General features: G+C 42.1%; 2 protein-coding genes and 1 pseudogene across 6 annotated transcripts; 1 reads left to right on the top strand and 2 right to left on the bottom strand.

Moving 5' to 3' along the window:
* Positions 1-30,370: 30,370 nt before the first annotated feature.
* HPRT1 (hypoxanthine phosphoribosyltransferase 1) lies at positions 30,371-82,581 on the bottom strand. 4 transcript variants are annotated; one of them, XM_047081990.1, is made up of 9 exons: positions 82,485-82,581; positions 54,888-54,994; positions 52,569-52,752; positions 41,946-42,011; positions 37,472-37,489; positions 35,450-35,532; positions 31,815-31,861; positions 31,569-31,645; positions 30,371-31,057 (listed from the first exon to the last, which is right to left on the bottom strand). In XM_047081990.1, exons 2-9 carry the CDS (start codon positions 54,893-54,895, stop codon positions 31,010-31,012), a joined length of 531 nt encoding a protein of 176 aa, XP_046937946.1. In that variant the 5' UTR covers positions 54,896-54,994; positions 82,485-82,581; the 3' UTR covers positions 30,371-31,009. The 4 variants fall into 4 exon arrangements, with proteins under 4 accessions (XP_046937946.1, XP_046937945.1, XP_046937943.1 ...); XM_047081989.1 differs by having other exon boundaries at positions 82,459-82,570; XM_047081987.1 differs by lacking the exon at positions 82,485-82,581 and adding an exon at positions 65,769-65,926.
* LOC124514039 (40S ribosomal protein S3a-like) lies at positions 49,120-49,952 on the top strand (annotated as a pseudogene).
* Positions 82,582-89,234: 6,653 nt separating the features above from the next.
* Positions 89,235-136,256, bottom strand: PHF6 (PHD finger protein 6). Of its 2 annotated transcripts, XM_047081967.1 has the most exons (11): positions 136,106-136,256; positions 131,976-132,159; positions 131,650-131,751; positions 117,506-117,639; positions 117,195-117,238; positions 104,367-104,536; positions 104,044-104,187; positions 102,574-102,678; positions 99,881-100,014; positions 92,740-92,869; positions 89,235-92,413 (listed from the first exon to the last, which is right to left on the bottom strand). In XM_047081967.1, the coding sequence occupies exons 2-10, from the start codon at positions 132,111-132,113 to the stop codon at positions 92,740-92,742; spliced, it is 1,101 nt and encodes a 366-aa protein (XP_046937923.1). In that variant the 5' UTR covers positions 132,114-132,159; positions 136,106-136,256; the 3' UTR covers positions 89,235-92,413. The 2 variants fall into 2 exon arrangements, with proteins under 2 accessions (XP_046937923.1, XP_046937924.1); XM_047081968.1 differs by having other exon boundaries at positions 89,235-92,869; positions 104,367-104,533; positions 136,106-136,255.
* Between the last annotated feature and the right edge of the window lie 7,923 nt (positions 136,257-144,179).

Below are 144,179 nucleotides of genomic sequence, written 5' to 3'. Positions count from 1 at the left end.
GGATAGAGCCGGGATAGCCGGCCTAGAGAAAAGACGGCTGATCCCCTGGTTGAGGCCTTACTTTATCTGTGAAAGCCACTAAAGCTGTGCAGGGCTTTTGACCTGGCGCACGGACAGGTAGAGGACAAAGGGAGGTGTGGCGTCCTCCCCACACTTTAGGTCCTCTTAGAAGAAACAAAACACCAAAAGCCCCCCTGGCGGGCGCGGGCTGCCTCGAACTGGCCTCGCGGGGGCCGGGGCCGGGGCCGGGGCCCTGGCAGTCTGGCAGATCTGCGGTGCGGGGAGGCCGGGGTTCCGGGGGGTTCCGGGCGGCCCCGAGCGAAGAGTCGGTCGGGCCCCGGCGCCCACGCGGCCGCGCTCCCAGACTCCCTTGCGCCTGGGGCGGGCGCGGGACGCTTTGGGGCCCTTCCGGCCGCCGCGGCCCCTCGGGCTCCCCGGGGCGCAGCCGCCCGGGCCCCGCCCGCTCGCCGCCGCCGGGACCCTTCCGGCGCGCGGTCCCGGGGCCTGGCCGGCGAACGGGTTCCAGCGCCCGCCTTGCCTCTGCGCCCCCCGGGGGTCGGGGAGGCACCTCGCAGCGGCCTTCCAGCCTCTCACCGGCCTCCCTTCTCCCCCTCTCCCCGCTCTGTACGGGCGCCCCTCGGGCCGGGAGGAGGCCCGGTGGCAGCCGGCGCCCAGCCTCCCCCCCCCCCCCCCCCGGGAGGACGGTGCCCGCGCCTTCTGGCTCCCTCCGGTGGGCGCCCGCAGGACCCAGGTGAGCGGGTGGCCGGCGGGGAGCCGCGCGGGGCGGAGGGCGGGCGGGGGCGGGGGCGGGGGGGGCGTTGCCTTCCCGACGCCGGGCCTCCTCTCCATGCCCCCCCCAGGGGCCTCGAGGTCCAGGGCGTCCACTCCGCCCTCGGACTGCGCGGTGCCCTTTGCTGACTTAAAACATTCATCTCGCACCATTAGCCACGGGGTCCAAGTTGCAGTGTGCCTAGATTTTCCTCCAAGGACAAAAATGTGAATAAAGCAATATTTTAGTCAAACATTTCGGTGTTAATGAAGAAGATGGCAATTCGTTCCGGACTATAAATTCTCTTTAGCAACTCTCCAAGGTATTCTTTAAAACTGTTTTTTCAACACTGCTGAATGTGCATCATGACGTGTGGGAGACTTGTGTAAAGCGAATCAATTTATAGTGGGCTGATCCCTCGATCCAGTGTTACACCTTCAAGGAGGCACCTTTCCATTGTTTTCTCGGTTGTTTCCCAACACGTGTTATCTGTTAGTGAGGAAGCTCCGTGCACACAGCACTGTATTCAGTCTGTTAGACAGACGCGGCTCTCAAACTAGGAAAAGCCGAGTCCAGCTCTAAATTCAAAAATGGACGTTAAGTTGTGGATTAAGATATACAGGTAGCTTTTATGATCTATAACTGAACATAATCTTAAGACAAATTTAATCACAGGAATTTTTTTTTTTTTGAAGGCACCCAGCATCTCCAGTTAGCAGTACTGACTTTTTTTTTTTCCCCCCCAACAAAGGCACACTACGTCAACACTCGTGGCCGGGATCTGGACGCAGAAGACTCCTGTTTCAAGAAAATACAATCGTCTCTCAAAGTCTGTAATTTATATGCATTTTTAACTCACTAGGTATTGAAAACCACCCAAGTGTCCCACAACATGGGGTAAAATATAATCACTGAGTGTAATATTATACATCCCTTAAAAATGTTATTGGAAAATGTTTTATGATCTGTAAGACAAAATACCCTCTCCCACCATTTCTTTCTCCCTGCTGCTCCCCCATACCCACGCATCTTTGTTCCAACTGGCATGTTCAACTTGGTTTTCCCGCCAAATGAGTCCGTTATGATGGGAACGTCAATTGATTTGAACAGATGTGTGTCAGTGTTACTTGGGAAACTAGATGCCAATAACCAGGGCCACACAAAAAGGCAGTGGTTGCAACTCCGTACAAATTTATGCGGGCATGCAGACAAGGACTAAAGTGGAACCCCAAACAGGAAAACAGTTGGATACACTCCCGTGCCGAGAGATTGAATGATTGTATGCTGCTTTTGATTTCCTTTAATACAGGCAACTGTCCAATTAAAAAGACCTAAGAAGGACTCTGCAGTTCAAATTATTTTGCTGTTTTAAAACACCATACCTATGCAACCCTCGAGGCAGATGGGGCAGCAGATTCCTTTCTCCCGGATCCTGGGCCCTAGAGCTCGGGGCAACACTTGGAAAAAAGTGCTCCCACGCAGGTGGGAGTTCACTTCTACACAGCTTTGCCAAGAGACAGTGCAAGAGGAAAGTAAAAATAGGTTCAAAAAGCATTTTGGGGGCGGGGAGATCAATGAGTTTATCGATAGGCCTGAAAGACCTGAACCGAAGGCTATATCCAAGTTGGCATAAACTTTTAGAAATCTGTTTTCCCATTGGCCTGCAGCATAACTTAGCGTCATAACCCTAAAATTTTATATATGCATATGTATTTTGAATGATTACATTAATCTTAAAAAACTATATATGTATACGGATACATCTATATTCTTACACACACACCCCAATTCTAGCAAATGTATATCTCCTTGCCCCCTCCACCCCACTCACCCTGCCCACTAGCTACTGCTCAGTAAATGAACAAAGATCTGTCATCTCTAACACCCCATTTCACCTAGCCACCACCTTAGCCTCCCTCCCCTCCTCCACAATTGATCTCTTTGGCAAGTTCAAAAAGGCCTAACCACCCTCCCACCCCCACCCCCGCAGGATAGTAAATTGAGCCATTAGGGAGGAGCCCTGAAAAGATCTCCATTTCCTGTAGTGGCTCAGGCTTTGGAGCACTCCCCCTTACTAGCTCAACAATCTGAGCAGCTGGGGGGGTGGGGGGGGGAGGTGGCCGGGGCTTCACCGCCGCCGCCACCGCTACCGCTGTTGGTCTGGGAGCTGAGAACAGAGCTGGGAGTCCTCATTGCTTTGAAGTGTGATTCTGCTGAGGCAGCTCCTTCACCTGTTCGCCTTCCCCCACCTCCACCCGCTCCTCTCCAGACCAGACCGTTCTCCCAAGACCAGATCTTTTAAAGGTCTTGGTCACAAAAACCGCAATAGTCAGAATCCCAGTAATCCCAGCACCTTGCGGTTGTAGCGTGCTTGTACGTGTTTTTGCAAATATTTTCATATTTTCTACTTGTAACAAGAGAAAAATAGGATAAGGCAGTCAAAAGAACCAATTACAAAGAAGACTGGGGCTTCTGGAGGTTAGGGATTTGGCTCAGGCTGGGCTCAAGCCTCTCCCTCCAGACCTCATGCGGTGCTTCTTATATCATTACCGGTTAAGCAGAACCCTCTACACAGTCGTGACTAGAGTCGGAAATGAATTCGTTTGGTTAAAAAAATTCGAGGCGATATTGATCAGTCTTATAATGAGCTTTTGCCTACACCCTGAGCACTTCCTGGGGGAGGCCCAAGATTTGGCCCCAGGATGAGGAAATAGTGACTAAAGTACCCAGCCGTGTACAAGTAGATATGTACAACCCACAAATGCTTTAAGTTCATTAGAATCTGTGGCCCATGTTGTTACTTTCTATAGATTCAACCAAATTAACCTTAAGGAAACAAGTGGAATGTTCAACCATAGGGGTTAACTTAATGTGGTCACTCACTCAGTGGAACCTTTTTCGGCTGTTACAAGTAATAATTATAAAGCCTATGTAGAAACCTGGAAAATGCTTATGATAACCAAGTTTTACAAATCAGGACATAAAATCATGCGGACACCATGATGGAAATGTAGGTCTAAACAGGAGCAGAAACTGGAAAGACCATGCAAGACAAACATACCTGTTGCCTAAGGTGCTGGGATTTGAGCTGGAGTCTCTTCTTTCTCTCCTTTTCCCTGTGTGTTCGTTATGCCGTGTTGTTTTGTTATGTTGTCAAACATAATTCTCTAAAAAGCCTTTAGGGGTCACGGGCAACCCAGAAAATTTGGGTCAAGGATGCACAGACCTCAGACATCTCGGGGATCATCATGTCACGAGAGACCACTGTGCACTTGTGACAGATTGATAACTGAAAGGTCTGGGAGCCACTCCTCTTCACAGCAACATGGCTGGTAAGTATTGCAAGACCAGCTCATGAAAAGATCGGGAAAAAGTGGGCCCTAAGCAAGGAAGAACGTGGCTGCCACGGCAGGAGAAGGGGCTGAGTTGTATTTTCGTAGTTTCATGGGAAGGGGGGGGGTCAGACTTTAAGTTTCTTTCTAATGAATGGAAACTTCTATATTCGTGCCAGAATGTTAAAACAAAGGATTGCTGCTCAAGCAAACAACTGGAAATACATTCGCTGTAAGCACTGAGACATAAGGAGGCTCATCGTTAATATGTTGACCCTCTAAAAATGGTCAAGAAACAACAAAAACTGCATGAACAAAAAGCCACAGAAAAAGAATCCATAAAAAAGCTCAGTTTAGGATTTGTAAGGATGGAAATTAGGAACATCCTGGTGATCAACAATGAAGGATGGGGTAAATAAAATATGGTGCATCTAGTAAGTAACACGAGACTGTGCCCCTGACGAAATACGTGATGCTAACAGAAACATGCAAAGTGCTCGCAGTTTCCATCTATGCAGTCTCGGAGTATAGGGAGCATTCCGTGTGCAGTTTGGTTTCAATATGGAGATAAAAGGCTGGAAGGAAATAGATCACAACCTTAATAGTGGTGATCTCAGGCGGCACACATGATCAGAGAAAGATGCTGAACTATTTTTGCGATGTGTTCCTAATATGTAATATAAATGTATTGGGAACATTTTGCATTCATAGTCTTGCATCACTAATATGGAAAGAAGGCTAAGGAGAAAGTATACCAAGAGTCTGTCAAAGAAAGATGCTGAACTATTTTTGCGATGTGTTCCTAATATGCGGTATAAATATATTGGGAGCATTTTGCATGCATGGTTTTGTATCAATATACAGATAAGAGGCTGGAGGGAGCACACCAAAAATCCTATAATGCTTCTCTGTGGGTTGCGATATGATAAAGTAATAAAAAGTAAGGTACAAAATTATTTTTGCAATATGTTCCTGAATATGTAATATGAGTGTATTGGGGACATTTTGCATCCATAGTTTTGTATCAATATTTAGAGAACAGGCTAGGAAGAAATAGATTACAATTTAATAGTGGTTATTTGTGGGTTCTAGTATTATAGATGATATCTGTTCTTCCCTTTATACTTTTATGTATTTTCCAAGTAATACTTGTACAAACAACAAAATTCATTACTTTTATAGCGATAATAAAACTTCCTTTTTTCTTAATAAAGAGTTTGTATTTATTTTTAAAAAACAGCATAGCCCCCTGACCTGGGGATAGGGAGAGACTTCCTATTTGGATAGCAATGGGCCTAGCAGACATTTGCAAACCTGTCTGGGCCAACCCTACACAGCTTTGGTTGGTTTTGCAGTGCAAATGTGTGTTCTCCTTTGCTCTTGGCAAAGGGTAGAGAAAGCATAATTTAAAAATATAACCATGACAGAGTAATAATAGTAATATCGTTAAACACACTGCTATCTCCTGTCTAATCAAAGTAACACTTTAAGAAGTATAGAAAGTTGAAACAGGCTCCTTTTCCTGTAAGAGCAATTCACGATGGCGCGACTTGGACGCTTGCCTGGGGCCTCAAGACACATGGGCCCATCTGGGACCTGCCTGAGTCAGGAAAACACCTTACAGGAAACCTAATTCCACCCAGCCGATCTTTTGCAGAGGCAGATAAAGCCCCCTGCATCTTGCCACCAGTTCTGCTGAGCTCCAGAGCTGCCCTGGTGTTGGGGAGCCCACGTGACACCCGAATTTAGGCTTTCCCTGTTTTGTTAAGAGACCTAACCATTTGGAAACATACCAGGCCCCTGGCCTGAGAAGACACCGGCCAAGGGCTCGAGCATTCCTCAGTTGCACTTCTTTGAACGGAGATACCGCATGAGAAGAGGATGTACGGCCTCTCCCACCCTCTTCGATGCTCTCGGGGAAACAGTTTCCCCCAAAGAATTAGTCGCACTCCGGAGCAAGGCCCTATCACTGGGCATTACTCTCAAAACATGTATCTTAGGGGCGCCTGGGTGGCGCAGTCGGTTAAGCGTCCGACTTCAGCCAGGTCACGATCTCGCGGTCCGGGAGTTCGAGCCCCGCGTCAGGCTCTGGGCTGATGGCTCAGAGCCTGGAGCCTGTTTCCGATTCTGTGTCTCCCTCTCTCTGCCTCTCCCCCGTTCATGCTCTGTCTCTCTCTCTGTCCCAAAAATAAATAAGTGTTGAAAAAAAAAAATTTAAACAAAAAAAAAAAAAAAAAAAAAAAAAAAAACATGTATCTTAGTCCTTAAAGCAGAAGCTGCAGTCAGGCAAAAATATACTTGAAAGAACATTCTTCCCATTTCCTGGTGTCCTGCCTTTGTTCTGCTTAAGAACAGTCATACAGCCAAAGTCATCCTTGGCGACATGTGTACTCCTCTGTATGTCTTTTTTTTTTTTAAGTTCATTTATTTTGAGAGAGAAAGCATGAGCGGGAGAAGGGCAGAGAGTGTGTGTGTGTGTGTGTGGGTGGGAGAGGGGCAGAGAGATGAGAGAAAATCTCAAGCAGGCTTCATGATCAGTGCGGAGCCCTACGTGGGACTCAATCCCAGGATCTGTGAGATCATGACCCGAGCCGAAACCAAGAGTTGGAGCCTTCACCGACCGAGCCACCCGGGCACCCCCTCTGTATGTCTTTCATAAACATTTTTCCCCGCCTCATTCCATCAATCTGAGCACATTTTCTGGAGGCCTGGCTCTGTGCTGCTGACTTGGGAGAGGAGAGGACAGAAGCGAGGGGGGTAAGGGGATTCTGAGCCAGAGAGGCCTCGAACACACGAATCCTTTCCTGCATCTGCCATTGGGTATAAAACTGGGATCAGCTGGTGCTTTGACCTTCTTCTGAGCCAGGTCGGACCACACAGAGAACCTGCTTTGCTCAGCCAAATTATCCAGTGTCCTCCTTTCCCTAGGCTTCACTCTAGTCCCTGCTAGACAGAGTAGAGTGTAAAATAGGGAAGAGTGTGGGAGGGTCCCCTTACTAAATGGAAGGCCTCATGCCCAGCTTAGAGAGAGAGATCTTTAATATAAGCACTGACCTTAACTCTCTTCATTTACCAGTGAAAAAAAGCTCTAGGCCCTGAATTTCTGGACCAATACAATGTCCTAGAATTTGGCCAGTGGAGAGACCACTCCCAATTGGGGCTATGCCAAGAAGGGCTGGGTGGGGGGGCAGGAGCAGGCGCCGAACGAGCTGGGAGCTGCCCTTTGCTAACGGGGTCAGTGCAATCCCTCATTTTACAGAAGAGGAAACTGAGTTGCCGAGAGAGAGGAAATACCTCGTAGAGAGGTCGTGCAGAGAATTGGTGGCAACGTTAGAACCGGAACCTTGATTTTCGGGGCTCTCTCCACCGTAATACGCTGTGTATAAAGGACACAGGGAGCCACCCAGGCAGACACCATAAAGAATGTGGGGCCTGATGAGCACCTTTGAAGGTGGGCAAGGCCAGAAGAGGTGGAGAGGGCAGGGGAGGACATCCCAGCAGGGGAGGACGGCCCCGCACAGGCACAGGCAGGCTTGGATATGGCATGGCACCGAGGCAGTCAGGAAATAGGTCTGGAGGAAATTGTTAAGGTCAAGTCTGGCCTCTCAACGTGAGCTCTTCAGACCATTGAGGGTGTCCCAAGCGGTACAAAAAGCCACAGAATACTTATGGCACAACTTCCTAGAACGCAAATTTGATCGAATCGTTTAAAGCCTCGTTTTCCTGTGGAAAGCAGCACAGATCCAAAAAGATAAAACTGAGACCTCAAAAGCATTTCAAGGGTGTTGCAGGCCCCTCCGGGCTGTCCCACAGTCCGGGACTGCTTCCACCCCAGTCCCACTGCGAGTGAGTATTCAGGCACTGGTCCCTAGACATTCTGGCTTTTTGTTTGTTTTTCCTACCGGTACCAGGGTCCTCAACTTCTCCTGATGACAGCTCTCCTGCTCTTTCCTTGGGTGAACTGCCCCTGCCCACACCGTCGGCAATAAACTGCTTAGCCTCCAGCCAAGCACATGACCCAGGTCAGGTCAATCATAGCGACTCGTGTCCCCTTCCGTGCCAGCGGTGCTACAGAAAGCTCCCAGCCTCACCAATGAGGCTACTTCCCTGGGATTTTTTTTTTTTTTTTTTTTTTATCGTGAAATGGAGAGAGTCGTTTCTTCTGCAGTTTTCTAAGCTTGGAGCTCTATGTGGCTACGCCCCTACTCACCCCGCTTGACCGTGTCCATCACTGGGAGGAAGCTCACCTTCAGCAGGAGAGAATGAGGATGATGTGTACATAGAAACACATAGAAACACAAGACGGAGATTGAGGGAAACGACGCCTTGAGTCCCTAGACCCAGGTCCGGAGCACATACTGTGCCTTTATTTATTTATCTTGTTAAAGTCTTTTTTTTAAAGTATATTTGGAGAGAGAAAGCGCGCCCGTGCATGTGTGTGAGCAGGGGAGGGGCGGGGGTGGGGTGGGGTAGAGAGAGAATCCCAAGCAGGCTCCATGCTGTCAGCGCAGAGCCCGTCGTGGGGCTGGAACTCACAAACCATGAGATCATGACCCGAGACACAGTCAAGAGTCGGACGCTTTACCAACAGCCGCCCTGGCGCCCTTTGTCCCTTTTTTAATAGCTGGTTTCACTTATTCACTCACCAAGTGCTTACTGAGTGCCTGCTTCCATGGAGTTTACATTCTAGGGTGAGTTGTGCTTCTGTCATTTGCAACGGAAAACAATGCTGCCTGCCAGATCTCAGAATTTACAAGCTAGGATAAGGATCAGAGAGAGAGAGTCTATACTATAAACAAGGGAAAGTCTGAAGTTTCTGGAGCAGGGGAATCACGTGATCTTTCACAGCCCTCTGGATTTGAGGCAGACCAGGTTGGAAACAGGGACTTTGAAAGGGCTGGAGTGGCCGGGACTCTGACTTGCTCCATTTTTAAAATACCCTCATGAGTCAAGCTTCCCGGGAGGCAACTCAACTTGGAAGATAAAATGCTTCCAGGAAGTGCTCCAGGCCCCGCTCTTGCGGTGCTCCCACCCTCACCTTCACGGGTGGTTCGGTTCAGCCTTCCCCCGCCTGCACCATTTTCCAGCGCTTTGCCCGTTTGCTGCCCGGACGCTCATCTGTACGTGCAGCACCCGCCACTGGCGGGGACATATTAGCTGGAGGGAAGGCCCTTAGGAGCTCCCAGCTGGGCTGCTCTCTCCCTGCTCCGACCCACTGCACCTCTAGGAGCCATTCCGGGTGCTTCCTTCTCCAGAGGGCTCCCCGGACGGCCCCCCACCCCCGCCATGCCGAACCTCCTGGAGTTTCTGCCACACCCATGTCCGGGCACCTGCTCACAGAAGTGGATTTTTTTTTTATTTTTTTTTTAACGTTTATTCATTTTTGAGACAGAGAGAGACAGAGCATGAACGGGGGAGGGTCAGAGAGAGGGAGACACAGAATCTGAAACAGGCTCCAGGCTCCGAGCTGTCAGCACAGAGACCTACGCGGGGCTCGAACTCACGGACCGCGAGATCGTGACCCGAGTCGAAGTCCGACGCTTAACCGGCTGAGCCACCCAGGCGCCCAGAAGTGGATTTTTTTCAGGTGTGCGTCATGCGATTCAGTAGTAAGCTGCCTGAGGGCAAGAACCAGGCTCCCCTTTACCACCCCCCCCCCACCCCGGGAGCCTAGCCCTGTGCCTGACACAGCAGAGGGGGTGCTCAACCCAGGTTGGTTGAGGGACTGATGGTGGAGACAGCTCAGAGATAAGGGGATCTGAAGTCCTTTTCCCGGGGCCAGTCTGAGTTTAGGCCGATTTTAGCGTCATCGTTATTTCACAGCATCTTCCTTCACTCTCCAAAGTGTCTTATGATAAAAGATACTGTCACCTACTTATCTGGAGAGTACCAAAGGGGCCTTCGACACAGCCAAGTTGAAGCGGCTCCCGACCTAGGACAAAATATTTATAAAAGCCAAACAGCGGTATACTGCAATGCCGTGCTCTGTCGCTTGGAACTGAACATGCAAGGAACAACTTTCCTTGCAGAGCTCCGGAAAGTCTTGCCTGCTCGACTGCGGCCGGCTCCCACGCGCTCTCCAGCACACAAAGCATTAGAGCCACAGTGCAGCCTGTCACAAGATGCACATATTGCCCCCATCCATTTCATGCCACGGGCACGTAAAACAGCACGGTTGGCCCCACAGAGACTGGAAAGGCACACGGGCCCGGCCCAGGAGCGGAAAGAAATCAAAGGCAGTCGTGAATGGGTCGGGAGCCAAACAGACGGGGCGAGCTGCCGCAGGACGGGCGTTTTGGGCCCCCAGAGTCATGGCTTCGTCCTGCCACCACAGTGGGGTGCTCTGTCTGCCTAGGACACTCACAGTCTTCAGAGTGGAGAACACCCGTGCCTAGCAAGTCTCTCTTTGACAGATAATGATGGCCACGGATTCTTTGACGCTCCTCCCCCTGGGGTACGGGGTCTGTGTTCCCTCCCCTCGAGTCCGGGTTGGCCTCAGTGACTTGTTACCCCATGTGGCAGAAGTGGCCTCAACAGCTTCCAGCCGGGTCTCTTGGAGCCCCGAGCTTCTACGTAGAAGTCCAACTACTCTGAGGACTCCGTGCAGAAGCCATGTGGGCAGATGCCGTGGAAAGGCCCTGAGACCCCCATAAGGAGGGACACAGAGGCCCAGGGGGCCCATTACTGTTGCAGCCCCCCGTGGTTCAGGGTCATCCCTGCCCAGTCCTCAGATATCACAAGCCATCCCGGCCAAATCGCAGATTCCTGAGCAAAACAAATGATCGCTGTTGTTCTAAGAGACAATGTTTTGAGGTGCTTACGTAGCTAGCAATTGACAAGCAGGACACTCCCTCCCGCCGTGTTGGTCTAGCGCTTTGTGTAGCCTAAGTAGGCCGTGTTATTTAAGCCCTACAACCAAATGTGAGGCAGGGGAAGGGAACAGCAGGTGGAGGGAACAGAGGACCCTGTACTGCTGTGCCCCGAGTTCATAGAGTATGATACTACTGGTGGGTGGGAGGGTGGTTAGTAGAGGAGAAGACCAATGTATTTAGCATTATGTGCTCATTTTTCCTTTCTTTTTATTTCTGGCGAGTGAAAATGGCTTTTGTTGACCATAGAGAGACACAATTATACTTAAAAATAAATTTACGTCACACTCATTAAGATGGCTACTACGAAGACAACCCGGAAAACAACAAGTGTTGGCCAGATATGGAGAAATTGGAACCATTGAGAGTTTCTTTCTCTTTTTTAAAGTTTATGTATTTTGAGAGAGAGAGAGAGAGCACATGAGAGGGGCAGACACAGAAGGAGAGATACACAGAAAATCCCAAGCAGGCTCTGCACTGTCAGTACAGAGCCCAACGTGGGGCTCGAACCCACGAACCATGAGATCATGACCTGAGCCAAAACCAAGAGTCAGATGCTTAACCAACTGAGCCACGCAGGCGCCCCAACCATTGCGCATGTCTTAAGCGCTATCGGCAATAGCCAAAGTATGGAAAGAGCCCAAATGTCCATCGATGGATGAATGGATAAAGAAGTTGTGGTATATATATATATATATATATATATATATATATATATAGTGGAGTATTACTCGGTAATCAAAAAGAAGGAAATCTTGCCATTTGCCACTACGTGGATGGAGCTGGAGGGGATTATGCTAAGTGAAATTAGAGAAAGACAAAAATCATATGACTTCACTCATAGGAGGACTTTAAGAGACAAAACAGATGAACATAAGGGAAGGGAAACAAAAATAATATAAAAACAGGGAAGGGCACACAACATAAGAACCTCTTAAATACAGAGAACAAACTGAGGGTTGCTGGAGGGGCTGTGGGTGGGGGGATGGGCCAAAAGGGTAAGGGGCATTAAGGAAGACACTTGTGGGGATGAGCACTGGGTGTTATACGTAGGGGATGAATCACTGGAATCTACTCCTGAAATCATTATTGCACTGTATGCTAACTAATTTGGATGTAAATTAAAAGTAAATCAATAAATAAGTAAATAAGTAAATGTACGATTAAGCCTCTAACTCTTTTAAAAAAACAAATAAATAAATGCTCCAGCTTCTTGTTCTTGGTGGTCAATTCTGGGAGGCCTCTGGGTGCTTCTTTTTTTTTAAGTTTATTTCTTTATTTTGAGAGAGAGAGAGAGAGAGAGAGAGAGCACAAACGGGGGAGAGTCAGAGAGAAGGAGAAACAGAATCCCAAGCAGGCTTTGCACCATCATTGCAGAGCCCGGTGCAGGGTTCAAACTCATGAACTGTGAGATCATGACCTGAGCTGAAATCAAGAGTTGGATGCTTAACGGACTGAACCACCCAGGTGCCCCAACCTCTGAGTCCTTCTAAGGACTAGGGGAAGAGCTAGGGGAAATAAAACCCATGTTTTTTCCACGGGGATGACCTCAGTCATGCACACACTGATATTGGCTTTCTCTCTTGCCCTGTGTCACTCTCTCAGCTCCTTGACTCCAAATTTTGGAGACCAATGCCCAAATAAACTACCTTCTCTCAAACCCTTTTCTCAGCCTCCACTTGTCAGAAAACCCAAATTAAGATGCTGTCCATGTGAAGATGCCATAATCCAATGTCTGTGTCCTGGCCCAGGCATTCTAGAGTGCAGCCAGTGGACAGGCCTGACCCATGCCACGGAGCTTCCGTGGCATGGGTCATTTCTCATCCTTAACGAGACTCATCCGTAATGAGTATGTTCATTTCTCATCCTTAAATACGGATCAGGGTCCACAGTGGGGTGCCCAGTGTGCACAATTTTAGGAGGCGCTCGCCCTCACGTGCTGACCCTGCATTTAGATGAGCCCGAGAAGGGAGTGCTTCCCGAAATTTTGTACCCTAGGCATACCTCGTCCTGGTTCTGGCCAAGACACTAGTAAAAAGCTTCTAACATTAAGAGAAACAAATAGGAAAAAAGAAACTCAAATGAAAAGGAAATAATGCACACTGCAGAATGCTTAACAATCCACAATATCTTTGGAGACCTAATTCATCAAGCAGGAGCATTTAGAGAACAAGAAAGAACTCTTGCAAATTAAAAGTTTAGGACGGCTCTCAAAGAGTAGAACAAAAAGGCAAAAAGTGGGGAAATAGGACCAAAAAGAAAAAGGACATTACAGAATTGGTCCAGGAGACAAATATTAGATAGACATTCTAGAAAGAGAGCAGGAAAATTAAAGCAAAATGGGGGGGGGGTGCGTGGAGAGGAGATTATCCAAAAAATATTACATGAAAATACCCAGAGCTGAAAGACATGAGTTTCCAGTCTGGAAGAATACAGTGTGCCCAGCACAGTGAGTGAAAATAACCCAACTCAAAGCAACGTCATCATGAAAACTTCAAATACAAGGATAAAGAGAAGATTCAAGAGCTTCCAGGGGGAAAACAAGAGATTAGATGAAAAGGACCAGAAATCAGAATGGCTTTGGATTTTTCAAGGGAAATACTGGCCACTAGAATACAAGGAAGGAATGCGTTCAATATTAAAATTCATATCCAACCTAGAGTTCCAAATCCAGCCAAACCAACAATTATGAGGATAGAATTTTCAAACATACAAGGCCTCAAAAATTAACTCTTGGGCACTTTTTCTCAGGAAGCTACTGGAGGATGCATGCCGCCAAAATGTAGAAGAGAGAGACGTCACTTCTGTAAATGGCAGACTAGGCAATGGGGACCAACACTCCTGCTGAAAACATCAAAGATGGTGAACAAAATAATTTTAGTGAGAAAGTAGTGAGTCAAGACCCAGGAGAGGACAACAACCCAGTGAGATAAGACCAGCTCTTTGGGTCACTTTGGCTCAGGGAGATTTTTCTAATCAAGAAGAAGCAGCCAAGAGATCAGGTACTTCTGGTGGACTCCCAGGGACAGGGAACAAAAGTCAGAGTCCAGGTTCAGGCCAGAATAAAAAGTCTGGTAAACCATCGCCTGCCTTGGACTACATCCTGAGAAATGGTGCCCTAGGAGTAAGGATGAATTGGATGTAAATCATGTCTCACATGCCTGTCTTCCATTCATCTGTGTAACTCAGAAAGTCTCATACCCTGAAATCAGGTTAAGTTTATTTCAGATAGCTGGGAGCCCCAGGCACCTAGGGAAAACAAATCAAAATCTTCTTTGGAGGAACAACAATATCTTAGTCTTCAAGTTGTTTCTTTAAACTAAGACCAAATGTCCAACACAAAGACACATAAGAATTTAAGACACTACGATGAAGAACCAGTAGAAATAACAGCCAGTAGAAATAAATGCAGAAGAACCTCAAATACCAGAATTTTCAAGCACGACTGCAAAACAATGCTGCTTATTTTGTTCGAGAAGAAAATGCCAAGATTTACAATTGTGGCAGGAATCGGAAAACTATACAACGGGACACAGATTAAAAGAGAAAGAAACCAGAACGTGAGAGGAAACCAATTAAGACAAAGATATGGGATCCATCAAATAGGGGCACAACACAGGAGAGGTGCAAAGGCAGTTCCCAAGGTCATAGTGGAGGAGATGCCAGCATGAAACCCGTGCACTAGACCTTGAGAGCTACAAGTTCAGACCGGAGCAGGGGGTGGAAGGCTTCAAGAAGGTTGTTTCCCAAGAGGGAAAAAAGTAGAACTGATAGGTTATCAACTGGGTTGAAAGCTGGTTTACAAGGTTAGTGGACACTATGAGACCACTTAGCCAGGGATTTGAACAAACGAAAGAGACAGACAGAGGGGTAGAGGCAAGTCAATGGAAAATATTCAAAATTGTAAAATCAGGTCACTTACTTGCTATTTCCAGCACTCTACATACCTTCTTGCATACCTGGCTTTCCTTCTGGCCTTATTTCTTTTTGGTCTGAGGGACCTCCTTCAATGGTTTCTTGTAATGAAGGTCTGCTAGGGACACATTTTCTCACCCTTGGCTTATCTGAAGCCGTTTCCCACTCATTTGTGAAGGCCAATTTTGGATGGATGCAGAATTCTGAGTTGACAGGCTTTCTTTCTTTCCCCAGTTTAACAAAGTAGTTTCATTCTCTTCTGACCTCTGTCGTTTCTCAGGTCAGCAAGAAATCTTATCCTTGCTTCCCTATATGTCATTTCGGGATTATTTTTTTATATTTGGTTTTTAGCATTTGACTATGATATGCCTAGCTGGGGTTCAATGAGCTTCTTGAAACTGTAAATCAATGTTGTTGGTGGTGGTTTTTATTAATGTGGGACATTTTCAAATGCTTTCAAATGCTTCCTGCCTCTCACTCATTATTCCCGAAGACTCCAATTACACCTACATTATATCATTTCATATTGTCTGACAGGGCCCTAAAACTATGGTCATTTTTCTTCTTTTTTTTAATCTTTCAGATGGGGTTATTTCTCTTGGTTGCCTTCAAGTTTAACTACTGTTTCTTCTACTATTTCTTTTCTATTTTAAGCTCATCAAGTGAATCTTTTATGTTACTTGTACTTTTCAGTTCTAGAATTTCCCTTTTTTCCCGGGGTTTTGTTTTTCTGCTAGGATTCCTTATCTGTTCACTCACTAAAACCCTAGTTTCTTAACGTTCTTTGACCATATTTGTAAGTGCCGTGATCTCTTTCTGTTAATTAGAGCATCTGGGCTCCCTCAGGTTGTTTACAGTCACTTTTTTTTATCTTGATAATGAGACCCTTTTTTTTTTTTGCTTCTTTGTGTATGTAGTATTTTTGATTGAATGCAGGACATTATGAATACTATATTGAAGATATTCTGAATTCCATTATCGTCCTCTGCAGAAGAAATAGGCAGGTCACTTACCAGCTAATAACCATTATGCTTGTGTAGGGTTGGCTAGGACTGGGGCTGGGCAAGATGGTGAAGGAGCCAAGGTGCCTGCAACTCTGTCCTGCCCACACCCTTTTGGATGAGAGCACTGCTGAATAGAATTCACTGTCCTACCCCCTTCTTACAGAAGGAGAAATCTGAAACTAGGAAGGGACCTCTCCAAGGCCACAAGGAGATGAATGGCAGGGAATGGGCTACGTGCCCTGACTCCCTGGCCAGTTCTCTTCCTCCCACATCCTTGTGTTTACGGCACTCTACCTTGTCTTTTAGAGTCTTCCCGGTCTCATGTCCTTAAAACAGATGAGACAATAAAAATGCAGGTGTACAGCCAAAGCCATAGCTCAGGAGAAGATGATGGGCCTGGTTTTGGATGGCAGCAAAGAGCTCGAGAAAAGCAGACACATTCAATAGGTATTTAGGAGGTCACATTTTTATTGTAAAAGGGATGTCCCCTCCCTTATCCTTGTTTGTCCTCTGAATAAGGCTCTGAGAGCTTCCCTCCATCGCTCCTCTCCATGAACAGTGGTTCCCTGAAAGCCTGAGGGCAGTGAATGATCTGGGGACGTTTCGAGACCCCGACAAAGTGATTTTCGCACTCACAAGACAACAGGACAGTTAGCAAAAGTAATGGCCACACTCACAAGGTGGGCAGTCTGTGTGGTCCTGCTATTCTTGGATTATGGTGCTGGAGGGACTTGCTCAGGCTCACCTGCTCCTGGGCAGATAGATAGTGCTCTAGACTCAAGCTCTGCCCCCTATTGACTGGACCCAGCACTTTCTCATCCCTCCCACCCATAATGCACTCATTCTTTTCCCTCCCAGTAGAGCGAAATGGCTTCTGAAGCCATTGCCAGCAAAGATCCCCAGTCTTTTTTTTTTTTAATTTTTTATGTTTTTATTTATTCTTGAGACAGAGGCAGAGCGTGAACAGGGGAGGGGCAGAGAGAGAGGGAGACACCAAATCCGAAACAGGCTCCAGGCTCCGAGCTGTCAGCACAGAGCCCGACGCGGGGCCCGAACCCACGAACTGTGAGATCACGACCTGAGCCGAAGTCGGACGCCCAACCGACTGAGCCACCCAGGCACCCCAATCCCCAGTCTTTCAACAACACATAACTTGTTCACTCTCTGGATGGTAAGGAGGTCCCCGACCTTAAAAACCCAAAGGTGTCTTCTAAAGCACCATAGCCACAGGGGTGTCTGGCTGGCTCAGTCGGTAGAGCATGTGACTCTTCGTCTTGGGGACATGAGTTCAAGCCCTTCGTTGGGTCTAGAGCTTGCTTAAAAATTTTTTTAAAAATTTAACATTTATTCATTTTTTGAGATCGAGAGAGACAGAGCATGAATGGGGGAGGGGCAGAGAGAGTGGGAGACACAGCATTTGAAGCAGGCTCCAGGCTCTGAGCTGTCAGCACAGAGCCCGATGCGGGGCTCGAACTCACGGACCGCGAGATCATGACCTGAGCCGAAGTCAGACGCTTAAGCGACTGAGCCACCCAGGTGCCCCCCCAAAAACCTTTTTTAAATTATAATAAAAATAAAGTGCCAGAGCCACAGTAACAACAAACTGAGTTTTCATACTGTGATAGCTATTCTTACATTAAGAAAGCTAATGAGAATATATACTATTTCTGTTTTAAAAGTCCTATCATTTAAGAAAACACAAATGTATATGCAGAGAGAAAAGTCAGGAAGTATGTCCAGCAACTTTTAAATTGTGGTTCTCTCTGGGATGGATTTCCCTGGAGATTTTCACTTTCTTCCTTTAAACTTAACCTATCATATGTATGTGTTTTACATTGAGAATGTATACCTTCTACAACCAGGAAAAAATGATAAAGCTATTCTGACTAATGAATAACTTTGGTTAATTTTTTAAGACAGAGAGTGCAAGCTGAAGATAGGGTCAGAGAGAGAGAGAGAGAGAGAGAGAGAGAATCTTAAGCAGGCTCCACACTGAGCCTGATGCAGGGCTCGATCCCACGACTCTGGGATCACAGCCTGAGCCAAAATCAAGAGTTGCACGCTCAACCGATGGAGCCACCCAGGCGCCCCATTGGGTTAGTTTTTAAAGAACATTCTCAGCATTGGGTGTATGGTTCAAATGTACATCCTACCTTGGAAGTTTTCAGCCATCTAGGCAGGGCTGTGAAAGGGACTGCTTTAAGCCAGGGCCTTCCAGAGACCACACACAGGGAAATAAAGAGCTATTTTGATTTTGAAACAGTTGCTGTTTTTAAAATAGCATACAGGTGTTAGGAAGACTGGCAATAACATTTGGGCAGCAGTTGTATTAAGAATTACCATTTAGGGGCGCCTGGGTGGCTCAGCCAGTTAAGCGTCTGACTTCGGCTCAGGTCATGATCTCGCAGTTCGTGGGTTCGAGCCCCGCGTCGGGCTCTGTGCTGACGGCTCGGAGCCTGGAGCTGCTTAGGATTCTGTGTCTCTCTCTCTGTCCGTCCCTCACTTGTACTCTGCCTCTCTCTCTCTCTCAAAAATAAATAAACATTAAAAAAAAATTTTTAAAGAATTATTTGCTGACTACCTACCCCATGTTATTGGAAGTGGACTCTCGGTGGAAACTGAGGCCCAGAGAGGTTGAGAGGAAGTGTTGGTCTTCTCATGCAGTAGCCTGGAAATGTGTGTGACCCACACACGCAAAAGCAAGAAGTCATGGTAGTACATAAAATGTGATTACAATTAGGATAAAAAACACTGTGCGCTTACAATTGTATTTGGATGACTTACCTTCTACGTTTCTGTATTTCCCACATTTTTGAAACTCAGAGAACATTAAAAACCATAGCACAAATTGAGGCTTTCTTTTTGATATAATCAGAATGATAGAAAAATCATAATGATTGAAAAGATACGAAAAGGGGCGCCTGGGTGGCGCAGTCGGTTAAGCGTCCGACTTCAGCCAGGTCACAATCTCGCGGTCCGTGAGTTCGAGCCCCGCGTCAGGCTCTGGGCTGATGGCTCAGAGCCTGGAGCCTGTTTCCGATTCTGTGTCTCCCTCTCTCTCTGCCCCTCCCCCGTTCATGCTCTGTCTCTCTCTGTCCCAAAAATAAACGTTGAAAAAAAAAAAAATTTAGAAAAGATACGAAAAAAAAATCAGAGTGCATTAGCTTCCTTTTAAAAATAATCCCCTTTCTCTGTTTTAGTTTCATCAAAAATAATTTCATGTTTTCTGATGATACACATTTAAATATATACATAAAAGTTCAAGAACCAAGCAAACGACCTGATTAGAAAATGGGCAAAGCACTTGAATAGACATTTCTCCAAAGAAGGCATACATTTAAATCACGAGGCGCGCCTGGGTGGCTCAGTTGGTTAAGCATCAGACTTTGGCTTGGGTCACAATCTCATGGTTCTCGAGTTTGAACCCCGCATTGGGTTCTCTGCTGTGAGCACAGAGCCTGCTTTGGATCCTCGGCCTCCCTCTTTCTCTGCACCTGCCCCACTCATGCACATTCTCTCTCTTCCAAAAATAAATAAACATTTAAAAATAAATAAATAGGGCGCCTGGGTGGCTCAGTCGGTTAGATGTCTGACTCCGGCTCAGGTCATGATCTTGCGGTTCATGAGTTTGAGCCTCATGTCGGGCTCTGTGCTGACAGCTCAGAGCCTGGAGCCTGCTTCGGATTCTGTATCACTTTCTCTCTCTGCCCCTCCCCTGCTCGTGCTCTGTCTCTGTCTCTCTCTTTCTCTCAAAAATAAATCAACATTAAAAAAATTTTTTTAATAAATAAAAAGCTAATAAACACATGAAAAGATGCTCAACATCACCAATCTTTAGAGGAATGCAAAACAAAAACCACAATGAGGGGCACCTGGCTGGCTCAGACTCTTGATCTCAGGGTCATGAGTTTAAGCCCCACATGGGGTAAGGAGCCTACTTAAAGACAAAACAGGAGTGCCTGGGTGGCTTACTCCGACTTCGGCTCAGGTCACCATCTCACAGCTCGGTGAGTTCAGGCCCCACGTTGTGCTCTGTGCTGACAGCTTGGAACCTGGAACCTGCCTCAGATTCTGTGTCTCCTTCTCTCTCTGCCCCTCCCCTGCTCACCCTCTTTCTCTCTCTCAAAAAATAAATACACTTAAAAAAAAAAGACAAAACAAAACAAAACAAGAAACCCACAATGAGATACCACTTCATACCCACGAGGATGGCCATTATCAAGAAATCAGGGGGCGCCTGGCTGGCTCAGTTGGAAGAGCATGCGGCTCTTGATCTGTGTTGTGAGTTCGAGCCCCACGTTGGGGGTTGAGTTTGCTTAAAATTTTTGTACATGTTAAAAAAAAGAAAAGAGACAATGACAAGTGTTGATGAGGACGTGGAGAGACTGGAACCCTTGTGCACTGCCGGTGGGAATGCTAAATGGTGTAGTCACTGTGGAAAACAGCATGACAGTTCTTCAAAAAATTAAACATAGAATTATCGTATGATTCAGCAATTCCACTCCTCGCTACGTACCCAAGAGAGTTGAAAGCAGACTCCCATAGATATTTGTACACCCGTGTTCACAGCAGCCTTGTTCACAATAGCCAAACTGTGGAAGCAACCCAAATGTACTCATTTGCTAGGGCCGCCATAACGAAAGACTACTGACTGGGGGGGCTTAAACAAGAGATTTATTTCCTCACAGCTCTGGAGGCTGGAGTCTGGGACCAAGGTGCCAGCAGGGTCAGTTTCTCTTGCGACCTCTCCTCACGGCTTGTAGACGGCCTCCTTCTTGCCACGTCGTCACGTGGCCTTTTCACACATCCTTGGTGTCTCTTCCTTTTCTTACAAGGACACCAGTCCTATCAGACTAGGGCCCCATCCTCTGACATCATTAAATCTTAGTTACCTCTTCAAAGTCCTATCTCAGTACAGTCACGTTGGGGGTTCTGGGCTTCATCGACGGACGAATGGATAGATTCTGGCACCTGCTACAACATGGCTGAGTCTTGCAGACATCACGCGAAGTGAAAGGCCAGTTCCAAAAGGACAGATGTTGTATGATTCCACTTACATTCAACCACGTAGAGCGGTCACATTCACAGGGCAGAAAGTAGAATGATGGCTTCCAGAGGCGGGGGGGTGGGGGGGTGGGGGGGGCGGGGCTGGGGGATCATTGTGTAGTAGCGTGGAGTGTCGATTTCGGAAGATGAAAAGGTTCTAGGGATAGATAGTAGTGATAGTTGCCTCACAAGGCAGATGTACTTAAAGCCACTGAATTGTACACTTCAACGTGTTGAAAATGGTCAATTTTATGGTCCACGTATGTTACCACAAGAGACACACGAGAACCTCCCTGAGATAATAATCATTACAATTTTGGGAACTGAACTCCGGCCTCTTTTTCTACACTCACATATACACATATCACATGTTGTTTTTTCTTTTCCGTCCTTGGAGAAGCCCCATTAATCAATCTTACAATAGTCTAATTATATGTCAGATGTCTAGAGAATCTCTTCAAATATAAAGCACAGAGAATCAGAATGCAGATGGCTGTGTACCCACCACTCAGCTTTAACAAATTTTAACATTTCCCCGTGCTTGCTTGAGATCTTTTAAAAAAGTCTTTTTGGGGCGCCTGGGTGGCGCAGTCGGTTAAGCGTCCGACTTCAGCCAGGTCACGATCTCGTGGTCCATGAGTTCGAGCCCCGCGTCGGGCTCTGGGCTGATGGCTCGGAGCCTGGAGCCTGTTTCCGATTCTGTGTCTCCCTCTCTCTCTGCCCCTCCCCCGTTCATGCTCTGTCTCTCTCTGTCCCAAAAATAAATAAACGTTGAAAAAAAAATTTTTTTTAAAAAAAAGTCTTTTTTATCATGTGATATTTAGTACCTACGGTATTGTAAAGCGCGGACAAAATAAAAATGCCCAGTTGAGAACCCACATCACCCAACCTCAGCATGAGGCCCCGTGTTCTTCCCCGTGTCATCCCACCTCTTCCTCCCTACACCTCCCTCCCCCAGGAAACACTATCCTGACTTCCATGTTTATTATCCCTTCATGACATTATCCCTAAGTGACCACCTGTCACTTAGATAGATGGCTCTGTTCTGGCCACCTTTTGCTGCCTCAAAAACTTCCTCAAAACATAGTGACTTAAAGGATCAACCATTTAATTATATCTCATGATTTTATGGGTCAGGAATTCAGGCAGGGTTCGGCGGGTGATTCTTTTATTTCACGTAGCAGACGGGCTGGTCTGGAAGGCCCGTGTGGGCTCCACTCAAGTCTGGAGACTTGGTGGGGCTGGGTAAAAGATTGAGTACAGCTGGGACTCTTTATTGGAAGCTTCCCAAATGACCGCCTCTGGGTGGTCAAATTTCTCGTATGGTAGCTCAAGTCTTCCAGAGTGTTCTAAGAGAGCCAAATAAGGCTTACAAGGCTTCTTATGACTTAGCCTCAATAGTCCCTGAATATCACTTCTGCCGCCAATTGTCGAGCAACTCTCTAAGGCCAGCCTGGCTTCCAGGAGAGGGGAGTTTGCTCCACCTCTTAAGAGCAAGGCTAGAAAGAATTTTTAGCCATCTTTAATCTGTCACAGTCCCTGGATAATATGGTTTTTAGTATTCTTAATGCCAGATGGTGGCAAGGGCCCTGTCCACCTTCTCACTTAGGCTTATCCTGATAAGTTGTTTTTCTTCCTTTTTTAAAAGATTTTATTTTTAAGTAATCTCTCCACCCAACGTGGGGCTTGAACTCACAACCCCGAGATCAAGAGTCGCATGGTCCACTGACTGAGCCAGCCAGGCACCCCCTTTTCTTCCTTTCTTAAAAACAACTTATGATGAAAAATTTCAAACACAGAAAAAGGTAGAATGGCATCATGAACTCCGCATATACCCATCACCCAGCTTCAGCGATTATCAGCTCATAACCGATCTTGTAGTCATGACCCTACCTATTTCTCCTGACTCCTGTATTATTTTGAGATAAATCCCAGACATCAAACCATTTTCATCTGTAAATAATTCAGCATGCATTTCTAAAAGATAGGACTCTTTTTTTTTTTTTGCCATAACCACAACATATTATTCCACATTTTAAAAACCACAATAATTCCTTGGTATCAACGTATGTTCAAGTCAATGTTCACATTTCCAATCGTCTCATGTCAGAGATGTGTATTTTAAATTTTTTTTAGTGTTTATTTATTTTTGAGAGAGAGAGCGAGACAGAGTGCAAGCAGGGGAGGGGCAGAGAGAGAAGGAGACACAGAATCAGAAGCAGGCTCCAGGCTCCGAGCTGTCAGCACAGAGCCGGACACGGGGCTCGAACCCACGAACTGTGAGATCACGACCTGAGCCGAAGTCGGACACATAACCGACTGAGCCACCCAGGCGCCCCAGAGATGTGTATTTTAAAGTTTACTCGAATCGGGATATAAATGAGGTCCATATGTTGCTACTGGTTGATATTTGTTTAAGTCTCTCTTTATAGGTTTCCCCTTTCGTGTTCTTCTTTGCAATTTATTTGTTGAAGAAACCAAGTTGTTTGTCCCGCTAGACAAACAATGGATAGTATCTTAGATGCCCTGAAAAACAGGAATATTTTTACTTTATCAAACTTAAAAACTTTCCACATTCCCCAGTTTTCACTTAACGAGCACAAGACTCCTTTCTTGGCACTTGAGGCCACAGAGGTTGTTGGTTGCCTCCCCAGCACCAATTCCCCGTTACTTTACTTCCTCTTTACCAAGTTCTGATCTTGTTCTATGGGTCTCGAGGGAAATGCACTCTATAATCTTAGCTCCGGAAGTGGGTCTGATGGGGCAAAGGGCGATCCCACCCCCAACCGCCAGTGACTGGTTAAGAAGTGGACATTTGAGCCCATTCTGTCTAGTGAGACCCAAGGAGGGATCTGTCACCACTTCTAAAAGCAAGTTGACCCAGAGAGCCATTCTCCACGAAGCTCGCACTCAGCTGATGTCATCTGACGGCGGGAGGGCCGAGGATGAAGCTGGCAGGACAGACGGCGGAGTATGGGATGGAGACCACGTGGGTTGGCATCAGCACGGAGCAGTGGATCAAACTGATCAGGCTTGAGCTACCCCTGGGCTTCCCAGTCCCATGGCCAAGACGCCTCCTTATTGTCTAAGCCAGTTTGAGCCTGGGCCATCTGACTGGAAGTCTAGAACATCCTAACAGACTCACAGCCCTTAAGAGGACCCCAATCCACCTCTCTGGCTTTCTCTCCTATCGCTCCCTTCTACATCCTTTCTGCCACGGCCAAAATAGCCTTCTCGCCATTTCCCACGCTGCCCTGTGATTTTTTTTTTTTTGACCCGTGCCTCTGCTCAGAGACCCTGTGGCTGCAAACTGTTCCCCAGTTTCCCTTCCTCTCTATGTACCTATCCAAACCTTTCCCTTCCTCCCACGTTGCATGTGAAATGTTGCTTGTCCCTGAAGCTTCTTTCAGAATGCCGCCGGCCGTCCCCTCCTCTTTCTGGGTTTTCTTTGAACCCGGGTTACATTATGTGCGCCCTCTCCTTCCAGCACAATGGAGCCTTGCCTTGCATGACAACACCCGTATACTTGACCCCTCTCCCCTCCTAGACCTTAAGCCCTTCAAAGGCAGGGACCGGCTGCATTCCGCTCTATCCCCGAAATGCCCAGCACAGAGCCTGAGACACAACTGTTTTCTAGGAGGGCTCCGTGGCCTTTGAAAGCAATTGGTAGATTTCCAAATTTGCCCGTAACACACGCAAACACGGTTTGAAAATGGGGAGGGTGGGATCAACTGAAGGCAACATCTTCCCCCAGGTTCCAACCAAAGGCCGGGTGGCCCCTTGGGGACTTTGTCTGACCACACCTGAGTAACTCGAGAGAGGGTTCCAACAGTTAACAGAAAGGTGACTTCAGACACGCCGAGCTTCAGGGAGACCCAGTCTGAGGAGGGACCGGACAATTTTAAGGAAGAGGTGTGGCACAAACGTCGGTCCTGGGGTCAGATCCCAGTTTGGGAGGACTGGTTATGTTCCAAGACGTCACCTTGGACACCTTCCTTACATCCGTGGGGCTCAATCCCCTCATCTAAGAAAATGGCGGGAACGAGAGTGCCTACCTCGAGGGTCTGCCGCGAACAGGAACGAAGCAACGTGGTCGACGTGCCTATACCCGTAGTATGTGTTCGGTACGATCGCAACCGCCCCTCAAAGCAAGGAAGACGGTGCTCACAGAGTGGGCGGGAGAAGGGAGTGAAAAGCAGGGGGAACGGGAACGGGACGGTGGGGGTGGGGAGGGAACAAAGTACGTCCGAGTAGACCTTTCTGGACTGCTCTCTTATTACGTTCCACCCTCGGAACGAACCGCAACTAGGATACGGGGGCCTAAACAAAAGACACTAACAGACAAATCAAACTGCCGCACAGGTGAATAACACAGCCACGCCGAAAGGGAGGCAGAAGAAAACAACTCCGGGCAACAGTATTTCAACCGGATGCTGTAAGGCTTGCGACGAAGCGATCTGCGCCCAGACACTGGGCTCTTGTTAGGTAAATCTGTTACGGGCACATGTAACCACTTTTACGATCCTGGGGTTGGACAGGGTAGTGAATTGAGCCAGATTCTCCCAAAGCAAAAGGTTCACAAGGAAGGGAAGGAGAGGGCTACAATGAATCCTGCCGTGTGGATTAGAGCAGACACCAGTGGGAACTCATTTTCACACGTAGACGGATACAAACATAGACACGTGTGTGAGTGTGCATGCTTCGTCTTCTAGCTCTGCCCACTAGGAGGACCCGGAAGCAGGGACACCCCAGCGGTAGTGAGGACACCTCACTGCCACATCCTGGTGTCTAACGCCGTTCTTCGACACCAGCCGGGGCTCCTTGAGGTGACGGCTGATTCTGGCCCGGGGCTCCAGGGGAAGCCGTGGGCAATATAACTGAACCATAGCTCGCAAAGGTCGTCGTAATGAAGGAAAGAGAAAAAAATGTCGGGAAAGGGAGCTTCGCTGTAAAGCCGCCAAGGTTGAAAGTCACTTCGGTCATGAGGCACAACGACGAGGCTCCTGTGAAGTGCACCCGGATCGTGTAAAGAGAAAACTTGAAAGAATCTGGCAGTTTTTACCAGTAATGCTTGAAGTTACAAATAATAATGAAAAACCATTAAAAAAAAATCATTACTCTTTCAAGTGGTTTGAAGTATCTATAAAATTCACATTTAAAAATGGCAAAGAGCACACACACAATCCTTCATGCCAGGAAGTTATTTTGTCTGAAGCTGCCCATGGGATCGTAACTGTCTTTGAAAAGGGTTCCTAGCGCTGGAGGAAGTCAGTTTACATTCCTAGTGATCGGCTGTGACCTCAAAAAGCTGCTTAATGTTCAAGTCATTTGGAGTTATTACCTTCAATGAGCTTAATATTTTTCTCTATGCTGTCAGTGTATTCGTTTGCACATAAAAGCTGGGCATTAACGGTTAAGTGGCAATGAACTAAGAGGGCAGGTTCTGGAATAAGAACTGGTTCTGCCTGGGTTCAAATTCCTTGTCTGCCCCCTCTGGCTGTGTGATCCTGGGCAAATTACGCAACCTCTCTGGGCCTGCATTTCTTCATCTGCAAAATCGGGATGATCAAAAAACATCTGCCTCGGGGCGCCTGGATGGCTGTCGCTTAAGCATCTGACCTGATAAGGGATCAGGTCGTGATCTCCAGGTTTGTGCGATGGGGACTCAGTCTGGTTCTGTGCTGACAGCACAAGCGTGCTTGGGATTCTCTCTCCACCCCTCCCCTGCTTGCGTGCATGCACGCGCACACACTCTCTCTCTCTCTGTCTCAAAATAAATGAATAAACATCTTTTAAAAACACAAAACAATCTGCCTCATAGGGGTATCATAGAGATTCAACAGTGCTTACTTAGTATGACTCCATTCCACATGGTAATCATTCAGTATTAGCTGGTATTAACAAGAAACAGAATTTTTTGTTTCTTGGGTTTTTTTGCTCACCCTGAAATGTTGAGCATTTTGCTTCTAATTCTAGGTGATTCAGATATAATTTTTCAATAGTTTATTTGCTTTTTGAGCTCCTATCACTTATCCAACAAATACTTAGCACTGTAGTAGCCAGGCAGGTGTTGGAAATACGGCGGGGAAAAGACCGGCGAGGTCCTGCCCTCACAGGCCCAAGGTCTATTAGGGAAGCCAGGCAGGAAGCAGAGAAAGATCGATCGGCAGGTGCTTCTAAGGGAACCCCTCTGCCACAGATGTCACCACGTCGGCCACGTAAAGTCAACCGCTATCCGACCCCAGTGACCCTCCCAGGAAGGAGGTAAGGTGCGCTGCCTTGCGAGGAGCCGTGCCCAGGCTGTCACCCACCTCGTGTTGCGGGGTTGTGCCATGCGGCAGTTTCTCATCCCTCCCCCGCCCCCGGCTCCGGGCTAAGCCATGGGACCTGCCACCTTGCCTCCCGAGTGGGGACAGAGCTGCCGGCTAGAAAAGCATTTAGTGGGGCGTGGAGGTGGCTCCTCCACGACAGGGCAACTAGCCCTTGTGTCATCCGCCCTCTCTGGTTTGGTGTCATCCTGTGGGACTGGGGATGCGGGCAGCCGCGTGGCGCCGGTCTCACTTACGCCGAGGCCGCGTCCGCCTGGACTGTTTCCTCCCCAGCCCGATAGTGCTGAGGGCCACGAGGAAAGCGAAACGGATTGTGGCAGAGGGCGACTTTGAGGCTGTTGGAGGAGACCGGGGAGGGGTCCACTGGGGTGGTACGTGAGCCAGCCCGGCTGATCTGGGGGAACGGAGTGGCAGGCAGAAGGAACAGCAGTAACGGAGGCCCTGAGGCAAGGTGGGGGGACTGGCAGGTCTGAGGAACTGAGAGAAAAGCAGCGAGGCTGCAGTGAAGTGAATAAGGTGCACGTGAATTTTCCAAGGAAGAGAGATGCTTACCCCTTCCTTAAGCACCAACATTGCCTTGGATGGGAATGTTCCTTTTGTTTGTTTAGTTTTAAGTTTCTTTCTTTTGAGAGACAGAGAGAGAGAGAGAGAGAGAGAGAGAGAGAGAGAGAGAATCCCAAGCAGGCTCCGTGCTGTCAGCACAGCACGAACTCACGAACGGCAGGAGCGTCAGTGACCTGAGCTGAAACCAAGAGTCGGACGCTCATCCGACTGAGCCGCCCAGGCACCCCGTGGGAATATTCCTAAAACACTCCATGTTCCCGTATCTCCTAAAATCAAGCAAATGACATTTCACTTTCCTCTCCTCATGCACCTCCCTTATTATACAAGGCTGTAACGAAAGCGCAGCCGAGGACTACTGACGCGTGCCCTGTATGCCCATCTGCTCCTCTAAATGACTAAGCGACCCCAGAAGGCTTTAGCTGTTTTGCCGTTGGTGCTCTTCCTCTACCTTGACAGACCGTTATTCCAGAAATTACTGATGCTCCCATGGTGTGTCCCTTCTGTCATCTTATGAACGGACTACACGTAACCTGTTGTAAATTGGTTAAAGAAATAAAATGATTAGAAGCGTATGCCCGAAAAGCGGGTGAAGTAAGGGCTGAGAACTCTTATGAGAAAAGTGCATGAGGGGCGCCTGGGTGGCTCGGTGGGTGGAGCGTCTGACTCTTGGTTTCGGCTCAGGTCATGATGTCACAGCTCGGGAGTTCAAGCCCCACGCTGGGCTCCGCGCTGACAGTGCGGAGCCTGCTTGGGATTCCGTCTCTCTCTGCCCCTCCCGCACTCCCTCTCTAAAAATAGATTAAAAAAAAAAAGAAAGAAAGAAAAAAGAAAAGTGTGTGAGCTCCCGGGGCCTTCCTTCCTGGCTGCCAGCTGGGCTTCCTGATGGGTTTACCAAGCAGCTCAAACATCACCCAACCAGAAACCAAGGAGTTCCGGTGAATCAGAGGAAAACGGCTGAGCTTCCTCACGACACTGTAGCAAGAATCAGACAGATCTTTTTAATTCTCTGCCACTTACCGGCCACGCACCTAAGTTCTCAAAACATTCATTTCTTTCAGCATCAACTAATGTTCACGGAGCCCTTGCTAGGTCCCAGGCCACACCGTCCTGTGTCACCTGCGCTACCGCATCTAACTAGCCTCACGGCACGCCTGTGGAGGCCAGCATTCCCCCCGTTCATGAGCTGGAAACGGGTTCCAAGGTTCAGTCACTCAATGTCATACAGCTAATAAGCAAAGGTCAGGGTGGTCTAACCCAGGGCTCTTAGCCATTCATCCATTCAACATCACCTGAGTTCCCAGTAACTTTGAGACACTGAGTCTACATCAGTGCACGAGACAGATAAAAATTCTTGCCTCCCTAATGGGGCTCAAGTTCTAGAAGACTTGGATGGGGGAGACAAAGAGTAAGCAATACATACAAATGTAGATAACACAGCACGTTTTTACGTTATACCACTTGAAACTGCCAACAGCCAATAATTTTTTACCTACAAGAACGGTCATTTCACATGGTTCAACCTGACCGGAGGTGGGAAGTGCACTCGAAAAGGTGGCGGGGGAGAAGCAGCGGGATGCAGCCCATCGGGTAGCCCACCGGGAGGTGACGTGTTGACGGGAGGAGAGGAATCGGGACTCACGGCGGGTACTCCACTTGCGTGCACCAACGCCAACCTCGACGTCACAGGGTTATGAAGATCAAAGGAGAGAACGGAAGTGAAAAGGTTTTCTGCAAGTTCTAGGACTGTGACAAATGATTACTTGGTATTAAAGTTCTTCCCTACTTCGCTCCCGGGAATTACAGCAACTTTTTTTTTTTAATTTTTTTTTTAACGTTTTATTTATTTTTGAGACAGGGAGAGACAGAGCATGAACAGGGGAGGGACAGAGAGAGAGAGGGAGACACAGAATCTGAAACAGGCTCCAGGCTCTGAGCTGTCAGCACAGAGCCTGACGCGGGGCTCAAACCCACGGACCGCGAGATCATGACCTGAGCCAAAGTCAGCTGCTTAACCGACTGAGCCACCTAGGCGCCCCTACAGCAACTTTTTAAGGCATCGATACGGCTAGATGGCTCACGGGGTTGCCGGTTCATACCCTACCTGGGGCAGAGAAGCCACTGAGAGTTTGGGTTTCAAACTTTTCTTCCTGCTCCCAGAAAACAAGAGGTTTTGCTGCTGCTGGTCTTTAATCAGTAAGATTCCTGTCTACACGAGGAAGGTACCATCACGTGTCTGCAGGCAGACTGCTGAGCCGCATGCGAGACTGCGATGTGAGCCATCTAACACAACTCCGAGACAAAGCCGTGTTGCGTTAACACAGTGAGGTGTGATAAAGTACACCGTGTGTCGGAAATTTAACGTCCCCCGGGTTGGTAAGGATTTCACTAGCTCTGCCAACCCACTCTACCAGGTAATCAGTATTTGCTATGCTTGGTAAAGATTACAACTAAAATAGCTGCTAAAACTTAACAGACAAGGAAAAGGTAACCGACAAAAAAACTACACTAGGTTAATTTGTAGAGAAACGATAGGTATGCATAGTTTCTTTTAAAGAGACAGCCTTTATTGTAAGGATTTTTACACTGAAGAATTCAAAACGTGGTCAAGTTTTCTGGAATTTGCAGATTTGTATTTAAAAGGAACTGTTGACAAAGATTCACCGGAAATCATCTGAACAAGTGAGAAAATACAGTCGATACTACTGAAACAGTAAAATAATTCCAGGACGTATGGCTTATCCAACACAACAATACCTTAGATGCTGTCACTGATAGGAAAACTGTTTCTTCCTCTTCTAAATACACAGTAGTATAATTACCAATATTCAATCACTTCTGTTCTTTCCTGAATATATAAAAATTAAAATACCAATTAAAAAACTAATATATCTTCTCTTTAAATGTTTCTTACAGATACAATTTCATTATTTTCATTCAATAGTGGTGTGGTTTAAGAGATTTTTCATTCACAAGTCAAACACCAATCCACCCAAAGGGAACTGATAGTCTATATGCTTATAGTGCAAATAAAGAACTGACATTTCTAAAATACAAAACAGATAAAATTCTTAGGAGATACATGCAAAAAGCTCTACTGGGCAGCTGGCCACAGAACTAGAACACGGGACTGGTGATTCCAAGGGGACTCCAGGCGCTTCCAAACTCAACTTGAAATCTCATCTTACGCTTTGTATTTTGCTTTTCCAGTTTCACTAATGACACAAACGTGCTGTAAAACAGAAAGTCAGAAATCCACATTAGAAAAGCGCATTCTGCGACACAAGGCAAGAAGCGCGTTCTGCGCCGTGCCGCGGAGCTGTTCGCTGGACAGACAGATGTTCGCGCGGCCTGGCTAATCTCCCCCCGCCCGTGTGCACCAACGTGCTCTCGGGCCTCCCGCCTACGGAGCAGAGGCAGGGATCTGAAAGAGAGTGAGTGCAAAGACTTGAACCAGTTCGCTTATTTCTTACTTATGACCACATCTATCATCCGCAATCATAATGGGACAGTTACTGTGTACTAAAGCTGCTCAACTGTTGCAGCCAGCAAGAAGTGTCGCGTTAGCCTGGCCACGTTCCAGCTCTCAGGACGTCTGCACTCGACTACAGCTTTATGTGACTAATGGGAACCATCAGTCTGTTCCAATGATGAGGTGCTGGAAAGAGAAAACAATTCTTCTCTTTCGTAAATTTGTATACGGGTTCTGAAAAATGAGAGCGAGGAAAAGAAGCATTACTTACATTCAAGTCCCTGAAGTATTCATTGTAGTCAAGGGCATATCCTACGACAAACTTGTCTGGGATTTCAAATCCGACAACTACAAAGAATCACAATTCATCACTTAGATACAGCACATCACTTTCCGATCCAATGCTTACAAATGTGCCTTCTCCGCAAATATTCTCTAAAGTAACTCTACACCATTTCCGACAAAACTCGTTTGGGTTAAAGATGGTTCAATGATTGACAAAAAGTAATTCACTTACAGTCTGGTTTATAGCCAACGCTTCGAGGGGTCCTCTTCACCAGCAAGCTGTTAGTGACAAAATGTAACATGTGACATATGGAGACATGACAGGGCACCACACAAGAGAACATAGTGCTCTGAAACCTGCTTTCACCTGCATGTAGAATATACTACGTTCGGTTTCAACACACCCCAAGGCACACTATGAAACGGCGAGCTGGGTCACAGGGATCGCTGGGCAGGAGCAGCAGTGAGTTCACACCACAGATGAGGCCCTTGACTGAGCCCCACCTGGAACACGATCGACTGTCCTGAGAGCTGCACCCCGAGCACCCGTGCACCCATCGAAGGGCGGCTAATCAGAATGATGAATGGATGGGGAGTGCCAACGAGTGGTTCAGAATCCCTGGAAATCCAATCCTAACGCTGCAAAGGGGTAGGAGATGTGGAGCATCACCTTTTGAGACCTTTAATTCGTGGCTTACAAAGATCTTTAGGCTGAAATATAACTAGCATGCTAGAGGAGCTAGTATTTACTTCTGAGAGCAAAAATCACAGGTGGGATAAGCCACCTCCAACATAAGCCAATCTTGTAACTCAAGTGCCTACTACCTGCTGAAAATCTTCAGCCGTTAAGAAAAGTTGTAGACAGTGTTTCGACAGCCTTTACGCATGTTAAGGGCAGTCCCGATACAACTTATGATTTTATACCTTCCTAGATAAATATATTTAAAAACCTGGGAAGGACAGGAAGTGATTGTCAACCTTAGCTGCACATCAGAATCACCTGGGAACTTTAACAAAACAACACTCAAGATACCCAGACCACACCCCTGACCCATACATCAGAACTGCTACGGATGGGACACCGACATAGGTTTCTTTTTGTTGTTGTTTTTTTTTTTAATTTTTACAGTCTGTAGAAGTGAGTAAATTATATAGGCATAGCTCAGAGATCTTGCAGGTTTGGTTTCAGAGCACCACAACAAAGCAAATATCACACAAGAGGGAGTCAAATCAATTTTTGGGTCTCCCAGTGCACAAAGTTATGTTTACACTCCGCTGTAGTCTATTAAGTGTGCAACAGCATTATGTCTAAAAAGTGTTCATACCTTAATTTAAAAACACTGTATTGTTAAAACATGCTAAAACCATCATCTGAGCTTTCAGAAGTCATAATCACCGATCGCAGATCCCCACGGCAAGCATACAATAATAACGGAAAACTCTGCAACATTCCAAGAATCATCCAAATGTGATACAGACGACATGAGCAAATACTATTGGAAAAAGGAACGGCGCCTGCGCACCGACTTGCCCGATGCAGGGCTGCCACAGGCCTTCAGTCTGTAAAACGCACAGCATCTCCAAAGTGCGATGAGGCAAAGCACAACAGAATGAGCTACACCTGTATTAAAAGTTACTAAGCAGCTAGAGAGTCCAACGTTAACAGCTTTTTCAAAGTTTTCATTTTGAAATAATTATGGATCCCCAGGAAGTCACAAAAGTGCACGGGAGGTCCTACGTGCCCTCTCCCCAGGTTCCTCCAGTGCTGACAGCTCACGTCGCTAGGAGCTTGCCACCACCAGTTCCCACACAGACTCTGGGGAACCGACCTTCTCCAGATTCCACCAGTCATTCACACGTATATTTGTGTGTGTGCGCGTGCGTATACTTCTTGGCAATTTTATCACACGCGTGGATCCACGTAACCACCACCGCACTGAAGATACAGAACTTTCCATCACACGAGGCTCTCTCTGTCCACCTCTTTATTTCCAGTCACACCCACCCATTACCCCCCTCACCCCGGCAAGCACTAATTCGTTGTCCGTTTCTATCATTTTGTCACTTTAAGGGGGTGGCGTACGTGGACTCACACAGGAGGTGAGCTCTCAGGATGGGCTCTTATCAGCACAGCTCCCCCGAGGCTCAGCGAAGTGGCCGCGTGGCTCAATGGAGCGCTGCTCTGTCCCGCTGAGCGGGGCTCCACTGAAGGTGCACGGCGGTCTGCTTAGCCATTCACCCACTGAGGGACATTTTGGTTGTTGCCAGTTTGGGGCTATTACAGATGAAGCCGCTATGAACTTTCATATACAAATTTTTGTGAGAACGTGAGTCCTCATTTCTCTGGGATAAACGCAGATGCTGGAGTCCTATGACAGCTACGTGTTTTGTTTCTCACGAAACTGCCAGGCTATTTGCCAAAGCAGCCATTCCGTTTGACATCCCTATCGGTTCATAGTTTTTAAGTGTTTTGTTTTTTATTTTTTGAGAGAGAGGGCATGAGCAGGGGAGAGGGGCAGGGTGGGGGAGAGAGAGAGACAATCTCAAGCAGGCTCCATGATCAGCGCCTGGATGCAGGACCTGAGCCAAAATCAAGGCTCAGATGCTCAACTGACTGCACCACCCAGGCGCCCCAATAGTGCTTACATTTTGAATTAAACTTTTAAGTTATCTAGTCATTCTTAAAGCTGCACTGAATAACAAAAATAAGCTCTCATGCTTACTCTTATGTACAAAGCACAGATACACACATACTGTAAACAGACATACAATGTATTTGAGATATTAAAATTCACCGGTGAGGGAGAGACTAAGAAGAAAAGGTTAAGAAACACTGACTTAGGCCAAACGCATCAGTAAGAAATGACCTAAGTATTTATTCTTTGAGCACGTCATACCTCCAGCAACACAAAATCCCTGTTTCACGAGGCATTCTCAATTCCACAGCATACTCCGGGAAAGAGGGACAAAGGAACATTCAGAGGCTACAGGACATCCTAGGTCACAGTAGGTTGACATCTACAATCCTAAAGAGCACGTAGAGAAATAAGCCAGAGCCCCGATTGGCTTCCAGGGTACTAGTGCCCTAAGAGTGCATCATCATACACTCTTGTCACAGAAAAATTATAGCATGGTCAATGATTTCAAAATAAACGCTGAAACTGCAAAAATCTAAAACAACAAAACAACAGAAACCAAAAAACCATCTGGGATGTTACCCTACCGAAAACTTAAGGCGGTAAAGCACGAACTCTGAGCCGGCTTGCCTGGCTTCAAACCTCACCTCTAGAGTGTGCTAGCCAGGCTGTGTGCCTTCGGCCAGCTCCCTACGCCTTGGTACCCTTATCTGCAAAGTGGGAGTAAAGTGCTGTCTCCCAGTTGTCAGGGATTACACTGTAATTATAATGAAATACAATTATAATTAAGCTACAAACAAAGGTAGAACTAAGAAAGCACAAGCCAAACAGCACAGGCAGGGCCCGGAGGTGAGGCTGGCACGTGTCGCCACTACCTGGACCTCGGAACCCATCCCCCTCCTGCCACCTCCGAACCTCAATTTGGGATCCTTGGTCTCATTTTTTCAAGAGAGTCCCAAACCATTTACCATGCTACCTGGGACAAGTTGATACCATTATCAGCATGCTGAAAAACCAAATGTTAATGATATTAGGCAAAAATGACTGCAATGAAGGCCTTTGTTAACACATGACAAAATTATTTACAAAGGATATTTACTGAGTCTTATTTGAGATCACATTACTTTTTGAAGACAACACGACTCGAGCACATTTACCGTTACAAAGAAGCAATTACTTAATCCTGTTTCAAATGAAGAAAATGCCCCATGTCATAATGTTATATACACACCTTGCAACCTTGACCATCTTTGGATTATGCTGCTTGACCATGGAGAGCAAGGTTTGCATTGTTTTGCCAGTGTCAATTATATCCTTAAAAAAAAAAGACATTTATATAGTGAATCAAACTGAGAAATTATATAAATACAAAATGCCAAAGTGCTGTGTGAAATGGAATAATGCTTTTTTTTTTTTTTTTTTTTTTAGTGTAACCAACTCTCGGATGCACGTGGTTAATAGACCACATTCTGAGAAACACTGCTTTATGCCATCTTGAAAGTATCCAAATAAATAGGGTTTTACTGTATAAAATGACTTTACATGAAGGTGAATCTTAGCTATTTAGTCAACATTAACGGGGCGCCTGGCTGGCTCAATAGGCACAGCCCGTGACTCCTGATTTCAGGGTGGTGAGTTCAAGCCCTGTGGTGGGTGTGGAACCTACTTAATTTAAAAAAAAGTAGGACATTATCCAAAACAAACCCATCTCCAGTTGAGAAAAAACTTCTTAAACCATAACCCTAATGCTCTTCAACGAAAACCCTCCACAGATGGTGTGAAGCTTCACAAAGTGGTAGCTGTGAGTCATCAGCAACGTCAGGGCTACAGACCTGAGAAAGAGGCGGATTTCCGGGCCGCGGTGGCTAGAATTCGGATGGCCCCCAAGACTCCCACTGCCCAGTGGACACGCCCAGGATAACCCCCACCCCCAGCATGAGCAGGCCTGTGAAAATGAGGGGGACGGTCACTCTTGTGATTAGCTCTATGAGACAGCACACCGGAGAGAGGATCTCCTGCTGGTTCCGAAGAAGTCAGCTGCCAGGTGAGAGGGCCCCGTGCAAGGGCGCGAGGTCGGCCTTTAGAAGCTGGGAGCCGCCCCAGGCCAGCAGCCAGGAAGACGACGGGGCCCTCGACCCTGCAACCACAAGCACTAAATTCTGCCAACCACCTGAATGAACTTGGAAGATTACCACGGGCCATGGGTGAGACAGGAGCCCCAGCCTTGATTCAGCCTGATGAGACAGAGCGGAGGACCCAGCTAACTGGTACTCAGGCCCCTGCCCCATGAAAGTGGAGACGCTACACGTGTGGTTTTAAGCTGGATTTGCAGCAATTTGTTAGGTGGCATTACCCCACACAAAATCAATCTGAAGTAGAATTAATCTACATTTACGAACAAGCAACCGGTTCCCAGGGATATTCCTGCATCCTTGGAAAAGTGTTATCTGTTTAGTTTTTAATCCACAAGCTAAAGTTTCTAAAAACCTTAAAAACAACGAAAATGAATCGGGGGATACTGTTGCTCTTAAGCCTTAAACATTTTACATACAAGAATGAGAACTCATTCTCCTGGTGAGAGTGAAAAAGCATACAACCACTCTGTTGAGTAATCTGGCAATAACAGTAAAACAAAATGTACTTAGTGTGGTCACTGCACTCCTGAGTGCCTGTATATAGACGGAACTCACACACGTGCATGTAGGGTACCGCAAAAGGATGCTCTTAGCAGCCCTGTAGGAAAAATGGAAGGCTTGCCCTATTTGTAGGGCCATAAATTGGTGGATCTGTCACTGCAATGCGATGTTGCACTTTAAGGCCAACGAACCGTACGTCCCAACACGAACAATCTCAGAATGTATTGAGTGAAAATAACAAGGGGTGAGAGAGAATATGTATAGTGCAGCACTACAGAATCATTAAATCACAAAATATGTTTTGGATATGGAAACACATATGCAATAGAAGTATAAAAAAACATACACGGGAATGATATATATAACTTTAAAAGAAAGAAAAAAAATTTCAAGCCCAAAAGAGAAGGGTAAGAAATATACCAACATTTTTCCATTATCCAATAAAAATAAATTACTAAGTATTTCTCACAAAAAAACAATCTTACTCCCTTTTACATAACACAAGCCCACCATTAAAATTGATGAAGAGGAATTTCTTTCCCTGGATTACCTTTAGGACTATGCAAACTAAATCAGAAGAGTCATAAATAACTATATTAAAAGAAGGTGGAACTTACCTCAACAATCAAGACATTCTAGAAGAAAAAAAAATGAAAATCAGTACAATGAGTCAGACAGTGTTTCCAATTATAACTCAAATCACATCATAACAAACTCATCATCCAAATTCTTGTTTTAAGATACCTTCCTATATCAAACCCTGATTTAAACAATGGGCCATCTGCTGGGATATGGAACTCTTTAATTAGAAATTTTCACTATAATGGAATTTTTAAAAATAAAATTTGACCTATATGTTCATTTTTTTAAAAAATCCTCATTATTTTAGGGGCACCTGGGTGGCTCAGTCGGTTAAGTGCCCGACTTCGGCTCAGGTCATGATCTCACGGTTCGTGGGTTCAAGCCCCGCGTCGGGCTCTGTGCTGACAGCTCAGAGCCTGGAGCCTGCTTTGGATTCTGCGTCTCCCTCTCTCTCTGTTCCTCCCCTACTCTCACTCTGTCTCTCTCTCTCTCAAGAATAAATAAAGATTAAAAAACATTTTTTTAATTCTCATTATTTTAAACAAATGTCTAATCTTGGGCAGAGAGTGAAATTTCTCTGGGCCTCAGTTTACCATGTGTAAAATAAGGGACTTGAACTAGTATGTATCTTCCAACTCTAACATTCAACAACTATAATTTTTACTGTAACTCCAAAATCATGCACTTAACTTACCATACGGAACCCAACTCAAAACCCATTTTCTCATTAGGCTGAAACTGATCTGCATTTTCTGGATGTGTTCGTATTCTTGGACTCAACTAAAGACAGGTACCAATGCTTTCTTCCACCATAAACCCTCACCCCAGTTTCTACCTCTCAGAATTTTATAATGGGAAAAGCCCTTACAGGAGAAACCATCTAACAATGACCTCCAAGGTAGAGAAGAGCTCTATCTATTCTTATGTCAGTTATGGGAACGAGGCAGCATTTCACATACTGGTTTAATCATTGTCATAAGAAAGATTCATGCTATACTGTGTATTTGCAGATCTCATTTCTTGGTCACATACCTATTGCATCAGAATTTTAATGTTCTATATATTCTTCTAAGTCAGTGGTTATCAAGGTAGGGCACACGAGATCCACAGGGTTGCAAGAAAGAAATATTAGAACTTTTTTTAACCTTACCCTGTTTAACCTGTAATTTTGTGTGTATTTTGTAATGTACGTAACACTGTTACCACACTCTATATATCATTTACCCCTTTCCTCATATCACAACTAATTTGGCTCTTTTCAAAAGATACCGCAATCTCAATCACTACTAAAAGCGAATATAAGCGGTTATTGGACCAATAACTGTCTCACCACCTACCATGTGGCTCTGTGCTAGCACATCTGAAGGACAACATCCTCCCGTCCTAACTGTGGCTCATTGCTGCAGCAATTTACACCATGGGATGGAGTTATAGTTTGAAAACAGAACTGAATTATGAGACAGAAACTGTATTCTAGTCTTGGCTCTAATTCTAGCTGCACAACCTTGATTAAATCATAACCACTGACTTCTGGTATTATGATACAGTTTGTACAAATCAATCAAAATCCAAAGAGAGTAAATATTTACCCGATACAAAATCGTAGTATCTAGAGTACGATCTCAATACTGTTTTAAAAATAAACGAGGGGCGCCTGGGTGGCTCAGTCGGTTAAGCGTATGACTCGGTTTCAGCTCAGGTCATGATCTCACGGCTTGTGAGTTCGAGCCAGGCTCGGGCTCTGCACGGATAGCAAGGAGCCTGCTTAGGATCCTCTCTTTCTCTGCCCCTCCCCTCCATGTGCACCAGCTCACTCGCTCGCTCTCTCAAAACAAATAAAGAAACTTAATTTTAAATTTTTTTTTTCAACGTTTTTTATTTATTTTGGGGACAGAGAGAGACAGAGCATGAACGGGGGAGAGGCAGAGAGAGAGGGAGACACAGAATCGGAAACAGGCTCCAGGCTCCGAGCCATCAGCCCAGAGCCTGATGCGGGGCTCGAACTCACGGACCGCGAGATTGTGACCTGGCTGATGTCGGACACTTAACCGACTGCGCCACCCAGGCGCCCCAAGAAACTTAATTTTAAAAATATTTAAAAATATGAGAATTTCTACCATTATGGAGAGCTCATTTTATGCCAAAGAGCTACATCCTTACTTCATAAATGAAAAGAATGAGACTCAGAGGTCAAATAATTTGCCTAAAGTCATATAACTAGTGAAGTGGTAAAGATCTAAAGAAGTGTTTTCAGGGTCCAAAGCCCATATTCTCAAGCACTAACTGGAAAAAAAGAGGAAAAACATTTATATACCTATGTATCTGCGCACACACACAGTGTCCCAAAAAGAACTGAAATAGAAAGTCTAAACAATCTCACCACCATGAAATAGCTTCACCCAACTTACGTGTCTTGTTTTTTTTCCCCACAATAAATGTGTTCTACTGTGATGATCGTGAAAAGAAATTTATCTTAGAAAGAGACCTTTAAAGATCACAAAGCCACATAATAGGATAGAGCCATTAGGCGGGAAAGGCAAGGTCAAATGGAATCCCAGGACGCTTTGAAGGCTAGGCCCCTTCCAGCACTAAAAACTGATTATAGGAGTAAGGACTTCAAATGACTTCTAAATATGGGCAAAGCACGCTAGAAGGGAAGAATAGGTTTGGCAGTGGTATATAAGATGGGCAGGAAGGGGAAAAAGTCAACAGATTATAATTTCTCTTTTGAAGTTTTCAAAAGATGCTGAGGAAGACAAGATTAGTTTGGCATGACACTGACATGGGGCAAGGGGATTTGACACCAGTATTGCATGCTAAAGTTTCCTAACAGATAGTCAAGCAAGCTGTAACCATTAAAACCTAAAAGCCAGAGGAAGAAAAGAGCTGTGGGGCCAGACAGACCTGCATTTAAAGTCAAGTTCTGCCACTTAGCGGCAGTGTGACTCTGGACACGTCTTTCAAATTTGCTGAGTCTTAGTTTCCTGATCTGTAAAATAGGGGTAACAGTATTTACCTCATGGGATGGTTGTGATACTATTATGAGATTATGCCTTTATATTTGGCAGTGTTTAGAAATAAAAAAATAACTAGCAGCTGAAAAAAACTGTAACATTCCATGATTTATCATTGGTTACTCAAAAATCATTTCAATATATCACAAGAATAATATTCAAATATCTTAATATCTCTATTATTTCGGCCAACTGTCTACACTGGAAATATCTTGATGCATTTTAAAGAACTCTTTTTGAGGTTTCTTAAAATAGTCGTATGTTGGGGCGCCTGGGTGGCGCAGTCGGTTAAGCGTCCGACTTCAGCCAGGTCACGATCTCGCGGTCCGTGAGTTCGAGCCCCGCGTCGGGCTCTGGGCTGATGGCTCGGAGCCTGGAGCCTGTTTCCGATTCTGTGTCTCCCTCTCTCTCTGCCCCTCCCCTGTTCATGCTCTGTCTCTCTCTGTCCCAAAAATAAATAAACGTTGAAAAAAAAATTAAAAAAAAAATAGTCGTATGTTTGAATTTATTGAGTATTCTAACTACCAGAAACTGTTGGAAGAGGTCTAATGCACTATTTCACTTAATGCTCTTAATTCTATGAGGTACCTGCCATTACTGTCCCCACCTTACATACGGGAGGACAGAGGGATTAGATAATCTGCCGAGGGTCACACAGAGGAAGTACCGAACCAGGCTTTGAACCAAAGCTGCCCATCTTAGGGCTGGCTCAGATGGTAGAGCATGGGATTCTTCATCTTGAGCCCCATGTTGGGTGTAGAGTTTATTTAAAAACAAACAAAAAAAAGCTGTCCATCTCTAGAACCCACACTTTCACAACTACTACATGTTTTGCTGTGTGAATCTATTTTTTTTTTTACTTTTTTTAAGGCTTTATTTATTTAATCATGTAATCTCTATACCAAACATGGGGCTTGAACTCATGACCTTGAGATCAACAGTCACCCATTCTACCAACTAAGCCAGTCAGGTGCCCTTGAGTGAGTCTGTTTTTAAAAAGAAGACTGTTTCTCGCCCCCGCCCCCAATATATATATAAAGCTTATTTATTTTGAGAGAAAGAATGTGCATGCAGGGGAGGGGCAGAGAGAGAGAATCCCAAGCAGGCTCCATGATGAGCTGTCAGTGCAAAGTCCAGCATGAGGCTCGATCTCACGAACCATGAGATCATGACCTGAGCCGAAATCCAGAGTTGGACGCTTAACTGACTGAGCCGCCCAGGAGATGCCCAAAAATATATTTTTGAACAATTCCAAATTAGATCACCACAGAGAAAGTACTTTGTAATATGGACTTTAATGTTGGATTCTTCTGCCTCTCTTGCATATGACCTAGGGAAAGATAGCTAACTTAGATTGCTTCTAAGAGTTAAATAACCCTTGTTTAGGTGTATAAATAACCATGTAAACTGCCTCTTAGTGATAAAGCACAGTGTTACTAATTGACTCTTGGCATGAAGTCAAGAGAACTCTTTTCTTCCCCTTCAAGACACATACCTTTCCAGTTAAAGTTGAGAGATCATCTCCACCAATTACTTTTATGTCCCCTGTTGACTGGTCATTCTAGTTAAAAAAAAAAAAAGATATAAATACATATATGTATATCCTTTTGCGTACACACACACACATTTCAAATTATCAAATGGGACCTAGAAGACTTAAGAAGTTAGCTATCTAATGTCATATCATTATGATATTCTAAATGACACAAATTATTAAGAATTATGTTTCAAGAAATGAACAAGGTAACTCTCAGCTAGACATTAGTAAGAATTTTAAAGTTCTAATTGGCCATTACTGATTTGATGCTTTTAAGAGTCCTAAAAAATAGGAGACACAAATTGTCAAGTGGGCAGTATTATAGCAGCCACCCATATTCAGTCACAGTAATTTCTGAACCGTGAAGGAAGTTATTAGCATGACAGATGTCTGGTTCTGGCCCTGGACCATTCCCATGAGTCAAGCAAGCTGTAGATTCTGGTCTATATCACACTCAACCCCCAAAATACTGCCTTCAACAATCTAGGCAAGATCCAGGTCATCTTCAACACAGTCTGGAGAAACAGGTCTGATTAGTAGTCCTTTAAGGCATACTTCTTAGGCTCCCAGTTTTCTTCTGTCACAGATTCCAGCAGAGACCCTTACAGGAGTTCAAAGGGAAATCCTCCTTATCCACTGTAGTTAGTGGTGATAATCATAATTTGGCTGTGCTAGAGCCAAAGAGCAGGTGAACGAAAGAGCTGAGCCTACCCTACCAGAGAACAGACCATACCAAACCTACAGCAATTAAAACAACGCTGTACCAGCACAGTTACGAAGAGCCCACGGAACAGAATAGAGCCCAGAAACACACCCAGAAATATATGAGGATTTAGTATATGATAAAGATGGTATTTTAAGTCAGTAAGGAAAAGATGAATTATTCAATGAAGTAGTTATCCATTGGGGGGGGGGAATAAAGTATGATCCCTACGTCACAGCATACCCAAAAATAAATTCCAGCTGAATTAAAATCTAAATGTAAAAAATAAAACTATAAGCAGACCGGAAGAAAACGTAGAAGAAATATTTCCACATTCTTAGAAAGGGTAAAAACCCAGGCATAACATGAACCCAAACTGAAAGAAAAGATCTGTAACAAATATTCCCATTATATGCTGGATTCCAAGAACAAGAATCCAATAGAAAATGAAGAACAAACACAAATAGGCAATTCACAGAAGAGAAGGCCGTAACACATAAAATGATATTGAGCTGAGAGACAAACACTAAAACGACGTGATTCTACCATTCATCCATTCACATTGGCAAAATTTAAGCCTGATGATATATGTTGACAAAAGTGAGGGGGAACAAGCACTCCCAGTGAGAGTATAAACTGGTACAAGCCTTTTTCAAAATGACATAGCAATACCTATTAAATTGTAAGCATGTGGGGCTCCTGGGTGGCTGAGTTAGTTAAGCGTCTGACTTCGGCTCAGATCATGATCCCACAGTTTGTGTGTTCAAGCCCCAGTCGGGTTCTGTGCTGACAGTACGGAGCCTGCTTGGGATTCTCTCTCTCCCCCTCTCTCTCTGCTCCTCCCCTGCTTGCTTGCTTTCTCTCTCTCTCTCTCTCTCAATAAATAAAACTTAAAAATAAATAAAAAATAAAATAAAACGAAATCGTAAGCATGTGTGCCATTTGCCCCAGCAATCCTACTGATGCTATAAAAACACAACTATGCAAAGATACATATAAAGGAGGTTCACTGTATCAACTATTTATAAAAAAGAAAAACTGGAGACAACCAACATGTCTATTAACAGGGACCTATTTAAATTAAATTCATCTGCAAAAGGTAATACTGTGCCACTATTAAAAAGAATCTGAAAATCTATACATGCTGACATGAACAATGGGAATGAAAAACGCCAAGTAGTAGAGCAATGTGTTGCCTATGAAACCACTTTTGTTCAGCATTTTAAACAAGTTTATAACATCAGTTACGTCTCAGTAGTGAGAAAGGGGATAACAAGGCTTTTTATCTTTATATACTTCCATTTTCATCATATGCTTCTTTACACATGTCCATTTTATATGGAGCATCATTTAAAAAAAAACACAACTGGGCCAAAACTATTCAGTGTTGCAAACTAAAAAGATCTAAGTATGACTTCTGATATGAAAAAATTCAAGCATATTACTTTTCAAGGAAATAATAGACACCTTTTATTCAACTAACTTAAAACCTAGAATTTCAAACAGAGAGAAATGATTAATAGCAAAAAAAAAAAGAAAGAAAAAAAAGAAAGACCGTACAAAACCTGAAGCTTTCTATGAATGAATCATAGTAAATGATTTACATGGTACAGCAAAGTAGACAGTGACATCTTCTGTACAAGTTTGGTATTACAGTCCAATTCCAAATGCCATCCCCCCCACCCTCCCCCCCGCCTTTTTTTTTTTTTTTTTTTTTTAAACAGAGAAAGGAGAACTGAAAAGTATGGAGTCAAGGGGAAAAAAACCCATGATTCAAAGACTATGGTGACGCGCTAAGAGAAAAGAGAACTCTAAGCATGTAGGACACTTGCTCCACTAGCATCCAAACAAACCTCCGTATTCCTGTTTGCCTCAAGAGACTTTTTTTTTTAACGTTTATTCATTTTTTTTGAGAGACAGAGAGAGACAGAGCTTAAGTGGGGGAGGGGCAGAGAGAGAGGGAGACACAGAATCCAATGCAGGCTCCAGGCTCTGAACTGATAGCACAGAGCCCGACATGGGGCTCGAACTCATGACCTGAGCCGAAGTCAGATACTTAACCGACTGAGCCACCCAGGCAGCCCTCAAGAGGAGAATTTAGTTTAAATCTCCTTTTCACGTGAAAAGCCACCTTTCCAATGGAGGCTACTAAAGAAGATGCGTTTAAGAAAAATATTCCAGCCCAGTGTGCTGGGATACAGGCGTTAAATGCCCCAATCGCACAGAAATGGCATCCATGGATCAAGTGTCCTGCCAGAGGAACCTGCCTCCCCCCCCCCTCCTGGTGCAACAAGTTTCCCCCTGTATCCCTGCTTTGTTACATTACTGAGTTGACTCTCGCATGCCTCATCTTTAACGAGATGATGGGGCTGGCATGGGGGAGGGGAGAGTCCCCCTCACGAGTTGCTCTTCCCTCTTCTCAATCACCCCATCCCCTCATTCGTCCCAGCCAGACAGCCCAATCTGTCCTCAACTGAGAGTGTCATCGTCGACTACATAACATTCCCAAAGAAACTCTCTGGGTCTACAAATACCTACCCTTAGCAACTGTGTCTACCTTTTTTTTTTTAAGTGTTAAGACTGGCAGTTATGATTTTTGCTTTTTTTAATTCAGGTATAATTAACAAACAGTGTTATAGCAATTTCACATGTACAATTACCTTTCATGAGTCTAGGTGAGAAAAATGAGAAAGGAACTAGGAAGGAACTTTGTTTATTCTTAGCTGTACATGGCTAGGGATTTTGCAGCCTCCAGGCGGCAACAAGAACCGCAGCCCGGTACAGGAAAGCAGGAGAGAAGGCTGTGCGAGAACACACAACGATCGGGCTGCAAAAGAACGGCTTGGAACAAACAGGAGACCGTAAGAAGAGGACGCAGAGAGGCCAACCCCCAAAGCTGAGCTCCCAAGAGGGCAAGACTAGGAGCCGTACTGAGGTAGGACGTCTGGGCTTAGCACCACGGGGATTGCTCGTTGCAGCGAACTCCAGACAGTTCTTTCAGAGCCCTAGAGTGGAGTTGCCGGGAAAGTCACTCCCTCTACGTCCAGCTCGGCCCCGGTCCACCACACTCAGGCAGGCGCTGCGCACATCCTAATCACAAGCATCCTCTGTCTTTCCCCACTTTCCTGTACCGTGATCAAATATCAACGGCAGTGACAATATTAGAATCATATACCTTTAGAAGTAGACCACACCTCAGATGAAAAACGGCAGATACCCAATTTTTGAAAAATATATACAGAAAAAGTAGGTCTGGAAGGATATACACCCAGGGAGTAATTGATTTACCTGTGTTTTATGAGTTTTTTGAAAAAATACGTTCCTTTTAAAAAAAGTTTTTATTATCAATTTAAAAAATGATGCTAATAGTGAAGGACGCCCGGCTGAATCAGTCGGTGGAGCTTGGGGCTCTTGATTTTGGGGTCGTGAGTTCAAGCCCCATGTTGGGCCCAGAACTTACTTAAAAGGTAAAAGAAAATAGGGGCACCTTGGTGGCTCAGTCAGTTAAGCGTCTGACTCTTAATCTCAGCTCCTGGTTCATGAGATTGAGCCCCTCATTGGGCTCAGCACTGACAGAGGAGAGCCTGCTTGGGATTCTCTCTGCCCCTCCCCTACTCATGCTCTCACTCTCTCTCAAAACAAATAAATGTTTAAAAATAAAAAATAGTAAAACAAATGTTTTTAATGATGCTAATGAAGCAGGGCTCCTGGAGCATCTACTCCTGCACCATCCGAGACAGTAGCCACTGAGCACATGTGGCAATTACAGGTGACCCTGGAACAACACAGGTTTGAACTGTGCAGGCCCATTTATACATGCATATTTTTGATCAGTACAGTGCAGAACTAGAAGTGTATTTTCTCTCCTTTGTGGTTTCCTTAGTAACATTTTCTTTTCTCAAGTTTACTGTGAGAATACAGAATATAATACAAAAAACATACAAAATATGTGTTAATCAATCAGCTGTTTATGTTAGCAGTGAGGCTTCTGGGCAATAGCAGGCTGTTAGTAGTTAAGTTTTGGGGGAGTCAAAAGTGATACAAGAATTTTCGACTGTGCAGGGGGTTAGCACCCTAACCCCTGTATTGTTCAAGGGTCAACTGTTCTTAAAATTACATAAAATTAAAAATTCAGTTCTTCTGTTGCAGAAGACCTAATTCAAGTGCTCAACAGAGTGGCTCTGTATTTGACAGCACAGATATAGAACACTTCCATCATCACAGAAAGTTCTATTGCTCAGCACTGCTCTAATCAAACCAAAGATACCATTTGCACAACGTAATACTGAAAAAATTGAAGAGTTAGTGCTGACATTTAATATCTAGTGTTTTCGGGGCACCTGGGTGGCTCAGTTGCTTTAGTCTACGTCTTCAGCTCAGGTCATGATCTCACGGTTTGTGAGTTCGAGCCCCGCTTCGGGCTCTGTGCTGACAGCTCAGAGCCTGGAGCCTGTTTCAGGTTCTGTCTCTGTCTCTGTCTCTGTCTCTGTCTCTCTCTCTCTCTGCCCCTTTCCCACTCATGCTTTGTCTCTCTCAAGTAAATAAACATTTAAATTTTTTTTAAAAATCTGGCGTTTTCAAATACAGTTTCTACAACCTTGAGTAGTTATTGCACCCAATCTTCATGCTTTTCATTCCAGGTCTGGTTTGGAGCAAGGATCTGATCAAATAAACATGTTCAGCAGAACCACTTTGCATGGCCTTGTATACAACAGACGGGCAATATGTTTGCTGAGTGAATTATTTTCCTTCATTTTTTGAATATAAAATTTGTGGGTTAGCAGGGCCAAACTTGAACACTACCTTTATGTTCTAAGAAACAAGGTGTTTATATAATACCTCAGCCTACATCCAAGTGAAAACCCACAGGAAATGGCTACAGAGTATACTTTTGATACAGTTCTGGTAGTTGCTTATACCACAGATAGTACACATCCCCTTTCCTGCCAATTTATACTGAACAAATTCTTTCCCCCATACATGTCTATGGTCTTAAATGAATAAGCAGGAAATAGAAATCGCTCCACTTGCTTTATAGACAGATAGATATTAGATTTATAGAAGATTTTTTAAAAAGCCAAAAGATTAAAAAAAGAAAAAAAAAAGCAGACCTGAAAGCAACGACTAAGTAAAGTAAAAGGTCAGACTGAAAGCTACTGACCTCTTCTCATAAGAGGCACTTTAAGAAACTACTCCAATATTTTCCACATTTTTCGTTAACAAGTTCAAATAGCCACCCTCTTACAAATTACAAGGTAATTTGCATCTTTGATACATGAAACAGCTTAATCAAGCTACTAACCAAGCGACTTCCAAGATCAAGACTGAAAGTTATAGCTTTACACACCTTGACTGCAACTGAGGAAAAGAAATCTCACAACCGGCGAGATAACTTGTTTGCATACAAAACTTCTGACTGGTAGAAAATGAAGAAATAAAAGGAAGCCATATCAGAGGATTCAAGTCAGTTACAAGTTTTCCCAAACGAGACTCGGTTCTGCACAATTAAAGGTGCGGGTTCAATTCAAAAAACCTGTATGATCTTGGGCAAGTCATTTCATCCCCCTGCACCTCCCTGTTCTCAAATGTACATGGAGATAATAATTCAGAACTCAAAAAATTTTCTCCAAGATTTCAAATCGTAAGAACAATTTCATTTTAACGTAAGCCACTTTGTCTGGACACGATAAATCAGGTTAATTTTCCCTTTGTTTAAGACCCACACAAAAATATTACCACAAAAAATTTACCTGACAATTTTTCCCCCTGAGGCTTCATCTTTTTTTTTTAATTTTTTTTTCACGTTTATTTATTTTTGAGACAGAGAGAGACAGAGCATGAATGGGGGGAGGGTCAGAGAGACAGGGAGACACAGAATTGGAAGCAGGCTCCAGGCTCCGAGCTGTCAGCACAGAGCCCGACGCGGGGCTCTAACCCATGAACCACGAGATCATGACCTGAGCCGAAGTCGGACACTTAACCGACTGAGCCACCCAGAGGCTTCATCTTTTTATGATGAAAAAAATTATTTAAAAAATTACTATGAAATTAAACTTATAAGAAAGAAAACACATTTGCATATTTATCAATTATTCCATTCTTCTGAATTATCACAGAGCCTTAAGGATAGAAAAGGTCTTTGAATATACAGTACTACATTTCATTGTTCTAAGCTGCACACTCATATTTTAATACCCTTGAAATTGATATATTACAACTGATGGCAACTTACAATATAACTGACAGTGTCTTCTTCTGTAGCGGTACAAAAAACGGGGGTACGTTAACATCAGTGACACCTTACATTTAATGAAATATGGTATTTGGAATCCCCAGGCAATTTCCCATCGAGGCACTAAGCAAATAAAATCCTACCTAGCTACTCTAAGAGTATGTAAACTATGCCCTTTTGGCTCCCTGAGGAGTGCCATGGCGGCTGGCAAGAACAAGTGCCTTACAAAAGTCGGCAAAAAGGGAGCCAAGAAGAAAGTTGTTGATCCATTTTCTAGGAAAGACTGGTATGATATGAAAGCACCAGCTATGTTCAATATAACAAATAATGGAAAAACACTAGTCACAAGAACTCAAGGAACCAAAATCGCATATGATGGCCTCAAGGGTTGTATTTGTGAAGTGACCCTTGCTGATCTGCAGAATGATGAAGTTGCATTTAGAAAATGTAAGCTAATTACTGAAGATTTCCAGGGCAAAAACTGCCTAATTTCCACGGCACAGATCTTACCCATGACAAAATGTGCTCCATGGTCAAAAAATGGCAGACCAGGACTGAATCTCATGTTGACGCCAAGACTAGCAATGGTTACTGGCCTCATCTATTTTGTGTTGGTTTTACTAACAAATGCAACAATCAGATTCAGAAGACCTCTCACGCTCAGCACCAACAGGTCCACCCAATTCAGAAAAAGATGATGGAGATCATGACCCGAGAGGTGCAGACAAGTGACTTGAAAGAAGTCGTCAACAAATTGATTCCAGACAGCACTGGAAAACACACAGAAAAGGCCTGTCGGTCTATTTATCCATTCCACGATGTCTTCGTTAGAAAAGTGAAAATGCTGAAGAAGCCTAAGTTTGAATCGGGAAAGCTCATGGAGCTTCATGGTTAAGCTTCTGGAAAAGCTACTGGGGATGAGGCTGGCGCTAAAGTTGAACGAGCTGATGGATATGAGTTGCCAATCCAAGAATTTTTAAAATTAAGACATCTGATGGTGACAAAAGATCTTATTGTTTGTGATGTTTAAAAAAAAAGACTACGTGTAAACTCGGATATGTATGCATGTATACTCAGAGAGAAAATTCTTTTAAATGTGAGAAATAGGGGCACCTGGGTAGCTCAGTCAGTTAAGTATCCAACTCTTGATTTCGGCTCAGGTCATGATCTCACAGTTCGCGGGTTCAAGCCCCGCATCGGGCTCTGTGCTGTCAGTGGGGAGCCTGCTTGGGATTCTCTGTCTCCCTCTCTCTCTGCCCCCTCCCCGCTTGCATGCACTCTCTCGCTCTCTCAAAATAAATGAACATTTTTAAAAAAATTTTAAATAAAAAATAACATATTAGAAATAAAAGTGGTAGTGGAAGTCAGGGTAAGTTCATTTCTTCATTTCTTTACTTCCTGTAATTGTATGCTTTTCGTAATAAACATGTATTCTTTAATCAAAAAGAGGCAATTTTTATTTTGGAGGAAAACTAGATGCAGTGTGCTGTTACTGTTACTGCTCTTTACATATTCCAGAAACATTTAACAGTTCATGGAGCATTACTTTAGGATTAGTACAGATCAGTTAAGGTTTAATTCACTGTTTCAAATTGGTCAAGATCAGCATGTAAAACTACACTAACCTCAATGTTACTGACACTGCAACAATTCTAAATTTCCATCTCAGGATTTTATCAAGTTAAGCTGCATGATTTTTAATATGTACGTGTGAAGATCTTCCATGACAAGCTGATGAATTATTAAATAGGGCAGAAATGTTACTTCAAATCAACAGTAAGTATATGGGTTTAATTTTTTGTTGTTTAGTAGTAAATTTACACAGAATTTTACATAGAACAGATATGATTTTTCTCTATGTAAAAACTAACCTAAAAACTTGCTTTGCTTATGCTTAGGACTTCATTCTTTTTTTTAATATGTGATTTTTTAAATGTTTATTTATTTTGAGAGCGAGAGAGTGTGCATGTAAGCAGGGGAGGGGCAGAGAGAGAGAGAGAACCCCAGTCAGGCTCTGCACTTCAGCACAGAGCTCAATGAGGCGCTGCATCTCCCATGAACCATGTGGTCATGACCTGAGCCCAAATAAGAGTTGGACACTTAACCGACTGAGCCACCCAGGTGCCCCTAAGATCTCATTCTTTTTATCACCTCAGGGCTTAAGCTTAATAATCCTCTAAGATTTAAAACTAATAGGAAAAAAAACCTGAAAGGAGAAAATGGAATTAAACTGTCAAAGTATTTCCATGGCTTTATACCGTTCTTATAACTATAAAATACTTTAAAGAAGAAAATATTAAGTTCCCCTCATTTTTTTCACAAGTTTTCAAAGAAAAAGCATTCTATGCAAATCCTGAAAGAAATTAAGTTTAAGGCATAAAGAAATAAGACTGATTTTTATGTATATGTGTGTGGAGCGGGGGCAGGGGGACTCCAGAAGATCAAAAGCGATATCATACCATGGACCAGAAGTACCTGTTTTGACTCTAAGCCAACAATCAATTAAAGGCTGGGTAGCTACTGCCAGCAATTACACTGACTAGATTCCAATCTTAGTGTAAACCAGCTAACTAACTGTAACTAACTTCTGTTGAGTGAAGATCCAAACTCTTCATTTAAGCAATTCTTTAATTCATGCAAGACTTTGACAAATTAAAAGGAGCTTGTAGTTATGAAGGAATGTCATGGTGTATGAGCACAAAGGGTTTTCGGGGGATAGGGAAAATGTCTTAAATCGTTCTCCAATCACCCACAGGACTGATGAAAATGTGGAAAAGGTCAAAAAACTTGGGTCAAATAGATGATTAACTGGGAGAATGAAGGTTGAAAGTTAAATGTAAGCAGCCTTATTCTCAATGAAAATATAAACATAAGGCTAGTTTCTACAAAGATGCACAACACAGATTCATGAAACAACAAAGACCAGACATTTATTCTAATCTTTGAAGAAGCTAGGAGAAACCCCACTTGTAAGGAAAATAGTAACCCGCAGGAACTACAGCGCCCACAGGCAACCAGACACAAACAACACTATGAACTAATAAAAATCACACATTCAGATGCTCAAAGAAATTATGGAGGATGAAATTCACATGTAAAGATCACACGGACTCTGGCTCATCTGACAGTGTCAATAATGGTTATTGTGTCAATATTCTCAGACATTTGAGATCCCGTGACACCGGCAGAGTAACTGAATCCAAAGTGGTTTCTTCAGTGGGCCGGTGCTTTCACTCCACATGTGCTTTCTAGGAAACAACTGTTGGCCCACCTTATTTATCAGCTGCAAACTGACTTTCAACTCCCCGGAAAACCAATCTAGCTCTAGAGAAGAGAAGAGATCTGCCAACACTAAGTATAGTCAAAAATATAACTCCAGGTCCCAACAGCAACTCCCAAAAGTGGTCTTTAAAAAACCAGAAAAACAAAACCAGATCAAAAATCCTTTAAGAAAAGTGACTAGTCTAAGGTGACTAGTTTGAAAAAGACAATATTCACTTGTATACAAAACAGTAGTGAATAGATTAGAAAATGTCACTGTAACCAAGTGCAATGAACATGTGAGTATGGTTTGTAGACTTTCAAACACACACAGAAAAACGTACAGTTACCGAGGTTTTTATAAGCATATATTAAATATACTTACACAGTAGCTCTTCAGTCTGATGAAATCTACAGTCATAGGAATGGATCCATCACTATTTCTGTTCAGTGCTTTGATATAATCCAGCAGGTCAGCAAAGAATTTATAGCCCCCCTTGAGCACACAGAGGGCTACGATGTGATGGCCACCCATCTCCTTCAACACGTCTCGGGCAAGACGCTCGGTCCTAGAGAAGTATCAGGAATTTAACAGAAATTAATTTACAATATAATAGAAATATATTTAGCTTTATAACAAACATCCCCTTTAGGCATTAAACTTCCACCAAACACATCCTTTGCCCCCCATGAAGTATCCCTTGCTTCATAAAGTAAAGATAAACTTCAAAACACAGTTATACTGTAACATCTATCATAAATATTTAAGGGGCGCCTGCGTGGCTCAGCCGATTAAGTGTCCGACTCTTGGTCTCAGCTCAAGTCATGATCTCACGGTTCATGGGTTCGACCCCCGCATCAGGTTCTGAGCTGACATCGCAGAGCCTGCTTGGGATTCTCTCTCCCTCTCTCTCTGCTTCTCCCCCACTTGCTCTCTCTCTCAAAATAAATAAATAAACATTAAAAAAATAAATATTTAAAATGCAATTTAAAATACCATTGTCACCTATCAGAATGGCAAATTCTGATTAAATGAGATTTCCCTGATAATAGGCAATATTGTAAGAGACTGTGAAAAAGAGCACTGTCGTACACCACTGTGAGTATAAATTAAAACAACGTTTTGGAGCATAATCTGGCAGTATCAGAAGCATTCAATAAATACCTTCCCCTTGACCCAGATTTTCCCCATGGATAAAGCTGAAGCAAGTGACCAAATGTGTATAAGAGGATGTTCCCTTCTAGTATGGTCTGTAAAATAATGGTGATGTCTTGCATGTCCGTCAATAAAGGACTGCTTAAATCAATTATGGTACAGTCAGAAAATGGAATGTTATGCAACCTTCAAAATATAGGATAGCTCTAACCATACTAGTATGAAACAGTGCCCGATAAATTTCAGACCTGTATGACAGTACCACCTTCAAAATATAGGAGAAAGCTCTAAATATACTAATATGAAAACATCTCCAATACACTTCAGACCTATATGACAGTACATGCCTATGTGTTAAAATATACGCAGTTGGCTCTTAGACAACACAGGTTTGAACTGCACACACAAGTCCACTTATACATGGATTTTGTTATAAATATCATACTATAAATATATTTTCTCTTCCTTATGATTTTATTAATGACATATTTTCTCCAGCTTACTTTATTGTAAGAATACAGTATATAACACATATACAAAATATGTGTTCATCAACTATATGTTATCAGTGAGACTTCCGGTCAACAGTAGGCTATTAATAGTTAAGTTTTTTTTTTTTTTTTTTTTTTTTAATTTTTTTTTCAACGTTTATTTATTTGTGGGACAGAGAGAGACAGAGCATGAACATGAGGGGCAGAGAGAGGGAGACACAGAATCGGAAACAGGCTCCAGGCTCTGAGCCATCAGCCCAGAGCCTGACGCGGGGCTCGAACTCACGGACCGCGAGATCGTGACCTGGCTGAAGTCGGACGCTTAACCGACTGCGCCACCCAGGCGCCCCAATAGTTAAGTTTTAAGGGGAGTCAGAAGTGATACACAGATTTTGACTGCGCAGATGGTGGCATCCCTAACCCCCACATTGTTCAAGAGTTACTGTACATATATTTGCATACAGCATATGTGCATAGCCAGTGTGTACGAAGGACTATGCAGGAGGCTGAGAAGAAGAACTCTACTCATTTAAAGCCTCAATCCTTAGAATATTTTACAACAGCTATATATTGATACTATAACCTTAAAGTCAAAAACAAAATAGCCACACAAGGCAAGCATTTAAATACCAAGTAAGGTCTCTCACTGCAATTCATTTAAGGGGAACTTTTCAAGCTAGACGTGCATAATAGTCAAAACATTACCTTCCCCTCCTGTGATTTAGCCCCAGCCCATTATCCTGTTCAAGGCTGAGCAATCAAAGACTGTTACTAGAGTTCATTCCTCCAATGTCCCTTCAATGTTTACTTTATTCTACTCCCTACAGATTCCCAGTATACCATGACTTACACTGGGTAATTAGCTCTCCCCCCAACTTTTTTGTAAAGAGGGCTCTAAAACAGAAAACCTCTATTATTCGACAAGCTGGCCTAGTTTATGTTCAAACATCAATGCCTTAAAACAGTTGCTGACACTTGAAATTAATAGAAAATTAAGAAAAAACAGAAATAGAAATTAAGAAAAAAACCAAAAACTTCAATTTAAGATCTTACTAACCTGTCCATAATTAGTCCATGAGGAATAAACACCTTTTCCAAATCCTCAGCGTAATGATGAGGTATACAAAATAAATCTAGGTCATAACCTGGTTCATCATCACTAATCTGAAAAAGAAATATGACTGTTTCAGTGACAGCATTACACGACTGAATTTAGATGTTAAAAAAACCTTAGCCTATGAGAGAAATTTAGGGGCGCCTGGGTGGCTCAGTCGGTTGGGTGTCTGACTTCGGCTCAGGTCATGATCTCACAGTTCGTGGGTTCAAGCTACGCATCAGGCTCTGTGCTGACCACATACTCAGAGGCTGGAGCCTGCTTTGGATTCTGTGTCTCCTTCTCTCTGCCCCCCCCCCCCCCCGCTCATGCTTTGTCTCACTCTGTTTCTCAAAAATAAATAAATGTAAAAAAAAATTTTTTTAAATAAAAATAAAAACAAAAAAAAGAGAAATTTAGGTATGAGACATCAAGAATTTTCTGTAACTTTGTAGGTATGACAATGAATTATAGTTATATAAGAAATGAACTGTATGCTTTAGAGATGAATAGTTAAGATTGTATCGGTAAAATGACATGTATGAAATTTCCTTTAGCTCCACAAAGAGAAAACGAAAAACTTTAAAGAGTTAAGACAAATGTAGCAAAATCTTGATAACATTTTAAACACGGCTGATGAGCATATGGGGATTCAGTATACTATTCTCTCCACTTTTGAGTATGTTTGAAATTTTAGTAAAAACGATTTTAGTAACACTGTAGAAAAAAATTTTCATACACTGTAGTCTAACAAGTTAAAAAAATCACAGAACAAAAGCTGTTGTTTCCTACCCCAAATACAAACAGCCTCTCTCACCTCAGAGTAGGGGAAAAAAAAAATCACCAAGAAAGCTAAGTGATTTCTTAAAAACCCAAACTCTTAGAAGTCTGAGATTGTTATAATCAATCCATGAGGTGCCTTCCTAGCAGATACTCCACGATTGCTTGAGTAGAACCATATTTGGCTGTCTTCGTATGCCCAATAGCTGGCATACAAACTATTGAATAAAACCGATGATGTGGTACCTGTGGTGGTAAAATGTACTACGATTATAGTTTTATAAATATTATACATGTACCTATACAGAAAAAATATAATAAAATCATAACAGCTATTATCTCGGGGAAGAGAGTTATAGTGATTTTACTTAGTTCTTTATACTATATATTGCAAATTTCCTTCATTGAGTATATATTGCTTTTTAAAAAAATTCAGTAGTCTTTCTTTTAAATTATTTGCGGCATTATGTGTTTTTTTTACACACATATAAAAAGTACAGGAATTCTGAAAGATGTATGAAAGTAAAATCTACAAACAAAAATTGTAATCCCAAAAAATAAAAAAGAAGTGAGGAGGGGAAGGGAGAGGGAACAAAGGAGGAAAGGAAGGAGTGGAAGAAGGAAGAAAGGGTGGGCATGAAGGAATATACCAAACAGTGGTCAACTACAAGAAGGGGGAACTCGCTGAGCTGCACACTTTAATATTGACCTGGCCTTTTTTTTCACTGTCAATTTCACTTTTTTTTTTTTTATCATAGGTGATTTATAATTCCTACTCATCATTATATTTAAAATTCAAAGAAATAAACCAGTTATAATACTCTACTTCACATGATATTCAAGACTAAATATCTTCCAAATCACATTCAAGAAGATGATGATAAGAGCTTTGGCAGTTTTCAAGAAATACTGGTCAAACCATAATTAAATCTCAAAGTATCAGCAAACATCTATTGAACACCTTTCCGTCAGCACTATGTTAGATGCTTAAGGACAGGTAGCTAGGCTTTCAATAAATTTTAAAAATACATACTTAAGATTTATAATATTATTCACAGAATTCATAATTATATTCTGAAAAATCTGAGGTTCGTGTTACTTTTTCTGTCCCAAAAGATCAGTTTTGAGTTCTCCAGACTTGGGTGGAATTTTAGGTATTGTTTTATCCAGCTGGTGTTACCTTCACACCATTTCCACCTATGCACATGGCCAGGAAGCTGGCAGTGATTCAGGTAGGTGGACCAGGACATGAACACAGGCACGGCCCTGTGGCATGTAGTGCCCAGGCACTCGCTCGGCAGCCAGTTTGAGGGTGGTAGGAAGTCAGTACTAACTTGTTTTTAAACCAACACATATTACTTTCATACACAGCAAGAAAAATTATATTTTTGGGGAAAAAAGATGATGCCAGATCTTAAGATCTGGCATAAAGTACTAATGTGTCTACTAAACATTCACATCATGTGTATTTCAGAACACTTTCACTACAAAAAGAATGGAAATGGGACATTTGTGTCCCCTATAGGAACATTTCTAAAATACTTTTTAACAAGCAAATATTACTTTTCTAAATTTTATAAACTGAAACTCAGTTCAAGTTTTGGGAAAAGACAGACCTTGCTAGATCCTACAAGATGAGAGGATAAACATTCAAGTCTGGCTCAGAATATATCTGCTATTACCTGACAAGAATGAAAATGTACCACTTCATACTGCTTTAACACTAAGAAGATCCAGAAAACCAAACTGGCTTCCCTGAAGGTTACTCACCACTTCTACCAACTTACTCACTGCTCCGCACAAGCATAAACCAGGACCCACCCAGGACTCTTTGAAACATGCAACATTTATAAAGCCTATAGCTTCTGTGAAAATGGCTCAGTGCCTGGCTATAGGTTTTGCAGGCAGCCTAAGAACTTCATGAGTCTGATTTGTTTCAATCAAAGCCAATGTGAATTCTGCCCAGAGTTCATCCTAGACATGCAGTCTAATATAGACAGAACAGCTGGGATGCACACCAAAATAGGAATTCTACCTCTGTCAAAATACCAAATTAATTTCTAATTCAAAAGTTTCTATTTTCAATCAATACTATTAGATTTATAAATCACATTTAATGTCAAAGGGTTGATTTGTGATTATATGAGAATATTACAAAAAATTACATGCCAACAAACTGGACATCCTAGAAGAAGTGGATAAATTTCTAGCAACATATAACCTCCTAAAACTGAATCAGGAAATAGAAAATTTGAAGAGACCAATTACCAGCAATGAAATTGAATCACTAATGAAAAAACTCCCAACAAACAGAAGTTCAGGACCAGACGCCTTCACAGGTAAATTCTATCAAACATGTAAAGAAGAATTAATACCCATTTTTCTCAAACGATTCCAAAAAACAGAAGAGGAAAGAAAACCCGAATTGCTTCCATGAGGTCTGCATTACCCTGATACCAAAACCAGATAAAGACACTACAAAAAAAGAGAACTACAGGCCAATATCTCTGATGAACACAGATGGAAAAATCCTCAACAAAATATTAGCAAACCAAATCCAACAATACATTAAAAAAATCATTCACCACGATCAAGTGGGACTGATTTCTGGGATGCAAGGGTGGTTCAATATTTGCAAATCAATGTAATACATCACATTAGTAAGAAAAAGGATAAAAACCATATGATCATTTCAACAGATGCAGAAAAAGCATATGACAAAGTACAACATCCATTCTTGATAAAACTGTCAACAAAGTAGTTTTAGAGGGAACATACATCAACATAATAAATACCATATATGAAAAACCCACAGCTGGGGCGCCTTGGTGGCTCAGTTGGTTAAGCATCTGACTTCAGCTCAGGTCATGATCTCACCGTTTCTGAGTTCAAGTCCCGTGTCAGACTCTGTGCTGACAGCTCAGAGCCTGGAGCCTGATTCAGATTCTGTGTCTCCCTCTCTCTCTCTGCCCCTCCCCTGCTCATGTTCGTGCGCGCTTGCTCTCTTTCTCAAAAATAAATAAACATTAAAAAAAAAAACCCACAGCTAAAATCATACTCATGGTGAAAAACTGAGAGCTTTTCCCCAAGGTCAGGAAAAAGACAAGGATGTGCACTCTCACCACTTTTATTCAACACAGTACTGGAAGTCCTAGCCACAGCAATCAGACAAGAAAAATGGAATAAAAGGATTCAAATTGGTAAGGAAGAAGTAAAACTTACACTATTTGGAGATGACATGATACTATATGTAGAAAACCCTAAAGACTCTACTGGAAAAACAACTAGAACTTCAGTAAGGTCGCAGGATACAAAATCAATGTAGAGAAATCCATTGCATTTTTATACACTAATGATGAAGTAACAGAAAGAGACACTAAGAAAGCAATCCCATTTACAACTGCACCAAAAATAATAAAACACCTAGGAATAAACTTAACCAAGGAGGTGAAAAGATCTGTACTCTGAAAACCATAAAACACTGATAAAAGAAATTGAAGACAACATGAACAAATGGAAAGATATTCCATGCTCATGGATTGGAAGAACAGATATTGTTAAAATGTCCATACTACCCAAAGCAACCTACATGTTTAATGCAATCTCTATCAAAATACCAACAGCATTTTTCACAGAACTAGAGCAAATAATCCTAAAATTCATATGGAACCACAAAAGACCCTGAATAGCCAAAAAAAAAAAATCTTGAAAAAGAAAAGCAAAGCTTGGAAGTATTATAATTCCAGATTTCAAGTTACACTACAAAGTTGTAGTAATCAAAATAGTATGATACTGGCACAAAAATAGACACCTAGATCAACAGAACAGGATAGAAAGCCCAGAAACAAACCCACGATTGTATAGTCAATTAATCTTCAACAAAGCAGGAAAGAATATGCAATGGGAAAAAGTCTCTTCAAAAAATGGTGTTAGGAAAACTGGACAGCCACATGCAAAAGAATGAAACTGGACTACTTTCCTACACCATACACAAAAATAAACTCAAATTGGATTAAAGACCTAAATGTGGGACCTGAAACCATAAAAATCCTAGAAGAGAGCACAGGCAGTAATTTTTCTGACATCAGCAGTAGCAACTTCTTTCTAGATAGGTCTCCTTGAGGCAAGGGAAATAAAGATAAACTATTCAAGTTTATCAAAATAAAAAGCTTCTGTTCAGCAAAGGAGACAATCAATAAAACTAGAAGACAGTCTACTGAATGGGAGAAGATATTTGCAAATGACATATCCAAAAAAGGGTCACTATCCAAAATGTATAAAGAACTGACATAACACCCAAAAGACAAATAATCCAATTAAAAAATGAGCAGAAGGGGCCCCTGGGTGGCTCAGTTGGTTAAGTATCCAACTTCAGCTCAGGTCATGATCTCACAGTTTGTGAGTTCGAGAGCCTGCTTGGGATTCTCTCTCTGCCCCTCCCCTACTTGTGCTCTCTCTCAAAATAAAGAAACTTCTAAAAAATGAGAAGACATGAACAGACATTTCTCCAAAGAAGACATACAGATGGCCAACAGACACATTTGAAAAGATGCTCAACATTACTCATCATCAGGGAAATGCAAATCAAAATTACAGTAAGATATCACCTCACACCTGTCAGAATGGCTAACATCAATAACACAAGAAACAACAGGTGATGGCTACGATATGGAGGAAGGGGAACCCTCTTGTACTGTTGGTGGGAATGCAAACTCATGCAGCCACTGTAGAAAACAGTATGCAGATACCTCAGAAAGTTAAAAATAGAACTACGCTACGATCTAGGAATCACACTACTGGGTATTTACCAAACAACAAAACAAAACACTAATTCAAAGGGATACATGCACCCCTATGTTTACTACAGTATTATTTACAATAGCCAAATGATGGAAGCAGCCCAAGTGCCCATCGATTGAGGAATGCATAAAGTGTATATATATATATATATATATATATATATATATATATATATACACATACATACATACAACGGACTATTATTCAGCCATAAAAAAATGAAATCTTGCCATTTGCAACAACACGGATGGAGCTAGAGAGTATAATGCTAAGTAAAATAAGTCAGTCAGAGAAAGACAAATATCATATGATTTCACTCATATGTGGAATTTAAGAAAAACAACGAATAAGGGAGAAAAAAAGAGAAACCAAGAAAGGGACTCTTAACTATAGAGAACAAGCAGATGGTTGCCAGAGGGGAGGCGGGTAGGAGGGAGATGGGTTAAACAGGGGATGGGGATTAAGAGTACACTTACTGTGATGAGTACTGAGTAATGTACAGAACTGTTGAATGACTATATTATACACCTGAAACTAATATCACACTACACTAATTATACTGGAATTAAAATTAAAAAAAAAACAGTACCATTTTTAAAAAGGGTTGATTTGTGCTTTCAAGCATAAAAAACATGTTAAAATATAACCCTTTCCAAAAGGCAGAAACAAAAAAAATCTTAAAACTTGTATCACTTGAGGGACTTTAGGCATGAATTCACAACTCTATTAAAATTAACTATAAATAAAAGGGGTATATTGATGGAGGTCCTAATTTAAGAAATATATGATTGGCCATAGGTAGATAGTTTGTTGTCAGAACTGGGCAATGGGTATATGATGGTCTGTTATACTATTATGTCTACTTGTAAATATTTCAAATATAAAGTTAAATACGGAGCAATTTATTTAAATGACAAGGCACCAACATCAACTTTTCCCAATTTTTACATGTAATGAAAAGTCCAAGTCTTTCAAATCCATATATAATGACCAAATATTAGAATACTAATTTTAAAATGGTGAGGACCTTATCCAGAACCTGTATTATTACTAATACTCAAATATTTATTGAGAACCTACTGTGTTGTACATACTAGACAGGATTAGATAAATTTGACATACCTACCCTCAAAGAGCTTACAGTATAGAAGACATGACATGCATATGAATAACCATAAGACAGTGTTAAACCGCTATGAAAAAGATATAGGTGATGCATGCTGGGAATTTAGAGAGTACTCAAACTCTCAGAAGCCTCACGTGCACCTGGACCAATGATAAGAAATAAGATATAATTCAATGAACACGAACATGGTCTTTTTTTTTTTCATTTTACTTATTTTAGAGGGAAGGAAAGGGGCAAAGGGAAAGAGAGAAAGAAAGAAAGAGACAGAGAGAGAGACAGAGAGAGAGAGAGAGAGAGAGAGAGAGAGAGAGAGAGAATCTGAAGCAGGCTCCACACTCAGTGTGGAGCTCGATGGGGGGGCTCAATCCCACGACCCTGAGATCACAACTTGAGCCAAAATCAAGTCAGACAGACACTCAACTGACTAAGCCATCCAGGTGCCCCCAGGAACTTGTTCTTAATCATGCAAAACACCAAAACTTCATATTAAATGGGTCCAATAACTCCAATCTCCACAAGAGCTAGATAGAAATATACTCGGTGGCCTTTAATCTTATTAGCCCTTATTTGTCTGATTTGATATTAATATCTGATATTAACCTCATCTGATTTGGATTAGTTAACAATCCAGTGGCTGCTTTGACAGGAAGGGATTGCAATATATTAAATTACATAAAAATGCATTTAGCATTCACTTTGGTAAGGCACTGTGCAGTAAATTTTGTAGGGAGCATACAAAGATGATTTTAAACTGAGAGCCCTCAAAGAGCTTATACATAATCTAGTAGAAAAGACATACATACAACTATACAGCACAATAAAGCTTGTCATTTGTACTTGAATCTAATTTGACCAGCCCACAAATTTGTGATTATCAACAGCAGTTATACATGCACTAAAGATAAACCTGGAACCCAGCACCAATGACTCCCCCTACAGCCTACCGAGCTTCAAGTAGTCTGTTGCCTGGTTGTAAACAGAGTCAAGTACACTGGCATGTCTCTAATACTGAATTAGCACAGTTTTCTAAATCAACCAGGCAATAGTTGATTATGAATGTAAGTCACACTTCGAAATGAATGTAAACCACATCTGTTTTATTGGTGACTTGGTGTGGCATGTCTAAGCATGTGGTGATTACCGACACCTTCTAAAACAACTGTCTTAGTCTGCTGGAGCTGCCCTAGCAAAATCCCACCAGCTGGGTGGCTTAAACAACAATAATTTATCTCTTGCAGTTCTGGAAGCTGGGAAGTCCAAGATCAAGATGCCAGCAAAACAGGTTTCATTCCGAGGCCTCCTCTCTAGGTTTGTAGGCAGCTGCTCTCTCCTAGCTATGTGCACAGTGGAGGGTGGGGAAGGGAGCTCCTTGGTGTCTTTTCTTAAAAGACCAGGACCCCAATCTCATGACCTTATTAGTAATCCTAATTACTCCACAAAGGGCCCCATCTCCAAATACCACACAGTGGGCAGTTGGGGCTTCAACATATTTATCTGTTGGCTATTACTGGAGATACAAATGTTCAGTCCATAACAAGAACCGGACATAAAATGGCTAACGAAGATCACAAAGAAGGTTCTGGATGGCTCTGGGAAGAGCCCAACCCGAAAACATTTGGGGAAATGGGACACGTGAGTGGCTCACTTGGTTGAGTGTCCAACTTTGGCTCAGGTCACGATCTCATGGTTCGTGGGATGGAGCCCCGTGTCGGGCTCGCTGCTGTCAGTGCAGAGCCTGCTTTCGATCCTCTTTTTCCCTCTTTCTCTGCTCCTCCCCCACTCACGCTCTCTCTCAAAAATAAAAAAAATCTTAAAATATGTGGGGGCACCTGGGTGGCCCAGTCGGTTAAGCATGTGATTCTTGGTTTTGGCTTGGGTTATGATCTCATGGTTGGTGAGTTCGAGCCCCATACTGGGCTCGGTGCTGTCAGTGTGGAACCTGCTGGGGATCCTCTCTCCCTCTCTCTCTGCCCTTCCCCCCGCTCTCTCTCAAAAATAAATAATAAAACATTTTTCTAAAATGGAGATGTTAAAAGGCACCTGGGTGGCTCAGTCAGTTGAGCGTCTGGCTTTGGCGCAGGTCATATCTGACGGTTCCTGGGTTTGAGCCCCATGTCGGGCTTTGCACGGGTAGCACGAAGCCTGCTTCGGATTCTGTCTCCCCCTCTCTCTGCCCCTCCCCTGCTCTCTCTCTCAAAAATAAACATTAAAAAATGGAGGTTAAGAGCAGACTCTGGGTCCAGATAAGTCAGATTCAAATCCTAGCATTGCTGGGTGATCTTGGATAAGTTACTTAACCTCTCTGAGCCACATATATTTTTAAATTTAAAAATATCAAATCAGTTAATATATGTAAAGAGCTTAGAACAGAAACCAGAACATACTAAACACTATACGAGTGCCTGTTATTACTAACGTGCAATTTTTGGCAAGGGAATAAAAAAAGAACAGTACTTTGCAAACCAAAAACACAACGAAGATCTTAACGTTCAAATGAAACTAACAATAGCTAGTTCTAGCAATAATAATTCACTGTATGCTGGGGCAGGCATCACACCCCAAAGCTAAAAACATCTAACTTCCTCAGCAACTGAGTAAACACAAAAGCCCCCACCATTTTTTGAGTACCTACAACAGTATACAATAAGCATACCACTTAAGGGCATGGTTTCTTGAGAGAAACCTAGGCTTGAGTCGGAGTTTCTCTTTGCAACTATGTGACGTGGGTATGGCAAGAAGTAAAATTACTTAACTTCTCTGAGGCTCCAAAGATTCCTCCTCTGTAAAATGGTAATAATCATGCTATTGTTACAGTTGTTTCAAGGAGTAAACAGGACTATGTAGGTAAACACGATGATAGCTATTATTACTATTCCCGGTCAAGGACCACGGAAAGGTTGTTTAAGCAGACAGTCTTACAATATTTCAGTAACACCCAGAGGTAGCTAGTATCTCAGTTATACATTAGGGACACTTAAGCCCAGAAAAGGGAAGTAAGTTACCCAAGGCCACACAGCTAGTAAACAGCCCAAGCAAGCAGGATTCCAGGCCAGACTCCACGAAGAACTCTGCCCTTTACCTTAAGCCATCGTTCCCAATATCAATAGAATCCTTCCTTTTGGGGGGCTCAAGTGGTTAATTATTCACTCAACAAACCATTATTGAGAATTTCTTACATGCCAGGCACTGTCCTATATGCTGTGGTTATGGTGGCGATTCCTGGCCTTACAAAGCTTCTGTTTTAGTGGGAGAGACAATCAACAGGTAATCAGGCAACTGCTAAAATATAATGATGACGATGATGCAGACTGAGGCACGTAACTATTGGGAGGGGTGTTGGCCGTTTTAGCAAGCATGATCGGAAAGGCGGGGGGGGGGGGAGTGGGGGGGTGCAGCTTGGCTTGTTCCAGAAACAAAAAGAACCAATGAGGTTGGAGACAGGATACAGAGGCTGGTGATGGTACGAATGTCCTTGAAGGTAAGGACCAGATTCGCACTTTTTGTCCCCGCAGCATCAAAGAACGTAGGATCCGGATCGAGGCACACCTGAATTCGAGGCCTAGCTCCCTCTGGGCGGAGAGAAAATTACCTAATACCGTGTCACTATTTTCCTCGTGTGTAAAAACGCGGGCATGGTTACCGCTACCAAGGCTGCTGTGAGGGTTCAGGCAGGCAATGCGCATTCGCACGGTCATTATGGCATTTGCGGAACTAGGTGCAAGTACCAGTCCCCGCATGCCCTCCCACGTGGCCGCTCCCGTGCCTGCGCCCTCTATTACAGGGGCCCCGAGGACCTCAGCGGCATACCCCCAGTTTAGAGAAGGGCCTCTCCGGACAAAGCCCCCACCCGCGGCGCGCCGGATCCTTCCCGAACTGGCCCGCGGGCCCTCCCCGGCCGCACGAGTCCGCCAAAGCGCCATCCCCACCCTTCCCTGCCACACGCAGCCCCCCTCCCCCGGGCTGTCCCGAGGCACCCACCCCGCACCTCGCCACGCATCCCCCACGCCACCCCGTGTGACGTAAAGCCCGAGCCGGGACGCGGCGGTCGCCCCCCGCCCCTCCGGGCTTCCCCGGGCCACACCGGCCGGCGCCCGCACTGCGGGCCGCGAGCCTCAGGTGCCGCGGGCCGAGCCGCTCACCACGACGCTGGGGCTGCGGGTCGCCATAACGGAGCCGATGGGCGCGCGCGCTGAGGGCAGCCGGAGGAGGAGGAAGCCGGAGGCGCCACAGAGGAGGAGGCGGAGGCTCCGCAGAAGGCGGCGACGCGCGGGAGAGCGGAAAGAGCCGCTCGCTCGTGCACTCTAGGCCGCCGCCGCCGCCGCCGCCGGAGCGAAGGCAAAACCGGCCCCGCCCGCCCCCGAGGCTCCGCCCACAGACCGCCCGGGCGCCTCTGCCGGCGCCTGCGGGTTTCCACGCGCCGGAGGTGGGAATTTTCCTCCGGAAGGAGCGGAGACTCCTGGTGCGCAGCCTCCGTCCAGCTTTCCCTGGGTCTCCCAGCCTGAGGGCTCCTGGCTCCCCACACCTGCCTCCGCCCGGTTTCTTCCTAGTGCCCCTAAACTGGGCGCCGGCTTTTCGGCTTGCCGTCACCACGTGCTTCTGTCGCCCGGCGCCCCCTTCCCAAGACTCTGGACTGCATTGCGGATTCCGTTTTACTAATTCTACCAAACATCTTTAACTGGGTGTGAGAGTTGAGACCAAGAGCCCTAGAGTCAGCAGGTCAGGGTGCAAATCGGACGGGGGACACCCGACTGCTCTGTGACCTTGTGCAAATCAGACTGACTGAGCCTCTCTTTTCGTCTCAGTTAAATGAGGGTATTAACAGGATCGTTGTGAGAATTAGACATGATATCTCTGTGTGTGTGTGGGGGGGGGTACAGTACCTAGGACGTTGCATAATCAGTAAATGCGAACTGTCACCATTACTGATCTTTATTTTTGCCTCCACAAGTCCCTGTATGGAACTGGGGACAGGAATCTTACCCTACTCTCAAATAGGTCAGGTAAGCAAACAACAGTTGTTCATTCCTAGCGTTCGTACGACTCCAGAACCCACCATAGTGCCTGGCACACAGTTGGTGGCCCCTGTTAAGGCTGCCGAGAGATAGGTGATGGTAAGAGATTTGTGAAACTGGTCAAGTCATTGAATTTCTCTGAGCCTCAGTCTCTTCATCTAAAAACTGAGAATAATAATTCTTGCTATGAAGGGTTATGAGAATTGTAAAGACAATTTATGTAAAGTACCTAGCATGGTACTCGCCTCATAGTAGGTGCTCAAGAAATAGTAGCAGTTATAATTTTAGAATGTATGAGTGTGTGAACACCATACTGTCCAAGTTTCTCTGCCTTCCCTATCTATCATGGAAAGAAAACAGACTATAATGGAAAAGGTACATATGGCCTTCGGATTGAGAAAGATCTGAGTTTAAATCCCAAGTTTATACCTTGGGCAGAATCCTTGACCTCGGTGTGCCTCAGTTTCCTTATATGTCAAATGAGGCTAATATCTCCATCACAGGGCATGGCGAGGATTAAACAAAATAACGCAAGAGTGCATAGCATAGCCCTTGCTCCAAAAAAAGTTCAGGGGCCCCTGGGTAGCTCAGTCCATAACCATCGGACTTTGGCTCAGGTCACGGCTCAGGTCATGATCTCATGGTTTGTGAGTTCGAGCCCAGTGTCAGGCTCTGTGCGGACAGCCTGGAGCCTGCTTCCGATTCGGTGTCTTCCTCTCTCTCTGCCCCCACTCCCCCCACCTCTCCTTCCACAACAAGTGCCTTAAACTTGCCTTAACCAAGTTTTCACTCTGTTTATCCTTCTAGTCTCTAAGACATCCATTCTCCTGTTGATGGGCATGTGGGCAGTTTCCAGGTTTGGTTTGTTACAAATAGTGCTGCTATGAACATTTTGTATGTATCTTTACATATCTTTTGGTAAACATACGAATGCACTTCTTTGGACATAGACTTTGAAGTTCATATCAGCACATGTTTATTACTTATCCTTTTACCAAACACTGCGTTCCACCAAGAGTTCATTCAGAGCACTTCTAGTTATACATTTGGCCCCTGACACGTGGACTCGACTACCCACATTTGTGTCTAAATTAGGTGTCCAACACTTCAGAGCCCTTCCAGGTTGTTTGTGGCTTGCAGTTTCTTTCCGCGACACCTGTGGTAGCACATACCCCCGTATTGTCACAGAGGCTTGAACTAAACAGTGATAGCCTGGTGATTCTAAAGACAAAGAAACAGTACTATCATTTCATTCCTGTCATTCTAGGATGACTTGGAGCTTTTCTTTGTGTTTAAAATTTTAAACAGCGGGGACAGCTGGGCGGCTCAGTTGGTCAAGCACATCTGACTTCATCTCAGGTCATGATCTCACGGTTTGTGGGTTCGCGCCCCACATCGGGCCCTGTGCTGTCAGTGCAGAGCCCGCGTCACATCCTGTCTCCCTCTCTCTGTCCCTCCCCTGCCCGTGCTCTCTCTCTCAAAATGAATTAAAAAAACTTAAGAAAAATTTAAAACAGCAAACAGTGCCATTTGTAAGATGTGATACTTTTATTTGGTAAGTGAAAATCTGGTTCACATGTGAAATATTTTGCTGAATTTGGACAATATATTTAAAATCAAAATGTATTTTAAAATTATAATTGTCTTCAAAAATAAAAAATAAAATAAAATTATAATAGTCTTTTTTTTTAACAATTTTTTTTTTCAACGTTTATTTATTTTTGGGACAGAGAGAGACAGAGCATGAACGGGGGAGGGGCAGAGAGAGAGGGAGACACAGAATCGGAAGCAGGCTCCAGGCTCGGAGCTGTCAGCACAGAGCCCGACGCGGGGCTCGAACTCACGGACCGCGAGATCGTGACCTGGCTGAAGTCAGACGCTTAACCGACTGCGCCACCCAGGTGCCCCATAAAATTATAATAGTCTTGAAACCAAAAAAGAAGTCAAGAAAATAATAGTTACTCATTATTACAGAAAATAAAACTTTCATAGAGACAAAATAATTTTGTCTTTTTTTCTCCACCAAATTTGTATTTCTATGAAAAAAATAATCACCACCAAAATACTCACCCTAAATGTTGAATTTTTTTTTATTTTTTTATGTTTATTTATTTATTTATTTTTGAGAGAGAGACACACACACAGAGTGTGAGCGGGAAAGGGTCAGAGAGAGAGAGGGAGACACAGAATCTGAAGTGGGCTCCAGGCTCTGAGCTATCAGCACAGAGCCCGACGCAGGGCTTGAACCCATGAACCGTGAGATCATGACCTGAGCTGAAATTGGATGCTTAACCTACTGAGCCACCCAGGTGCCCCATAAATGTTGAATGTTTAAACTGAATTTACAGTAGCTCTCTCAATAATCTTGTATATTTCCCCCTCATCAGAATAAATTTCTGTAAGCTTTGCTTTGATTCCATGAGCTGGATGCAACAGTGAAGAAGTATTGGAATTCATTAACGTGACGGTTAATTTTATGTGTCAACTTGGCTGGGCCACGGTGCCCAGATAGCTGGACAAACATTATTCTGGAAGTTTCGGGGAAGGTGGTTTTTGGAGAAGATTAACATCTAAATCATTTTAAATGAGTAGAGCAGATTACCTTCCACGATGTGGGTGGGCCTCGTGCAATCATTTGAAGGCCTGAACAGAGCAAATGCTGACCCTAATCGAGAAGGAATTCTGCCAGCAGACTGTATTTGGACCGGAACAGCAACTCCTCCCTGAGTTGTCCGGCCTGCTGGCCTACCCCACCAGAATTTGGACTTGGGAAGAAGCCTCCACAATCGTGTGAGCCAATTGCTTAAAATAAATCTCTCTCTCTCTCTCTCGGTCTTTCTCTCTCTCTCTCTCTCTTTCTCTCTCTCTCTCATACACACACCCGTCCCATTAGTTCTCTTTCTCTGGAGAACGCTAATTCAACTCATTTTCTATTTGAAGCATCTAATGATATAGATGACATCACATAAGTGGCATCATTTAACTGTGAAGTCCTTCTGCTAACAGAGCTCCTCATTTAAAGCTATTTATTGCTTCACTCTTTGTCATGTACAAGGAAACTTGAAATCAAAACGAGCAAATGAATTTTGCAGAGAAGTCATTGGATCAAAACAAGTCGTTCACAGAGCAATAGATAAATACCCTCTCGGCAGCTGCGTCCCCTGAAATCCTCATCTTTGAGCACAGTCTTCTTAAAATAAGTACAAACCTTTGAGGTAGATGCTGACGCCGTCTCTGCAGATGTATGTCTTCTGGTTTTCAAGGGGTCAGTGACATCGATGTAGGTGATAAACGTGGACAAGTGTTTTGTTCGTGTTACACATTCATGATCAACTTTCTTGAGTAACAAATATGGTATTTATTTATTTTTTTTTCAACGTTTATTTATTTTTGGGACAGAGAGAGACAGAGCATGAACGGCGGAGGGGCAGAGAGAGAGGGAGACACAGAATCGGAAACAGGCTCCAGGCTCTGAGCAGTCAGCACAGAGCCCGACGCGGGGCTCGAACTCACGGACCGCGAGATCGTGACCTGGCTGAAGTCGGACGCTTAACCGACTGCGCCACCCAGGCGCCCCACAAATATGGTATTTAATTGCACATTAAGCACTTTAGTTTTTGAACTCATGCTGAAAGGGTGGATTGCAAAATTTAAAAACATAACGGGTTGTAGATTTGCACCATGTAACGAATGACATAACCATTGTATGAAGACCATTCAGACTACTCGTTGTACGGCAGGACTCCTCAGCCTCCGTTTCCTAAACATATTTTATGTACACGTGAAGGTGTAATTTCCTACATCCACAGGCCTACCAACTCGTGGCCTGGCAGCTTCCTGTATGTCGTAGGCTTTGGCATGGGCACAGCTGGCCGGCACACCCTGCTGTGTGTGTCCAGCAAGGGGCACAATGGTGAATACTCCCCCCTCCCCATCCCCGCCTGGGACAAGAATGAGTCGGTTGTCTAATATCTGAGTGCACTTGCTTCGTTATCAGTGAATACCCAGCACACTGTCCTTGACAGGGTTATGTTGTATTTGGAAAAGATTAGAAAGAGGGAGAAGGGGGGCGCCCGGGTGGCCCAGCTGGTTAAGCGTCCAACTTCGGCTCAGGTCATGATGTCACGGTTTGTGGGTTTGAGCCCCGCTTTGGGGTCTGCGCTGAACATGTGCCTGCTTGGGATTCTCTCCCTCTCCCTCTCTCTCTACCCCTCCCCCGCTTGCACTTTCTGTCTCTCTCTCTCTCTCTCTCTCTCTCAAAATAAATAAAAAGAATTAAAAAAAAAAAGAAAAAGAAAAAGGGAGAAGGGTTATCACCGGTTGCTGTTTACGTTTAACTCTGTGTCAAAATGAGAATTTGCTTCTCTGTACAGGCCTCGCACAAGCCAGCAGATGAGACCAAGGCAGAAGCTGGAATTAAACAGTGGTGGTCCCGCAGACCCATCTGGCTTGCTTATATCAATTTAGTTGTTAATACTTCCTTCTGGTGGGAAAATGAAAACTCCGGGACAACCGCTAAATCGGACAAGACACGGGGCAGCTGGGCGGCTCAGTCCACTGAGCGTCCGACTCTTGATTTCGGCTCAGGTTGTGATCCCAGGGTCGTGGGATCGAGCCCCACGTAGGGCTCCAAGCTGAGCACGGAGCCTGCTTGGCACGCTCTCCCTCTCCCCCTCCCCTGTTCGTGCTCGCTCACTCTCTGTCTCTCTCTCTCTCAAAATAAATAAACATTTTTCAAAACTTTACATTGGACAAGATGCTGGGTTAGCGGTCCCCGGCACATGGGAGCAAAGAGCCCCCTGCAGCGGTGCAGGGCCAGGCAGGGGGGACGCCTTCCAACGCTGTTGCTGGCGGCTCTTCACTGCAGTATCCCAATCTCCGACCACAATTTTCTTCGTCCCTAGTTGTCCCTGGCCACCCTGCCTGGCATAATTGTGCTTCAGAGTCATCGGGAGACCTCCAAGTCCCCCGTCTACCACTACGCTCCCACCTTCCCTTACTTCCCACTTCAGTGTGGAGTCCTTTGCACCCTCCTAATTCTGCTCTGCCAGGACGGCAAAGCCACATCTTGGCTCAACCCCCCCAGCCTGTCTGATCTACCCCCACTAGGCTGCAGAGTGCGGCTGGAGAAAATCCCACAACCGCGGAGATTGGTTCCTCTATACATTCGTGGGCCCGGGTCTCAACTAGGCCCTAAACACCCCTCCACAATCCTTTCCAAGACCTTGGTCTGCCCCCCATCATGTCCCCCTCAGTCATGTTCTGTAAGTCTGTCCCCATTCAACTTCATCATCCTCATTCTCGAAGGATAGACTCAACCCATTAACTTACGAAGAGAGTGAATGAAACAAGGATGCAACACGTCAGTCCCGTCCATCCACGTCTATGCTGTGTCCTCTCTCTCCTCCGGGCCCAGAGGTGAGGAGTCCCTCCTCTGGCAGATCCAGGTACACCCTGCGATCCATCGCCTCTGGTACCTGTCTCTGTCAGATAGCTACTTTTATTCTCCCATAGCTCTTGTCCTTCCTTCTAGTCTTTCCCCATACACAGACTCAAGTTTCTCCCATCCTAAAAATAAATAAGTCAATGAATAACTGAATCAATGAATGAATGAGCGAATGAACATGTTTAAAGCCTCTCTTTTTTATTTAGTATTTATTATTTTTTAAAGAGAGAGAGGGTGAGCCCAGGGGAGTGGCAGAAGGAGAGAGAGAGAGAATCCCAAGCAGGCTCCACAATCAGAGCAGAGCCCGATGCGGGGCTCAGTCCCACAGCCCTTGAGATCATGGCCTGAGCCAAAATCAGGAGTCCAACGCTCAACCAACTGAGCAACCCAGGCGCCCCTAAAGTCCTCTCTTAATGCCACATCTCAGGTTCTCAGAAAAATGTCCATGAGGTTCTTAGAAAAATTTGTGGTTTTTTTAAAGTTTATTTTTTTATTTTGAGAGAGAGAGAAAGAGCGAGCGGGGGAGAGCCAGAGAGAGAGAGAGAGAGAGAGAGAGAGAGAGAGAATCCCAAACAGGCTCCACATCATCAGCTGGCTCGAACTCATGAACCACAAGATCGTGACCTGAGCCGAAATCAAGAGTCAGACACTTAACTAACTGAGCCACCCAGTCACCCAAAAAATGTTTGTTTTAATACATTTTACGACAGGAATGTCTACAGCAAGTTAAGTGCTATTGTAAGTCATGTATGATGGCTTTAGTTGGAACACAGAAATGAGTTTATAACAAGTAAGGCCAGGTGCTATTATAAGACCAACGTATTCTTCCTGAGTTCTTTTAAAATGCTGTATCTATTCATCTGAAAATTGTCAGCCACCAATCACCCAGAGTTTCCCCCATTAAATCGCCATTCTAATGTTCTATGTCTATATCAGGGTTTTCTTAACGACAAACTATTTTCAGGGCATAAGGCCGTCTGCCCTTGTCTTACACCTTTTATAGCCTTCTGATATTACTGCAAATAGTTTTTTATATAAGATTAATTTCTAGAGCTTTCAAAATCCCACACGGCTAATGGAAGTTGCTTTCTGCTTCCTTATGGTTTTTAAAAATAAACTTTAATTAAAAAAAGTTTTTTGGGGGGCACCTGGGTGACAAAACCCGCTCTGGATCCCGTCTCCCTCTCTCTCTCCACCCTACCCCTGCTCGCTCTCTCTTTCTCAAATAAATAAATATGAGAAACTTAACAGAAGACCATGGGAAAGGGGAAGGGGGAAAAAAGTTACAGAGAGGGAGGGAGCCAAACCATAAGAGACTCTTAAGGACTGAGAACAAACTGAGGGTTGATGGGGGGGGGGTGGAGGGAGAGGGGAAAGTGCGTGATGGGCATGGAGGAAGGCACTTGTTGGGATGAGCACTGGGTGTTGTATGGAAACCAATTCGGCAATAAATTATATTTTTAAAAAATTAAAAATAAAACTATAAATAAATAAATACATAAATAAATAAATTTGTATGGAACCAGAAAAGACCCCAAATAGCCAAAGCAATCTTGAAAAAGAAAACCAAAGCAGGAGGCATCACAATCCCAGACTTCAAGCTATACTACAAAACTGTAATCATCAAGACAGTATGGTACTGGCACAAGAACAGACACTCAGATCAATGGAACAGAATAGAGAACCCAGAAGTGGACCCACAAACGTATGGCCAACTCATCTTTGACAAAGCAGGAAAGAATATCCAATGGAATAAAGACGGTCTCTTCAGCAAGTGGTGCTGGGAAAACTAGACAGTGACATGCAGAAGAATGAACCTGGACCACTTTCTTACACCAGACACAAAAATAAACTCAAAATGGAGGAAAGACCTAACTGTAAGACAGGAAGCCATCAAAATCCTCGAGGAAAAAGCAGACAAAAAACCTCTTTGACCTTGGCCGCAGCAACTTTTTACTCAACACGTCTCCAGAGGCAAGGGAAACAAAAGCAAAAATGAACTACTGGGACCTCATCAAAATAAAAAAACTGCACAGCGAAGGAAACAATCAGCAAAACTAAAAGGCAACCGACAGAATGGGAGAAGATATTTACAAATGACATATCAGAAAAAGGGTTAGTGTCCAAAATGTATAAAGAACTTATCAAACTCAGTGCCCAAAAAACAAATAATCCATTGAAGAAATGGGCAAAAAGACATGAATAGACACTTCTCCAAGGAAGACATCCAGATGGCCAACCGACACATGAAAAAATACTCCACATCACTCATCATCAGGGAAATACAAATCAAAACCACAATGAGATACTACCTTACACCTGTCAGAATGGCTAACATTAACAACTCAGGCAACCACAGATGTTGGCAAGGATGCGGAGAAAGAGGATCTCTTTTGCACTGTTGGTGGGAATGCGAGCTGGTGCAGCCACTCTGGAAAACAGGATGGAGGTTCCTCAAAAACTGAAAATAGAACTACCCTACGACCCAGCAATTGCACTACTAGGCATTTATCCAAGGGATACAGGTGTGCTGTTTCGAAGGGGCACATGCACCCCCATGTTTATAGCAGCACTATCAGCAATAGCCAAAGTTTAGAAAGAGCCCAAATGTCCATCGATGGATGAATGGATAAAGAAGATGTGGTGTGTATATATATATATACACATACATATATGTATACATGTATATACAATATATATATGTATATAGATGTGGTGTGTATATATATACAATGGAGTATTACTCGGTAATCAAAAAGAATGAAATCTTGCCATTTGCAACCACGTGGATGGAACTGGAGGGTATTATGCTAAGTGAAATTAGTCAGAGAAAGACAAACATCATATGACTTCACTCATATGAGGACTTGAAGAGACAAAACAGATGAACATAAGGGAAGGGAAACAAAAATAATATAAAAACAGGGAGAGGGAAAAAACAGAAGAGACTCACAAGTATGGAGAACAAACTGAGGGTTGCTGGAGGGGTTGTGGGAGGGGGGATGGGCTAAATGCGTAAGGGGCACTAAGGAATCTACTCCTGAAATCATTGTTGCACTATATGCTAACTAATTTGGATGTAAATTTTAAAAAATAAAAAATAAAATTAAAAAAATAAAATACAATAATTAAAAATAATTAAAAATATAAAAATAAATAAATAAATAAACAAACAAACAAACAAACAAACAGACAAACATTGTTTGGTTACAGCCCTAGCTTATTTTTTTTAAGTTTATTTATTTTTATGATCCGTGAGATCATGACCTGAGCTCAAGTCTGACGTTTAACCTACTGAGCCACCCAGGTGCCCCAAAGGTTTCTTTTATTTTTTAAGTAGGCTTCATGCCCAGTGTGGAGCCCAACACAGGGCTTGAACTCACGACCCTGAGATCAAGACCTGAGCTGAGATCAAGAGTCGGAAACTTAACCGATTGAGCCACCCAGGCTCCCGATGGACACTATTTTTGACCTTCTATAATTGTTCTCCCTGTTGCATTTGATGTATTTACCACTGTGTTCTCTTATTCTTTAATGTTTATTTATTTATTTTGAGAGAGAGAGGGAGAGAGCAAGTGGGGGAGGGGCGTTGAGAGAGGGAGAGAATCCCAAGCAGGCTCTGAGCTGTCAGCACAGAGCCCAACGCGGGGCTTGAACCCACGAACTGTGAGATCATGACCTGAGCTGAAATCAAGAGTTGGATGCTTAACCCACCCAGCCACCCAGGTGCCCCTATCACTGTGTTCTTTTTGACTCTATTCCTTTGGCTTCTGGGACAACACCCTCCTGAATGTCCTACCTCTCTAGTTTTCTCTCTCAAACTTCTCAGTCCAGATGGTTCCTGACTTACAATGGTTCAACTTACAAATTTTCAAGTTTATGATGGTGAAAAAGTGATACACATTCAGTAGAAACTATACTTGGAATTTTGGATTTCAATCTTTTCCCAGGCTAGTGACGTACCATATGGCCCTCTCTCGTGATGCTGGACACAGTGGCAGTGAGCCACAGCTCCCAGTGAGCCACGCGATCACGAGGGTAAACAACCCATACACTGACAACCATTCTGCACCCATATAACCATCTTTCTTTCACTTTCAGTACAGTATTGAACACATTACACGAGATATTCAACACTTTATTATAAAATAGGCTTTGCGTTAGATGATTTTGCCCAACTGTAGGCTCATGTAAGTGTTTGGAGCACGGTTAAGGCAGGCTAGGCTAGGCTAAGCTGTGATGTTTGATAGGTTAGGTGTAGTAAATGCATTTTTTATATCCAATATTTTCAACTTACAATGGGCTTATCAGGGCATAAGCCCATTGTAAGTAGAGCAAGATGTATATACCCTTCCCCAGTGTTAACATTCAACATAACCACATCTGGTACAATGATCAAAATCAGGAAATTAACACTGATGTAACATTTTTAACTCATCTGGAATCCTTATTTAAAGGTCATCAATTGTCCCATTAATGTTCTTTTCTGGACCAAGATCTGATCCAGGAGCACACTGGCTAGTTATTCTGCAGAATCTCCCACAATCTGGGTTTGTCTGAATTTCAGGTGTTCCATTTGGGGCCAGAAACTCCACATACTTTGAGACTATGTAAATATTCTGTTCCTCATCAAACTTTCACTGACTAATTCTAACATGCATTGGTGATTGTTCACTGAAACAATTATTACTGGGGTGTTTCTCGAATGTTGATTTTTTTTCCATGAACATCATTCCTTCTTCACGTATTAGTTGGAATGCTACTATAATAAAGAGCTTTTCTTTCTCCCTATTCATTGTTTTTTAAATTATTTAAATCACAACGGACTCAGGAATTTTATCCTATACGTAATGATCCACTAGTAGCATTAATTACTTTGTTGTCCAAATTGCTTCAAATTTGGCTGTTGGGAGTCCCTCCATGTTGGCTCCTGTGCCTTTGTGGTTATTTCCCCATCGTTCTTTGAGCACTTCCTTAATTTCTGGCACCACAAGATACTCCAAGGCTCATCTTGTACCTCTCCTGTCCTAGCCTTGGAATCTGCTGTTCTTCCAAAAAGCCCTGGTTCCTTCCATTGGAAAGTAGTGTTAAAAGAAGTAGAGGGGCTTCTGGGTGGCTCAGTCAGTTCACCGTCCGACTTCGGCTCAGGTCATGATCTCACGGTTCGTGAGTTTGAGCCCAGCATCGGGCTCTGTGCTGACAGCTGCGAGCCTCAAGCCTGCTTCAGATCCTGTGTCTCCCTCTCTCTGCCCCTTACCCACTCACACTCCGTCTCTTTCAAAAGTAAACATTAAAAAAATGTAAAAAAAAAAAAAAAGAAAAAGAAAAGAAACCAAGCTCTGGGCATTGGGTTATAACATTTAAATCATGATGGTAAAAATCAACAATGTCTTAAGAGTAATTATATTTTAAAAACTAAGGCTTAGGGGTGCCTGGCTGGCTCAGTCAGAACATGCAACTCTTTTTTTTTAATGTTTATTTATTTTGAGAGAGAGAGATAGATAGCGAGCAGGGAGGAGCAGAGAGAGAGAGAGGGAGACAGAGAAGTCCGACGTGGGGCTCAAACTCACCAACCGTGAGATCATGCCCTGAGCCAAAATCAAGAGTCTGACATTCAACCGACTGAGCCACCCAGGTGTCCCGAGCATGGGACTCTTGATCTTGGGGTTGGGAGTTTGAACCCCAAGTTGGGAGTAGAGATTACTTACACAAGAGGGGAAAAAAATTAAAAAATACAAAAACTAAGGTTTAAAGCTTAAGTAATGCCACCTATCATTATTTACTATGTGTATGTATGTTTAAATTCATACATCCAAATATGTATATATTGAATTCTTTTTTGGAAACAGAACCTCATGTTCTGATCAGGTCATGATCTCCCGGTTCGTGAGTTCAAGCCCCACATCGGGCTCTGTGCTGACAGTTCAGAGCCTGGAGCCTGCTTCGGATTCTGTGTCTCCTTCTCTCTCCGCCCCTGGCCCGCTCCCGCTCTGTCTCTCTCAAAAGTCAATAAACATTAAGAAAATTAAAATAAAAAGGCCTGCTGACTTTCACGCTTCTGTGCTGCATTTGAGTGTTTCTGCTAGAGCCAACGGTAGAAAAATCAGCAAATAAAACAGGATTTTATAAGGGTTCTTTGCTTCTAAAGAAGCTAGAAGTCCCTAAGGTGAGGTCACCTCCTGTCAGGGCTTTAAGGAAGCACTGTTACTCTGGTTATGAATATAGCTAAGGCCGTGGCTACTTGGGGTTCTCAGGTATCAGTATGCTGACGTCTCTTTCTTTTTTCCCCCCAAGTTTTTATTTACACTCCAGTTAGTTAACACACACCACGTGGTCTCACAAGCAAAGGTGGGGAGGGGTATGTGAGAAATAATTAGGTATAATAGGTATGCTTCATATATTTTTAATGAGATCAACAGTAAACTATCTTATAGTTGAGGCTCACGGTATAGGCAAAGTTGTCAAGTACAAAGCAGCTCAAGTATAGGAAATTGTGCATCTTTTCAAGCAGAGTAGTGACAGGTTCCCATTCACGTGTGTAAGGGCTAATGAAGGGACTGTTAACAAGTTGACTTGTAACAAAGATTTTACTGCCCAGTTTAAAATAGCTCTATTGTTCCATAGCGATTGTAGCACACGACGTACTGGGCAGATTTTAACACCCTGAACATTTACCCAACGCCTTCTCTTCATAAAGTGTTCTCGCCTCAGGGTTATCGTACACTAATAGTTACAAGCTGGTCCGTTCCCTCGTGTACCACTCCCTAATAAGATATTCCGCTTTCCTCCATTCTGACACTTTTGGTTACTGTAAGAAACGAACAGAACAATTTGGTCTTTCAACCTGTGGTCTCTGCTCTCCCTTCAGGCTTGCCTAAAGGTCCCTGCTATCGTTGAAAATTTTCTTTTAGTGTATCTATTTTGGGGGGAGAGGGAGAGAGAAAAAGAGCATGTGCGGGGGGGGGAGGGGGCAGAGAGAGAGGGAGAGAATCCCAAGCAGGCTCCATGCTGTCAGCGCAGAGCTCGAGGCGGGGCTCAAACTCATGAACTGTGAGATCATAACACGAGCCGAAATCTAGAGTCAGACGCTTAACTGACTGAGCCACCCCCGGGCGCCCCAAGGTCCCTGCTGTAGTTTAGATAGAGATGTGCCATCCAATATAGTAGCCACTAACCACACGTGGCTATGTAAATCTAAGTTTAAATGAATTAAAACTTGGGTGCCTCAGTCCTACTAGCCACATTTCAAATGCTCAATAGCCACTTGCAGCTGGTGGCTACTGTATGAGCACAAAGAACATTTGCGACACTGTAGAAAGTTCCGTAGATTAGCTCTGGGCTAGAGAGTGAGACTTCCTGAAGGAATGACAAAGAACAGTCTCAGAGCATTGGTGGGAAGGGCTCTAGTAACCGGCTTCTCTGTAAGCTGATACTGTGCATAAAACTGTCAGACTGTTCCAGTACTGCTAACTCTTAGGATTTCCAGGATTATCTTAGCCCGGAGGCAGATGACTTCACGAGGGTAGACTGCTACTCTGAGTAGAAAACCGAGTAGGACTGAGTGAAGTTGATGAGAAATCTAGTCACAGTTTGTCTTAGAATCTTATCGGAATTGTTTTGAATGTTCCGTTTCTGGCAGGCATGGGCAAAGTCCCCTTTCTCTTCTCTCTCCTCTAACCCTGTTTAGCAAGCTGTATTGATGCCATTGGGGTGCACACATTTGCTCAAAGTTCATTACCAGTGGACTCCCGACCTAAACTTCTAAACCAAGAGCATAACTCTTTCCTTGACTGGTAGGTTATTTCAATGATCTGATTTGTGGAGGGGTGCTTTTAAGGAAAACCTTGCAAGGGAGGAATCAAAGCAGGACAGGGACGGGGCGCCTGGGTGGCGCAGTCGGTTAAGCGTCCGACTTCAGCCAGGTCACGATCTCGCGGTCTGTGAGTTCGAGCCCCGCATCAGGCTCTGGGCTGATGGCTCAGAGCCTGGAGCCTGTTTCCGATTCTGTGTCTCCCTCTCTCTCTGCCCCTCCGCCGTTCATGCTCTGTCTCTCTCTGTCCCAAAAATAAATAAACGTTGAAAAAAAAAAAAGCAGGACAGGGACAGGGAGAGAGCGGAGCAAGGGTAGGGCCTCAGGTGAGGCCTAGCCCTGGCCAACTCCCAGGACCTACTCACGTTGGTCTCCTCTTGAGCTAGGGGACAGGGACTTGGTATCCTAGTACCATTGGTTCCCTGGGAAGGGGGAGAGTGTAGCCTCCCAGGCTCCCATAAGACAAGGGCGAGTAACCAGAGATCCCAGGCGTCAACCATACAACAAGCAGATGTGGGATGAGGGCACTAGCTGGTAAAGGGACCCAGAGAGGGCACCAACACATCTACCACACCCATGTCCACAGGCTACACGAAACAGCTACCAGTGAAAAGGAGTTCTCATGAAATTTGTTGGAAACATTTTCCTAACCTAGGAATCAAGTTTAAAGGAATATTACATTATCATGAATATAAATAACTTTAATAATGACCTTGTGTGCTACAGAATTAAGACTATGTCTAATTTCCACCATTTGTGAAAAAATTTATTTTTTTACGTTTATTTATTTTGAGAGAGGGAGTGCATGCAAGCAGGGGAGGGACAGAGAGAACCCGAAGCAAGCTGCACTGCGAGCGTGCACCCTGATGCAAGGCTGGAACCCACAAATTGTGAGATCATGGCCTGAGCCAAAATCAAGAGTCAGGTGCTTAACCGACTGAACCGCCCAGGTGCCCCTATTTTTTTTTTTTAATGTTTGTTTTTTTTGTTTGTTTGTTTATTTGAGAGAGAAGGAGAGAGCATAGGCGCATGCAGGAGGGGCAGAGACAGAGAACCCAGAGCAGGCTCTGCACTGACAGCAGAGAGCCTGATGCGGGGCTCGAACTCACAAACCGTGAGCTCGTGAGCCAAAGTCGGATGCTTTAACCCACCAAGCCACCCAGGCGATCCCATTTGTTAGAAATTTAAAAAGCAATTGATCAGACAACAAATTAATTGACTTTTCTCCGGCAGCTAGTTAGTAATGATTTGTTTAGCTGAATCCAGGTAACATTCTGAAATTTACAGGAGTACCTAGAAATGTTTCCACTCGACTTTGTGTGAGGACTTTTCAAGGCATATTATCTGCTGCGTGTTTGTAAAGATCATTTAGCAACAGTATTTTACCTCTATTTTATATCTCTTAATATTCTTAAGTGTCTTCGGGGAGTTCAAATCAGTATAAAACTACATTAATAAGCATCTAATTTTATACAGTCTACTAGGATTGCCCGGAATGTATGCCTGTATCACATATAATATAGAGACACTAATAATATATAAAGTGAGTGCTGAAATCAGGATTGTATTTTAGAGATATATAATTATAAATAAATACATAAAAATGCTATGTCTGTGATTTGCTTTAAAATCAATTATGGTGTATGGGAGGGGAACAGGTAAGGGTGTATATGAAACAAGTCTGGAAATTGGTTGACAACCGTTGAAGCTGGGTCATGTGTTCATGGTATGAATTAATGGACTTTTCGAAAAACGTGCCCAAAACTTTAACTTGGGAATCTCTGTTTAGAAATGTATCTTAAGGATACAATCAGACAAGGGCAGAAAGCTATATGTATAAGAATGTTCATCTCAGCATTATTTATTTTTAAATATTTGTTACCCATGCTTCCTATAAGAAGAAAGGAAATGTTACTTCAACAAAATGAAAAAGGAACCTAAGATAGACGAGGACATTGAAATATAAACAAAGCAGTGGTATCTGAAGGGTGAAAACAGCTTGAAAGGTCAATTTCCTGTATTTTGGGTGTACGTCAGCAGAAAACATTGGGGATCACCCTGAGTCATGGGGAGGGAGAGAGTTCTCTCTAGGCCACTTGATCCAAATATAGTTCACGCTCTTTCCTCCAGAATGTGGTTCCTCTCCCCTCCCCAGACCGTTGTTCCGAGTTTGGACCTTCTTCAGGCTCCCTTAATAATTGCTGCTATTTCTGTTGGTGTACTTGAAGGCTTTTTTTCAAAATTATAGAAAAGTTGGAAAAATAGTACAAAGAGTTCTTGCTTTATCTCTTTACACATGCACACACGCACGCACACACACGCACACATTCTTTTCCTGAACCAATTAAAAGGTAGACATGACCCTTTACTCCCAAACACTTCAGTGTATATTTTCTAACAAGAATATTCTCTTATATAACCACCATTATCAAAATTAACATTGACATAATAATATCTGATCTTCAATCCGTATTTACATTTACTCAATAGTTCCCCAAATGTCCTGCCCAGCAAGAATTCTGTTTTCCCGAACCAGTCCCCGATTCAGGATCACACATTACTTTTAGTTGTCACGTCTCTTTGTCACCTTTACTCAGTGTGTCTTCGATCTTCGAGACATTCACTTCTTTGAAGAGTACCGGCCAGTTGTTCTGCAGAATATTCTTCTCTGCTGTTTCTTCACCATTGCATCAGCACCGTTTTTGCAAGAGCAAAATAATAGCAACCACGAAACCTGGAAACGGAACTATCTAATGATAGGGAAATGGCTAACCTATCATACATCCACAAAAGGGAGTCTCATGCAACCAATGGAACTGTGAAGATATTTCCAACTTTTAAATGGAGACAGCAGGATACAACTTAGCAGGTATAACATGCGCCCATTTTATATAATTACACATACGCACAGAAATGTTCGAAGGTTTTACGGGAGAGAGAATGGTGACTTGATGGTTCGTAAGATTATGGGAGCTTTGAAATTTTTATGTCTGCTTATGTGTATTTTCTCATTCTGGTGTAATGAGCGTCAAGTCAGGTGTGAATAGTGAAAATCTAAAATGTTCCAAGTGACAGGATAGCTTTACTTTCATATCTGAAGGATCACGTGTGGAAAGGGGACTAGGCGTTTCCGTCTTGGTCCCTGTCATCTAATGCGTTACTCTTATTCCCGGGTTAGCTGCAAAAGCAGACTAGCAGAGGACCACGAGACAGGGCTTTGGCCACTCGGGGACGTTACAGTCAAGGGGTCAAGGAAATAAGAACCGAAGAGTAGCCGCAGGCTTTGGCAGTGGCCACGGGTGGGCTTTGCTGAAGCAGTTCCAGGGTAGCTGAGAAAGCGGAGGGGTGTGGACAGAAGTGAGTGTGGCGAAGCTGGGGGAACGGGTCAGAACAATATGGAGGCGGAGACGCCACGTGGGGACTTGACTTTCGAGAACATCATATGAGAAGAGGAGAGAAACAGGTCAAAGTAGAAGGGAACACAGGAACGAGGGCCGGCGTGTCAGGGGACGGGAGAGTCTCGAGTCTCTGTTCCCTCCTTTCATCGCCACGAGACTGTGCATGGGCTACTATCTTTACCTGCATTTTAGACACGGGATCACGGAGGCGGAGATTCCGTTAACTTAATCAAGGTCACGCAGGATCCGCGCCAAGGCCACCAGAACCGAGAGTCCCTACGCTTATGTGTGTCACAGTTTTCTAAGTATAAAAGGAAAGACAGGTAAGTAAAAAGGACTGAAGACCAATGTGGAGAACCTGAGATGAAACACCAATATCTGTCGTGGCACCGGTCCACGCTGTTGCCACCACCTCTAGTGGGTCACCTTTCCCAGATGGAACAGTAGACTGAACTCCAGGCACGGGGGAGGCGAAAGGATGGCCGAGAACTGAGAGAAGCAGGACGCTGAGGCCAGTGATGTCTAGAGGCAGTGGAGACGATTAGCCACCTCACGCAGCCTGAGTAGCTAAGGGAGCGAGGCCAAGAACTGCCCCCTCAAGAAAACGAAGGAACGAAGAGTCTGACGAACACGGGTGCACCGTGGAAACAGAAGTTAGGATTCTGGGCAAAGGGGGAAAGAGAAAAACCAACAAGCGAACGGCGAGTAAAATCCAAACTGGTGTGTCAGCAGCAAGAATGGAGAGGACGGATCCAAAAGGCAGAACGACAGATCGCGACGAACTTGGCAAGCTGACGTGGACCAACCGTAGCCCTATCGACTGAGGGCGTCGTTGACAAAGAGAGAAAACTCAGGGGAGGACAACTCAGGGGAGAACACGGTGGAGGCTATTCAGCGGGTGGAGCCGACTGTGCTCCGGGATGGGGCCTCATCAGCATAACACACGGCAGACAGCCGTAGCAGATCACGGTGATAAGTGAGAACAATACGAGAGGGCAAAGACTGGAACAGTGTGGAACACTCACATCAGGCTAGGGAGAATAGTCAGGAAAGGAGTAGCGTTCATGGGGCGGGGGGGGGGGGGGGGGGGGAGGGGGGGGAAGATCACGGGAATTAAGGTATGAGAGTTTCCAGGAGGGCATCAAAGGAAGAAAATAAGGAAGCGGAATGTTCCAAGTTCTGTGTCGATCTTTCTAGGAAGTGGCCCACGGCTAGCTGCACTTCCAAGTTTCATGGAATGAAGTGACCCCGGTTATGAAATGCCGTGAAGGCTGCCAAGCCTTTCCCTTAAGCAACATATGTTTTCTTTAACCCCTCTCCCTGTGTCCCCACCCCCAACCCCCGCATACTGGATAGCCGCCCTGAGCGGTCTGGGCACACGGATAGGCTGAAATGCTTAAGAACAACTCTTCTAAGGGAGGTCCGGAAAGACTGTCCTATTTGAGGATAATGCCAAAATTCCAGCTCTGTGATGTGCAAACTTTCCAGAAACTGCTTATCTTTTGTGCTTGCTCTCTAACCGAGAACATATGAAACCAGGGTCCGGAGAATGATTGCTTCCTGGTAATACTAAATCAATACTAAATATAGAACATAAGCCTATTTGGGCTTAAGGATCAGGAATGTTTGAAAATAAGCCTTTGTGTTAAATTGTCTGGCTAACCTCTGAAATGAAAATAATAGCAGTCTCCATGACCACCGAAGTTCAAAGTTACAAGAAGAACTCTCTAATGCTACCCCTCTTTAAAGACTTCATTACTTCATACATATATGAATAAAAGGGTGGAAGGAAACATGATCAAAGGTTATTGGTAAAATATTGAAAAACTATTTTTGTAAGGTTACACATAGGATTAAATCCTTTTAAATAAAATGGTTGTTTGGCTAATATCATAAATACCCAATTAGCACAAAATGTGATTTTGAGAATTAGGAAAAACTAGTTTTCATGTGGTATCAATCATCCTTGACTACATTCAATTTATTCTTTACTTAGAAACTGGCATGTTGACTGACCGGCATAACTGAATACTTGTGTTATTTTTACCAACAATTTATTTTCAGACGTGCAGGTAACTTGCTTGAAATTCTTAAGTGAGAACAATCTTTTTTTTTTTTTTTTTGCAATTGAGCTGAAAGCATGATATAGATAGGTATCTATATACAGATATCTATAGATTCATCTATATGTCTATATATAGATATATCAAGTCAATTTTTCTGGTTTGTCTTACAGTTTATTCATCCAAGGACAAAACAACTAGTTGAAAAGTGAAAAGTTCAAATGGTTTCATCTTGTTTCTACATAATTGACTAGACGTTAGACACGTTCATGATTTGGGGAGTAAGAACCATCACGACACATAAAGGTCATAGGAACTCTTCAACGAAACACTGCACGACCCCTTCAAGTGCACGGAGGCAAGACACGCATGACCCCGGACACACAGAGAAGCAGATCCATCTGGCCAACAATGAACAGCTATGAACAATCTGTTACTTTTTCAGAAAGTGGGAGGAAGGGAGAAGATTCACCAATTACTACTGTTACTAATACATATGAAACAAAACCTTTTGACTTAATCGATGGTTTCCCCCAAATAATCCATATTCTACTTTGAGATACAGTCTCTATGGGCTTTACCACAAAAATCAAGACCCTACAGAGTCTTCTATGAGGCATGTATTATGTTTTTTAAAAGAAGGTACCAGAACGCTTTCCATTAAAACGCATTCCTCGGGGCACCTGAGTGGCTCAGTCGGTTGAGTGGCCCACTTCGGCTCAGGTCACAATTTCGTAGTTCGTGAGTTTGAGCCCCGCGTGGGGCTCGGTGCTGACCGCTCGGAGCCCGGAGCCTGCTTCGGATTCTGTGTCTCCCTCTCTCTCTGCCCCTCCCCCACTCACGCTCTGTCTCTGTCTCTCTCAAAAATGAATAAACGTTAAAAAATATAAATAAAAATAAAAGGCATTCCTTTTGGAGTGGAAAAGCAGGGAAGCTTAATCCCTATAGATGACCTTTTTAATTGGTGCAAATTTTTTGGATGGCAATTTTTATTAAAACTTTAAATGTATATACCTTTTATGTTGCAGTTCCACTGCTGGAAATTTGGCCTAATAAATGCGCCCCTCATAAGGGCACGAAGAAGTATGTGAGACCTGACGGAACAATTTCAGTCCAGCCACACACTGCAATGGAGCGGAGCCTCTAAACAGAACATGAGAAATCTAGGTGTTCAAAGGAAAAGGACAGGTGCAGAACTGCGTGTATAGCATGATCCTATTTACTCTAAGAAGTATGTAAGTTATATATGTACACAAGCATTTAGAGGGATACACGTCAAATACTGGGGAGTAGACTTGTGGAGAACGGGGATTTTCCCGTTTTGCCCTATAGATCTTTGTAGGTTTTAATTCTGTACGATGACTATGTATTATTTTTAAATGGAAGTAAAATTCATAAAATATAACTCACCCTTTCAAAGGGTAGAACTCACGGTTTTTAGTATATTCACAAAATTGTGTAACCACCACTGCTGCTTAATCCAGCCATTTGCATCCCCCCAAAAGAAACCCTGTAGCACCTGGTAACAGTCACTTCCCAGGGCCCCCTCTCCGCGTCTCCCCCGTAACCACTAATCTGCATTCTGTCTCTGTGGATATGCCTCTTCTGGACATTTCATGTAAATGTCATCATACAATATGTGATCCTTTGTGCCGGGCTTGTTAGCATTATGTTTCCAAGGTTCGTCTACATTGTAGCAAGGGTCAGTATTTTCTTTCTAAGGTGATGTGTGACTTTAATAAATAAAAAAAATTTGTAAATAGCTGATTTAAAAAAAAAAAACTCAGAAAAGGAAAAGCCTCATCCTTTTGTACAAATCACTTTACAGAAAAACTCAGTACCTCTAAATCCAATGTCCATATTAAAGTTTACTTCTACCTTCCCGCCCCCACACGTCCTTGAATATGCGCGCTCTCGCGCGCGCTCTCTCTCGCGCGCGCTCTCTCTCTCTCTCTCTCTCTCTCTCTCTCGGGTCCCATTTCAAAGGTTTGTCCCTTCAAACAGTATTTTCGTTTCCATGTTAAGTCTGTTTAGTAGATCATTATCTTTCACACAGCAGACCTAGTTAGCTCTTTGCCCAGCTGCACCTTCCCGATCTCCCTGGCACTGCCTCCACCCACAGCATAAGAACACATTTATAGCCAGAGAGGTAGAGACGAAGGCATTAATTTGGATGTATATGGACCTCCTATCTTTTGACAAAGATCCAGGTCTGAATGACTTCAGTCCACTAACCATGTTGCAGAACGTGTCTGCTACAGGGTCACACTTTAAATGCTGTCATTAACTTTCATACGTAACTGGCATTTTAGGTTTTTCATCTTCTGAATAAAAATCAAGAGTAAATTTTTGCCTTATATCCTTATATATATAAGTATGTACGTATGTATATATAGATATATAGATATAGATACATATATGTATAGATACATATATAGATATATAGATATATCTACAGATATATCCACAGATATATCTATATAGATATAGATCTATATAGATATATAGATAGATGTATATATAGATAGATATAGATAGATATCTAGATAGATAGATATCTATATATACTGGGTAATTGCCCAGATATTTCATTATCTCAACATTGCAAAATTATGTAACACTGGTTTATATATAAGGCAGCATTGTCTCTGCACCGAGGACTCTAATATACAAACATAGACGGTTTTCCCTTAAAAATATGGACCAGCCATAGAATTTTGCTGGCCATAGAATTTTCCTAGAAAATTCTACCAGGTTTACACTTTGGAATGACCTGAGCAATTGCTGATGACTGCAGCTGGAAAAAGAAAACAGCACTCCCCCCACCAAAGTCCCCAGCTGTCAATAGTTTCAGTTAGCTAAAGAAAACCACATAACCCCCTTCTCCATATTTTTATGGTGGTAAAAAAGATAAAATCTTTTGTTAAAAAATTAAAAAAACAAAATGAGAGTAAAGAATGGATTTTAAACACACACACGCTGGCACATGGATGCATGTGTGATGAGTAATACCAGGTAACATTTGCAGTGAGGTACACTATCCCATAGTTCTAGCATTAACCAGACCTGTTACATAATGTGTAAAAGTTATTTATTTATTTTTGAGAGGGAAACACAGAGAGAGTGGGGGAGGAGCAGACAGAGAGACAGAGACAGAGACAGACAGAGACAGAGGATCCAAAGCAGACGCCACGCTGACCGCAGACAGCCCGATGTGGGAGTCGAACTCAGGAAACATGAGATCATGACCTGAGCTGAAGTCGGACGCTTAACCGGCTGAGCCACCCAGGTGCCCCTAATTTATTTTTCCTCTAGAGTAGGAATGCAGGTTAGGAGTTGTGTGTATGGAATGAGCACATTCCGCTAATTAAAACTTTCATTTCTGCCCTGGATACGACTACCTCAATCTCCAAGCACTGTACAAGAAGCAAGCCGTCCACGATAGAGGGAGTCAATTGAAATCTGTAAGGTGGAATGCCTTTATAAAAAATATTAATCCTCCTCCGTATGACCAAACAGATAAACCGCACTAGGAGTTTTGGCTTCTTTTCAAAATCCCCTTTGAACTAGCTTCCAGAGAACCCAATCCAAGCCAAAGGTACCCGAATCCTGTTACTAATAAAAGAACCAAGGGGTAACACAGTTCTGTTGTACTCGAAAGACCGATGTCTCGCTCCATGATGAAACTCTGAGGTTGTGAAATCTTGAACTGGACTCAAACGCACTTTTTGTTCTCTCTCATTCTCTTTATTAACAAGTTACTAAACAAACTGGGCATTTCGTCTTGAAGGAAGACTAAAGGGAACACAGTCTTGCTGCTGCTACAGATGATACCCTTCATTATACCCTTTGACAAAAAAGACATACATACAAACATGAAAGTCATAACTCATTTATTGAATGAATAGTATATGCAAGAATACCAATAAAAGGAAACTAATACTACAAACTACAATTTTGAAAATAAAGCCAATATAACAGGAACAAAATATACATAACATGAGAGGAATGTTTGATTTTGACCCATAATGCATTCCTTATCTTTACAGTTAACCTAAATGTCTGTTAGAACAAAACTGTATACCTTGGTCTAACCTTTAGTGCTTTTCAAAAAAGCAACAACATTCTAGAACACTTTTCTTTTTCTTTGAGATATTTAAGATTCACACATTTGTTCAAGTACATAGATTCTGATTCAACAGTAGATCTACATATCTTGTTATTCTCTTAATATCTTGAGTAGCACGTACTCCTGAGCAAGTACTATCTGAAATTCTAAAATTGCTGATCTTTGAAATAAAATGTATTTCAGCTGTGGGTTTTTCATAAATTGAGATGAAAAGTAAAATTCACACCCCCTCCCCCTCCCCCCAGGAACAAAGAGCTCTTATTAAAGTATAGAAACTCAAGTCTATCTTTCTACTCTAAAGAACATTTCTTACTAACAGTTCTGGTAAGGCAATAAATGCTCCAGAATAATCTTCAATATACGCTTGCAAAGATTACACTGTTGAATATCAATAACGAAAACAAAACAAAACAGAGGGGAAAAAAAAGGAAAGAAAAGACGCTTCAAAATTTCAAGCTAAAATATGCGTAAAAGACAGTCATGGCAGTATTTTTTGAAATGACGTACGTGTTATATACTTATCAAATAATGTCATGCTTATTAAAACTACGGTTAAGGACTTAAGAGATGAACAGTAAATACACTGCTGAGGTCCATTTTTCTAAATATTCATACCACAATGTAATTACTACCCAGAAGATGATGCTGCTACTTGGGAACATAAGTACTGTACAATTTTTACATTGTAAGGCACTTTTTACTCAGCATGTGACGAAGACATGGATGGAGAATCAAAGTATCGGAGGTTTACAACCAAAGGTGATTTTTCATGTGACTTCAATTTACATTTCATTTCAACTTTTAATGAAAGACTGTTTAGCCAATCACACCACAGTGAGAAAGATAGGTAGCCAGCCACTTATTCTAGCCAACCAAAAGGTAAAGTGCTATTCTGGTTGCTAGTGGCAGAGAAAGGGTTGAAGACACCCATACAAAGGTATACACTTGATTACATAGCAAATCCAGCGACTGACAGCTAAGTATTTGAAGTCCATGATATGATCATCGACTGGCCATTTTTACCCCAGCACCTTCCATTTTTCCTAAGAACATCATTACAGTAGTTGTCCAAAAATGAAGGTGCTCTATTGTTCCGTGGGTAAGTGTATGGCACACCATGTAAAAATGATCAAGACACAGTGATTCAAAGATTTAAAATAACAGGTTTCAAGCTGTTGTAAGGAAATAAAGTACAGATCCTTTGGGAAAAGTCACATAGCTTGGTAAACAAACATCTAGATCTGTCGTTGCACTTCAAGTCATGGTGAATTTTGAAAATTCATCACATACACACAACATAAAAAAAAAAAAAAAAAAACACCCAATGGCATATTTAGAGCAAAAGGAGAAAAACATATAGGGCAACCCCACTAAAGCTAGTTTCCTTCTAAAAATAATAAAAGATGGTTAAAATAAAGCAATCATCAAGTCCCTTGACTTAAGTGAATACACACTCGACAAATGTGACCTTAAGGGACTAGCGGTTAAAAAAAAAAAAAAATCAGTCATTAAGCACAGTGTAATTTTCCACCTGTTACATTTTAAAAATGCTTTTCCATAAGCTGCAGAATATCTCGATGCACAGTCAAGTTAACACGGTATTTCTTGTTTGCTAATTTGCTTTAATGTGGTAGGTTAACTAATAATTCAGAAATCAGAAGCCCTACCTTTGAATATTGAGGTGCTATGGTAATATTAGGCAGACCACAACTAAAGTTTTTTGGTTTTGCCATAAAGAAATATATAAATGTGCTTCAGCAGGTAAGTGGGAGAAAATATCACGAGCTGGGAATGCCAGTGTGAAAATCCTTTCTAAACAGCTGGGTTCTTAGGCTTCGAAAAACAACTTCGATGATTGAAAAAACAACACCAGGCCCTACCAGAAGAAAAGGAGGGCACGAAAGCCTATTTGATAGATAAGCAAAGCAATGAACGAAAACATTAAAAATATTAAATAATTTTTTTTTAAAATAGTGGTCACAAAATTAAAAATAAATACTGTTTTCTGCAGGCTGTTTTTGACTCCTACAGCACATGAGACCTCCTTACATACTCTGGGCCAATATATGAAGTGTTCCACACCACACGGCACTTGAGAGGAACCGATTTCCGACATGGTGGCTGAAGTCCTTAGTGAGTGGTAACCCTTTACATCTTAAAGAGGTTCAATTTGCTGTTGCCAAATGTTAGTTTCAACTTGAGAGGATCCAATAATTTTGCTAGAAGTTCTTTGTATGACATAAGAGAAGAGGTTTACTGTCAAGAGAAGTTTGGCAGAGGCGCACCGGAGCTCATAACTTATCACCAGTTGCCCGAGTGCATGCTGGTCAGTGAGAACAACTTTAACAGGGACGAAATGAAAAGCTTTAGCACACTTCTTGGAAGAGATTTTTAGCATGTGCTGTCAAAGCCAAGAGAAAAAGAAGGTTCTCTTCATTTCTAGTATCCATTACTTGAGTGTGGAAAAAAAAAAAGCAAAAAAAAAAAAAAGCACAAATTCCCATGTGTCGCCACCAGAGGCGTGTTTGCACTGTAAAGTGAAATTTGCTTATGCTCTCCCTTGAGTATGAATCCACTAAACAAACTTAGACACTCTAAACAGTAGAACTTTGTTCAGTCCAGAAATATAGCTTACTTCATTTCAATGTCTGCTTTAACTGTCGACACTAAACACAGGGTTAATAGTGTTTCAATTGCTTCCCAGAAACTGCAAACTACAGCTACGTAATAGCAACATGTCAAATTCTGCCATCTAGTGAAGGCTCATAAAACAAACAAAAGACGTTTTTAGGCGGTTCAATGAAGGATCTAAGAGTTGGGCAGTAAAAAGTTACAAACCCTTTTTGATTTTAGAAAACAGTGAAAAAAGCATAGTAGTTATGGATGTCTTATTCAATTCCCAGTTTTCTAACTCTGTCCCATGAACCTGTTCAAAAGATGATAAAAAATTGTAAAATATGATGCTTGAGGGGAACACAATAAATATAATGTTATTGAGGAGCGAGAACATCTTATCGGTTTGACATTACAACTATACTTATGGATAAAGTGGAGAGCTTGGTTTTACTGGTACAAAATCAGCTAGTTAAAAAAACTATGCAAGCCTACACAATCCTTTAGCATTCTAGGAACATGCTTAACTAAACATAATAGCATTAAAAAAATCATACTGCATATACCATTACTCCAACATGTTATTTATCAGTGAGTATTGTATCCTGACAACAGATCCGAGAGAAGTAACGTTCATACCTAGTTTCCATTAAGTTGCTGCTGAGTTAGTTGCTGCTGGTCAATTTCTACTTTTCCCCGGCTTTTACTCTCTCGTTCCTCATCTTCTTCATCTCTCTCATCATTTCCACTATGATTTTTACAATACAGTCTACAATGATGAAAGATAAAAATCTCAAAACGTTTTGTCACTGCTGATAATACATTTACACCATTAGCAGATGAGGTTGGTGCCCATTTAAAATAAAGGTTTCCTCATCCATGCTTTCTAAAAACTCTACAATTAGTTACGGGTCCATTTCTATCTGAAAGATAGGAAAGCACTCTATTAATGAGATAACGCAAGTTCATCGGAAATAAAACCTCTGGTTTAGGGTAAACGTTGTCACACATGCCCAAAGATGAGGCAAGTCCTCATTCTGCCCACTGAGATTAAAAATAAATCTTCCAGCCAACTTGAAAATACAAACTTGCAGGTATACAGACGAAATAATCAAACTCGAGGTTTCAGAAAGATAATAAGAGTACGTTTTAGGAAACAATATAAACTCTATATATACTGTTGCTTTTTGCTCGTGTTTCATGAAACATTTTTATTCAAATTCCTCAAAATGTCTTCCCAGCACTCGTGTCCTGGCTTTCATTAGAACACCTTTGTGAGCCCCCTAACAGTTTTCCAGGCCCTGTGTTTGGCTAGGTCTCTCCTGATCTAGACTGGCTCTTCCAACCTCTCTTTCCCATGACACTCACTTTTTGGAAAAAGTTACACCAGCTACCTTTTCAACTATACCACTCTGGACTTGTCTAACTGTGGCACTGCTTCAATTGGTTCTCTCTTACTCCAGATTCCTATAAAACTGGAAATAAGGTCCACGGGCTTGCTTAGCTGTAGGTTCAACTTTTTTCTTTGTTCGTCCAGGATATTTGATAGGTGACCCTGTGTACTTCAAGAGGAATGTTAATTTCAGAATGCCCCACTATCAGTGATGCTTTTCGATCACTTGGTTTAAGTGGTGGTGATGGCCAAATTTCTCCACTGGGATGGTAGGTTTTCCCCTTTCAAACCAGAGGATTTGTACCTCTGGAGTGATACTTTGACATTAGGCCGTTCTGACAACCTTTTATGTGGGTGATATACACCGTATACTTGACACTCATTGCTTTTAATAAATAGCAATGTGAGTTACTTAGGACAAGGGTTTAGGGAGGCCAACTAACATATAAGTACCAAATCTGTGTTTTATAGGTAACCACCCCACTGTAATCAGTGGGTGAGCTGATATGAACTCAGTTTTAAGTCAATTACATATACAAGATGACAAGATGGAACAATGCTTTAAAAATGTTCAGTGAGTGCCCTCTTGTGGTCAGCAACAGATAAGACATTCCTATAGGAATCCTTCTGACACAAAGGATCTAAAACTTGGTTTAACATGAGGAGTGTCTAACATGTGAGAAGAATTAAAGGCAGAGGGGAGGGTGGGGAGCAACAAAAGCAACGGACTTCTGACCTAGTTTTGCTTATTTTTTTATTCTTAAAATATTTTCAGTTACTTCCAAAGAACTACGGAGAATTTGTACTCTTCAAATGCTACCCACTGGGAATCACTTATAAATTATGGGAAATATGGAGGCGTAGAGAAACAAAGCAAATGGCATCATGAAAAAGCAAATAGCTAAATCTAGAATGTGGGACTCTACAAGACTTATCGGGCAGGGTGGAGTGGGGATTGCTCTATATCAAGAGAGACTTATGAGATATAGCCATTAAATGCAATGTAGGGACCTTGTAAGTATTGAGATTCGAACAAAGCAAGTCTAAAAAGACATTTCCAAGACAACTGGGGAAATGTAAACGTAGACTTGGTAGGACAGCATACTAAGAACTTACTGTTGATCTTACAAAGTGTGATAATGGCACCGTGATACCGATGTAGGGATAAAATGACAAAAGAGATGTCGGGTTCTGCTTTAACTAAATACATCAGAAAGAAAAACAATAGATGAAAACAAGTGTGGCAGTAACTTGGTAGCTGCTGAGATGGAGAGCTGTTATCCTATTCTATTTTTGTATACTTCTGAAATTTTTCCTAAGTTTTTTCTTTTTTTTCCCTGTAAGAGTTTTTTCCTAAAGAGACGAGCCCTTTTTTGTTAAGACAGATCTTCATCTTTTTATGGGATTATTTTTCACCCCCACAGGCCCATTATATGTCCTTCACCAATCTAGACACCGAGATCACGGGTGTGAACCAGTCAAACAAGATCTCTACTGTCACAGAATTTATTTTATGGTGGGCGACTGACTTTTTAGAGACATTCATATTGCAAAGTTTAGTAATACAATAAAGACAATAAAACAGGATAAGCAGAATCACTATGTAATCTTCTCTTGCCTTCTTAATGAACACACTTCATTTAATCAACAGATTACTGTAATAATCTAATGAGTATATTCAGGATCCAGAGCCAGTGAAGAAGGAAAGCACATACAGGAGAGGGAAACCCCTTCATTCAGAGGTATTCCTCCCATTTTCCATTCTTCTATCCCCAAACTACTTGCATACGGACTCTGATTTGAGCTCAATAGTCTCTATGAAAAAATCTGGAATCCACACCATATGCAGATTTTAGAAACAAACTGCAATGTGAAAAAATAGAAAGAGTAATTCAAATCACTGTGGACCCCGGTACAAATACTTTCGTTTAGAGATGGTCACTGGCAACATGGTTCTCTAACAGCTAGAGAGTAAAAACCATCTGAATGTCTAGAAAAGGAAGTGATTATGCAACCATTAAAATGGTGATGTAGAACTGTTTAATGTCACAGAAAAATACCCCAGATATTATAAGAGTATACATAAGAAAATCTTTTTATAAATATGTACATACACGATCACATGTCTAGAAAATATTCCAAAAGATTTCAAATTCTCTCTGCTGGTAAAATTATGGATGAGGTAACAACTGTTCAGCTGCTGAATATGCCCCTCAAAAATCTTTTATGTATACAGGTGTGCATCTGCACACACATGTGCATACGTGTACTTGTTACATGCTAAAGTAGATCATGCAACTTGGGTTTTTCACCTTACTTGATCACAGGTATAATACCTCTCCACGACTCTCCATATGGAGCTACTTCATTCTTTAATTGCTGCAGAGTATTCCACTAAACGCACGTACTAAAACTTAAGTCTTTTGATAGACCTTCTGGTTTTTGGGGGGTTGATTTTTGCCGGAATGGGTGAAAGGCTAAAAATCTATTCTGATTTACCTTCAGTTAACTCTAGCTATTCCCCTGGCAACTTAGCAAAACTTGGCATGACGTGCCCGCTTCTGCACTGAGCTGCTACCCCTCGGTGGGTGGACTGCAGCTGGAGCGGGAGAATTATACTCTGAGAAGAAGCTGTATCTCTGTTCCTGTGTGGTGTAACCTGACAATGACCTATGCCTATAGAACTACAGTGGACCAGGTGCTGGCTCCAAATGCGGTACGAGGCTTTTAAGCTCGGGTGGCTCCCCTGTGGACCTACCCAACGTGAATCCAATCTTACTGGACCTGAGCCGCACTGTTACGCTGACTGATGCCATCTGTGGTCATCTCACCAATCTGAAGAACAGGTGAGTAAGATGCCTTAGCGGGTATCGCAGTGAGCACGAACAGTAATGCAACGACACTTCTCGCATGTACGTTTTTGTACTGTTTTCTGCTCACTTCCCTGGCATAAATCGCTACAAAGCAGACTAGTGGCAAAACATACACACCATTTCGTTAAAGGTTTTGGTCTACAACGCTATATTGTTCTCCCAAATTGTACCAATTTATAGCCTAACTCAGTATCAAACATGAATGCCCAGGTCTCCAGAACCCAGCTGCCATGTGAATCCTACTAATCTTTGCCCATCAGATAGGCAAAAACTGGTAACATCTTGTTTTTTTTTTTTTCTTTTTTTTTTTTTTTGGTAACATCTTGTTTTAATGTATGTTTTTTTCATTACAAATAAGGGAGAATAGCTTTTCACGTGCTTATAATCCACGGCCAGTCCTCTTATAAATTCCCTTTTCATGTCCTTTGCCCATTAAAAAAAAAAAAAACCAAAAAACAAAAAACAAAACCTGGGCTATTTTTCTTAAGGATTTGAAGTTCTCTTTAGTCTAATTTCAATACAGTCAAAAATTCTGAGTTTCCTATCATGCTTAGAAAGGTCATCTGTACTCAACAGATTCTAGAAAATTTCTCCTACATTTTCTACTCGGTTTTACATACGATTAGGTTTTTAACCCATGAAGGATATATTCTGGGGTGCAGTCTGAGGTAAGGATCCAACCCGTTTTCTAAATGGAGAGCCAGTTGTATAAACTGTAGAGATACCAAGTATTGAATAATCCATCCTGTCTCCACAGATCTAGTACTACTGAAATTACCCTAACAGAGACATGGATTTCTTGTGGCCATTGTCACTGTGCCAGTACCAGGTTTAATTACTATGTCACTGGTTTTGAGATCTAATAGGGGATTTTCCCTCTTGATCTCATTTCAATTTCTTCTTGGCTGCTGTGATCAAGACGTGTTGACTACCCCCGTACCTACTTTCTCCCCTTCCCTTCGTAGTACTGAACCAGATTTGGGTAGCAATATGCCCACCAGGGGTATGTTCCCCTGTCTCCCTGGGACATGGTGACTCAATTCTCTAATGGGATGCTGAGCAGAAGAGCTTGTGGAACTTCCAGGAAGGCGGACTAAAAAGCCACTCGGCTGGAGGAATGGCCACCTCACCCACTTTCCTTTGCTCCCACTCCCTCCTAACTGCCTGTGGAAGGGACGCCCCAAGGAGGAGAGAGCCGGAAGATGGTCATCTGGGTCCCCGAGGACACGCAGAACAGCCTACCACATCTGGACTGCTCTCCTTGGGACATATTTCGGGGGAAAACCAAATTTCTATCTGGTTTAAGCTTTCAGTTGTTTCCTATTATATAAAGTAACTCAACCATTACCAAAAGTACCCCATTTACTCTTCTAGATAAAAGTCAAAACTCTGTATTTCATTACAATTGTATTTATAGTCTAGATTAATTTGAGGAAGACAGGTATCTTTCAAGGTCGAGTCTTTTCATCAAAAAACATAATATATTTTACTTTTCATTTGGGTCCTGTGTAAAAACACTTTAAAAAAAAAAAGGTTCACCTGTGGTGTGTGTAGGTGTATGGGGAAAGGGGCGGAGGGTGACATTTTTCATTTATGATTTCTAGCTAGTTATTACTGGGACTGTTTCTAAAAATTCATCTAGTATTCAGCAACCCTACTGAGCTCTTATTGATTTTAATAAATTGGGTTGATTCCTTGGGATTTTCTCGGTAGACGATGACACTCGTAACAAATATTGACAATTTTATTTTGCTCCTTCACAATATCTATTATACATTTTTCCTCTTTCTCGTGTTGCACTGGCTTAACCCTCCCGAAGAGCGCTGAAAAGTAACACTGGTAGTTGAAAGCATACTGGTAGAGTGGTTCTCAATTCCAGATGAACATGAGAATAACCTGGGGTGTCATTAAAAAACATGGCTTGGGCTTCTACCTAGTGAATTTTAAATCTCTGATGGTGGAGCCCAGGCATGAACGTTTTTAAAGCGGGCCTTATCCATCCTCGGGGGGTTGTGAGGCTCAGCCCTGGTTACGAACTGCAGTCCCTTTCCTTTAATAAGGCTCTTTGCTGCCGTTTTCTCATAAATGCTCCATTAGGACTCCTCGCTGCCCGGGCGCCCTCTTGGTTCCTTACTTTAAAATTCAGAAGTGGATGCTGAATGCCATCTAATGCCTTTTCACCATCCACCAGGAAGGCGATAGGATCTTTCTTTCTTTATTAGTTATAATGGTTCACAATAATATATTTCCTAATTTTGAACAGTCTTTAAAATCGTTAGAATACAGATCTGGATTTGATTTTCTAACATTTAGGGATTTGGTATATTGTTTATAAAAGCCAGATTTGGTCTGCGGTTTTCTTGTTTTTGTTTTACATGCCATCTCTGTCAGGTTTAGTGTCACAGTTAATGTAAGTTTCACAGAATGAATGAAGTTTTCCATCTTTCGCCATGTGCTGGACCTCTTTAAATATTAGAATTCCTGTTTCTTAAAGGCTTGACAGAATTCACTTGAAAAACATCTCCTGCCTTCCTTATTAAACAAAGTTTGGCAAACTTTATAATAGAGCATTAGCACCTCATCCAATCACCCAAATACGTGGTGACTGCTTACAATAAATTGCTTCGTATGCAAAATAGTAGGGTGTTTAGTCACTGGCTTATTGCATCCTGGGAATGGAAGGAAGTGCTTTACAACTCGCGAAGGCAAGTCAAAAATCCATGGACCCCCACCAACGTAGTCTCCATTCAGTTAAACGAATGGAACCATTATACACGTACATGGATATGGAAGACCGATAAAGCAGAGGATAGTAATTCCAAATCTCCAAACCTTATGCTTTCCTCATTCCCCCAAGAGCGTCTCTGGGCTTCTATCTTCACAACCACATCCTATTCTAAGCTGCCAAGAATTCCCACCTGGACCCTGAGCAGCAGCCTCCTGACTCACCTTCCCATTTGCGCCCTTGCACAAATGCTGTTCCTTCTGCCTAGAACACGGTCCCAACACCCACATCGATCTACGCCCTTCCTATCTCAGCTCAAGCTCTATTTCCTTAAGGAAATTCCTAAATATTCACTCACTACAGATTAAGTCAGCTCCTTCTCGTTACATGTTCTCATGGTGCTTTGTAACATATCCTTTCTAGCATTTAATGTAGTTTGTAATTGTACATTTATGTGGCCATTTAATTAACACGTCTCTCCCACTAGACTATAAGCTTCGCGAGGACTTAGTCCGTATGTGTACTGATCGCTACTGTATGCCCAGCTCCTATCACAACACCTGGCACTTAGTAAGCACAACACACACTGGCTGAGTGACTGCTAATCCAGGGATGTATTGAAAGAGGAAAATGCCAATCATAGTACTTGTTTCTTTATATGGAGTCCTAAGTCTTCTATACTTGGCTAAATACCATCTAGGGACAGTGACCAAGTAAACTGATGTCATCTACTCACGGGCAGTTACTTACTGACAAGTTAAGGAAAATGGACAATTGTTGTTCTCTTACTTGTAAATTCCTCGTGACATATTTTCAATGTATTTGGCTTTGTCTTGTACTCCACAGTGGTAATGGTAAGTCTTAACACAGGCTTTTATTTCACATCCAATAGTAGCACCGGGCTGACTGCAAAGTGTACATTTCTGTTTAAGGGAAGAGAAAGAATAATCATAAGCAGTATTTCAAAGTTTTTGCCACCTTATTTATTCTATTTTAGCCATATTTCAGCCAAACATTCCAGTTTACAAAGAAAACAGCCAGTTCTCTATGGAAAAAAAATACACCAAACTTACTGTTGAGCATCTAGATTAAATCACGCTGCAATTTAAACCACACTCTGATAGACTTTCTGATATTAAGTCACTCCCTGATGTTTCCATTATTTACCTATACTAACCTTCCAAGGTCTGATATCTAAACATAAACAAGATATTCCTGAATACTGCCAAACACACCAAAAAATGATACTCTAGATTTTAGTGGTTGGCTTCTCCTCCTCACGGGACTAGGTCCTTGGCTATTATGACTAAAGAATGAGAAGACAGGAAAGCGATTCCCCACGGAGGGACTGCTACCAAGTAGGTAAAAGGGCAGAGGGAGTCTAATGGGGCTGAAATCTTTTCAAGACATCACAAGTTGCCCTAGATCTGCCTTGCCTCAAGAATGTTCTGAGATTAAAAGGGTGATTGTTGACAAAAGAGTTTCATAGTCAAGTAAGTTGGAGGAATGCAACAGATTGCTTGATTGCAGAACTTCTCACAGCCTTTCGGCAAGAAGGAGGGTATAGGAAATAGCTCCCAAAGTATTGAACTCCAGATGCCCTTTTATTTTTGGAGGGGTTGGGGAGCATCTCGATGGACTAATTTCCTTTGGAGCACACTTGGAAAAATGTTAGGCTAGTGAGTACACCAACATTTCACTGTGCAGAGGTAAACAAATAAGTTGACCAGAACGGAACTGTTATCCTGGTCACCTATTTATAGCTGTACAACAACACTGCTCGGTGTGATACGTGGAAGAGATTTTTCCCTTACATATTTTTGTAGTATTATACATTCTGATTCCAAGGAGTTTTGCTTATAAAAGACTAATCAAAGTACCAATAAACTGAACTGGATTTAAACAGAATAGTTCACATCAACAATCTTCACACCTTCAAAGCTGCAGTTACACAAAGAAAGGGTCATTTCTAATGGATTCAGATAAAGCTCAGCAAAGCCTGAAACCACTGGATGAAAGGCTGAAGGCGGACTCACGACGGAGGGGCACGGATTACACTCGCCACCCGAATCCAAGGACCAGACATTAGGACTAGTCTGATATTATAAAATGTGGATGATACAGTCCCACCTGTGAAGTATTCTTACCCCCAAAAATCTTGATACCGAACCTAATCAAGTCTTTACATCTAACTTCCACTTTAAAGACAATCTGGCGAGTAGAGGGACAAGTTAAATGGCATCACAAATAAGCAAACCAACAAATAAAACATATGGGGTATTCTACAGGACAGTTAATTCATTTTCTTCAACAGGCCAATGGCACACGACAAAACAGAAAAAGAAACAACAAAGACAAGGGGCGGGGAAGTGCCCTAGGTTACGTAAAGGATAGAGAACAACCAAATGCAATGTGTGATCCTCCTTTGGATTCTGATTCACACAACTCAACGTTAAAAAGATAGTTTTGAGACAACTGGGGAAATACAAATACGAACTGGGTATTAAATGACACTGAGAACTCACTGTTAATCTATAAGGGGTAATGACACTGTGGTTAGCTAAGAGAATGTCCGACTTTTAAGACATACATACTGAAATATGTAGAGGTGAAATGATATGAAGTCTCATCTCTGCTTTAAAACACTTCTAGCAACAAGAATAAAAGGCATAGATGAAACGAGTGCCGCAAATTCTTGATAACTGATGAGTCAAGGTGATGGACAGATGTGTGTTACTAGTCTTTCTAATTTTGATAGGTTCGAAAATTTTCACAATTAAAAAATGTTTAAAGTCATCTCTAGAGACAGTTGCTGTCTTAAAGAAAAGATTTTGCATTCCATTGACATTTTATGATATTCACCAACTGTAAAGGAGTAAGTGATCAATAAAGATGCCAATATTTCTTAAAGCTATTTATTAGTAATTCAGTGTGTTTAAGAACAGGAGACTTAGGCACATTTTATAAAGAAAACTTTAAAGCTATGATAAACATTTTAAGAGACATAACTGTTTATGTGAACTTTAACTAAACAGAAGGCTCTGAAAAAAATCTTTTCCTTTCATTAAAAAAAAAAAAAAAGAAAAGAAAAAAAAGAATGAGTAACAACACAGGGAAGTTCCCAATGCTCTATTAGGGTTATGGAGTTGTTCTGTAAGCAAGCTTAAATAATATAACATTTTAAACTTAATTAGGTGTGTCACATTCACATCTTCATTTATTTTATTAAAAGACCCTCAGATACCCTGAAATATAAATCTCAGTGTAATTCTCTGAAGTAATGAAGTTACATAGAAAGAGGAATAAGTTTCAGTAACATCAGCATCCTTTATTATATTACAAATAAGTCCAATAGATACTTGCTTTAACATATGAACTACTTTATATTAAATTTTTTGATGACTGGATAAATTTGAGATGTGTTCTAAGTTTAAAGGAGAGAGAAGAGTAACGTCGCATAGCATAAATATAAAACCACAGACCATTCTTTTTCCTCGCTTAATCTCCTGAAGTACAGTTTTAATATCAAAATCTCCAAATTCTGCCCTTGATGTCGTTGTGAGCTGGACTGTGCCAGAAGAAAACAGCTAGAAAAGAAAAATGCAGGAACATTTAACGTTCAGAATTCTTGTGAGAAAAAGATTAAACAACGTAATAACAAATGTGTTATGTTACTTCAATATCCTGAGAAAGAGGACTTTTCCATAATAATCAAGTACGGACTCAAATACTTTTAATACATTCATCTGTCGGACTAAAATATAACCCAAAATAAGGACAATGAAATGAAACTAACGCTGCCAGTGTGAAGTCAAGGTTAGATACTTTATTCCACAATGCAGATTTCAACAATGTTACCCTGTCATCTCAATTGTTTTATTACGTTTCCACAAAGTTTTTTGGCTTTGTTTTCTTCAGTAGACTTCAGGCACAGCACGAAGCCCAACCGAGGGCTTGAGGTCACAACCCTGAGATCAAGAGTTGGATGCTTAGCCAACTGAGCCACCCAGTACCCTGTTTCCACAAAGTTTTAAAAAATAGTTTAAACTGGCAAATTTCAACCATTGATGTAGATCAAAATTACCTGGGGAATTTTTTTTTTTAACTAGACATGTTTGGGATATACTGTAGGGTTGAGTATTTTGGAAAACAGCTCCCAAGGTAAATCTGATACACCTCTCTGGTCAAGAACCTCTGATATAAATAATCTAATTTTTTAAATGTTAATTTTAATTCTTTATTTTGACAGAGAGAGAGAACAAGCAAGCAGGGGAAGGGCAGAGAGAGGGAGAGAGAGAATCCCAAGCAGGCTCCACACTGTCAGCACAGAGCCCGAAATGGGGCTCGAACTCACAAACCTCGAGATCACGACCTGAGCCGAAATCAAGAGTCAGACGCTTAACCGACTGAGCCACCCAGGCATCCCAATAATTTTTAAAACCTAATCATAAATGGGATGAATAATTCAATACAATCAAACTCAAAAATGTTTATGTACACTGTATGTGCGACCTGGATCTAAGGATGCAAAGATATAGTTCTTCTCTTCAAAGAATTAAGAGTCTATTATTAAGGGAGAGGCTCACAAATGAGTAAGTGCAATACAATGTGTGAAGCACAACAACACAGATATTTCCAAGGTTGTAGTGGACACCGGACACCCCTCTCACGACAGGTTTATAAGCCGAAATTTGTACAGTTACGAAATAGTTAACTACCAATTATCCAGAATATGGTAACTATAATTAGGACCACTTTAAATCCTACTAAGTCATAAAGGCTGTATTTTTAAAACCCTAAAGTTAATGAAGATTTGGGACTACAGGATATACTATTCATAATTCAAAACCACTAACGCTGGAGAGAAAAGTGCCATATTTGGTTACTAGCTAAATGCCTTTCAAAAAAAAAAAAACTTGGGTTTAAAAGCACATAAAAAGAACCACGCTTACCATGCACTTATAATGTGCAGCTGCCTTCTTGGCGTTAAATATATGCAGTTTTCCTCTGGCTTCATTTTCTTCCTCCCCTACATGACAAAATCCACATTTAGGCCTGGTGTCACTAGGGCTGCTTCTATGTGGAGACCTATCTCTCTGCAAATGTAAAAGGAAAAAAAAAAAAACACTTAAAAAAAAAAAGATCCATCAAAATATGCTATCAGTACCCTCAAGCTTAGTTAACATTTCAAATGATGAGCTTTACCTATAAACACAGTTTAAATGAAATATTCATGGTGCAACAAAAAGTAAAAATCTCACATTTTCCTACTTACATAGGAACTACTTTCCATTTCATCTGTTCCATGGGAGGATGTAGACCTGGTATCTTCCGACAGCCCTTTAAAATTGGTTTTTCGTGGCCTTCCTTTGCGACTTTTCTTTTTACTTTTAGGTGATGAGGGCTCCAGTTCATGTTCATTAAAACTTTCTTCTAAATCAGCTGCTTAAAAATGAACAAAAAGCTTTACATGGACCGATCTTAAAATGGGCATTAGTTCATGGGTCCTTAGAATACACATTTCTCCTTAGAATGAAATCCCCTCCAGAAATGAGGAGAAACGGTGTGTGGAATGCTCAATATAGGAACCTTAATGTTTCATATAAATGCAACCAAGATCAAATACCAAAAAAAACAGTTTTAGGGACACCTGGGTGGCTCAGTCGATTAAGCGTCCGACTCTTGGTCTCAGCTCACATCATGATCTCATGGTTCATGAGTTCAAGCCCCACATCAGGCTCCACACTGACAGTGCAAAGCCTGCATGGGATTCTCATCTCCTTCTCTCTCTGCCCCTCCCGTTTGCTCTCTCTTTCTCTCTCTCAAAAAATTAAATAAACTTAAAAAAAAAACCAGAAGACTTCAAAAGTTTTATTATAATCCTTGTAATAATGATTTCTTTTGGATTTATAATTCTATAAAAATGAGTTTTGTGATCTTGACTGTGCACACAAGCCAGTAAACATTTTCAAACTCTAATTAAAGTCCATTTCTAGAATTAGCTCTTGTATTATTGTTTTTACCATAGGTTTCAAAGAGTTTTACCAAACACTGTTAGTGAAATCAGAACACTTACCTAAGAAAATAATCTTACTATAACTTGGAAAACTAAATGAAAATAAAGTAGGTGTATCTGTGCTGTCCAATATAGCAGCCACGAGCAACAAACAGGTGGTTTTTCACAATTTTAGTCGCTTGTAATTAAACACAAAACTTCAATTTCTCATTCACACTGACCACATTTCAAGGGCTTATAAGTCGCAGATGGTGAGCTGCATCTATACTGGCCATCGCAGATACAGAACGTTTCCAACATCACAAAAAAGTTCTATCAGGCAGCACTCTTCTAGGATAGCTCCTGAAACTATCATGAAAATCAAATGGGTCATATTCCACAAGGAAGTCATCTATAAATGAACAACAGATCGAGTACTTAAACAAATATTAAGTATGCAAGGAATTTCTAACACAAATGGTAAGAAAGCTATGTTGCAAGTGAGGTATATACTTTAATGGATTAAATAACATTTATGTAGAAGTTTTAGAACTGCATTTCCCAGCAATGTGAAAAGAATTTCTATGATTAATGGAACGGTGTTTCATCCAGTTACTCACTACAAACACTTCCTTTATTGAGGGCCTACTGTACATGAGACAAAGTATTTAGTGTTAAAAAGGTATAAAAACCGAATGTTCACTTCTCTTAGGGTCAAACTAAAGACAGTTTTAGGCACAGTTCTAATGCCTTTGTTTTTTCTTTTAACATTAAGTTTTCAATTCCAGGGATTAATTTCTCAATGAGAAAGCATATCAACTTCTATTCATAGATATCAATGTTTCCCAATAAATACTTAAAATTTTTTTATTGTTTTAGAAATAAAAGCATAATCATTATGACAAGAAAAGGGTAATTCAATTAGTATACTTGAATATATAAATTCAAGGAACTGAAGGCATTAGATTGTTTGCAAAACAGTTCATAAAAATTTATATCAATGCAACTTCACATAACTACAATAGGATATGAGGGAGGAAAAAGGGGGGGAAGGTAAAAGTTTTACCAGCAATAAGGTAAATTCATGTGAATAACTTCCTGTGAAGACCGAGAAGTCAAAGATATCTTCTGATCTTAACATTATAGCAAATTTCATATCAAAACACATCACCTACTTTAAACATTGAAACTGACAATTTTTAAGACACAGAATTTCATTAAAGCTGTTAGAATTACTTACACTTGCCCCAAATTAAAAATTCTTTAAAAAATGAAAAATCATAAGCAAATCTGTCCATCATTCTGGTACATGTTATACAATACATATGATATACAGAATATTCTGTTACTTACAAGGAAAACAAATAATCATTAACACTATAAGATTACATTATTAAACACCTTTAAAGAAATTACTTAACTAACTCCATTATCAGGCCAACATGACTAGTTTTCTACATGGCTTTTTTTTTTTTTTTTTGCACTAAATATGGAACCACTTGGTGTAAAATTTTAGGGGACTTTAACAGCAATAGTAAAAATCATAAAAGACTGACCGTTTTAACTATACTAAATTTTCAGATTTACACAGCAAAAAAAAGTGATAAAATAAAAAAGTAAACAAATTAGAAGAAACTCTGTTGTAATTGTGAAAAAGGATTAGTATCCTTATGATATAAGCTCATAAGAGATTAAGGCCCCAATTGAAAAATGGACCAAGAAAATGACCAAATAATTCACAGAGTATAAGTAGTTAAACACACTTATAGAAAATACGACTTTTCTACAATCCAAGTGTAAATTAAGTGATCTATCATTTTCATGAATCATAATAGCAGAGTTTAGTTATAAAAAGCTAGAATAACTGAACACAAGATGTGTTAGAAATAAACATCAAAAAGAAGCCTCACAAAAATATTGAGCTTCTGGAGGAAGAGGGTCAACTTTGGAATGTCAGCTCTCACTAACTTAATTTAATGCAACTCTGATAAAATGGTTGATTCCACGGTTTTCTGGAAGAGTAAATTTATGATATACAACAAGATTTTTTTAAAAAAGACATCAAAATATACAGTAAAGAGACAGCAGTTAAAATACTGGCATAGGAAGAGACTTTTATCAGCAGAAGAGAAAGCAAGGTTGAAAATAGACCCATAAGCATATGGGAATTCTGAGTATAATGGTAGCATTTCAAATTGAGTGGGGAAAAGACATGATGGCATAATTGCTTATCCATTTTTTTAAAACTGAGATTCCTTTCCTCATACCATATAAAAAAATCTAATCATAAAGTAACAAACAATAAATGTAATAGAAGAAAATGGAGGAGAGTAGCTTTTATAATGTTGGGTCAAACACCTAAGAAGTCATAAAGGGAAAGACTGAGATGTGACTAAAAATTAGAAACCTTTGCATGGCACATGCACCATAATCCAAGTTAGAAGACAAATGATAAACTGGGAAATCATTTGCATTTAGTGACGGAGAATTAATACTTCCATTACAGAAATCACTCACTACAAATCAATTTCAAAAGGACAAACCTCAAGAGAAAAATGCACAAAGGATAGCTGGCAATTCACAGAAAAAAGAAACATGACTAAAAGAAAAAAAAAATGAACAGAAGCCCAATCTTACTAGAGATGAGAGAAATGGAAATTTAATGTGATAATCAGATTTGCAAAAATTAAAAACTGGTAATGTCCCAGCACAGAGGCAGAAAACTGGACACCCTCATACACTGTTGGTGGGACCATAAACTGGGTACATGAGACAGTACTTTCCCCAATGTTAAAAGCAAACCAAATTTTAAAACTTTACCCTACGGAATCACTTGCATAAGTATACAAGCATATATGTACAAGGAAGATAAATACAGTTTTATCCATGAAACAAATAGACGTAAATGATTTTTGATAGAGAAATCCTTAAATAAACTATGGTTCTATTTATTCTATGGGATATAACGTAACAGTTAAAAAGAAAGAGGTCAAATGGGGCACTTGGGTGGCTCAGTCGGTTAAGTGTCCGACTCTTGATTTCGGCTCAGGTCATGGTCTCACGGCTGATGAGTTCAAGCCCCGTGTCAGGCTCTGCACTGACAGTATAGAGCCTGCTTGGGATATTCTCTCTCATTCTCTCTCTCTCTCTCTCTCTCTCTCCCCCCCCCCTCCTTCCTTCCTTCCCTCCTCACTTGTGCTCTCTCAAAATAAATAAATAAACATAAAAAAAAATCAATGGGAAAAAAGACAAATAAAATGCTTCAGTGGACGAAAATAAAAAGAATGATGTCAATCTGTAAACAACAGTGAAGGAGGTCTGTGATAAATCAGAGAATAAAAAAAGCAAGTAGCATAATAGTATCTATATATACTATGATGCCACTGTGTTTAATAAGTGTGCATATACGCTAAATATTTGTATGTAGGTAAACAAGGCTCTGGGAAGATATACATCAAACTGTTATTACTAGGTACTCCTAGAGAATGTAACCTTTTTGAGGCCTTTTTGAACTGCTTTAATGCAACAGTATTATTGTACTATTTTATTTCATTTTATTTTTTTATATAATTTATTGTCAAATTGGTCTCCATACAACACCCAGTGCTCATCCCAGCAGGTGCCCTCCTCAATGCCCATCACCCATTATTGTACTATTTTAATTTTTAAGCAATGGATAATATACTACTTTTGTAATTAAAAGAACGTCTCACATCCAATGTGGTGAAAAGAGGGGTAAACTCATCCACCCCTGATGGGAATACAATCTAGCAAAATCTTTCCAGAAAGTAACACGGCAACATGTGTCAGGAACCTCAAAAAGACTGAACCCTTTGACCCAGTGATCATACTTTGTGGAATTTACCCAAAAAGATAACTGAAAATGCACATGAAAAAAATGAGTATGAGGCTAGTCACGGCACCTTCGTTTAAATTTTTCATGGCTACATGGTTACAGTAGGGTTTTCTTCCCTAATTCAAAACTGTGAAGATGTTTTAACATTTTAACATAAAAAGTGTTTTTTTCTCCTTCAGTGATAATTATAAAAGAACTCTGCATCAGAGAAGTAAAAATCTTCCTTCCCACCTTTTAATTCTGCCTGCGCGGCGCTCCCAGCTGGCACCTGCCCTAGCTTTCCTGCTTCCCTTCCTTCTTCCTCCCTCCTTCCCTCTCTCTCCTTCTGCCTCCCTCCTTCCCTCTCTCAAGTAACCACCATTAAGGGCTTTTCTTCTCAACCTCAAGGGTTGAGAGCCTGGTTTTGAACCCTGGAACTGCCATAGACTGTGTGTCCCTGTGTGTCTTCTTACCTGAGACCTACCCCCCCAGGGTCCATGAATGAACTAAATGAATTAGTGTAAAGTTACTTAATTTAGAACAGCGCCTGGCACCTAAGACCCTCTCAATAAATGTCAGCTGTTACTTCCTCTGCGCATGCAAACGTGGTTTTTAAAAGGATACACACACAAATGGCATTCTGAGCACACTATTCTGCATCTTGCCCTTTTCTACTTAATTTATAAATTGGAAACACGCCAAATCTCAGAGCTAACATCTGACTTTTGGAGTTCTGACTATGCCAGATGGGCCATGCGGTTTATACGCACCATCTCACTTGAGCCTCACGACCACCACACGAGCTTGTATCTGTCAGCATCCCCATCCCTCATTTTACAGATAAGGAAAAGTTCAGAAAGGTTAAATAAGTTTAGCCAAGGTCACCAAGCTAAGAAGTGGCAGAGCTGGGACCAACCTATGCTAGTGAGAAACCATATGCTTTTAAAGTGGCAATACCCACTGTCATGGAAATACACAATGTCAAGTGCTCCTGGAAGTCAGAAAAAGGACAGTTTCACGTTTGCTCATGTCTGCAGAGAAATGCTCTGAAAGGAAACTTAAGAAACTGACAGCAGTGGCTGCTTTCAGCGAAGGAATCTGGAAACAGACATAAGGGTGGGAGGAAAGCTCGCGAACAACGTACACTCATCGGTACTGCTGATTTCTGTACAATGTTCACACACCTAATCAAACAAATGAATGCGATAAGAAAACAAAACCTTACCTTCGTACTCACAGCTCTTATTTCTACAAATCCAGGCTGATAAGGTGACAAAGTGCCACCAAGCATTCCCAACCCTTATGAGCACCGCCCCCTGGATGTCTATGTCACCTTAGAAAGGCCAGGTCCTTCTGTCACCCTTCTGATTGCCACTATGAGGCACAGGAGTGACCACCTTACCAGCACACCAACTCTCCTCCTCCTAGTATTGGAAAGCCCTATCTGTTCCGTTACCAATTCTCTTCTAATCACTATTTTTCTCATCTTCCACCTTCCTGGGTTAAGCTCCATTTCCTTTCCTCCCCAAAGTCTCACATCAGTTAACAGTATGAAGTAGAAAGGACCCCTGGACAGAAAGTTTCAAAACTGCCACCTACTAGGTCTTAAAACTTGGTGAAGCTAGTTAACACTCACAAGGCAAAGTCTCCTGGCGTATCAAATGGAACTGAGGAGAACACCTTCCTGAAAAGGAAGCCTTAAGAAAACGTGAAAAATGCTTTCTAAACTAGAAAATTCTATTCACTTGTTAGTTATTTCTCTTGTCATACCTTGTGTAGATGGTAAGCTCTCTGTCAAGGGGCTTTTTTTATTGGGGAATTGGCAATTCTCCCACGTGCCCACACCGAGGAGTGGCCACACACTCAATAAATGTGTGTTAGGATTATTTTTAAAACAGAAGCAAAATGACAAGCATTAAGGTTGCAGTAAGTGTCACTGCCTCTGCTGGGCACCTGGAGTGCTGCAACGAAAGGAAGATTGGACGCCCTTCGCCCCGCCTCCTCCAAGGGAAGCGCGATGTGCGTTTGCCCTGCACGCTCCAGGTCACACACAAACCTGCTTTCTTTTTCGGTAAAGGTATCAGATAAATGATTTATTTTATGCATATTTATATGTGTATGCACATATAAACAACACAACATGCCTCAAAAATAGTCTTTTTTTTTCCAAAATATGTATTTATTTTTGAGAGAGCACAAGTGGGAGAGGGGCACAGAGACGGGGACAGAGTATCCAAAGCAGGCTCTGCACTGACAGGCCGATGGCAGCGAGCCTGATGTGGGGCTCGAACCCACAAACCGCGAGACCACGACCTGAGCTGAAGTCTGACACTCAACCGAATAAACCACCTAGGCGCCCCCAAAATATTAATTCTTAATTAAGTGTGCTAAAATGAAATATGGCTGGGATTTAGTTCAAAATAATCCAGGTGGAGGAAGCAGGTGAGGGGTGCAGATGAAACAAGACTGGCCAGGAGCTGATGACTGTTAACCCAGGTGATGGGGCTTTTTTTCAAACATGTTTTCATGTATGTTTGATACTTCCTGTAGTCAGTTTGAAAAGTGTGCTAAATGAAAGGTGAACGCAAACAGTGCCTAGCGCAGTACTTTTTGCACATGGGTAGTCAACAAATCTGCTGAATCAAAGAAAAAATAAGGAGTCAGTTCTAGCAAAGGGCACAACGTGAACACGTTACTCAAATTTCCCAAGTTAAATCACAAATACAATTTAAGTTCTATTACCTTCCAAGGAAGACCACATGAATGTAGTATTTAGTGAGCACTGAACTATGTGCCCGGAATGTTGCTGAGACCCTTACAGACATTATTCCATTTAATCCTTACAATAATTCCATGAGGTAGAGTTTTTTTTTTTATTTTTTTTAATGTTTATTTATTTTTTTTTTTTAAATTTTTTTTTTTCAACGTTTATTTATTTTTGGGACAGAGAGAGACAGAGCATGAACGGGGGAGGCACAGAGAGAGAGGGAGACACAGAATCGGAGGCAGGCTCCAGGCTCCGAGCCATCAGCCCAGAGCCCGACGCGGGGCTCGAACTCACGGACCGCGAGATCGCGACCTGGCTGAAGTCGGACGCCCAACCGACTGCGCCACCCAGGCGCCCCAAATGTTTATTTATTTTTAAGAGAAAGAGACAGCACACAAGCAGGGAGGGGCAGAGAGAGAGGGAGACCCAGAATCCGAAGCAGGCTCCAGGCTCTGAGCCGGCAGCACAGAGCCCGACGTGGGGCTCGCACTCACAAGCCACGAGATCATGACCTGAGCCGAAATCGGACGGTCAACCGACTGAGCCACCCTCGCCCCTAGGTAGGGTTTTATTTTAATTCCCATTTTACAAATGCAGCATCCAAGGCTCCAGAGATACTAAACGGCTTGCCCAAGACCATGTACGAGTAAGTAGCAGAGCTAAGATTCAAATACGGATCTGATTTCAGAGCCCATGTTCAACCAGTGCACAAAACCGCCTTTCCAGTACTTCATAACAATGCCACAAAACTTAAAAGGTTTCAAGGACACTGATGTCACATAAAAATCTCCCCATCTTCCACTTAACAAAAGTAACGAAGACTGAAGGTGTAACACATTGTAGAGAAACAAAGGGAATGAGCATACTAAGGTAATATTAAAGCAGAATGCACACAGAGGACAGCACACTTTCAACACACCTCTAACAGAACTACAGTGACTCTAGTTCTTGAAACACAAATGGAGTTGTATGATTTGATAAGCAATCTCTAATATAAAGTTTCCAGAAAGTCTGTTAGGGGATCCACCAGGTCCCTGAATAAAATCAAGAGTAGGTCTTCCAAGGTTAGGCACAAGATTCCTTTATATACTGTCTTTTACAGTCACCGTAATTGTGGCACTTCCCACTAAGCTATTTTTAAGAAATTTCAGACTTATAAAAAATCCCGTTCTATTAATTCATCATGCTCTACTAACACCCGGTACAAGACAAGCCACAGGACACAGAAAGGTCACACCCAAATAAGGGATACATTCAAAACCATGCTCTGTTTCAAGCCAAAGAAAAGACATTACAAACATTTCTTGAGCACCCATACCATGCAAAACATTCTATACTGGGTAGCTTAACAAAAATAATAAGCCACAAGTTTGGCTACTTACAATTTCAAGAACCTAAACTGAGCTGAGGTTATGTTTGTAATCACGACTTACAATCTACACATTCTTGCCGCAAATAGCTAACACTCAGCATCTACTCTAAATACTGTTCTCTATCTCATCACAGATTACTTTGCTCCATATACATTATTAAACAGAAAAACCTTAACCTCTTAATGAAAATGATTTTAAAAGAACCACAAGACATAATCACAGTTCCTTGTAGGTACTCAACTGTTTATCGATGACAACCTATCATGTTAAGGTACGTCTATAATACAGAAGCTAGCATCAGCTACAAACTAGACCTGTTATTGCCAATGTTGGGTATTTAAAAAATACTGCTTTAAAAAAAAGGGTGAAGAATATATCTATTATCTAAACACATGGGCCAAAGGATGGGGCACGTAAGTTGCGGGATTTAATTCTAGGCTTTTCCTGCCCATTTTTAATGTATAAATTCCTATTAAGAGTAAGGGCAGGGGTGCCTGGGTGGCTCAGTTGGTTAAACGTCTGACTTTGGCTCATGATCTCGCGGTTCATGGGTTTGAGCCCCGAGTCAGGCTCTGTGCTGACAGCTCGGAGTCTGGAGCCTGCTTCGGATTCTCTCTCTCTCTCTCTCTCTCTCTCTCTCTCTGCTCTTCCCCAACTCATGCTCTGTCTCTCTCAAAAATAAACATTAAAAAAAAAAAAGAGTAGAAGGGCACTATACCATTTTAAGTGCTCAACGACCACATGTGGCTGGTGGCTATCATAATAGACGGTGCAAATATAGAACACTTCGTTGTCACAATAAGTCCTACTAGACAGCCTTGTTGAACCATTTGTTCTATAGCCACTTGTAAAAAGCCCTGCACCTGAGGTCCACGTCATCCAGCTAAAACCACTGCTTCTCAAACTTTCATGTGCAAACAAGTCACCTGGGATGTAGTTAAAGTGGCGATTCTTATTTAGTAGGTCAGGGGTGGGGCTCGAGATTAGGCGTTTCTAACCAACTCCCAGATGATGCCAATTTTGCTGGTACACTGATTATGCTACTTTCCTCCCCTCCTTGTTGCTAACAGTTACCAGCTCCCAATCATTCCACCCCATGCATCAGATTCTCCTTAGCACATAGCTTACTGCTCTTTCCTCTTTCCAGCCCCTGCTGCATCCTGGGTGATTTCAAAGGCCCATGGGACAATCCAAGCAAGTTCCCTGACCTTCAGTGATGTCCTCCATCAACTACCCAATCCCTATAATCACACCCGGACACCTTTATAATCACCTAAGAAGGGTTCTAACCTCTGAACTCACTATAAATCACACATACTTTGGGACCACAAAATGACCGCTTTCCCAAGCACTTTCCTTCTCACTTATCTTCAATCACGCCCCTCCCATCTATTACTTCCTTCCTGTTTCTTATTTTCCTGCCTTCACTTCCCTATCTAACTTAGATTTCTAACTAGCCACTTTCTCTGTGCTACACACAGGATCCTGAATTGCCGGAAGTCACACAAACTGAGGGTATCATTACATAAATGGTTAGCAACCTTAACTGAACCCTCTACCTGGTCTGGAGCCCTTACATTTCTCCAAACTTCCTTTCCCATCTTCACAACTATTCCTGCAAGCTTTCTCCTCTCTCCTTCAACTTCCAGCCCTCCTGCCTCCCCTACATTGTCCCTCACAGAGGAAACAGACGAGAGAGGAACTACCTATCTTCTTCCTTCTCTATTACAATGGAAGTGTCCTCCCATCACAGGGCAATTCTGGTTGTGCACGGAGTCTCCCTCCTTCCTGGAGCTTCAATCTCCTTTTGCCTAACAGATCTTTCTCATAAGCATGTATTTATCAACTAATCCACCCCCCCACCCCCCCACCCCCGCCGCCTCCAAAAAAAAAAAAAAAAAAAAAAAAAGGGCCACTAAGTGAAAGAAGCCAAACTGAAAAGGCTACATACTATGTGATTCCAACTATATGACATTCTGGAAAAGGCAAAACTATGGAGACGGTAAAGAGATTTTTGAATTTAATATTTCAAAACAGTTCATATTAGATCAAACTAACATGAACAGACTGAATTATGGCGTATTTATTATTTTAAGTATTAGCAAACTAGGTTATTGAGCCACCGATGGCAAATAATCAAGACACTGCCACAGGTAATCAATTCCTCTTTGCTATACAAACTACTGCGGTATAATTCTCAAAGATAGTCCCTGAAATACAATCCTATAAACCCCAATCATAAATTACAATCATAAAGTAGAACATATGTTTCCCATTAGAACAACGAAGTAATTGGAAGTTCTGTTTCTGACAAAGCACTCAATGTCAAATACAAGCTAGATAAAAGTGATAAATTGTAAAATTATATTTCAAGTTCTACAATATGAGTATATACACACAACGTATATATCAATAATACAAGGGGCCCCAAAGTGCTACAAAAATATACAACGAACCCCAAATTCAAGACAATTGTATTACAAATTTGAATAATTTAGGAATTTAGGAATCCTTCCAGTTACATGAAAAAAGTCATCTTGAAAAGCAGTAATTTAGATCTTTCTCAATAAATTTCTCAAAGCAAAAAGGTGGCCAAAATTTACTTTACAGTCTGCAGTGACTTTTCTCTACCACTAGATGGTACTATCAGCTTCAGAAATCTACCGAATAAAAGGGGAGCTGCCTACATTAATCACTGTTGCCACCCTCAAGTATTCTGCCCCAGGGTGTTCATATACTCATCTTCATCAGATCCCAGCTCTTAATCCTTGGTTTACCATACATATATGGTCACTACAATTTTCAAGAGAATCCAGGGCACCTGGGTGGCTCAGTCGGTTAAGCATCCAACTGTGGCGCAGGTCGTGATCTTGCAGCCTGTGAGTTTGAGTCCCGCGTCAGGCTCTGTGCTGGCAGCTCAGAGCCTGGAGCCTGCGTCAGATTCCGTGTCTCCCTCTCTTTCTGCCCCTCCCCCACTCTCTCCTGTCTCTCTCTCTCTCTCAAAAATAAACATTAAAAAACACACTGTTAAAATCTGAACCAATGAAAGGTGGGAAAGCTTCCTCTTAACCTTTGAACAAAAGGTTTTTGAACTGAATTCTAGAACTAAATGAGGAAAAAACCAAGGAAAACATAAAGGTTTTTTTCAGTTGTACTTTATCACCTCCGAAATGTTCTGTTGTTAACAGCTATGGAATCTGTTTACCTTAAAGACAAGTTTTTGCTGAAGATTATATAACCAGCACTATCCTATCCTAAAGTAATGGAACCAATCTGGAGTCCCAAAGGGTAGGATACAGCCAAGATCTAAGATATCAAAAAGGGCCACAAACTTTAATATGCTAATACTGATAACTAGGTAAGTCTTTATAAAAGAAACCACTTCCTAAATCAACAGGCTGAAACCATTCTACTGCTAAGCAACGCATTCTCGGAGGCTAACAAAAACTAAAGATCTCTAATCTAAATAGAAGGACAGAACAATCTCAGATTAAATCTAAGCCTGTTTATATTGCTAGTGACAGTATCAAAACCATCTGTTGGTAAAGGTACGAAATAAGAATTCAATTTAAGAACTTTTCCATACCGTTTAAAGACCAGGTACAACTTGGCTAACTATATATAAACATCCCTGACCTTGTTTTATCTAGATTTAAGGAGAGATAAACTATAATTTCAAAAGTTAATATATTTTAAAGTTAATTACTTCTTATGAACATGTCTGTATTTTTAAAACAGTACTACAACATGAAAATCTAACAGAAAGCCTGGTGATCACAAAATGTAGTACCAGTGTCCTTCGTTCACACTTTGCGTATCTGACAGTAGCACAGATCCCAATTATGACCTTTGCAATCTACTACCACTTTCGTGATCACAGAAATCCCAAACCCCCACCGTCATGTGTTTCCTCAAGATAAATACATTCTCAACGTACTCCTTACAAGAACTAAATTTAGGGGTAAAATTTTCCTTAAAACTTCAGATCATTTCCACTATGTATATTAGTTTGTCCTAACACTTTTCTTAATTCTTTGAAATGTATTCAATACTGAGATACATCTTATGGCAAAAAGCGGTACAGAATTCACTCAAATTTCTTCCTGATACTGAGAAGCGGCTGAATGACTTACCTTCAGAGTTATGTGCGGTTTTCTTGTGTTTTCGGCAATACACCCTACAAAAAAATGAAGAAATCAATAATTATGAAGTAAACAAACGAAATTCGTTTTTCAAATTAAGAAAATGAGCAGTACACTTCACCCCATTCATAAGCTGGATTCCACAAATCTTATTAAAAGTCCTATGCCATTTCTCTAACCATTAAATTCCTTACCAAAAACACCCTTTACAATGATGATGAAATGCTTTGAAACGGGAAAAACTTTTACAAAAGCCTAAAGTAGGACTGTGAAAAAAAAACTTAAAGAAGTTAAATAATTACATGTAAATTCCTTGTGAAGGTTTCTCTCGTATTTGAGCTTTATCATGCAATGCACAGTGGTAGTGGTACGTCCTGTGACAGGTTTTCACATCACAACCAATTGTGGCTCCAGGACAATGGCACAAAGAACACATCTACAGCAAAACAATAAAATAATTATTACTAGCGTGCGATTTTCCTAAGGCCGTGATGTCAGGTTAGAGGCATATCAATCTCTGTCAAGGAAAACAAACTGGTTATTGAAGTTTTGTAACTAATAATGCCATTTTTCTTGTGTTCTCGCCTAGAAATAATTTGAATAAAATTCTACCAGGGGTGTTTTCCCCCATGTTAAACATTGACAAAATTAATGGAATATTATTAATGTCTATTGTTTCACTGTGGCCAAGAGAAAACTTGAAATGTTGCATAGCAGGAATGTAAGCTGTATATAACTTAGCCCTTTCCACAATCCAGATTTTCCTGGAAATGAGTAACTGCAGAAAATGTCTCATACCAGAAACAATTTGTCCTTTACATCTCCACTTAATGAGAATCTCTGGGGAGAAAAACCTCACATACTATTGGGGAACTTGGTAAAATCAATTTCAAGTGAGGGAAGAAGGATAAAAGAATTAAAGTAGATTTTGAAATATCTCAAGCTCTAAAAATAATTTGTGATGTTGATTCTGAAAACATGCTCATCTATTTTAATCTAATCTGTTACTTACCTCCTGCATTATGAATTCAGGCAAATAGATAAAAGAACATATTCTTAAACAGATTTTAATGTATTTACTTTCTAACTTTATTGGATAATTCCTACTGTTGAACTAGCTCGTGCTCTCAATTTAGGAAAAAGCTCTTTTTTAAAAAAGTACATAAGAATTGGGGCACCGAGGTGGCTCAGTTGGTTGAGCGACCGACTTCAGCTCAGGTCATGATCTCACGGTTTGTGAGTTCAAGCCCCGTGTCGGGCTCTGTGCTGCCAGCTGAGAGCCTGGAGCCTGCTTCGGATTCTGCGGTTCCCTCTCTCTCTCTCTCTGCCCCTCCCCCACTCATGCTCGGTTTCTCTCTGTCTCAGAAATAAACATTAAAAAAGAATTTTTTTTTAAAGTACGTAACAATGATTGCTAGTGGTTTTGATTAACGTATCATAGTATACTGGACTGAGTGGACTTTCAATGAGGCTATCTCCGAAGCTACAAATGCCATGCCAAAACAAATTCACTAGAAGGTAAATCTTAAAAACTGCTGGTTTCTAGACACCTCATTTGGAACCGTTCTCACTCCTCTATTGATTTTAACATAAAGAACACTTACCATCCTAACTTTGGGATCACTTGGCCCCTAAGCATTTTTGGTATACGGAGAGGCTAGTATAAATTCCAATAAAATTCCTTATACTTCTTTAAGCAAGTCAGAGCCTCAACCTCTCAATCAAGCTATCGTTTAAGAAATACTCCTATTAAGTCAGAAGTAGAAACGTTCTCAAGGCAGGTACACCCCAGAAAGCAGGAAGGCCAGTGCCCATTACTAATACTAGAGAAATACTCCATTTCCTTAAATACAGAAACTTCAGAGTATTACTGTTAAAAAGAAATACTGTGCCAAGTTATCAAGCAGGAAAAGCTGTTAAATACTTTGGGGTGGCTTATAAATTCTTGAGGAAGTGCAGCATTTGTATTGCAGCTTAATTATGAAGTTTTATTATTTTAGCAAATTGTATCTTTCATCAAAAAACACAATTAGAGAAATTTTGGAAAAGACAAGGGCACAAAGGAAATTTAAAAATCACTCATGCTTACCAAGTAGAGATGCCCTGATGGTGCGTTACAGTGTTTGCATGGCAGTATTTCTCTACATAATTCCACACGTACTACTTTACAACCAGTTTTTCTTAACAAGTCAAACATACACCATCTCATTAGAACTCTACTGCAAGTAGTTCATCTTGAAATTTCATCAAAAATGGGCTTACAGGCACATTTTGAAAAACATTATTGAATTCAATTAGCAAGTAAAAGTGAAAGGAGGGGAGGTGTTGTTAAAAATACTGTACTTGGCTCAACACTGGCAAAAATAGTGAGATGGGCGTGCTCATATCCTGCTAGAAATCACTATACTCTGGACAGCAGCTTGCCTTATTTATCAGAGAGCTTTTAAAAAGTTCTTATTTCCTGATCCACTAATTTTACTTCTATTACTCTAGTCTTAAAAAAAATGAGATTCAGGGGCACCTGGGTGGCTCAGTCAGTTGAGCATCTGACTTCAGCTCAGGTCATGATCTCGCAGTCTGTGAGTTCGAGCCCCACATCAGGCCCTGTGCTGACCGCTCGGAGCCTAGAGCCTGCTTCAGATTCTGTGTCACTGGGTGGATGGTTTTGTTTGTACTTTCCCGTATTTTCTGATTTTTATACAATGGACAAAAATACTTTCATATACAAAAAATTATTTTAGGGGCACCTGGGTGGCTCAGTTGGTTGGACACCTGACTCTTGATTTTGGCTCAGGTCATGGGATTGAGGCCCGCCTCAGATTCCACACTGAGCATGGAGTCTGCTTAAGATCTTGTCCCTCTCTCTCACTCTCTCAAAATAAAGAAATAAAATGGGGCGCATGGGTGGCTCAGTCGGTTAAGCATCTGACTCTTGGTTTTGGCTCAGGTCATGATTTCATGGTTCGTGGGTTCGAGCACAACGTTGGGCTCCGCAGCTGGCAGTGCACAGCCTGCTTGGGATTCTCTCTCTCCCTGTCTCTGCCCCTCCCCTACTCACGCTGCCTCTCAAAATAAACAAACAAACTTAAAAATAAATACAGGCGCCTGGGTGACTCAGTCAGTTAAGCATCCAACTTCGGCTCAGGTCACGATCTCACGATTCGTGAGTTCAAGCCCCAGATCAGGTTCTGTGATGATAGCTCGAAGCCTGGTGCCTGCTTCAGACTCTGTGTCTCCCTCTCTTTCTGCCTCTTCCCCATTTGCGCTCTCTCTCTCTAAAATAAACAAACATTAAAAAAAAAAATTAAAATAAACTAAAAAATCAACAGTATTGGGAATACTCCAGCAAATGCTTTTAATACCCATCTCTCAGTTTATTGAGAATAAGAAGGAAACCAAATGTCCAAAATATATCAAAATTTGTTTTAGCTGGTTCTCAATTTAAATCCACCCAAAGTATAACCAGTTAACTACAGCAATTTAGGACAGATAAAATTTTTAAGTGAGGAAATGCTTATTCTCACTTTTGTTATTTCCTCTCAAGGAAGAAAAAAGACATACCAATAAAAATGGTTTCAAAGATGGGGCGCCTGGGTGGCGCAGTCGGTTGGGCGTCCGACTTCAGCCAGGTCACGATCTCGCGGTCCGGGAGTTCGAGCCCCGCATCAGGCTCTGGGCTGATGGCTCAGAGCCTGGAGCCTGTTTCCGATTCTGTGTCTCCCTCTCTCTCTGCCCCTCCCCCGTTCATGCTCTGTCTCTCTCTGTCCCAAAAAATAAATAAACGTTGAAAAAAAAAAAATGGTTTCAAAGAGTGGAAAATTCTTTTCAAGGTTAGGAGTAGGAATTTTTCTCAATTAGAATTTACTGGATCTATTTTAAGCAGCATTCATATAAAAGCAGAAATACCCGCTTGTATATGAAGTTTTGGCAAGGTGCTAACAAAATAGCAAAAATTATCCATAAGGCTAAATATAAAATTTAAATGTGTTTGTGTACCTATGAGCACAAAACAGAAACATAACTGTTACCTTGAAGTGTAGCAGACTACAACACCGCAGCCCCTAAATAATCCTTTCTGCCCTGAACTCCTATGGGACTTAAGATATAGCATTCATTTTGGCTCTTACCATTTGACTTCTTTGTCTGGCTAATTATATTTATAAATGTATAGATTTTATCCATCAATTGTTTCTAGACTGAGTTTTTGGGAAGATAAACACTGCTTTACAAAGCAGTGTTCAATAAATGTATTGACTTTAAGCTTACTCTGTTACTGAAGATTTTAATATCTTCTGTTGTATTTTTTTTCTCACTCATGGTTCTAATACCTGCAGATTTAACATAATAATCTTCAAGTATGCCTAAAAATTTAAACAGTCTGATCTAGAATTTGGAGAGGTAAAATTGAGGAGAACATTGTAGTTGGAGGGGCACAGAATGAACAGAGGCAAGAATATTTGGGAGGAAAAGATTCGCCCTGTTAGATACAAGGTCGAGAATCAAAAAGAGATAAAAAGAAAAAAATGAAAGAAGATGGGAAACTAGATAGATGGCCGGTACACTTTCCTTAAGAAAAGCTATGGAAAAGAAGACAAAAGATGACCTCTCTTGAAAAAGTGGAGTAATAGGAAAATGGGACCCCAACACAGCTGGCACCAGTTGGCCAGACCCGAGTAACGTTATCCTGTATTCGTCTTGACATAAAACATTTGCCCTCAAACTTGTCAGTCCCTCCTGGGCTCTTAGCAGAATGCCTGTCAGCTGCCATTGAACATCAAGTTTGTACTACCTGTGACTCTTTCCAACGTGGGAAAATGAAAGAGAATCTGACAGGAACATGGTCAACTGTGGACCCCTTCCCCCTGCAAAAATGTCTGTCCCACGTATCAAATATTCAGTTGAGGGCTCATTTTCGGCCCCCAAAGAAGTATAAATGTTAACTGTCACCTTATCCTGTTCATACCCTGATTTCAAGTTCTTTATGTAGAGGTGAAAATTTGGTAAGAATCCTTTTTCTTTTACTTCTACTCCTCTCTTCAGTTTGCTCCCTAGTACACCTAGTACGCCTCAAAACTCAAACACCTCTTCTGACATGGGGAGACTGGAAAAAAAGGCCCTATCCTATTACAGATATTTGCACATCATCTTTACAGTGTGGTTAGAAGCTACACTAGCTCCTAAATTTTTAAAATACAAGTTATGCATATTTAGAATGCATGGCATGATATTTTAATATTAGTGAAGTGGTTACTACAGTTGAGCTGATTAGCATAGCCACGTATTCATATGCTTACCATTTTCATGTCTTCATACGCTTACCATTTTGTGTGTGTGTGTGTGTGTGTGTGTGCATGTGTGTGTGGTGAAAGCACCAGAAATCTACTCTGAAACAAATTTCCAGTATACAACGTAGCATTAACTCTAGTCATCATGCCGTACACCAGGCTTCTAGACTTCTTCACCCTCCCAATTGCAACTTCTTACTCGTTAACCAACACCTCCCCACCGTCCTGCCTGTGGTAACCACTCTTCTACTATCAGTGAAACTCTACTATGTTAAGGTTAAGCTGTACCCCACAAGCTTAGTCTCAACGAGCTGACCTAGACTAAAGAGGAACTAAATCACACATGAGTGCCGATAAAGGGAACCGAAAGGGCTATGACTGAGCTAAAGTCCTGCGGGAGCCAGAAGCTGGGATGTACCTGCTCCTCAGTCAATTAAACCAGGCAAGGGCTGAAGTTCAGTTTGTAAAAGGAAGAAATCCTAAGGAATAAAAGGCGAAACACTGCTTTCTCGGGAGCTATGGGCGAAGCTCAGGGAAAACTCAACGAAGGCCACAGAGAGACACAAAGTAAAACTAAAATAAGACTGCCAACTTCTAGGACAGGCAGAAAGGAAAGCTGGAATCTGATGGCTAGACAGAGCCATATGGAACCAAGTGACAAAGGGCTCACTTGCTAAGACTTCGCTTTGCCCAGTTTAACTGCTGTGTATGTACCAGTATCTATCACCGACCACCACCGTATAGATATAAATCCTCACAGCCAAGTGGTTAACTACTCTCAAGACACCTGCTCTAAGAAAAGGGCTACAAATGTATGAGAATGCAAAAGAGGTTCCAAAACGAGGCCATATTCTTGAGTCTGCAGGCCAGGGAAACATAAAAAGCACCGGAGTTGGGGACAGGGTACCAGGGATATCTGCACAGGAGACAGGAGACAAAACTAAAGTGAGGGCAGTTCACCTTACACTGGTGTCTGTTTTTTTGTGTTGTTTTTAATAACGGATAACACTGCCTTCGATAAAAATGAATGCGGGACAAGGCAGTTAGGGTAAGTTTTCAGAGCTGCCTAAAACATGCTCCTAAACTCCAGGTTCACGGCTTTATTTACAGTAATACCTTACATATCCAACACTGTTAGAAAACAAGAGTGACCTCTGACTTATCTGTTTAAATGACAGCTATCCAATTTACCTGTTAAAAATTCCTAAGAAGAATACCACTGTGTGGTAGGGTGAAACATGAACACATAACTGTATCTGGTTTATACTACAGCTACAGTTAAAAAAAAACAAAACAAAACAGTTCAGCGTTTTGAAGAGGGTCTCACAAAAACACCAAGTTAACAACAGAATATTATTAATAATAAACTTTATGTAATAATTAGGTCTAAATGGAAAGCTGGAAAGCAAAACAGAAATCCAAAAACCATCAAAGTTATTAAAAAAGGACAAAACTGATAGGTTAGGACCTTAAAATTCCAAGTGCTTCTAAAAAACAGAGCCATTGAAAAGTACTTGTTTTCATTAGAGTAACAGACTAAATCTAAGCAGTTACTGAATAAATGAGTTCAGAAAGCTTTTTGAAATTGGAGGGCCATGAACTAATTAAGCCTATCAAGTTCTTACTTAACCTGGTCTCCTGACCTTGGTCTGAATATCACAAACTCCAACTCTATCAGACTTTGTGAGTCATCACTGATGAGGAATATAAATTCTCACTGTAGCGTTTGAAGGTTTTTTTGTTTTTTTTTTTTCCATCTGAAACATTCAGATAGTTTTTCTGAGCTCAGCTCTATAGTTCAGGCTGAGGGTCCTTTAAACTGCCGTGTTGCCCACTATATATACTCACTCAGTGGGAAATGTCAAACACATATCCGTACTCAAGTGAGTACCAACACATCCCCCAAAACCAAACATAGATTATTTTACATTACTGGTTTGGGTGCTCCTCCATTAGCACAAATAGATAAGAGGTAGTTACGTAATGACATAAATTTACATTATTCTCAATTACAAAGAAGTAGTATGTGAAGGCAAAAGAAAAAAAATAATTTATTCACTAATAGTCAAAGAGCTGATTTTCTCCAGCAGTGGACTTGAAGTTTCTCTTTTACCTTACATTCTTTCTCCTTAATCATCTCCAAAGTAAAGCAAAATTCATTTCAATACAAATGACACGTAAAATACCTACACACATTAATCTGCATGCCATCACCTGAGCTTTTTAAAAAAGTACACATTAAGATGAATATACTCGTGATGCACGTACACTCAGTTACACAGATGACCACGAGGCCAGTGACTCAGGAAGAATTTACCTGTTTTTCCACAAAAATACCCTAAAGCAGGGGTCCTGCAAGCCGGACCCAGCCCACCAGCCATTTTAGTAAATAACGTTTTACTGGAACGTAGACATGCTCATTTCTTTGTGTGTTGTCTGTGACTACAATGGAGACAATAAGGCTGGCAAATCCTTAAATATTTATTACCTGGTCCTATAATCAAAGTTGGTCAACCCATCTTCTAAGGCACTGGTCCACAGCCAGGAGCGTTCATCCAAAATCATCTAGGAATCTTTTTCAAAAGATACATGCCTGTAATGCCCTGCCCACTCCTCTTCTGATGTAAAAGTTGGCTAAGGACCACTGCTCTAAGGATTTCGTAGCACCACTAATCACCTGGCATCTTCTGCTTCTTTGTATGCAGCAAGCAAGCAAGCAGCAGTAGCATTCTGTGCACTGTGGGCACCCCATTTCGCCCTTACCGAATGCTAAACGAGCCACTGACTCTACTTTAAATAGCACTGCCATTTAATACTTACCTAATACTTTTGACCACTTCCTCCTCCTTGAAACCCTTCCCCCTTTGACTTCTACAGCATCACTTTCCCAGTGGAACACATTTCAAATGTCACTCTCTGTGAAGCCTTCTGACTTCCCAAAGAGAATTCATGATGGTCCTGTATCCCACCTCTCTTGTGGCATTCTTTACATACTCCTAAGGCTAAACTAGACGCATTCGTGGTTGTACCCAAAGTGTCTAAGCATCCTGCTTTGGTACAAAGTAGGCACTAAATTAAGTAACTGATAAATGGACAGACAGATGAATTCTAGACTCCAGACGGAGGACTTGACAAATACAATGCCTAAGGAAACCACAAAAATAACACCATGCCAGGCCAGGGAATGTTGAAGAAACACGACAACCCTCCGGTGTGATGCATACATAGCGCTCTACCATCCTGAACAAGTAACCAACCTGAGTTTTCCCTTTCGATTTCTCTCCTTCCTTTTCAAACTGCTAGAGTTGCAAACAACACTAAAATTTTCATTAACCAAAAAAAAGGAATTTTATGCTACACCATCACCTCCCTAGCCAATTTATACTTAGCCATTAAGGTTTCACACTATTATCCGATTGAAGCTCTTCTCTCCTTCCAATTCAACAATGAATGAGTGCCCATTTATTAAAATGCTATTGAGCACAAATGAGACATCAAGTACCCTGCTAAGTGCCTTCCATGCACTGTCCCCACTGAATCCTGCGCTAGGCAAAGAGAATCGTCTCTACCCTCCCAGAGTTCACGATATAGTAGGGAAGAAACTTGCACAGGTGTAACAATTACAGTGCACAGCATGTTAAACTCAGTGGCAGAGGTAAGGTTGAGCTGAACTCAAAAACAGAACTGACAGACAGCTAGGATAATGTCAGTGCCTGCACAACATTGGGGACAAACAGGATGTATGGGAAACCAAGAGGAGAGAGAAGGAGATCAAGAATGGGAAAGGTGGATTATGACTTCTGAGGGGCAGGCTGAGGCCTCTGGGTATTATTTCATACACAGTAAGGCACCAGTAAAGGTTCGGAGGCAGGGAAGCAGAGATCAAGTGATTACCAGCAGTTATGTTGGAAGGATGGGAAGAGGAAGACTGGATGCAGGGGAGCATTAAGAAAGAAAAGGAAGCAGAGACATCCCAGAAGGAGAGTCAATGTGACAGATGTGGAAGAAGGAAGACTTGAAGGTAAAGGATTTAGAAAGAGAATCAAGGTTCAGTGCAGGAAGATGATGAATAATGCTTTAGACAGGATGCATCTTAAGATGCCCTTGCAGAACATCTATGTATAGCAGACAAAAATGCTGCCGTTATTAGGTTTCATTCTCCATAGTGACCACTGTATATCCCTTTTCTCCTGAAAAATCCTGCTTTCCCCATCCCCATCCCCTTACTATCCAAGTTGAAATTCCTGTCTAAGGTTTAAAGACACGGCAACTATCCCACCTTACTCAACTGAACCATTACTGCCAGTCTCAATGACCTGTTCTGGTAGTTAACCTCTTTCCTGGACTCATCCCCCCGCTCCCTCTTTTAAACCTTACCATCTCTAGGAAGCAGTCTTACTTACCTGAACAGGCAAGGCTCCTCCCCCACACAATAAAAAGGTGTATATATAAATTGTCATAGATGCAGATTCATGGCATGCCCGATATCTAGATCATAAACTCAAAATCAGATGCCCCACTTCTCTAGGGCGCCAAACATTCCACTGGTACTGAGGAAATAACAAAGTAAAGACCACCTAAAATTGGTCTTTTCATTTTCAGAGGCCACAAAAGATATCTTGAGGGTAACAGAATCAGAATATTCTCACCTAGTATGTATGTAAGATTTTTGTCCCCCAAACTAACAATGCTGTGAACAGAATATATTAACAGGAGTTAGATTATGTCCTAAATTCAGAAGTATTTCCATATTTATTAGAAAACTCTTAAGCCCTAATAATTACGTTTCTTAAAATATGATTTGGGATTGAGTAGCGTAAAAGGCAGTCTAGTATAACCTAGGGTGATGAAGAGTTCCGGCTCTGGAGTCGCCTGGCCCTAAAGTCAAGCACCAGCTCTGCCGCTTACTAGCTACAGGACCTTAGTCAGGTTCCTGCACTGAGCCTCAGTTTCCTCATCCATAAAGTGAGATTTAACCTCCTATCTCACATTATGACTGTCAGGATTAAAAAGAATCATGTATTTAAGGTACTTTGCCCACATCTTAAGTGTTCAATAAATGTTATCTATTTCTACCACTGGAAAAAGCAGGAAAAACGTTCAGAGGATTTCTTTAGACATGGGAGTAAAATTTAGTTTGTAAAGGGGAAAGTTCAGGAGTGACCTGAGGATAGTCATCAAGTATATGAAAGACTGTCCATTTTTAGTAAAGAAAAAACCCAAATACTTCCTTTAATGGAAGGAGAGAGACCTAAAATAAATGGTTTTAAATTAAGTGAGATAATTAAATTACAAAGAAGGATGGATTCCTCAATTCTGAAGAGTGTAATATAATGACGGTCATGATTCACGTTGCTTGGGTAGAATCACAACTCCTTGATATATTTAATAGCGGAGACAAGGGGTGCCCGGGTGGCTCGGTCAGATGAGAGTCCGGCTCAGGTCACGATCTCATAGATCGTGAGTTTGAGCCCCACATCAAGCTCGCTGCTGTCAGCACGGAGCCTAATTTGGATCCTCTGTCCCCTTCTCTCTCTGTCCCTCCCCCCACTTGTGCTCTCTAAATAATAAATAAAACATTAAAAAAACAACGGGGAAAAATCTTATGTTGGATGGCTTGTAGGCAATCTTGCATGGGGGTGAGGGAAGAGGAACTAAAGGGCCTTCTGAACTCCTGTCCTTAGAGTGATACATCTGACACAGTTACCAATTGTAACAGTAACTATCCAACGTAGAACTCTTAAGGATTTCACCACCTAGCTTCCTCCAGAAAGAGTATGTTCTTCAAATATACTCAAGCATCTCCTCAAAGAGAATGAAAACAGTCATGATGATTCATAATTTTACTTGGAAGTATGCATTTCTGTGCTAGATGGCTGGAGGGTAAGAGTAGATGATACAGATGTGGTGTCTTCATATGGCTTCAATAGGAACTGGGAAACCATTCTGGAAAAATATGTATCTGTCTCAACTGCAAAAACAGACACTCAAATGATAAAATTCTTAGTACTCTGGCCATTCCTGGTCCATCTGGGCGCTCAAAGGTGATGAAAAAGAGATGATTTTGTTTATACAGAATAGCTTTCCTCCCCTCATCTTTGTGACTGACATGAAAACCTTGGAAAACTGCCTATGGCAGCAAGAACATAAAAACCACATTCCTGTAACTTCTGCTCTGTGACCTCCCTTTCTTTCAGACTCTGACCCCATTTGGTCACCTATACACTTTCATCGCAGGTCCCAGCCTCTTCTCTCGAAACTTCTCTTTGGTGCCAGGGAGCACCTGTTAAGCCAACACCAGGTACCGGCTGGAACCTCACTTGGAAGCACCTGTCTATTTTCAGTGGGTATTCACGACCTACCTTCCCTGCACAGATCAAAGTTAAACATACGAATGCCACTCGAGTCCTATCCCCCATGTAACTTATTTAAATTCTGACATTTGGGAGGAGGAAAAGGAACACAACTATAGGCTCAAATTCTTTCCTTTTGCCCCTATTCCTTACTCATAGATGCCCAGGGCCTCAAAATAGCTTTTGAAACACCTTTCCTAAGGCAACTCTTTCGATCTTTTATAGAACTTTTTAGTCATGTAACATCACCGTCTAGTAAGCAGTGATGCAGCATTATCTGTTTACCACTGGCAAAAAGACAAATAAGTTAACGACCTGTCTAAAGTTACATAATGTGTCAGTGACAGAGTTATTAAAAAAACCAGCCTCATGACTTCCCAGCCCAGCATGCTTTTCATCAGCCTACAATGACATGAGCGGGTTATTATTATTTGTAAACACTGGCTACCAGGGTGGCTACCATTTACCAAGTCCTAGCCACGTGCCAGGCACCACGCTAAGTCCCAGACAGTCTCTCTTTGAATTCTCACAGTATCCCTGGGAGACAAGCACTGCCACTGTCTCCTTTTGGCAGGTGAGGAAAACGTGGTGTACACAAGTAAATAACTTGTCCAGGGTCACCCAGCCAGCCAGCGACAGGGCTGCGATTCAAATCCAAGTCTGTTACTATAGTTTGTGGTCTTAACCTCCGATGCTCTTCCATCCCTAGTTCAAGGGACAAATGCTGTTCTTTACAACGCGCTACACTTGGGAAAAAATTAACTCCCTATACTATACCATTAAAAAGTAATCAAAATAATTTATATTAGTGAAACGTGTACAAAGTTTAGATGCTCTCTTCACAAACACGTCCAAATAAATGAAATCTCCACTGGATTTAGCAATACTGCTTCATGTAAAACGAGGCACTGCATTTGTTAATAATCAGTAACACTGAGACCAAAACTGCTCCCGTTCTGACTAGAGCAGCCACGTCAAGGGAGCAAAATGCTCACGAGTCAGGATGTAGAGCATTTTCCAGACATATTCATAATGCCAAGGAATAAATAATGGGGTAATAAGGTTTACAGCACAACCACTTGCAAGTAAATAGTATTCTTTCTGTGCATCTGAATTTGTTTTTCAGGACTAGGAAATAAAAACATACTGCTCTGGTTCTCAAAAATCAGCAAGCCATAAAAACATGAAGAAATCTAAAACCAGCAAATAAAAATCACGATAAAAAAAAAACATGAGGGGCGCCTGGGTGGCTCAGTGGGTTAAGCATCCGACTTCGGTTCAGGTCATGATCTCACAGTTCGTGAGTTCAAGCCCCGCATCGGGCTCTGTGCTGACAGTTCAGAGCCCGGAGCCTGCTTCGGATTTTGCGTCTCCCTTTCTCTCTGCTCCTGCCCTGCTCACACTCTGTCTCTGTCTCTCGAAAAGTGAATAAACATTAAAAAAATATATTTAAAAAAAAACCACGAAGCATTCTATTACTACAACAGTTTTGGGTGTGGGGGAATACAAATGCTTTCACAGTTAAGGCCTCACTACCACAAAAACTGACCTCTGAATTCCCACCTGTGCCAATAATGATTCTAGGGTTTGAGATTATTTATCCTAAAGCAAGTCTCAAATCCTTCCTTCAATTTCTTCATATTGCTTTTTTTCCTAATACTACAAGACTGACAACTTACAAAAATTGGATTATTCCTGATCATCAAAATGACAGTTCCTACCTCTGCTCATCCTATTCTTCGCGAAATAGGAGATTATCCAGTGCCCAAGAACATACATATATGTTCTGCCAAACCCATCTTTAAAATAATGAAACATCTGAGGGGTGCCTGGGTGGCTCAGTCGGTTAATCGTCTGACTTTCAGCTCAGGTCCTGATCTCACAGTTCGTGAGTTTGAGCGCCGCGTCGGGCTCGCTGCTGTCAGCATAGAGCCTCTGTCTCCCTCTCTCTCTGCCCCTCTCCTGTGCCCGCATGTGTACTCAGGTGCATGTTCTCTCTCTCTCAAAAATAAATAAACATTAAAAAAATAAAATAACAGCACACTTGAGAGTGAAGCTACCGAAGGTACATTTACAGATGTAATTTCAATAAAGGGCTCAAAGGAGAAATACAATAGCCAAACGAGGGAAAATTGTTTCAATGTAAACCCTACTGCATCATAAGTACAGAGAGCACTTTTCTAAGTCCCGAGAGGAGACAATATTACTTTTCCAAAACAGCAATATAGTATCTTGTCAATGTGGTTACCAGTAGTGAAGACAACTACAGGAAGTTACTGTAGCATACATACCTTCAGAAAAAACAGTAAAATCCATCAAAAGTTACACAAAGTCATAAATGCTGTTACATGGCTGAACGACAATAAAATGCAGCAAGTGGTAACATTGTTTTGCCGAAAGGGTACTGTCACCTTCATTTACGATCACCACAATTACTTGATGACAGAAGAGGAAAACACATCTGAGTTATGAAAATTCCCTTGAATGAACCCTTTAACACGTGATCTATTCAAATTAAGCAAACTGCTTGTTTTCTAAGTCAACACAGCCTCCAAGAAGATTTTAATTCTTTTTGAAAAGAAAAAAAAATCGGAACAATATAAATATTGATTCCCTCCTTTTTTGTCAAGTGATAAATAGGTTAAACCCAGCCTTGGAATTTCTGGTTCGGGGGGGGGGGGGGGGTGGAAAGACTGCAATTTAAAATTATACTGTTAATAATAATGCAATACACTCTAAAATAAGCAATTTCCTCTTTAATGAACTTAAAGTAAGTTTTATTCTCAAGAGGCAGAAATACCAACTTACCAGCTTCGTGCCTCTTTTAATTTCCTTTTGGACATCTTCAATAGAAAATCCACCAAGACTTTCGTTATCAGAGTGTGATGATACCAAAGCAGATGAAAAGAGCTATAAATTACATTTAAAAACAATTAAGATTCATATTTAAAGACATTACAGTCAAACAGTCAACAAGATGTTAACTTTAAAAGGAACTTTTCTAGTACAAATGGCATAGCATTAGTGAGAAACCAGATCTTAAAAATTTAACTGACTTTCATCCTGTTCGGGAACAGTCAGTCACTGTCGGGTCCTCCCGGTTTCGGGTCTCTCGGCTGCCGGCCTCTACTTACCATGCACTTATGGTGCGCTGCCACCTTCTGGTTTGCAGATATTAGTAACTGTCCGCATTCCTTGTCTCTATTTGACTTACAAAAGCCACATTTGCGCTGTCTTGTGGGCCCTTTTTTCTGTTCAACTGAGCTTGACATGATTTTTAAATTGCTTTTAGAATGCCACTTTAAGCCTCAAGAAATGCTACAGAGAATGAGAAGGGCAACAAAATGGTTAATTGCGCTTTAATATCCATTTACACAGTCATGTAGTTGTTTAATATTTAACCTAAGTTTTAATGTATGCATTTTTAAGCGGGTATTTAGAATAGACAAATGAACATTAAAACCTGAAATGCCTCCATAATGAAAGAACCAAATGTATGCATAAAGATAAGTTACTGAAATAATTCGGAAAAATCAAACTGCTCCCAAATTAGAGGATATGTGAAATAACTAAAACGATTTCTGTGTGGATAAGTTAAAAATGTGCAATGTGTGACACTAAAACAATCATCTGCTCACAATATTAATGAAAAATATTTTTCATGTATAGCTAGATTCCCCTTCAAGGAGACCAAGAATTATATATCTGAGAACAGAGCAGAAACTTGTAAGAGAACTACACAATATCCAGAGTGAACAGAATTCTAGAATTGCACAACTCGTTCAAGTTCACACATTCATAAACCAACAAAGGAGAAATGAATGCATTTAACCGTGACTCTGGAACACTTATTTTTTAAATGTGAATTATTTTCAAGTTTAGAAAAAAATCACGTATACATCTTTAATAAATTTTTGCTATTGTATCCCTCTTTAAAGAAAAAATTAAGCTTATAAGTCTATTTGTAAAAACCATACTTTAGGAACCGATTATTTATAAAAAAAACAACTATATTATCTGACTCTGAGGCTTATTCCAAAAGTCTGCAGGTTAAAGTTACAAACAGAGAGTGGTGTTCTAAATGCAGTAACGTTCACATTAAATTAGCAATATTGTATAAAGGAAGGAGACTTTTCCTGTGTGACCCTTAAATCTAGTCAAATTATAATTCTAGGTGGTAAAGTCAAACACAAAGAAAGGGAAGAAAAGCTCTAAGATAGAAGGTTTCAGATTTAGATCATCAATCTCAACATGGATTCTTAAGAAGAATCTAAACAAGTGTAAAATCAGTTATGTGATTTGTGTAGTTTTCCCAAAGCAACCGAACTAAGCGGTCCAGGATCCAGGCTGCCACAACAGAAGTCACAATCAATAAAATCTGCAATGTTCACCTTAAAATTTACTAAAGTTCTTCCCATTTTTCCATATACTTGAGTATTTTCATAATACTATGTTGAAAAATGGACTCACTGACACCACATTGTAGCTTTGTGAGAAGCACTTCATTCACCAGCAAGAACAGTAGCAGCTGGTGCCAGGAAGGTGTTAGCTGCAAACCACTCAGTGCTTTATAATATAAAACTGCAGATACTTAATCAAAATTTAACGTGAAGCCACAAAGAAACAGGTCTTTTTATCAATTTATACCTAGGGTTGTTTTGTTTTGTTTTTTAAACAAAACTTCAAAGGCCTTGGCAGTCTCTGCGTTGATGGGTTTAACAAACCCTTAATGCTATCTACAATTTTAAATACCTCAGTCTTCCAAACGCCATCGGATACTTTACAACAGTACTGTATTCACAGCACTGCCTATAAACCATGAAACTGATTGAAAACAGGCAGCAAATACTTTTAGGATTAAAGAAAAAAAAAGGACATAACAGAGAAACAAAAGAAACAAAAGGGGAAGTGTGTTTGCATTTGGACAGGCAAATATGTGTTCAGTTGCTTTATCAAGAATATAGCTGCCAAAATCTTTAGAATTAACCATGCAAAACAGCAAAATTCAAACAGCACCAAAATCTGCTATTTGAGTTCTAAATTAGCTTTCTTTACGACTATGCAATGAATAGTAGACACTCTGAAACCACTGTAACATATTCAGCATTTCTCCCCGGTCATCCTTGGCCAGTTCAAAGGATAGCACATTGTGAATCTAATCTGTACAGTCATCTTTAATGTGTAATTTCTGCACAACCCTAGCATAGGCTATAAAACCGGGTTGTAAGGTTCTAAAAAGTCCTAGAGTAGAAAAGCACTTTTTACTCTTGAAATTGATTCTGAAAATGGTGTCCCTCAAATTGTATCCGTACAGAATTCTGCCTGTTTTGAATTTATAAACAGGTAAATTTGTCATCCTAATTTTGAGAATTCCCTTTTCTAAGATATCAAATACCCAAACATCTAAGAGAGAAAAAAGGTACGCTTTATTTTGCATTCAAAAATATTCTAGTGTTTTCATCAGTTTAAATTGGTAAAGTGAACAGAAAACACAACAAAGTGCACCAAACCAATTAAAAACTTTCCCCAATGTGCAATGACTAAATGGATTTTTCCACTAAAATTAAAATAATGTATCTGTGCATATCTTGCTAATTTTTTACAGCCTCCTTGTGAAACATGAAGTGGGGAACATCATGGAAACAATGACTCCTCACAAAAATGTCTTTATCATAAAAATACAGATTTTTATCTAATGCTGTCTCAGTTGTGGTCTCTCGTTAAGGAGAATAAGGGCATTCCAAGGACCAATATTAAGGGATTCATAACGATCCACGCAGCTATTTGGCATTTTAATTTCAGCGTAAAAGGTTTTTCAGGGCACGCAGAGATCAAACTTTGATGCTTTCGCCCAACAATGAAACCTTTTCCTTAAAAGAAACATAACATTATGGATCATGTTATAAAGCAGAAAAAAAGAGGCAAAGATAACAGCGTGAGAAACATAATTGAAATGTCTGAAAAAATATAAAAGCTCGATTAGTTAGGCTGAGGCAATCAATTCGTTCCTGATTTTACAAGATGCTGTAAAGCACCAAGGTGGAAATAACCTGAAACATCAAGGAGAGCATTCAAGAACCAAGTCGAGAGCTCATTCAACGTCTCGTATCTGAAAGACCATTTCCACAGAAAAACAAAACAAAACAAAACAAAAACTGCCGTTCCGGAAGATCAAACAATCCCACACGCAATCAAGCTGAAACATACAGTTGAAAATACATAAACGTGATCCCCAAACAAGCAGTATTTCGGTCAGGAAAGTTACAGTGGAGAGAAATAAACGATCGAGATGAACCGGAAGGGCACCTGAATTTGGTTGCACGATATTATTACATGCTTCGCACTGCTTTTTGCGGTTATTCAAAAGGAAACTGAAGGAATTTTCCAGTTGTTTCAAACCCAAGGGTAAGAAAGAATTTGAACTGTCTGAATAAGACCCGATATTACGTAGTAAGCCGATGAAAAGAAAAGGGGTTTTCGAAAAGAAAGGATTTTTCAACTTCCACGCAGAATATCGAAACGAACAAATTTCAAAAGAATGCCGTGCTGTTCGTCCATATAATAAAAGGATGGTACACATAACGTACCGGATCCTCTCTCCGTTATTTATTCCTCAATACACACTGGACTCCAAGACCTCCCTCTAATCAAGCGCTAGATAAACTCGCAAAACTATCTTCCTCTAAAACACTTTAGCAGGTCCTTTCGGTCGTCAAGTCAGGGTCCCCTAATCGTCCTTTTCCAATCCTCCCGAATCCAGGAAGATATCCCACCACTTTCTTTAACCGTCCTTCCCCAGGAGTTCGCTCTCAAATAGTCTTCGTTTCAGATCTCAGTTTCACCCCTCATTCCCCCCACCCCAGAGTTTTTCCTCATTCCGCAAAGCCAACCCTCTTGCCATCCTGACCATTCTTCCTCTTACGCTTCCCAAACTGGGAGTCTCCCTCCTTCCCAAATATGTCCTAAGCTATGGCAAAGACTAAAAATTCCCAGTATTTTTTCCTCCCTAAATGCTGCGCCCCTTCCCCCGAAGTCTACGCTGGAGCCTAACCGCTCCCTTAGCTCCTCCGAAGCACTTTTCTCAGCCACCTCTCTGCCAAGCGCCTTCAACGAGCGGCGCTTCTGGGGTCCTTGACAATAAAGCGAGACCACCGAGAGTCCCCCTTAACAACGGGCAGGGGCGGCGGCCTGGCCACCGCCATCCTCCTTGTCTTCTCCCGCCGGGCAGAGAATGGGGGGCCCCCGAGCTACCGTGGGGACTCACCGGCGGGGCCCAGAGGCGAACGGCAGGGGAGAAGCGCCAATGAGGGGAAAGAGAAAGAAGTCGGTGTCGGTTCTCCGGCAGCGCCTGGGAGCGGGGCTCTGTCGCCGGAGGTTGTTTCCTTTCATTCGAGGAGAGACGGGCTCGCGGAGCGCCCTTACGTCGCCCCCCTCGCACGCAACGACTCAACACAGCGTTAATACGTCTCCAGCGCGCCGCGAGCCCCGGTTGGCTGCACGGCCGGGGCAACTGAAGCCGCAGAACCACGGCGCATGTGCCGAGGCCGCCCCCAGTACGGATCGGGGCGGCAAGCTCCGCCTCCTGCTCGCGCGCGTACCTTCTATTCTCCGGTCCGCCGCTCAGCCGAGTGTTTGGGGGCAGGCTCCGAGGAGATAGAGAAAGAGATTCAAAGATATCGCCGTGGGTCGGGCGGAGAAGGGGCAGGGTTGGGACTAGAAACCGTTGGGCGGGAGCCCTGGGTAACCAGTTTTCAACAGGGATTCAAGTGGGTAGGCCTGATCCCTTGCACTTGTTCACCGAGGCCTTTTCACATCCATTATTTCATTGTACTCTCGTGGCATCCCTTTGAGGTCCTCTGTTCTCTCATTTTACTGCCAGGAAAGACTGAGAAGCTCGTAGTGGAGTAGGTCGGCCTGGATTTCAATCCTTGGGCAAAGCATTTTCGTCTCTGTATCTGAGAGTTGGGTTTTTTTGTTTTTTTGGTTTTTTTTTTTATCTTTAAGATGGGGATTAAAAATACTATCTCACGGGTTTATCGTGAAGAAGAAATGAGATAATGCAAGTTAAACGTCTATGAGCGTCCCTGGCATATAACAGGCCCTCTGTAAATACGGAGATTATCATAAACAACAAAGATAAGTGATTTCCTTTATAACTCACACAGGTAAACCCGACACCCAACCGAGAGCTTTCCTCTTTGATGTATGGAGCCTGACTGCTTGGGTTTGAATTCCAGCTCCCCCACTTCTAGCTCTATGACCTTGAGCACGTTGCATTACCTCTCCGTCCCTCAGTTTCAGCACGTCCAAAATGGAGATCACAATAGTATCCATCTCAAAGAGCTTAGTTAAGAGAAAGGAGTTCATACACGTAAATCACATAGAATAACACTTGGACACATACTATGCCCTATGTAAGGGCCAGCTTTTGTCATTTTCTCCTACGCTCATAGACTGCCAGCAAGTGGTTAAAAAAAAAAAAAGCCCTAGCAAACCAATGAAAATTTAAAGATAACCTTTTTGTAGCTATTTTTCCTGTAAAAGGGAAGGAGGGGGGTCGCGGAGGTGCATTTTCATTGTTGCGATCCTATATTGTTACTACCCTGTTTCCACATTGTTTTTATTTCTCCCTGCAAGGTCAAACTTAAATTGTTATTCTAAAGGAAACAGTAACTGCGTTCATGTAACATTGCATCCCATACAAGCAGGTAACTAATGTTGGACAAAGCACTCATTTAGCTGCACGGGACCCTTAGGGCTTTCACCCAGGCCCTCTACAGCGAAAGGAGAGGCTGGCAATTTACATAAGAAGATCCAGAACGTGTGTTCCAAACATTAACTTCGTATTTTAAAACGGTCCCCCAGCATTATTTTCACCAGCGTTTACACACTTACTGATTGAGGTCAGAATGACATTGATGATAGGGAAAGTAACAAAACGTACTGTCTGTGCAGTGTGTTGTCTTTTTAGATTTCTCCCCAACTCCCCACATTTTGCTATCTTTTATTCAGTCTCTCAACCGTGCACTCATTTCAACAATTTGATTCAATAAACATCTGTAAAACTACAAAGTTCCAAACACAAGAGAGACATACATCAACTCCATCCCTAACCTCAAGCTCGTGGTCTAAAAAGGGAGACAAAGAAGCAAACAAATATGGTATGGTGTGATAAATGATACAGAGAGGTGTGTGCCTGGTACAGACATCCTCTGCCTGTTGTGCACAAAGCGCTATGCTTAAGGTACAGCACAACAGTGAATAAGACACAGCCTTCTCCCTCAACTATTTACAGTCGAACAAGGAAAAGACAAGTATCTATGATAGGAGATGGACCGCAGCATGCCTTAAGAGGTGGTAAGGAAGCGCAGGGGATGTTCCAGAGAGGAAGAGCTCTGCGACCCTTGTGAGTTTCAGGCCCCAGGTCTGCTAGCCAGCTCCAATTAGCATGGCTGATAGATGCAGCCTGTTATTTCAAGGGCTACGAAAGGGAGTCATCCTGTAACAACACTCTATTAACAACGCCTGAGGATATAACATAGGATCTCTTAATGTCTTATGGAACCACCAACCACCAGCACACTCCCACTAACAGCCTTCCCATCTTTCTTCGGGCTCTAGATCCTGCTTTGTGTGCCTCATTCTCAGCAAAGGCCTTAGCTTTCTGACTTATTTAGAGTTGGGCCATCTGGGCTAAGTGACTTTATCTCATACACCCATCCTTTGTGGCTTCCTTCAAGACTCAGAAAGAATTGCCCGTCCAGTTCTTTAATGCTAAGGCTGCGGTTTTAATCACATCTTCTTCATGGTCTCCAGGAACCGATTCTCTAATTATTCCCTGCTCTCATTTGCCTTCGAACACTTAGGATTCTTCTCCCTTCACTCCCAGACTGTGTTCTCAGCCCCCAGTTCCTTCCCAATCAGCAGGCATTTGCACATATTCTCTATATGCCAGGTATTATGGCAGACACTGGAGATTTGAAAAGAAATGAGAAGCAGCTCCTGCCTTCAAGGAATTCTCAGTCTAATGAGGAGGAAAAACCGGTATTTCTAATGAGGAAGAAGACGAGAATTTCACTCCAATAGATGAAATGCTATAATGGAATTACATACCACAACGATGGATGGACTCTGTCCAGTGGAGCAGGAAATACATCCTTGGGGAGGAAATGTTTCGAGTTGGATCTTGAAGGACAGGTCCGGGCCCAGAAAAATCTGGATTCCATCTTCACGACTCTTCTCCATCTTCATTCTTGACATCTCTGTTACATTTGACACTTTTGGCAGTTTACTTGTTCTTAAACTTTCACCCTCTTTGGCTCTTAACAGGGACTCTGGACTCTGGCTCTCTGGCTGCTATTTCAGTCTCTCGTGTAAGGTTTCCCTTCTTCTTTCTTACCTTATAATGCAGACTTTCCCCTAGTCAGAGTCTTAGACCTGCTGCAGATCTATTGTTGTTCTGGCCCAGCAATTCTCAAAATTTGGAAGTGAGAATTAGCTGGGGAGGTTGCTAAAAATGCAAATTTTCTTGGCACCACCCCTCTTCAGGGATTCTGAACGGGGTTCAGGAATCCGCCCTCTTAAACTGCCCACATATTCTGATGCAGATCTATTGAGGACCACACATTAAGAAACTGCCTTCTACTCTTTTTCATAGAAACAAGTCTCTGACTTTATACCCTGTAAACAACCGCTTAGCAACTGCATCTGCTCTGCCTAGATCAGTCCTGTCCTTGAGCTCAATCACTGAATCCAGTACAAGCCAATTCATCCTTTCCAGCAACTAAAAAGTAATTCCTTTTCCCATCTTCAGTGTTTCTGTGTAAGGTACCTCTAGCATGTAAGATACCTCTAGCATTTCTGCTCCCGCCTAAACCAAAGGCTAAATTCAACTCATGCCTGTGACCTCCCTTCTAGCTATAATCAACACCAGTGGATCATTCATTCATTCATCAAGTTCATATTGATCACCTATGACATGTTAGATAAAAATGGACACGGTCCATTTTGGTGTAGTGACAGACCGACCTTAATCTTGATTACTTGTAATATAAACAAATGTTAAATTGCAATCGCGTCTTGTGCAAAAAGTCGTAAATGTTGCTTATGTGTAACTGAAGCCTATTTGCATTGTGTATATTGGATACATTTTACATTTCTTACTTTTTTATTTTTAAAGTGGACAGATTTTGCCTTTTATTTATTTTTTGGAAAGGGAGAGAACGAGCAGGGGAGGGGCAGGGAGGGAGGGGGACGGAGGATCTGAAACGGGTTCTGCACTGACAGAGTGACAGCAACGAGCCCGATGTGGGGCTTGAACTCACAAACTGCGAAACCATGGCCTGGGCAGAAGTCAGATGCTCAACCAACTGAGCCACCCAGGTGCCCCGGCTTCTGCATTTTAAATGTCTTTGTGAAGGGGTGCCTGGCTGGCTCAGCCAGTGGAGCATGTGACTCTTGATCTCGGGGATATAAATTTGAGCCCCCCATTGGGCATAGAGATTACTTAAAATAAAACCTTTTAAAAAATAAATGCTTCTGTGAAAAAAAAATGCTATTTATTTGTGTGAGGTGCTGCGTAAGAGTCAGAAGACCTGTGTTTGAGTTGCTGGCCTGCCACTAACTTAGCAGAGTGAACTTGGACTATTCGTTTGACTTCTCTGAGCCTTAGTTTACACATCAGTCTAATGAGATTGCTATTAGTTGCAAAGTTGTTATGGGACACAAGGACAGAGAATGATGTATGTGAATTTTCTTGCCTCAACAAGTATGAAGGACAGTTAGTTTTTTCTGTATCCCTTAACTGCCATATCACCTCACTGATCTACCTGCTAAGTTGGCTGCCGGAATTTGACCCCATGCCATTCTGCATAGTCTTTGTTGTTGTTTATTTAACGTCCACTTAGCGTATTGGTGATGTTTTAGAACACCCTTTACTTTATCCAGGGTACGGAACTACTCTGGTACCTAACCGAAGAGCTAGGAGCCTTGGTGGACTTTCATGTCTCCCCTTGTGAAGCAGTGTGATGCTGGGTATGGTACAGAAACTCCCCAGGAAACTAGCAACTGTGACAGAGGGAAATGCTTTAGAGGCGCGTGGACATCTCTAAGACATCGTTTGTTTGTTTGTTTGTTTGTTGTTTTTAAAGAATTTTTTTTTAATTTTTTTTTTCAACGTTTATTTATTTTTGGGACAGAGAGAGACAGAGCATGAACGGGGGAGGGGCAGAGAGAGAGGGAGACACAGAATCGGAAACAGGCTCCAGGCTCCGAGCCATCAGCCCAGAGCCTGACGCGGGGCTCGAACTCACGGACCGCGAGATCGTGACCTGGCTGAAGTCGGACGCTTAACCGACTGCGCCACCCAGGCGCCCCAGAATTTTTTTTTTTAGTAATCTCTATACCCAACATGGGGCCGAAACCCACACCCCCCAAGATCAAGAGTCACATACTCCACTGACGGAGCCAGCCAGGCACCCCTAAGACATTGTTTATTGGATATTAAATACAGAAGCTGAACTTAACATATTGATGGCAATATCGGAGAAGTAATTCAACTTTACAGTGCTGATGCTTAAGTTAACTGACTTCGGACAATGTACTAGGCACCCTGCTAAGTACTTTATGTGCATTATCTTATTTACTCTTTACAACAGCCCTGAGGGGCAGGGAATGTTATTAGTCCCATTTTACAGAGGAAGAGACTGTTGAGCAATTAAGTAACTTGCCCAAGGTCACACAGCTAGGAAGAAGAAGAACCATGTGTCAAGCTCATACTTGTTTTGACTCCAGAAGCCAAACTGCTTCCTATTTATTTGCTTATGTGTTTATTATCTGTGTCCACCAGTGCAGGGACTTCGTTTTGTCATGTTCACTGATCCATCCCTAGCCCGTAGAACTCTGTGCCTGGCCTATAGTAGATATTCAATAAATATTTAATAAGGGAGAACCATGGAGAATGGGAAATGGAAAGGAGTAGAAAACAGAGGATGGGGGAGAGAATATAATGAAGAATTGGGGACAAGTAAATTTGGAATGGAATGAAAATATCTCAAGAATTGGTTAATAATGCAGCAGCCCAAGCCCTACCACACTGATTCTGGCGTAGATGTGAAATGGGGCCCAGCAACTACATTTTTAACAAGCTCCCCAGGTTAGGCTGTGATTTGCACAAAAGTTTGAGAACCATTAACCTACCGCCTTCCAGCCAAAAACAAAAACACTCCCCTACTGGGCATTTTGTCAGTTATATCTGCAGGCCTGAAAGGCTTCCTTCTGATCAATATCATTCTTAGGCGTACATCCTAGTGAAGACACTTGCTTATAACTGGCTTTGCCATCGAGTCCTGGGTGATCTTCAGCATCTTTGTTCCTTTTGCCCCTATCTGGCTATTGGTTAAATAACATAATCAGAAAATTCTACACTCATCTCAAATGGTATAATAATAAGTCTAAAAGCTAAAAGCATTATATATGAATAAGATTTGTGGGAGCTCTTAATCACAATGAGACGGAACTAGACTGGGAGGCAAAAACCCAAATGGCCTGGACGCAAATCCTGATTTCAGATTAACTTCTTAGTGCCTTAATTTCCTCACCTATAAACTGAGAATGATGGAAGTACCTTCTCAAGGATTTTTTTTGGGGGGAGGGGGGCGGAAATTGCATGATTACATAATCCACGTAGAGCACTTAGCACACACAGTTCCTGGCCCACAGAGCTCAATCAATATTAACTACAAGAGCTAGTTTCTTTTTTTTTTTATTAAATTTTTTTTTAGTGTTTATTTTTGAGAGAGAGAGAGAGAGAGTCCAAGCTGAGGAGGGGCAGAGAGAGAGGGAGACACAGAATCTGATGCAGGCTCTGAGCTGTCAGCACAGAGCCCGATGCGGGGCTCAAACTCACAAACCGTGAGATCATGACCTGAGCCAAAGTCGGACGCTTAACCGACTGAGCCACCCAGATGCCCCGACAAGAGCTAGTTTCATAGGTGGTAACATGGAGTACTTTTTATCTTACACCAGTTAAGAGTAGTTTATAATGATCTCCAGTTTTTCTTTCTTTTTTTAAAATTTTTTAAAGTTTGTTTATTTTAGAGACAAAAAAAAGCGCGAGGGGGGGCGGGGAGAGACAGAGAGAGACAGAGAGAGAGAGAGGAGAGTGAATCCCAAGCAGGCTCTGCATTGTCAGTGCAGAGCCCCATGTGGGGCTTAAGATCACGACCTGAGCTGAAACCGAGAGTCGGTATTTGTGATGAGTGGAAGAGAGAGACAAAAGGCCTTTCCTTTTTATTATTTCAATAAGCTTGTCTTTATTTGTTTGTCTGTTTTTATTGAAGTAGAGTTGACACCCAATGTTACATTAGATTCAGGTGTCTGACCTAGCGATTTGACAAATCTATACATTATGCTGCGCTCACCGCAAGTGTAGCTCCCATCTGTCCCCATGAAGCACTATTGCAATACCACTGACTACGTTCCCTATGCCGTACCTTCTATCCCTATAACATTCATTCCATAACTGGAAGCCTGTACCTCCCACCCCCATTCACCCATGTTGCCCGTCCCCCCAACTCCATCCCCCCGGCAACACCAGTTTGTTTCATGAATTCACGGGTCTGTTTTTGCTTTGTTTGTTTGTTTTGTTTTTTAGATTCCACGTGTAAGTGAAATCATATGCTATTTGTCTTTCTCTGTCTGACTTACTTCACTCAGCATAATACCCTCTGGGTCCATCCCCTGTTTCTTTATTTATGCTGTTCTTGCTCCCAAAACTCCTTTACAACTCCTTTTGGACTAGCCAGGACCTAGCACCCTTCAAGATGCCATTCAGGTGTCAGCCCTTAGCTTCCCAGAAGTTTTACTCACCCTTCCACTGGATAAAGGTCACCTCCAGCACTTCCATAGCTTTCCGGCCAGACCTCTAGCTCGTCATTTACCACATTATATCGAAATTATACGTACTTCTGTCCCTCCCACGACGGAGTGAGCTCTTTGGGAGAAGAGACCATGCGTTGTTCTTCCTTATACCCCAGGCACCCAGCACAGTGCCCGCCCAGTAAGTATTTGCCGAACTTTCTCAAAGGAACTTGCCAGGGAACCAGCAGTTAGTACTGTTGGAAGGCTTTTTCCTATCTGAGATTGCTCTCTTGTCCTCTGGGCCTTGGCTCCTGTACGTCTCTGTGGCACTTAGCGTCATGCAATGCAATTTAGCAGCTAATTATATACTGTATACCATATATGATTCTCTAATTGCTTCATATGTTAATGTGCCACTTCTTCCCTCTTCCCTCAAGCATTGAGAAGAAAGGATTATGAATTGAAAGTGAATGATACAG

Source organism: Lynx rufus, unplaced genomic scaffold (genome assembly GCF_022079265.1).
Source record: "Lynx rufus isolate CCGP_SWC_20201006 ecotype Redwood Valley unplaced genomic scaffold, mLynRuf1.p SCAF_19, whole genome shotgun sequence".
Taxonomy (NCBI): Eukaryota; Metazoa; Chordata; class Mammalia; order Carnivora; family Felidae; genus Lynx; species Lynx rufus.
The sequence above is the reverse complement of the archived record's forward strand: the minus strand, read 5'-3'. Positions and strand labels throughout refer to the sequence as shown.

Excerpts from the sequence above, each read along its gene's own strand:
- HPRT1 (XM_047081987.1), bottom strand. The coding sequence starts at position 65,795 with ATGGCGACCCGCAGCCCCAGCGTCGTG. Across the intron at positions 54,995-65,768 it reads CCCGCAGCCCCAGCGTCGTG|ATTAGTGATGATGAACCAGG; the intron begins GTGAGCGGCTCG and ends TTTCTTTTTCAG. Across the intron at positions 31,646-31,814 it reads CGTTGGCTATAAACCAGACT|TTGTCGGATTTGAAATCCCA; the intron begins GTAAGTGAATTA and ends GATTCTTTGTAG.
- PHF6 (XM_047081967.1), bottom strand. The coding sequence starts at position 132,113 with ATGTCAAGCTCAGTTGAACAGAAAAAAGGGCCCACAAGACAGCGCAAA. Across the intron at positions 104,188-104,366 it reads AAATGGAAAGTAGTTCCTAT|AGAGATAGGTCTCCACATAG; the intron begins GTAAGTAGGAAA and ends TTACATTTGCAG. Across the intron at positions 100,015-102,573 it reads TTAAGCGAGGAAAAAGAATG|AAATGTACACTTTGCAGTCA; the intron begins GTCTGTGGTTTT and ends TCCCTTAAACAG.